This window comes from Ascaphus truei, chromosome 12 (assembly GCF_040206685.1).
Source record: "Ascaphus truei isolate aAscTru1 chromosome 12, aAscTru1.hap1, whole genome shotgun sequence".
NCBI lineage: Eukaryota > Metazoa > Chordata > Amphibia > Anura > Ascaphidae > Ascaphus > Ascaphus truei.
The window spans coordinates 19,950,511-20,064,478 of NC_134494.1; the positions used below are offsets into that span (position 1 = coordinate 19,950,511).

The 113,968-nt window shown below is 42.6% G+C and overlaps 2 protein-coding genes across 2 annotated transcripts; both read right to left on the reverse strand.

The window, feature by feature from the left end:
* Positions 1–17,025: 17,025 nt before the first annotated feature.
* On the reverse strand, positions 17,026–22,346 carry LOC142463959 (intestinal mucin-like protein). The gene is made up of 8 exons (XM_075566876.1): positions 22,254–22,346; positions 21,752–21,792; positions 21,366–21,494; positions 20,424–20,522; positions 19,514–19,642; positions 19,246–19,300; positions 18,661–18,787; positions 17,026–17,611 (listed from the first exon to the last, which is right to left on the reverse strand). Exons 1-8 carry the CDS (start codon positions 22,327–22,329, stop codon positions 17,434–17,436), a joined length of 834 nt encoding a protein of 277 aa, XP_075422991.1. The 5' UTR covers positions 22,330–22,346; the 3' UTR covers positions 17,026–17,433.
* A 1,480-nt stretch (positions 22,347–23,826) lies between these two features.
* LOC142463855 (uncharacterized) lies at positions 23,827–58,618 on the reverse strand. Its single transcript, XM_075566668.1, has 30 exons — positions 58,558–58,618; positions 57,271–57,318; positions 56,717–56,827; positions 56,448–56,510; positions 55,981–56,242; positions 54,998–55,112; positions 54,700–54,790; positions 54,508–54,614; positions 53,967–54,183; positions 52,807–52,932; positions 52,476–52,593; positions 51,886–52,024; positions 51,560–51,670; positions 51,352–51,421; positions 50,963–51,100; positions 50,599–50,763; positions 50,140–50,234; positions 49,659–49,785; positions 48,995–49,250; positions 46,600–46,738; positions 46,240–46,347; positions 45,882–46,061; positions 45,101–45,340; positions 44,008–44,164; positions 41,506–41,634; positions 40,879–41,029; positions 40,240–40,280; positions 38,617–38,862; positions 26,121–37,850; positions 23,827–24,116 (listed from the first exon to the last, which is right to left on the reverse strand). Exons 1-30 carry the CDS (start codon positions 58,616–58,618, stop codon positions 23,827–23,829), a joined length of 15,831 nt encoding a protein of 5,276 aa, XP_075422783.1.
* Between the last annotated feature and the right edge of the window lie 55,350 nt (positions 58,619–113,968).

Genomic DNA, 113,968 nt, shown 5'->3' on the forward strand with positions numbered 1-113,968 from the left:
CCAAATAAAGTAAAGAAAAGAAACACAACTTGTTGTGCTTGGAAAAGAGGGCCGAGTTGACACTATCTGGGCTAAATCATCTCACACATGACCCCTGGCTTCCAGAATAGTGAGAAGATACCATGTGCCTTACAGACACTTACAAGAGCTGCTACTCCAAACTCCACGAAAAAACAGAGCAGTCTCTGCACACAAAGAAGCACCAAGTAGCTCAAACTGCACACAGCCTGCAGCCTTAACAGACAAGCAGCAGCTTACACTGCACAGCAGCTTACACTGCACAAGCAACCTTGCACAAGAGGCAGCAGCTTTGCAGACAAACAGTGCTCCTTACACAAAACCTAATTGCCATTTCTCTGTCTGAGTGCACCCCCTGCACAGCCCCATAGTGAGGATCCACCATCTCACCTACCCCTGCGCACGTCCCCACGGCCAGCGCCATCAAGGGCTACGCCACCGGACACCCGCCAGGACACGGGTCAGAGCCACCGGACACCTGTGAGTACAGCTACCCCTACGTTGCACACTGCAGGACACCGCTCGGCATCATCTGAGACAGATGCCCATTGCTGACAAGGTAAAAGACCGCACGCCACACGCACTGGCTGAAGGCCTACACACACCTACAGCATGGCAGAACTCAGAGCCTCACCAGACATCACGCAGGAAAGCGATCACTCAGACACAGAGACCGCTGCGCATCTGCAACAGGCGCAGGCAGGCGCAAGGCCCAAACGGACAGTCACACTGACACAAAAGGCCCGTGAAAAATACGAGACTGACATTGAAGCGCACCGCGCTAAATTAGAGTTGGCCTGGGAAACAACCACACTGGGAATACGCAATGTCACTAGTGTTGGCAACTATGCGCAACAGCTCGAGCAGGCAATAACGCAATTAAGGACTGATCACTCGCGTTATCAAGAGCTGTCAGAGGCGTACATTACTTACCTGACCAGGGCCAACCAGCGAAAGCCTGCAAGAAAGAGACTTACAGAGTAACATTGACCTGGCACGAGACAGCCGCGTGCGGACCGCTATCACGGAGGTTGAGAGTAGAAGAAAAGACATTTTGCTGGAAACAGCATCACAGCGCTCCAGCGCATCCAGACACTCATCAAGGTCAGCAAGATCAGCGCAATCTAACGCGTCAAGCGCAAGTGCAAACGCTACCAAGGCGCGAGCCACCGCAGAGGCCGCACGCGCCAGGGCCGAATATAGTCGCAGAGAAGCAGCCATAAGAGCAGGAAGAGCGCGCATAGAAGAGGAGGAAAAGACAGCCGCCGCTAATGCCGCTGTCGCTACCGCCACTGCTGCTGCTAATGCCACTGCCGCTACCGCCACTGCTGCCGCCACTGCTGCCGCTACAGCCGCAGCGACTGCGCGCAGGAAAGCCGAATTCGATGCGGAACTAGAGGCACTTAATCAAGAGAAGGAAGCCGCTGCCGCCATAGCCCAAGCTGAAGTCCTAGAAGCAGCCGCGCAACAGGACAGCGGGGAGCAACCGTACAGACGGATAGCCTCAAAGGATCCAGCCCAACGCACTGAAGACTACGTAAGGAGCCTCTTCAGTGTAAACACCAGCGCACCATCTCAACATGGATGGAGTGACTCCACAGACAATAAAGACTTGCTAGGTCCACGAGGAGAAGATGCTGTTCCTTCAATGGTACGTGCTGCCTGGGATAGCCACAGCCGCAATAGTGATCCACACGCCAGCGTGCACACAGATGCACCACAACAGACTCGCAATCCAGGTACACCCACGCGGGAGAAAACAGCCCCTCACACTGGCCAGCAGCCATCACGCGTCCACGCCAAGGAAGAGGCGACCGCACGAACCCTCCCAGCAACTACCTCAGAACGGGACAAACACGCCGATGCCTCAGGCCTGACAGACATAGTCAAGTACATGATCCGGCGTAACCAGGTGCAAGCAGGACTCACCAGCTTCGACGACCGCCCTGAGAACTACCGGATGTGGAAGTTCACGTTCAAAGACGCAATCAACAGCTTGGACTTCTCAGCAAGGGAAGAGCTCAATCTGCTATTCAAGTTCCTGGGGAACGAATCCAGAGAGCACACGAATAGACTGCGGGCGGCAAACACGCACCAACCCCAAGTAGGTCTTGACCTAGTGTGGGAAAGGCTAGAAGAGTCCTACGGCAGCCCCGAAGCAGTCGAGGATTCGCTCTTCAAAAGAGTCGACAGCTTCCCCAAGATCACAACTAAAGACTACTCAAAGTTACGAGAGCTCGGGGACCTGCTGCAAGAACTGGAGTTCGCAAGGAAAGACCATTCCTTAATAGGTCTCAACGTCCTAGACTCAGCTCGTGGAGAGAGACCCATCCTGGAGAAGCTACCCTTCAACCTCCAAGAAAGGTGGATTTCACAAGGTTCCAAATAGAAAAGGGAGAAGCAAGTCGTCTACCCCCCATTCTCAGTTTTCTTGAGCTTCATTCACGAAGCAGCAAGGACGAGGAACGACCCAGCTTCATCTTAGGGGCGCAGACTACATCCAGCGCCAGCCACCCGAGGAATGAGAGACCAGTGGCGAGATACGGTAACACTCAAATACCCATCTCGGTCCACAGGACGGACGTGCCTCCCACGACCCAAACTACTCCCGATCAGCCGGTCAACGGAGACGAGAAACCGAGGGACCCAAACAGGGAATGTCCCATACACAAGAAGCCACACCCACTTAACAAGTGCTTTGAGTTCAGGATGAAGTCCCTAGAGGAACGCAAGAAGTTACTTGGAGAATTTAGAGTTTGCTTCAGGTGCTGCGGTTCCACGACTCACCTAGCCAGGGACTGTAAAGAAGAGATCAAATGCACAGTGTGTGAAAGTGACACGTACGTGACATCGTTACTTCCAGAGGCGCTGACACTCCACCAACTCAAGAACCCATCCTCCGTAGCGGAGCATGGCGGGGAGGAAGGTGAAGGAGAGTCAACATCCGTCACATCTCAGCGCACTGAGGTTTGCGGAAAAGAAGGTGACAAAATATCCTGCTCCAAAATATGCCTTGTCGCAGTACACCCCCAGGGACAACCTGAGAAGGCTATTCGAATGTACGCAATCCTCGACGACCAGAGCAACCGATCGCTGGTCAGGTCAGAGTTCTTCGACATGTTTAACATACAAGACGGTGCTTCTCCTTACACTCTCAGAACGTGCGCAGGGCGAATGGAGACCACAGGGAGAAGAGTGAATGGCTACACCGTATGCTCAATAGACGGCAAAGTGAACATGCCCCTTCCCACACTCATCGAGTGCAGCCACATGGCCACAAACAGGGACGAGATTCCCACACCAGACATGGCACTCCATTACCCGCACCTCAAGGGAATAGCCAACTACATCCTGCCGGTAGAACAAGGCGCCAAGATCTTGCTGCTGCTCGGCAGGGACATCATGAGGGTACATAAAGTCCGTAAACAGCATAACGGACCCAGCAATGCACCATACGCCCAAAGGATGAGTGATAGTAGGCAACGCGTGCACCAACAAAAAGCACGGGCAAGACTATGTCGATGCCCGCAGAACAGTAGTAACAAAATGTGGACACACATCTCTCTCTGAACCATGTCTTGGCCATCTCCAAGTGACCGAAGGGCCAAGTGAAGAGAAAAGACAAGGTCACAGCCCTGAGGCCAACAAAACCATCCTTGCATCGGGGGGACGTGACAATGGCCTAGGATGCTTAGCGTTTCAAATAACCAAGGATGACGAGTCAACTCCACTGAAGGAAGAAAGTAACCTCCCAAAGGTGGCCGACAAAGGGGTCATCCAAAAGACAATAAACAATCGGACGATCCTCTCGCGAGCAATGGCACAGCTAGGACGTACAGTCGTTCCTCTCCACAAAGTATCCAGCGATAAAGCAGCCAGCTGTCACGGCTGGCATAACCACAAAAGATTCCACCCTACAGGTGAAGCCACAGTGCCAAAAAGACTGTCCTCTCACACGTCTAAAAAAAGACAATCACATCTCATAAAGGGATTTACTAGGGCAAAAGAGACTGTTTTTCGTCATGTCCAAGGTGAGAACAACCTCCTGAGGGCAGTCAACAAAGAGATACAAAGGCGTATCACCAAAATACGTGGAAACGTTCTCTTGCAAGAGAAATGCACCAATGACTTAGGGTGCACAGCGTTCCAGACCACAAAGGACGACGACAAGCAAACATCATTGATGGGAGATGGAGAATTCCTGATGTCAACGGTCAAGGAGCTCGTCAGAAACAGACCTGGCAGTTGGGCGAAGCCGCTACCATTCCGTTCACTAAGAAGGGGCTTCCCAAACAATGGAGAACATGCCATTTCTAGGTTCACTTCGCACCTCTGCGACCTACAAAGGGAACCAGAGACCAAAAACAACTTTGTGGCCTTAATCCAGAAGATATTCCTTACCGGCCACGCAAAGCCAGCACCTCTAATGAAGGAAGGTGAAGAATGCCGGTATTCCCAATCATCTGGGGCCTATCACCTTCAGGAACCCGATCAGATCCGAATAGTGTTCAGCCCCAGCGCTCATCTCCAGGGAGTCTCCCTGAACGACGTCCTCTTTACTGGACTAGATACGACAACCAGTCTTCCAGGAGTGTTGCTCCGCTTCCGCAGGGAGCCAAAAGCCATCTCCTTCTGCCAAACACCAGGTGATAGAACCACAGGCTACCACGACTGGCATGCCTACAAGGGGATGCACTCTGTGGGTAAAACTACAGAGACAAAAGGACTGTTCTCTCACAAGGCTAAAAGGAAACAGTGCCAGAGACTTTTACACAAAGACATTGTGGTGCAACCAGCAAACCTGGAGCTGTGCATCCACCCTGCATCCTTTGCCAAAGAACCTTGGCCAAGGGACCTTGATACCAGTGATACCGGCCGGTGTCACATCGCTATGTGGACATGGACTCTTGCATTGTTTGAGAATGTGATGTTATTTTTGCTATGTTGTATTGCACATATGTTCCACATACACCTTAAATAGTGGTATCTCCAGATACCAGACGGGGAGTGTCATGGAACAGAAATACCCCTGTCTGCCTTTTCTGTTTCAGCCCCCCTTCCCTTGGCAGTTCCCCCTGCTAGCTGCACTAGGATGTCACTTTCCTTGCAGTTCTCTCTCAGTGCAGATGGAATGGATACATTATGTATCTCTTTTTCCTTCCAGTCTGTCATACCCCTGGTTGCTCTGGCAACTTCTCCAGTCCTCCTAGTTTTGGGCTTTCCCATTTTCCCCCCTGTCTTTTGCTGACAGTTAGTGCAGTCTCACTGAACCTTTAGTGTGACCCTTGCCCCTCACTTCCCTTTCCACCATTACCTCTGGATGAGTGAGCACTGCTGTATACTCCTGCATGGTAGGATTATCTTCTCACCTGCTCTTAACTACCAAGGCACCCACAGAGAGACACTATTCATACATCTACATCTCTTCACAAGTGACTGTATTTTATGCTACTTTCCCCAAATAAAGTAAAGAAAAGAAACAGAACTTGTTGTGCTTGGAAAAGAGGGCAGAGTTGACACTATTTGGGCTAAATCATCCTACACATGACAACTGGCTTCCAGAATATATATGCTTTACTGTGGAGGGTTTTTGTCACTTTTTTTACCCACCATAACTTAACTAAGTGTGGTGAAACCTATCCGATGTTTCGTTTTGCAAAGCCAGTATAACCAACACCACACTGATGAGACCCATTAAGGTTGAAACGGCTGTCTGTGGGTGGGTTTACTGGCTATGCATCTTAACCCAGGCTTTGCTCAAAGCTGTCAAATGCAGCAAGCATAAGCTTATAGGGGACCCTGCTATATGGTTTTGAAGCAAAAGGTGGCACTGTGTGCTCATTTGCATGTGATTTCCCACAATTCCTTGCTGCAGTGGAAGCACTGTATGCTGGACGATAATGGTGAAAGGCAGGGTTGCAGACCTGTCTATGACATGCAAATGATCATACAGTAATATTTCCATTTGATATATATATTATAGCCTACGTCTCATCACTGGCTTATATGCTGGGGAGAGATGTAATGTGGTGGTGGGGGGAGATATGCAGGGGAGAGATGTAATGTGCAGGGGAGAGATGTAATGTGGTGGGGTGGAGATATGCAGGGGAGAGATGTAATATGCTGGGGAGAGATGTAATATGCTGGGGAGAGATGTAATGTGGTGGTGGGGGGAGATATGCAGGGGACAGATGTAATGTGGGGGGGGGGGAGATATGCAGGGGAGAAATGGAATGTGCTGGGGAGAGATGTAATGTGGTGGTGGGGGGGGGATATGCAGGGGAGAGATGTAATGTGCTGGGGAGAGATGTAATGTGCTGGGGAGAGATGTAATGTGGTGATGGGGGAGAGATATGCAGGGGAGAGATATAATGTGCTGGGGAGAGATGTAATGTGCTGGGGAGAGATGTAATGTGGTGGGGGGGAGATATGCAGGGGAGAGATGTAATGTGCTGGGGAGAGATGTAATGTGCTGGAGAGAGATATGCAGGGGAGAGGTGTAATGTGGTGTTGGGGGGGGGGAGATATGCAGGGAAGAGATGTAATGTGGTGGGGGGGAGATATGCAGGGGAGAGATGTAATGTGCAGGGGAGGGGGGAGATATGCAGGGGACAGATGTAATGTGCAGGGGGGGGAGATATGCAGGGGAGAGATGTAATGTGCAGGGGGGAAGATGTGATGTGCTGGGGAGGGGGATGAGGTGCAGGGGAGAGATGTAATGTGGTGGGGGGGGGAGATATGCAGGGGAGAAATGTAATGTGCTGGGGAGAGATGTACAGTAATGTGGTGGGGGGGGATATGCAAGGGAGAGATGTAATGTGCAGGGGGGAAGATGTGATGTGCTGGAGAGAGATATGCAGAGGAGAGGTGTAATGTGGTGGTGGGGGGGGGGGATATATGCAGGGAAGAGATGTAATGTGGTGGGGGGGGAGATATGCAGGGGAGAGATGTAATGTGCAGGGGAGGGGGGAGATATGCAGGGGAGAGATGTAATGTGCAGGGGGGGAGATATGCAGGGGAGAGATGTAATGTGCAGGGGGGAAGATGTGATGTGCTGGGGAGGGGGATGAGGTGCAGGGGAGAGATGTAATGTGGTGGGGGGGGGAGATATGCAGGGGAGAAATGTAATGTGCTGGGGAGAGATGTAATGTGGTGGTGGGGAGGGGGATATGCAGGGGAGAGATGTAATGTGCAGGGGGGAAGATGTGATGTGCTGGGCAGGGGGAGAGAAGATGTGATGTGCAGGGGGAAGATGTGATGTCAGGGAAGGAGAGAGGAGGTGTGATGTGCAGGGAAGGGGTGAGGAGATGTGATGTGCAGGGGGTGGGGAGAGGAGATGTGATGTGCAGGGGGTGGGGAGAGGAGATGTGATATGCATGGGGGGTAAGAGGTGCATGGGAGAGATGTAATGTGCTGAGGGGGAGATATGCAAGGGAGAGATGTAATGTGCTGGGTGGGGGGATATATGTAATGTGCTGGGTTGGGGGGAGAGGTGCAGGAGAGAGATTTCTACTCATACTATTACTCTCTTTAGCACGTGATATTGAACCTAACCCAGGTCCTACCATTTCAACTCTGTCCCATGCCCCTGAGAATTCCACCTTTAAATTCCAAAAGGGCTATCTGTCGCCCATATAAATATCCGGAGCCTACTGCCCAAACTGGACGAACTAAGGGCATGGAGCCTTATGCATAAACCCAAAGCCATCATTCTTACAGAAACATGGCTAACCCCTAAAATCCCTGATGCAAATATCGCCATTCAGGGATACTCCATTTGTAGGAGAGATAGGTCAAAGAGAGGAGGAGGGGTGTTATTTTATATTGCCGACACCTTACAATTTACACTGTTAAATTGCCCCCAAGCCCACCCTCTTTTGAAATTCTAGTTGGCAAAATCTGCCTCCCCTTTTCTAAGCCCATCTTGCTCGCTGGCATCTACCGCCCCCCCTAAAGCCCCTCTACAATCCCTGACTGATATCACCCAGTTTCTTGGCTCCATTTCCTCTCTGAATGAGAAGAGTGAGCTGCTAGTTCTTGGGGATTTCAACTTCAATTGGCTTGACCCTAAAAACAACAAAATCCAGATACAACTCAAGTCACTTAACCTAACGCAACTCGTTTCCCAACCCACACGGACAAACCTGAAATCGCATAACCATTCCTTGCTAGACTGGATTCTTTCCTCAAACCCCAGCAGAATCCAATCCTCTGGCATCCTTCCTGATATTTTCAGTGACCATGCAATAGTGTACTGTGTAAGGAAAATTAAACCGCCCCATTCAGCCCTAAAATTCTCCTCACTAGAACATTTAAAAACTTTAACCCACAACAGTTTCTGGATGACCTTACCAACTGCCCATGGCACAGAATCGATTTAATTCCCGACCCTGATTCTGCGCTCGACTATTTCCAATCCGAGTTCTTAAAACTCTGCGATACCCGTGCTCCCCTATGAAAATAAGGGTATGGGGGCCCACCTTCCATGGGTTACAACTGACCTTATTGCACTCTACCAGCTCAGGGATACCTTGTGGAAAAGCTACAAAGTAACTGGCACTACCAAGGATCTCAATCACTACAGATGCCTGCGGAACACGTGCACAAGGCAAACAAGGCACGCAAAAGCACACTATTACTCTGACAATCTCCACCAAAATACATCAAACCCAGCTAACTTCTGGAAGGTTATCAACAATATATTCCAGCCTTCTAACCATCAACAACCAAGTATTATCACTAAGGGGGATATTACTCTGACAAACCCCACTGACATTGCAAATGCATTTAATGATTACTTTGTGGGGTGTGCCACTAACTTATTAGCAAAACGCAGCCCAAACCACAAACCTGAATCTCATCCTGGGAGTACCCACATAGCCCCACCCCCTCCCAACACTGCCCACAATTTTCAATTTGGCCCAGTATCTGAAGAGGAGATTATACATGCGCTCCTCAAACTAAAACTAAGCAGCCAATGCAGACCCAACTTACTACCATCTAGGTTCCTACGACTTGGTGCCCCAGCCATTGCCAAACCAATTGCTTCCATAGTCAACTCTATCCTGTCTGCAGGCCATATCCCTAAGACCTGAAAAACTGCCAGAGTTGTCCCAATCTTCAAAAGTGGGGACAAAAACACTGTCTCAAAGCTACAGGCCAATCTCACTTCTCCCAATTCTATTCAAAGTCATGGAAAAATGTGTCCACTCCCAATTAAGCGATTACTATACCAAGACAAATTTCCCTAGCCAATTCCAATCTGGCTTTCGTCCCAAACACTCCACCGTAACTACTCTGCTAAAAGTTTGCAATGAAATCCAGTGTGGAATGGAACAGGGACAACTCACTGGTGCAGTATTCCTAGATTTTGCAAAGGCTTTTGATACAGTTGATCATGCTATCCTGCTTAACAAACTCCAGAGCTCTGGAATAAGGAAGCATGCGTTAAACTGGTTTCAGTCCTACCTATCAGGTAGATCCCAACATGTGTCCATCTCAGGCTCTAACTCCAACCCCCTGGATATCACCAGTGGTGTCCCGCAAGGCTCTGTTCTGGGGCCCCTACTCTTCTCAGTGTTCATTAATGATCTTCCCACAGCTTCTAAGGAAGCCTCAATACACATGTATGCAGATGACACAATCCTATATGCACACAGCCATAGCCTCTCTGACCTTCAACACATACTTCAGTCTGACTTTTTGAAACTCGACAACTGGATTTCCCAAAACAAACTGTTTTTAAACACTGACAAGACTGTAACAATGGTATTTGGGACCAAGACTAAATTTTTAAAGCTTCCAGCGACTGAGCTCCAGATTAGAACCAACGCTAACACCACCCTAACCCCTGTCACTAGTTTTAAATACCTGGGCTTATGGTTTGACTCCCACTTAACATTCGGGATGCACAGTGATACCCTGACAACCAAGACCAAACTAGGGGTACTTTACAGGAACAAATCTTCCCTAAGTCTCCTGGTCAGAAAGCGTATCACACAGCAGATGCTAATGCCAATTATTGACTATGGAGACATAGTATATGGCTCGGCACCTCAAACCCACCTTAGCAAACTTGACACCCTCTACAATTCAATTTGTCGTTTTGTTCTCCAATGCAACTACAACACACATCACTGCGAAATGCTCAAAGAACTAGATTGGTCATCAAGCGAGTCTAGGCGAAAAGTTCACCTTTCCTGTCTTGCCTTTAAATTCTTTATGGGCAAGCTACCCAGCTATCTGAACAAGCTCCTCACCCCTACCACATGCAGCACTTATCAGCTGAGAACAGACTCCAAAAGACTAGTCATGGTCCCAAGGCTCAACAAAGTATCCGGCCGTTCCTCCTTCTCTTACCGTGCACCCCAAAACTGGAACAACCTACCAGAGACTCTCACATCCACCACCAGTTTAAGTTCTTTCAAATCTAAGGCTGTCTCACATTTTAATCTGGTCTGTAACTGTTTCATACACCCATAATATATATTTTCTTTAACTGTGCATGCAATGTCTTGTATATAATGTATACCCTGTTCATTTACTGTATGTAATATGTATTTGTAACCATGTATTATTTGTCTTAACTCTGTGCCCAGGATATACTTGAAAACGAGAGGTAACTCTCAATGTATTACTTTCTGGTAAAATATTTTATAAATAAATAAAATAATAAATAATGTGCTAGGTGGAAATATGCAAGGGAGAGATGTAATGTGCTGGGGATGGGGGAGAGGTGCAGGCGAGAGATGTAATGTGCAGGGGGGGAGAAGTGCAGGGGAGGGATGTAATGTGCAGGGGGTGAGATGTGCAGGGGAGGGATGTAATGTACAGGGGGGAGATGTGCAGGGGAACAATGTAATGTGCAGGGGAGGGGAGATGTGATGTGCAGGGAGGGGGAGAGGAGATGTGATGTGCAGGTGGTGGGGAGAGGAGAGAGGAACTGTGATTTGCAGCGGGGTGATGTGCAGGAGGTGGGGAGAGGAGAGAGGAACTGTGATTTGCAGCGGGGTGATGTGCAGGAGGTGATGTCCGGGGGAGTGATATCATATACTGTATATATGTAACACACTTTTCCCAAGTATTCCCACGAAGGCGAGGAAAGGTGTTCCTGGCGCTCACCTGTGGTAATTAGGACGGACAAACTGGGAGAGAGAAAGAGCCCAATTAATAGCACTCTATCGCCATACTGGATGATTTATGATGAATTTAAAATAAATACTTTATTGAAAATGGATAAAATTATGGGGTGAGCTCTGTAAGTAATATGAACCACCAAAAGGTAACCCCTTTGTATATATAGGATTAATTAGCAGTATACTAGAACGTGAGAGCAGAGATCTAAGTAGAAGATCACTGCTCACACCAAGTGATAACTTGAGTACTGATTAGCTTGTAGAGACAACACTCCATATATGAACGGAGGCTGTAACCAAATAGTGCGGATCCAGGTTAGAAACAGCCCTTAAAACAGATGATCAAGTGTCTGTAAGCAGCGATCTAAGGATACAGATCGATACAAACACTTAAAGCTCTTAATTAGTATAAACTCTTAATTGGCACTGATTAGAACTCCTATGTAAAAACAAAGGAGACCGCAACGGAATGATTCACTGTGTATGCGGCTAAACAAGTAATGTCAAGCTCTACAAATAAAAGGAGCCAGTAACCACGATGAATCAGTTCACTTCAAAATGGTAAGGTAAAGGCACCACAGGGGGTAGGTATAGTGAACCCCCCAAAAACTAGTTGGATCACCTCAATAAGAGTCCTGCGGTACTGTTAGTGACCCAGATGAACCAGGAAAAGCTGATGTACTGATTATATTAGTATAAATTGGCATATATATATTAGTAGGAAGTAGGGACAATGCCCAGCTCAGATCAGCTATTATCAGGTTGAGTATTCCCAGTTCGTGCAAAGTACATTGAGCGGGGACCCGCAGGTGTGAAAATCAGGTGTATACAGTCTGCCCAGAGAGGGTACAGGTAACAATGATGTCTCCAAAATATCCCCCCCTATAGAGGAGCTTCGTGAGACCGTTGTGTCGTGGTAATCAGAGCTGTGAACAGTGCAGAGCAGGGCAGCGCAGCTACTCTCCGTGGGAGTTAGTGTGTGCGGTCAGAATGATCAGTCCTGCGCATGCACATTTGCCGACGTGCGTTTCGCGAGAAAACGCTTTGTCAAGGCCACAAGTAGTAGGAGGTGTCCAATAGCTGCAGGTAAGTTTAAATAGCAGCGTCAATTAAGTTTCATTGCCTCAGTTAACCCTAGGTGTACCACACGCAAGCAGCAATACAGAAGTGTGTTTTAGCCCCTATTGTGCATATTTGCAGTGTATTGCGGTGTGGTACTTATGGTACTTATGCCAGCACTCAGTATTACACTCATGCTTTTTGTATTGTGATCAATGTGACTATGGTGACTATGTATTCAGAAATGCCAATGTAAATGATTTGTGTTAGAAAGATGCTACAATGTTACATGAGTGTTGTTGACTCCCTCTAGTATTGGGATAGAGCAGTAAATAGGGGACTTTATACAGAGGCCCTCAGTTATTGAATGCTAAGTGAAACAAAACATATAATCCACGATCGTGTTCACAGTCCTTTAGTAAGTGCCAAGGTGTTAACTGTAGTTCCGGTGAATAGCTCACTGGACATAGTGGGTACCAGATTGACAACTATCAAAGATTAGGAGTCATAGTTAAGGATGTAGTCCACCCAGTAACCAGGAGATGGATAATGATGTGGGCTGAGTCCTGCAATAGGATAAACCCTGGGAGTCATGGGCTTATTAGCCAAAATATCATGACTGATGGGGAATGTGTACAGCAGGGCCCCGCTTCTCGGCGCCCCGCTTTTCGGCGATCCGCTTATCCGGCGGCACCGAGAAGGGGGTCGCATCTTTGAATCAGACTCGCGCATGCGCAGAACGGGTGGTTGCGCCCGACGCGCATGCGCAGGCTGTTGTCTGCGCACGCATACTGTAGTTTGCGCGTGCAGACCATAGGCCGCGCATGCGCAGAACGGCGAAAACGCCGTTCTGTGCATGCAAAATCACTGAAAATCGCCGGATCCACTTTCCGGGGTTTTTCACTATACGTCAGGCCCCTGGAACGGAACCCGCCGTATTCCCAGGGCCCTGCTGTACTTAAAAACTGTCGACATTGGTGAGTATGATATGTTCAGATGTTATAGCCATTAGATGAAGGGGTGAAAACAAAACCTTCATTTAGACCTTTTGGTGACAAAGTTTTTAAAGTGTATATCCACCTTATGAAGAAGTACTTTATCCCAATCTCCTTTTCTCTGACCAGTTGAGAATTGGTTAATGCCTAAGAATTTTATGGCATTTTGATCACCATTGTGGCATTGATTGATGTGCCTCGCCAGAGGGGTGTCTGTTTTGTTGCGGATGGTACCTATGTGTTCTAGTATACGTTGTTTGAATTTACCTTTAGTCTTGTCCACGTAGATATTTCCGCATATACTGTTCAGACCCCTTGGTAGATTACTCCCAGGCTCTGACAATTGATAAACTTCCGGATTTGATAAGTCCGTGATTTATCCCAATTGTGAAATGTTTTGGTGATGAGGATGTATTGACAGGCCTTGCATCTCTGCCAGCTGTAGGTACCTTGTGGTTTCGGTGGAATCCAGGTTCTTGCTGGCATGTCGGTAAAATGACTGTGAACTAGGATGTCCCTGAGATTCCTTGCCCTCCTGCTGACAATCGAGGGGTAATTGTGTATGATCTCTTTTATGTCTGTCAGCTGTGATGACATGCCAGTGTTTTTACAAGATGGTTCTGGTTAGATTCCACGGTTTATTTAAAGTACCAATAAACCGTACCTCTTTGTCATCACATGTAATCTTTTTGTCTATGATTGGATCTCTCCGGGGGAGGTATTTCGCATTTTTGTAGGCGCTTTTGACTACCTTCCTATTGTAACCTCTTTCAAGGAAGCGTGTTGTCATGAGTGATGCTTATGCCTCAAACTCTTTGTTATCACTACTTGATACAATTCTTTTTTAACCGTAGGAATTGGCCTACTGGAATCCCCTGTAATAGGGCCCTAGGGTGATGACTTGAGGCTTCCAAGAGGCTATTTGTAGCTGTCAGTTTATGGAAGATGGTAGTTTCTATGGAGCCTGTGATGGGGAGGAAGGGGTTAATACCTGATTTGCTATGCATTACTGTGGTTGCCCTGTCCCAGACATTTTTGTTCCCAATTTACAAGCCATTCCCTGGCTACCATGTGAAAAGACAAAATGCATTGCTCGCCATACCCTCTAACCGACACATGATAGCAGTATAGAAACCGGCATTTCAATGAGCTGTAGGTATTTTTATGACCGAGCTTCAAAGGGGTTACAATGGGCTGTAGGTATTTTTATGACGGAGCCTCAAAAGGCTCTCACAGATTTAGAGTCCCCCTGTCTAAAAGTGTGTCAGTTATGAAACGACCCAGAGACCATAATGTATACAATACTGGCATACTGATGCACAGCAGATGTCAGGCTAGTGACACCTCTGAGTCAGAAATCAGACACAGTGGCCCCAAATTATGGGTGTAGCCCAGGTATGCTAAGTGACATGGGCGTCAACCTGACCCGTGTGCCCTGCCCACCGGACAGCCTTTTTGACAGGTCTTATGAACTGTGGGTAACTTGGCTATTCGTGTTTTTTTTTGTTCCCACGAGGGGATTGGATCCACATGTTAAAGATAGCTTTGGGCAGTCTATAACTGTGGCTCCCCAGGTATCCCCACGGTGATTCCTGAATTTTAATCCTTGATGTAAAGATGCCCAGCAGCAACCAGTCCAGGAGTGAAGGGGCTAATAACAACATAACCACAGGACTTTTAAAACCAAGGTTGCATTTTTGGCGCTTGCAAGCAAAGGACAATTTCTTTCGTTCCAAGGACAATTTCTTTCGTTCCCTTATCCCAGTGAGTGTTGTTTTAAGTGTATTCTGCAGATGTCGTGTGTTTGTCTATTAAGGAAATAAATCACAATTTATTTTGCAACTTGTTCTGTTCAATCAAGTACCCAGAAATATAAATGTGTTGATAAAAGTTGGTGTCATCGTGACAGAGCCCTCTACCCCCCTAGATATTTTGAGATCTAGAAAATGTATTGTGTTTTTGTCATAGTCAAGTTTGAGATGCAAATTGAACCTATTGGTATTAAGGATGTCTACAAACTCTTTCAGATGCCACTGTGCCCTGCCATACCATTTACACATCGTCGATGAAATGGACCAATAGGACGATGTGTGAATGAGATACTCTAAATCTTCTGTGAAGACCACCTTGGACTCTCACCAACCTAAGTACAAGTTGGCGTGGGATAGTGCACACTTGGTGCCCATGGCCGTGCCCTGGGTTTGGTGATAGATTTTGTTTCCAAAAAGGAACTATTTTTTCATGAGTACGAATTCCAATAGATTAATCACAAACATGTTGTGAGATGGCATATAGCTGTCCCCTAATTTTAAGAAAGTGAGAGACAGCCTTAAGACTGTATTGATGGTGTATGCTCGTATACTGGCCTTCAACATCCAGGCTCACTAGGATAGTGTCACTGCTGATAATTACTCCTTCTAATCTTTGTACGACATCTTTGGTGTCACTTAGATAGGAGGGCAGTGCCACCACAAATGGTCTGAGGACATCGTCCACATATGAGCTTGCATGTTCATTGAGGTTACCCACTCCTGAAACGATGGGGTGACCTGGTGGGTGTGTTTTGTTTTTATGTATTTTGGGGAGATTGTAAAAGGTTTTGCTAGAAGAATGTTTTCTACCTCTAAGCATCATGTTCTTTAGGTACTGTCTGTAATATATGTGACTTAAGGTCTCAGAAGAAGTGATAAACTATCCATCCTTTATCTATACTACGAGTGGTTGTGCGCTCTCTTTTTTCCTTTTCCTTTTGATCTGTGTTGCGGAGCCAACAATTTTGAGAGGCAGCAAACCAGAAGTGAACTGGTTATTTGCACTGATATGTTTTCTATTTTTCACTGCATTGTGATTGTCACTAGTTTATATATATATATATATACACCACTTCTGTTCACTATTGTGATCACTCACAGCCTGCATGTATTTGCGATATACACCTGGATCACGCATTTTGTGTTTTATATTGTATGTGGTGGTTCTAGACACCATTACACTTATTAGCTGCGCAATTCATATTTGTATTCAGTCACAACAAATTGAGCTCCACTCTAATTGTTTTATAATATTTTTACATGGATACATATACTATACATACATACACATACATTCTCATACTAACTGGAGGGTCCACCCCACAAGAGACTGTGTACCCACACCTCCACTGTGGGAAAGCTGTTAGTCACTGCTCTTCTCTCTGAAATCGCACCACACAAGGCCTTGCATAGCACTACTCAATGCATTGCAGAACCCGATCTCGGAGAGCAGATCAGTGACTCACAGCTCTGTTTCCATAAGGGTAAATGTGCGCGGTCTCTCTATGTTTTACAGAGTCTCGATGGCATGTTGTAGGCTTCTACATTGCACATACATGTATAAATGTGACCTCTGATGTAGAACTTTTATGTGACAAGATTACCCAACAATTACACTCATTTTAAACTTTGTAATATTTATTTAATACTGTGGTGGGATCAAACAATTCAAGTACTGTATGGTCACATCCAAGCAGAATTGTAAATATTAAGAAGTTCAAAAGTAGTGTTTAAAAGTGTAGTGCAATAAGTCTTGAAAAAGTATCATAAGTATTGGATGAGGTTATGAAATATATATCTATTGTTAAATGTTGTGGCCATGTGACTGGAACGGTAGATGATATTTACCCTCCTCTGTCTTTTTATTTTGTTGTAATGAGTAGATTACCCTCCATGTACGGGACTGATATTATTTCCTATATAAGCACACCATCTCTTAAATTTCCCACCCAACGCCTCTCCATGCAGTCACAATGAACAAAGTAGTACATTTGCTGGTTATTGCTTTGAACTTTGAAGTTTATTAAAATCTACATTAAATAATAGGACTAACAGAGGAACATAAAAGTAACACTAATAAAGGGTCTCCATCCATCGCTTATCATAGTAGTAGATCCATCTGCACCAAAATCTGGCATGATTACATACATCTTAGAGTTATATCCCTAAAAGCCTTAAGCTATTTCATGGGACTTGCCATTGGGCAATTTGAGAGCTTTGGTCACCACTACACATTTGCAATTTAGAGCCAAGAAGGAATAGGAGAACTCATGTGAAATTCTACTCATTTAGTTTCTAAAATTATAATATAAAGATTTGGGTAGGGAACAATGGATATTCACAGAAGATGGCTAGCTCTCTGCTCTCATAGCTCTAGTTTCTCTTCTGACTTTCCCTGAAATATTTGGACAATTGTTAGTAGTTCTTCTCAAGGGTACAGATGGCCCCAGCGCAGCCACATCTTATCACATCAGTGTAAGTGTAGCTCTTGCGTTGTCCATTGGTGCACAGCAATTGGACACTCTTCTGTCCCACCTCTAGATCCGTGCAGCAAGTACACTTATGGTCAATGCTGTTCGAAGTCATTGAATACCTGGGAAAATAAAGCATGTGTCAGATATTTGTTTAGATATTAGTGTAGGGTTGAAGTCACCATTATTGGTCTTGAAGAAAACTAGGTACTTTCACAGGTAATGTGTCTCCCTAATGGACAGTTATGACATGTTGTCATAAGTGGATTTAGAACATGAGCTTTAAAAATCTCACAAGTCTTAAAGCTTTACAGTGCCAGGGATCCAGCAGCACCAGAGCACCATGGGATCTCTAGCACTTCCGGAAGCCAGAAACAAAAGTGGAGGGGGATCCACTGCTGTTTTTATCAAGCTGGCTGCTTCATCAGAATGGTCAACCCACAATCATCTTCCTAGAAAATAAGGAAATGTCTATGACATACCTGGTACGCTACAAGGGTCTCTGGCATGCCAAGACTCATGCTATACAAGACATATCATTAGAGCAATGTAAAGGTTACAGAAAGGTTACAGAAGTGGTGAATGAGTTCTGTAAAACATACTGTGTGGATACTACACTTTGATTTAAAAAAAAAAAAAGGAGGGGAACAAAGTTGAGCTTTTTGTGGGTTTTGGCTTGATATTCACTTTGATTCAAAAATTATTTCCAAAGTTTGACTCGAACTTCGAATTCTCAAACTGCTCGGAATTCAAATCAAATATTTCATCCATGGAATTCAGATTTCAAACACAAGAACGTGCCCATACTTAATTGAAAGTTTAACATTATACATAGTGGGCTGCTACAGTATATGCCGTTGTTGTTCTATGCTATGCTTTTGTTAATTAGCCTATTACTATTATTATTATGCTTGTAAATCTACAGTATTAACTGTTTTGTATATCAGAATTATTTTTAAATCTCTTACTGTCTAAAGGTGTAGAGATTGTTTAGATCCCGTACTTATTAATCATTGAAGCTTGGATCTAATGATATGAGTTTAAAAGCCCTGTATGATCACATTATTTGGAATCCAGTATGTGAGTATGTTGGGCTTGTAGCAATGCTGTAAATGAAGTACCAGTGTAGTACAGCCCCCTCTGACAGTGAATAGGTGAATAATTGACTTACATGGAAGATCCCATACAGGGGCCTCCGCAGTATGAGAGTTCCACCGCCAGCTCGCAGTCATCTTGTCTCAGGACTGTCACATTCTTTCGAACACCGCAATTTTCTATGACCGTCGGTTTTTCTATTACTTTAATTTATATATTTAAAAAAAAAGTATTAATCAAAGAGGAACTTTCATTCCACAATCAGTTCCCTGGACTTTCTAGGATCTACCGGCACCCATTCACTAAGCTATGTCCTGGAGGTGTACTATGTTCTGAGTCACATCACTTTTGTCTAGCGCTGGTCTTCTCTAGATGTATCACAAGTTACATCCCCAAGTGATGTTCTATCCCAGGGTCAACATGCTCTGGTTTTCCATGCCCATTCCCTTAATTACATATTAAGAAGCCCTATGCTATAGTATGTATGGCTGCCCAATTCTGTTCAGTTGTTCTGTCTTAGAGATGCCATTTTTAATATCCCTTTGCATACCTCCTGAACCATTAAGCCCACTAGTTCACTAATCCATATAGTACCCAAGTTTCCTGAGCCATACAGTCCCGGTGATGATAGACTCTTGTCTACCCCGTATACCCTTCTTACCTGATTTAGGTGTGCATGTCTGACAGCAGCCGTCCTCATCATATTTAAGTGTACTCTAAAACAGACAAGGAGTTTGAGCTTAAAATACTACCACTGTTATGAAGCGGCAAATTCATCTGTATCAAACCAAGTCTGTCCCTTAATTGTCTACTAGGTACAAAGTGTTAAGGTTATTCCAAAAGTGCAATGCAATGGTAAATAACATAATATAGTACATCATAAGCATTACATGGTCAGACAATGTTAAGTGACTGAGTGTATAACATACCAGGTCACACTTGGCGATGTCCAGATCCTGGCAAACCTTCTTCACCTTGGTCAGGATGGGCTTGCCATTTTCTTCGTTACATTCATAGTAGCTGCAAGTGCTTCCCTTGGGACGATAAGTATCCCCAATCTACAGAATGAAGACAGGATTATGAATCTTCCAGTATCTAAATTAAATCTCCAAGGTGGAAATGATCGGACCTCAAAGTAGTCCAGAGAATGAGATAATATGAAGTCTGTGACAATTAGGGTTGCCAAGTGGCTTCCCCAAAAATACTGGACACAATGGTGAAAGGTGCGACACGCTCGAGACACATACACAAACCCTCACCTCTCCATGGTGTTTCCTTCTCTCCTTGATCCCACCCCCAGGCTCCTGACACCTCCTCCTGATTGGTTGCATTACCCAGCAGCAGTCGATGAGGAGCTGCTGGGCAGGAAGCTGCCCAGCTTTCTAGAAACAGCCCTGCTCTCTCCTTGCTTGGGGAAATCCCATGGCCCCCCCAAGCCGGTCAGGTCACTATGTCCGGAGAGGTAATACCGGACACATACATGTCCACTATTAAATCTATTTTTTTACTGGACAGTGTCCAAATTCAGGACAGTCCAGTTCAATACTGAACACCTGGCAACCCTAGCCCACAAAGTGTGACTGCCGCATTGTGAAGTAACTACAGTATGTGATATAAGGCGCTGTGAAATAGAATTTAAGAGACTCCAAGGATATAAGGCATCTGACATGTTGGAGGTGATACGCCAATAATATATAAAACAGTGAAGAAATAATGGAAGTTTTGTGTTTGCGAGAGTTGAATAGAGCATTGTTAAAATACAGTGTCCCATACATTTTTTTTAGTTGAGGCTCATGCCCTGAGCCTGATACAGTTTGACACATCTTGTTTAACAGTTACCTTAATGTCTACTTCTGTGTTTTTCTCTCCCTTCATGGTGCATTGTTTGGCCACACACTCACCACAGCATTGCCCTGTCTTCTCCCTGTATACATAACCCTAGGGTAAAAGTTAGAGATAAGAGTAGATCGTGGTGAGAACATACAGTATACAAAACGATCTGCTCATTTAAAAATGTCAGATGAGCAAGAGATGAACAGCTGCAGCGGCCGTTTTTTAAACAAATCACGCGTTGTGTACATCGGAATACCGATGTCATGACGCAGGATGTCTTCCAACCTTTCCGCCTTAAGACGCGAGTCTGGTTTTTAAACACCTTAAATTGACACAGTAGCACAGTACTGTACACATTGCAATTCATTCATTTCATTGCACCCAAAGAAACAGAATCCATGAAATTCAACAAAGCAATTGCGATAAGCGCGGGTGCCTGGGGCGATTGGCCACGTTCATGCTGCGTGGAGTACAGCAGAGAACACGAAATCGGCGCCGTGTTTTTTTTGAATACATGCCGCTGCAGCTGTAATTGGTGCCAAAATTATGTCGTTCAAATATTTGAATTTGAACTATGTAATTATCAATTACATCAGACATATCATAATGCTGTCTCCTGTGCAACATCTGCTGTATCTGAGGTACAGTATCTTCACTGACAACAGAAACCTTATTTAAGCAATACAGAACAGGTGTAGTTGTACTGTATATATGGAGTTCCCTAAAGCTTGTTATGACTTGGCATAAAGCATCTACATTTATAAAAAGGGAGTATTGGTTCCTTTTTCATTGATAGCCGATATTGACAAGTTTAGAACTGGTCTAGTACCAACTGTGCGCAGGGCGTATAGAACAGGGCTGAATCCACACGTGGTCTTCAGCTAAAAAAGCAGCATGGAATATAAAAGATTCTCATGGAAAAGGTTTTACCGCAGGGAGAGAACTTACTTCCTTGCAGGTCTTCTCACACACAATTGGCTGGCATTTTACAGCATAGAACTCGGATTCCATGTCCATATTGTGGGAGCATTCACACGTCTGACAGGCATCCTTGGGTTGAGGGATGATTGATCCACGCTGAGGAGAAAGAATGGGGTAACACATTAATTCACCACCACCTTTAACATTATAGTCCATAAAAGACGTGCAAATTAAAGTCCTCTAGCTGAGAAAAAATATACCAATAATAGTAATAGAATATCCCACCAAAAGAAGACATCTATCTTTATTTGGGATCTTCATTGCCGTTGCCAGAGCATTATGAACTAATTATACATAGTAGTCTCCAGCTCAGGTGAGTAGGTATAAAAAGGTGTATAATAGCAGTATTTTACCTGGTATACATCATTTCCAACCACGCACACAGAGTCAGGCACTGTTGATAAAAAAGACAAGGTAGGATACAACCACTTATTTTTTTTTGCTTATTTCCATGTTGAACTGTTGGAAGTTGTGCTACCATTTAATGGGTCTTAAGAGGTCTTCATACAGTAGATGAAATAATAGTGTACCCTTTAAACTTTGTTTTCATATAACTTATTCAGTATATTCTGCTCTTTCTTTATAAAAGATTATTTAAATGCTAGAGATTCCACATCAAACTAATGTGCAACAGGTACTGAAGCATTAAGGGAGATTGGTATTGGCAGTGCTTTTTCATTCAGTCTACAATAGGGACTCATGTATTAGCTAGAAGGAATCCTATTGAAGGATAATAGGTAACACTGTAAGAATTGGCTTCTATCAGATATGGAATATATATTCATGACTCATCTTGCACCTTTGCATGACTGCTAACTGCTAAGAGGCAGAGTATGTCCGTGAAATGGCACTTACCACATGTAATGTTGGCACAGCAGGCTCCTGGTGGCAGGAAGGAAACCACACGATAGCCGGATCCACATTTTGGCATCTGGCACACACACGGCCCACAGGCTATAGAATATTCAAATAAATAAAAAAGAGTTTAATACCCTGAACCTTTCAACTACAAAGTGTTGGAGTATCAATGGCATACTTTTATTTAGCTACCTGTATCTGGCAAATATATATATATATATATATAAATATATATATATATATATATATATATATATATATATATATATATATATATATATATATATATATATATATTACAGTATGTATGTATACATCATAGTTGGCAGCTAATAAATTGTACTAAAATGTAAATATATATCCCCTGATGAAATCCACCGAGTCGGAAGAAACGCGTCGGGTCACGTGGTATAGGAACTACGGTGGTGGAGCAGTCCAGACGCCTAAACACAGACACCAGTACAGGAGTTCCCTGTCATCTCATCTGAGAAAGAGCCGTGCCGGGCCGTGCTGATCAGGAACTGCAAGTTGCTCATTCGGGTTGCCGGAGAGACGCTGAGACGGTGACACCAGCAGCAGTGAAGCCTTGCGGTTTGCACAGCTAGATGGAACGGAAGGAACTTGCTGCGGTCTGACATCTGTTTGGTGCATGGGCTTGTCCCATAAAACGCTTTTAATACACTGTCAAAGTGTGAGTGTGCAATTGTCTATGTTCGTGGTAAATTAAACTTTTATTATTGGATTTTACACATGGATCGGGCGCCTTTTCTTTCTCTTTTTTTCTAATAGGTATCGTTTGGGAGGTTGTTGACCCCAAGAATGAAGCTGCCCGGACCACAATTTTCCTTTAAGGTTTTTTACACAGTTCCAGGACATTTTATTATTATTTTTCATTTTTTAACAGACATTTTTTGAACTTTTTATTATTTTTTTATGTTAACAATTTAGAAATTTTGTTTATTTGTATGGTTATATTTTATATCATTTTTTCATTTGCCCATTTTGTCACTTTTATATATAATTTTTGCATATAGGTATCTGTGCAGGGTGTGGCATTTTATCAATCAGGACCAGGGTTGCAGCAATTTGGGTGTATGGTATCACAGGCGCTGTCTATTTATTTCTTTACCAATATATATACAGTATATATATATATATATATATATATATATATATATATATATATATATATATATATATATATTTTACAGTATGTATACATCATAGTTGGCAACTAATCAATTGTACTAAAATGTAAATATATATTATGTGTCCCAATGTGACAGCAGGTTGATCTTAACTTTTAATTGGGCAGTTCTGCTGGCGAACTCATACTTAGAAATATTGTAAACTATGTATCAAGTCAATTTGGCAAGAAATAGGAATGCAAAGAGCCTTATTTTCATTTTAAGTTCTAAAGCATCAAGGTATCCAGCTATTTTTCTCCAATTTTGTGTCAGTTTACAATAGGAGTTATACAGTACGTAGGAAGAAGTTAGAAGATGTCATTGCATTGTAATATAACCCTGCAGAATGAATCATTCTTTAAGGTCCCTGAATCTAAATAATACTACTTTACCACCTTGTGCTGGCACTGAATACACCCTGTAAATTCATACTCACTTGGACTGCCGGTTACTGGAACAGCTGTTGATGGTGTTGGACTTGACTCAATTGAAGTTGTATAAAGCGAGGTGGATGGGGTCGTTGAAGGACTACTAATAGTGGACTCCGTTGAAGATGAGGTGGTGGGAGTTGGTGTAACACATTGACCCACAAACCTTTCAGGTGTGCACACATTGCTACATTTTGCATAATATTCACAGCCATCAATGTCTGCGGTTTTGTAGATAATGTCACCTGGGGCACAAGAAAATAATTAATGAGGCTCCGACATTCACATTTGCGAATAAGAGAAAAAACTGTTGTTAGATTCACCATGATTGGCTCACTCTAACAAATAATAATCTGAGACACATTTGCTATTGTCATATTATAATAATGATACAGAACACTTATGAGTACATTGTCATCTCACGCAGATTCCCTACACCTGTCTTACCCCCATTGTCACACAGCAGGCATTGAGCACTCATACTGTGTCACTTTCACTTGCTATCAATTAGGTGTAAATATTGTCATATTGGATGGTATTCTTGTTTAGGTGCGAAAAGACTAACAGGCCACCAGACCTGATTTGTAGCCATGCTATATCATTGTCAGGGATTCAAATGTATTAACTACCAATAATATTGATCAGATTTTACTGCATAGTATATACCCTTAACTTTTTTCAACAAAGAACATTTGCATTGTACAGTATGAGATTACCAATTTTAGTATCCTCTCTGCATGTGGCATATATTGACTTCTATCCTTTCCTTTCTTTAGTGACTACTCACCATGGGACCTACAGTATGTATGAAGTGACGCTAAAGGCATTTTGTCGTGATGCTTGGATGTTGTCTGTGGTGCACATACTGTATGCAACTGATATCTATAAGAAAATTGTGAGCACATGCCACTCTTGTGCACCATAAATCTATTGAAATCGTCTGTCAACTTTTCCTTGCAGATAAGTAGACACCAACAATTCTTAGAGCGTTCTTATGTATGAACCCAATGGACTCTTCGTAGTGTACTGGAGAAGGAGCACTCAAGCCATGCTGGGGTATACTACCATGAGTGCTAAAGAAAGCTGGAGAAATCCAGATGTGTCGTTAGAAGAAGGAGACTAGCATTCATGTGCTACTCTGCTTCTTCTAACTGAAGTTAATGTAGACGGTACAAAGAATAAGAAAATATGCGCCCAATGTAAGAACATGAATAATTACATAACAAAATATGCTGCTAATAATTTGTGGGGAGAAACTGGCTTTATGTCGCAATGCACACTTTCAATTCACTTTTAAAAAACTATTCTTAACACATAACCTCCCATATAGTTTTCAATGTTTGTTTTTATACATAGTATTTGTATTCATACAGCAAGGGGTGCCAATTATTGTATTTCATCTCTAAGTGCCTAAATATCTAAAACAAAGTCTATATTGGATCAATAGAAGCCGTTGGGGTTTCATTAAAAGGTGTGATTACATACAGCAATAAGGATTGTAGGTGACTGAGAAGGAGAGATTTTATGGATCAATAGGAAGAGTTGTAACAGCTTAAAGTAGGGCAAGAAGAGAAATTAGAGGGATAATATAAGATGTCGTGGAATAAAGCTTAAGTCTCCCCTGATATCCAAGCAACATGTATTCTAAACTTGATTGTATTGTACAGTATATGTTACATAAAATATTTATCTATATATTTTAAATATACAGGTTTAATATTAATAAATATATAGTACTGTATTTGGGTATTTTCATGCCCAGGTCTATATGAGCATTATAAGGTGTTTTTAGGGAAGCTAAGACCACGAATGGCTGTGTATTTCCAAGAAGGACATGTGTTGGCCGAAATATGTTATATGTAATAAACAAACAAAAACCTGGATATTTTATCATTCCTAGATAAAACAACAGAGGTTAAATACATAAATGCCGGTGCTCTAAATCCATGGTCTTTTCTGTAATTGTCCTGGACATGCAGAATGCAAAAGATGAAGGATGGGCACTTTCCGTTTTAACATTCAAAGACGAATTTGTCGCCAAACATGACCGACGTTTCAGCTGTCACAGCACCATGCCATTGTTCTGAGTAAAGGCTGTTCTAATAGCTGAAATGTCAGTCATGCTTCGCTGAATAGATCGTCTTTGAATTTAAAATCCCAAAATGCCATTCCTCCATTTTTCTATATCACACGTAATATATAAACATAATCTCGTATGAATGTCACAATGGAAAAATGTTTTAACTCACCTGGAGTAAATAAGGTTTCATTTACTCTGCAGAAGCATGATGTTGAGCTGCTGATCATTGATTCCGTAGTTGGTGATATGGTATGTGAGGATGTTGACATGATGGTGGATCCAGATGTAGTGGTCTTTGTGCTCTCAGATGTGGAAATCGTTGTAGATAATGGTATAGTACTATCAGTAGATGATGTGAATGATGTAATGATTGGAGTGGTAGATATTGGAGAAGTAGTTGTTCCAGAAGTTGACGTAACTGTGACAATTGTGGAGGATGTGATAGTAGTAGAAAAGGTTGTTCCAGAAGTGGTGGTCAATGGATGGGAGGGAGATGTAATTGGAAGGCTGGTGGAAGGTGTTGGTGAAATAGGTGTTGTAGTTGATGTGGAAATTGAAGGAGTTCCTGGAGTTGTTGATACTGTTGGTAAAGAGTATATTTTCTGAGTTGTAGTTACAGTCACTGGCGTTTTTGATGGTATGATAGAGGTAGAAATGGTCTGTGTTGTTGTTGGTTCGCAATATTTAGAACAACACTCGATTCTCATCCTATAGTTATGACACTGTTTGAACCACCCTTTCTGATCTTTATTGTTACAAGCCAGTCCACTATTCAGGTCACATTTGTAAATTTGTATTTCATCTTCACTGCTTGAACCTGAAACTTCTATAGCTTCGCATTCAATTTTGTTTTCGATTTCCTTTTGCGTACAGATCTGATATCCTCTTGCTTTTATTCCTACCAGGCTTTCTGTCTCTCCTCCCCAATAGCCAAATGTAGGTTTATTGGTATCAAACCAGCTTGTCCAATGACATTGCATTTTATATGCACAACTTGTCGAAGAAGTAGTGGAGGGGGAAACTGGTGTAGAATGTGTGGTTGATAAGGAGGAATACGGTGCAGGAGTTATTGTTGTTTGTGATGGTTTGATAGAGGTAGAAATGGTCGGTGTTGTTGTTGGTTCACAATATTTAGAACAACACTCAATTCTCATCCTATAGTTAGAACACTTTTGGAACCATCCTTTCTGATCTTTATTGTTACAAACCAGTCCACTATTCAGGTCACATTTGTAAATTTCTCTTTGTTCTTCACTGCTTGAACCTGAATAATCTACAGCTTCGCACTCTATTTTGTTTTCGATTTCCTTTTGCGTACAGATCTGATACCCTCTTGCTTTTATTCCTACCAGGCTTTCTGTCTCTCCGCCCCAAAAGCCAAACGTAGGTTTATTGGTATCAAACCAGCTTGTCCAATGACATTGCATTTTATATGCACAGCTTGTCGAAGAAGTAGTGGAGGGGGTAACTGGTGTAGAATGTGTGGTTGATGAGGAGGAATATGGTGCAGGAGTTATTGTTGTTTGTGATGGTTTGGTAGAGGTAGAAATGGTCGGTGGTGGTGTTGTTGGTTCACAATATTTAGAACAACACTCGATTCTCATCCTATAGTTATGACACTGTTTGAACCAGCCTTTCTGATCTTTATTGTTACAAGCCAGTCCACTATTCAGGTCACATTTGTAAGTCTGTATTTCTTCATCACTGCTTGAATCTGCAACTTCTACAGCTTCGCACTGTATTTTGTTTTCGATTTCCTTTTGCGTACAGATCTGATATCCTCTTGCTTTTATTGCTACCAGGCTTTCTGTCTCTCCACCCCAAAAGCCAAATGTAGGTTTATTGGTATCAAACCAGCTTGACCAATGACATTGCATTTTATATGCACAACTTGTTGAAGGAGTAGAAGAGGGGGTAACTGGTGTAGTTGGTGTGGTTGATGAGGGGGGATGTGGTCCAAAAGTTGATGTCTTTGTTGTGGATGGAGTACTTGTTGAAGAGCTTGAAGTTGATACTGTTGGTAGAGAGTGTATTTCTGGAGTTTTAGTTACAGTCTCTGGCATTTGTGATTGTGTGATAGAGGTAGAAATCGTTGATGTTGTTGAACTTAGTGAAGAAGTTGTGGAGAGGGTAACTGGTGTAGTTGATGTTGGGGGTTGCGGTTCAGAAGCTGATGACACTGATGTGAATGGAATACTTGTTGAAGGGGTTGTAGTTGATTCTGTTGGTACAGACTGTATTTCTGGAGTTGTAGTTACAGTCTCTGGCGTTTGTGATTGTGTGATAGAGGTAGAAATCGTTGATGTTGTTGAACTTGGTGAAGAAGTAGTGAAGAGGGTAACCTGTGTAGTTGGTGTGGTTGATGTTGGGGGTTGCGGTTCAGAAGTTGATGTCACTGATGTGGATGGAGTACTTGTTGAAGGGCTTGTGGTTGATTCTGTTGGTACAGACTGTATTTCTGGAGTTGTAGTTACAGTCTCTGGTGTTTGTGATTGTGTGATAAAGGTAGAAATTGTTGATGTTGTTGAACTTGGTGAAGAAGTAGTGATGAGGGTAACTTCTGTAGTTGGTGTGGTTGATGTTGGGGGTTGCAGTTCAGAAGTTGATGTCACTGATGTGGATGGAGTACTTGTTGAAGGGCTTGTGGTTGATTCTGTTGGTACAGACTGTATTTCTGGAGTTGTAGTTGCAGTCTCTGGTGTTTGTGATTGTGTGATAGAGGTAGAAATTGTTGATGTTGTTGTTGAACTTGTTAAAGAAGTAGTGGAGGGGGTAACTGGTGTAGTTGGTGTGGTTGATGTTGCGGGATGTGGTTCAGAAGTTGATACTGTTGGTAAAGAGTATATTTTCTGAGTTGTAGTTACAGTCACTGGCGTTTTTGATGGTATGATAGAGGTAGAAATGGTCGGTGTTGTTGTTGGTTCACAATATTTAGAACAACACTCGATTCTAATCCTATAGTTAGAACACTTTTGTAACCAACCTTTCTGGTCTTTATTGTTACAGACCAGTCCACTATCCAGGTCACATTTGTAAATTTGTTTTTGTTCTTCACTGCTTGAACCTTGATATTCTACAGCTTCGCACTGTATTTTATTTTCAATTTCCTTTTGCGTACAGATCTGATATCCTCTTGCTTTGATTGCTCGCAGGCTTTCTTCCTCGACACCCCAATAGCCAAATGTTGGTTTATGGGTATCAAACCAGCTTGTCCAATGACATTGCATCTTATATGCACAACTTGTTGAAGAAGTAGTGGAGGGGGTAATTGGTGTAGAATGTGTGGTTGATGAGGAGGAATATGGTGCAGGAGTTATTGTTGTTTGTGCTGGTTTGATAGAGGTAGAAATAGTCGGTGTTGTTGTTGTTGGTTCACAATATTTAGAACAACACTCGATTCTCATCCTATAGTTAGAACACTGTTTGAACCACCCTTTCTGATCTTTATTGTTACAAACCAATCCACTATTCAGGTCACATTTGTAAATTTGTATTTCTTCATCACTGCTGGAACCTGAAACTTCTTCTACAGCTTCGCACTGTATTTTGTTTTCAATTTCCTTTTGTGTACAGATCTGATATCCTCTTAATTTGACTGCTTTCAGGCTTTCTTCCTCTACACCCCAAAAGCCAAACGTAGGTTTATGGGTATCAAACCAGCTTGTCCAATGACATTGCATTTTATATGCACAACTTGTTGAAGAAGTAGTAGAGGGGGTAACTGGTGTAGTTGGGGTGGTTGATGAAGGGGGATGCGGTCCAAAAGTTGATGTCTTTGTTGTGGATTGAGTACTTGTTGAAGAGCTTGAAGTTGATACTGTTGGTAGAGAGTGTATTTCTGGAGTTTTAGTAACAGTCTCTGGCGTGTGTGATGGTGTGATAGAGGTAGAAATCGTTGATGTTGTTGAACTTTTTGAAGAAGTAGTGGAGAGGGTAACTGGGGTAGTTGGGGTGGTTGATGAAGGGGGTTGCGGTTCAGAAGTTGATGTCACTGATGTGGATGGAGTACTTGTTGAAGAGCTTGAAGTTGATACTGTTGGTAGAGAGTATATTTCTGGAGTTTTAGTTACAGTCTCTAGCGTTTGTGATTGTGTGATAGAGGTAGAAATCGTTGATGTTGTGGCTGAACTTGTTAAAGAAGTAGTGGAGGGGGTAACTGGAGTAGTTTGTGTGGTTGATGTGGGGGTGTGTGGTGCAGAAGTTGATACTGTTGGTAAAGAGTATATTTTCTGAGTTGTAGTTACAGTCACTGGCGTTTTTGATGGTATGATAGAGGTAGAAATGGTCTGTGTTGTTGTTGGTTCACAATATTTAGAACAACACTCGATTCTCATCCTATAGTTATGACACTGTTTGAACCACCCTTTCTGATCTTTATTGTTACAAGCCAGTCCACTATTCAGGTCACATTTGTAAATTTGTATTTCCTCTTCACTGCTTGAACCTGAAACTTCTACAGCTTCGCACTGTATTTTGTTTTCAATTTCCTTTTGCGTACAGATCTGATATCCTCTCGCTTTTATTCCTACAAGGCTTTCTGTCTCTCCTCCCCAATAGCCAAATGTAGGTTTATTGGTATCAAACCAGTTTGTCCAATGACATTGCATTTTATATGCACAACTTGTCGAAGAAGTAGTGGAGGGGGTAACTGGTGTAGAATGTGTGGTTGATGAGGAGGAATACGGTGCAGGAGTTATTGTTGTTTGTGATGGTTTGATAGAGGTAGAAATGGTCGGTGGTAGTGTTGTTGGTTCACAATATTTAGAACAACACTCGATTCTCATCCTATAGTTAGAACACTGTTTGAACCATCCTTTCTGATCTTTATTGTTACATACCAGTCCACTATTCAGGTCACATTTGTAAATTTGTATTTCTTCATCACTGCTCGAACCTGAAGCTTCTACAGCTTCGCACTGTATTTTGTTTTCAATTTCCTTTTGTGTACAGATTTGATATCCTCTTAATTTGATTGCTTTCAGGCTTTCTTCCTCTACACCCCAAAAGCCAAACGTAGGTTTATGGGTATCAAACCAGCTTGTCCAATGGCATTGCATTTTATATGCACAACTTGTTGAAGAAGTAGTAGAGGGGGTAACTGGTGTAGTTGGTGTGGTTGATGAGGGGGGATGCGGTCCAAAAGTTGATGTCTTTGTTGTGGATGAAGTACTTGTTGAAGAGCTTGAAGTTGATACTGTTGGTAGAGAGTGTATTTCTGGAGTTTTAGTTACAGTCTCTGGCGTTTGTGATTGTGTGATAGAGGTAGAAATCGTTGATGTTGAACTTGGTGAAGAAGTAGTGATGAGGGTAACTTCTGTAGTTGGTGTGGTTGATATTGGTGGTTGCGGTTCAGAAGTTGATGTCACTGATGTGGATGGAGTACTTGTTGAAGGGCTTGTGGTTGATTCTGTTGGTACAGACTGTATTTCTGGAGTTGTAGTTACAGTCTCTGGTGTTTGTGATTGTGTGATAGAGGTAGAAATCGTTGATGTTGTTGAAATTGGTGAAGAAGTAGTGATGAGGGTAACTTCTGTAGTTGGTGTGGTTGATATTGGTGGTTGCGGTTCAGAAGTTGATGTCACTGATGTGGATGGAGTACTTGTTGTAGGGCTTGCGGTTGATTCTGTTGGTACAGACTGTATTTCTGGAGTTGTAGTTACAGTCTCTGGTGTTTGTGATTGTGTGATAGAGGTAGAAATCGTTGATGTTGTTGAACTTGGTGAAGAAGTAGTGATGAGGGTAACTTCTGTAGTTGGTGTGGTTGATACTGGTGGTTGCGGTTCAGAAGTTGATGTCACTGATGTGGGTGGAGTACTTGTTGGAGGGCTTGTGGTTGATTCTGTTGGTACAGACTGTATTTCTGGAGTTGTAGTTACAGTCTCTGGTGTTTGTGATTGTGTGATAGAGGTAGAAATCATTGATGTTGTTGAACTTGGTGAAGAAGTAGTGATGAGGGTAACTTCTGTAGTTGGTGTGGTTGATATTGATGGTTGCGGTTCAGAAGTTGATGTCACTGATGTGGATGGAGTACTTGTTGAAGGGCTTGTAGTTGATTCTGTTGGTACAGACTGTATTTCTGGAGTTGTAGTTACAGACTCTGGTGTTTGTGATTGTGTGATAGAGGTAGAAATTGTTGATGTTGTTGTTGAACTTGTTAAAGAAGTAGTGGAAAGGGTAACTGGTGTAGTTGGTGTGGTTGATGTTGCGGGATGTGGTTCAGAAGTTGATACTGTTGGTAAAGAGTATATTTTCTGAGTTGTAGTTACAGTCACTGGCGTTTTTGATGGTATGATTGAGGTAGAAATGGTCGGTGTTGTTGTTGGTTCACAATATTTAGAACAACACTCGATTCTAATCCTATAGTTAGAACACTTTTGTAACCAACCTTTCTGGTCTTTATTGTTACAGACCAGTCCACTATCCAGGTCACATTTGTAAATTTGTTTTTGTTCTTCACTGCTTGAACCTTGATATTCTACAGCTTCGCACTGTATTTTATTTTCAATTTCCTTTTGCGTACAGATCTGATACCCTCTTGCTTTGATTGCTCTCAGGCTTTCTTCCTCGACACCCCAATAGCCAAATGTTGGTTTATGGGTATCAAACCAGCTCGTCCAATGACATTGCATCTTATATACACAACTTGTTGAAGAAGTAGTGGAGGGGGTAATTGGTGTAGAATGTGTGGTTGATGAGGAGGAATATGGTGCAGGAGTTATTGTTGTTTGCGATGGTTTGATAGAGGTAGAAATGGTCGGTGTTGTTGTTGTTGGTTCACAATATTTAGAACAACATTCGATTCTCATCCTATAGTTATGACACTGTTTGAACCACCCTTTCTGATCTTTATTGTTACAAGCCAGTCCACTATTCAGGTCACATTTGTAAATTTGTATTTCCTCTTCACTGCTTGAACCTGAAACTTCTACAGCTTCGCACTGTATTTTGTTTTCAATTTCCTTTTGCGTACAGATCTGATATCCTCTTGCTTTTATTCCTACCAGGCTTTCTGTCTCTCCTCCCCAATAGCCAAATGTAGGTTTATTGGTATCAAACCAGTTTGTCCAATGACATTGCATTTTATATGCACAACTTGTCGAAGAAGTAGTGGAGGGGGTAATTGGTGTAGAATGTGTGGTTGATGAGGAGGAATACGGTGCAGGAGTTATTGTTGTTTGTGATGGTTTGATAGAGGTAGAAATGGTCGGTGGTAGTGTTGTTGGTTCACAATATTTAGAACAACACTCGATTCTCATCCTATAGTTAGAGCACTGTTTGATCCACCCTTTCTGATCTTTATTGTTACATACCAGTCCACTATTCAGGTCACATTTGTAAATTTGTATTTCTTCATCACTGCTCGAACCTGAAGCTTCTACAGCTTCGCACTGTATTTTGTTTTCAATTTCCTTTTGTGTACAGATTTGATATCCTCTTAATTTGATTGCTTTCAGACTTTCTTCCTCTACACCCCAAAAGCCAAATGTAGGTTTATGGGTATCAAACCAGCTTGTCCAATGGCATTGCATTTTATATGCACAACTTGTTGAAGAAGTAGTAGAGGGGGTAACTGGTGTAGTTGGTGTGGTTGATGAGGGGGGATGAGGTCCAAAAGTTGATGTCTTTGTTGTGGATGGAGTACTTGTTGAAGAGCTTGAAGTTGATACTGTTGGTAGAGAGTGTATTTCTGGAGTTTTAGTTACAGTCTCTGGCGTTTGTGATTGTGTGATAGAGGTAGAAATCGTTGATGTTGTTGAACTTAGTGAAGAAGTTGTGGAGAGGGTAACTGGGGCAGTTGATGTTGGTGGTTGCGTTTCAGAAGTTGAAGTCACTAATGTGGATGGAGTACTTGTTGAAGGGCTTGTAGTTGATTCTGTTGGTACAGACTGTATTTCTGGAGTTGTAGTTACAGTCTCTGGCGTTTGTGATTGTGTGATAGAGGTAGAAATCGTTGATGTTGTTGAACTTGGTGAAGAAGTAGTGAAGAGGGTAACTTGTGTTGTTTGTGTGGTTGATGTTGGGGATTGCGGTTCAGAAGTTGATGTCACTGATGTGGATGGAGTACTTGTTGAAGGGCTTGTAGTTGATTCTGTTGTTACAGAGTGTATTTCTGGAGTTGTAGTTACAGTCTCTGGCATTTGTGATTGTGTGATAGAGGTAGAAATCGTTGATGTTGTTGTTAAACTTGTTAAAGAAGTAGTGGAGGGGGTAACTGGTGTAGTTGGTGTAGTTGATTTTGGGGTGTGTGGTGCAGAAGTTGATTCTGTTGGTAAAGAGTATATTTTCTGAGTTGTAGTTACAGTCACTGGCGTTTTTGATGGTACGATAGAGGTAGAAATTGTCTTTGTTGTTGTTGATTCACAATATTTAGAACAACACTCGATTCTCATCCTATAGTTATGACACTGTTTGAACCACCCTTTCTGATCTTTATTGTTACAAGCCAGTCCACTATTCAGGTCACATTTGTAAATTTGTATTTCCTCTTCACTGCTTGAACCTGAAACTTCTACAGCTTCGCACTGTATTTTGTTTTCAATTTCCTTTTGCGTACAGATCTGATATCCTCTTGCTTTTATTCCTACCAGGCTTTCTGTCTCTCCACCCCAATAGCCAAATGTAGGTTTATTTGTATCAAACCAGCTTGTCCAATGACATTGCATTTTATATGCACAACTTGTTGAAGAAGTAGTGGAGGGGGTAATTGGTGTAGAATGTGTGGTTGATGAGAAGGAATACGGTGCACGAGTTATTGTTGTTTGTGCTGGTTTGATAGAGGTAGAAATGGTCGGTGGTAGTGTTGTTGGTTCACAATATTTAGAACAACACTCGATTCTCATCCTATAGTTATGACACTGTTTAAACCAGCCTTTCTGATCTTTATTGTTACAAACCAGTCCACTATTCAGGTCACACTTGTAAATTTGTATTTCTTCATCACTGCTCGAACCTGAAAATTCTACAGCTGCACACTGTATTTTGTTTTCGATTTCCTTTTGCGTACAGATCTGATATCCTTTTGCTTTTATTCCTACCAGGCTTTCTGTCTCTCCTCCCGAAAAGCCAAACGTAGGTGCATGGGTATCAAACCAGCTTGTCCAATGACATTGCATTTTATATGCACAACTTGTTGAAGAAGTAGTAGAGGGGGTGACTGGTGTAGTTGGTGTGGTTGATGAGGAAGGGAGCGTTGTCACTGTTGCAGATGGAGTAGTAGTTGATACTGTTGGTAGAGAGTATATTTTTGGAGTCGGCTTTGTAACCTCTGGCATTTGTGATGATGTGATAGAGGTAGAAATGTCTGATGTTGTTGTTGAACTTGGTGAAGAAGTAGTGATGAGGGTAACTTCTGTAGTTGGTGTGGTTGATATTGGTGGTTGCGGTTCAGAAGTTGATGTCACTGATGTGGATGGAGTACTTGTTGAAGGGCTTGTGGTTGATTCTGTTGGTACAGACTGTATTTCTGGAGTTGTAGTTACAGTCTCTGGTGTTTGTGATTGTGTGATAAAGGTAGAAATTGTTGATGTTGTTGAACTTGGTGAAGAAGTAGTGATGAGGGTAACTTCTGTAGTTGGTGTGGTTGATATTGGTGGTTGCGGTTCAGAAGTTGATGTCACTGATGTGGATGGAGTACTTGTTGAAGGGCTTGTAGTTGATTCTGTTGGTACAGACTGTATTTCTGGAGTTGTAGTTACAGTCTCTGTCATTACTGATGGTGTGATTGAAGTAGAAATCTCTGATGTTATTGTTGAACTTGTTAAAGAAGTAGTGGAGGGGGTAACTGGTGTAGTTGGTGTAGTTGATGTTGGGGTGTGTGGTGCAGAAGTTGATACTGTTGGTAAAGAGTATATTTTCTGAGTTGTAGTTACAGTCACTGGCGTTTTTGATGGTACGATAGAGGTAGAAATTGTCTTTGTTGTTGTTGATTCACAATATTTAGAACAACACTCGATTCTCATCCTATAGTTATGACACTGTTTGAACCACCCTTTCTGATCTTTATTGTTACAAGCCAGTCCACTATTCAGGTCACATTTGTAAATTTGTATTTCCTCTTCACTGCTTGAACCTGAAACTTCTACAGCTTCGCACTGTATTTTGTTTTCAATTTCCTTTTGCGTACAGATCTGATATCCTCTTGCTTTTATTCCTACCAGGCTTTCTGTCTCTCCACCCCAATAGCCAAATGTAGGTTTATTTGTATCAAACCAGCTTGTCCAATGACATTGCATTTTATATGCACAACTTGTTGAAGAAGTAGTGGAGGGGGTAACTGGTGTAGAATGTGTGGTTGATGAGAAGGAATACGGTGCACGAGTTATTGTTGTTTGTGCTGGTTTGATAGAGGTAGAAATGGTCGGTGGTAGTGTTGTTGGTTCACAATATTTAGAACAACACTCGATTCTCATCCTATAGTTATGACACTGTTTAAACCAGCCTTTCTGATCTTTATTGTTACAAACCAGTCCACTATTCAGGTCACACTTGTAAATTTGTATTTCTTCATCACTGCTCGAACCTGAAAATTCTACAGCTGCACACTGTATTTTGTTTTCGATTTCCTTTTGCGTACAGATCTGATATCCTTTTGCTTTTATTCCTACCAGGCTTTCTGTCTCTCCTCCCGAAAAGCCAAACGTAGGTGCATGGGTATCAAACCAGCTTGTCCAATGACATTGCATTTTATATGCACAACTTGTTGAAGAAGTAGTAGAGGGGGTGACTGGTGTAGTTGGTGTGGTTGATGAGGAAGGGAGCGTTGTCACTGTTGCAGATGGAGTAGTAGTTGATACTGTTGGTAGAGAGTATATTTTTGGAGTCGGCTTTGTAACCTCTGGCATTTGTGATGATGTGATAGAGGTAGAAATGTCTGATGTTGTTGTTGAACTTGGTGAAGAAGTAGTGATGAGGGTAACTTCTGTAGTTGGTGTGGTTGATATTGGTGGTTGCGGTTCAGAAGTTGATGTCACTGATGTGGATGGAGTACTTGTTGAAGGGCTTGTGGTTGATTCTGTTGGTACAGACTGTATTTCTGGAGTTGTAGTTACAGTCTCTGGTGTTTGTGATTGTGTGATGAAGGTAGAAATTGTTGATGTTGTTGAACTTGGTGAAGAAGTAGTGATGAGGGTAACTTCTGTAGTTGGTGTGGTTGATGTTGGGGGTTGCAGTTCAGAAGTTGATGTCACTGATGTGGATGGAGTACTTGTTGAAGGGCTTGTAGTTGATTCTGTTGGTACAGACTGTATTTCTGGAGTTGTAGTTACAGTCTCTGTCATTACTGATGGTGTGATTGAAGTAGAAATCTCTGATGTTATTGTTGAACTTGTTGAAGAAGTAGTGGATGGCGAACCTGGTGTAGTTGGTGGGGTTGATGTGGGGAGGTACGGTTCAGAAGTTGATGTCACTGATGTGGATGCAGTACTTGTTGACGGGCTTGTAGTTGATTCTGTTGGTACAGAGTGTATTTCTGGAGTTGTAGTTACAGTCTCTGGCGTTACTGATGGTGTGATTGTAGATATAGTGATTGACAATGTGGTGGGAGTGTTTGATAATGACGTTGAAGGAGTTGCTGAAGTCGGAGTAGCTTGTATCTCTGTTGTTGTGCATTCCTTATGTGAGTGACAGCATTCAATCTTTATCTGATAATTGTAACAGATTGGAAAGTTATTGCTGTTGTGACAAATTAGACCGATATCTTTGCTGCATGTTACATCTTGGTCTAAATCTTCAAATTTTTCATCAGGAAATTCCTTTGCTCTGCACTGTACAGTTCGAGGAGTATCACAAACGGTATATCCATTTTTCCTGATATTTTCAAAGGTTTCAAAATCCCCTTTGTCATTTCCAAATTTTGGATAGCTCACATCATACCAATCGGACCAAACACACTCTGCACACACTGAAAAATAAAGAGAATTGTTTGAGTTGTTCAATAAATATTCAGTTTTCTTAAGTGAGTTAGTTCATTCTAGTTTACCTGTCTCCGATTTTTTTATCTGTGTATAAATGAGTCATTTAAAAAAAATGGTAAATTCACAACAGACATACAGTATAATGAATACATGAAAAGATCTGAGAATTTGAGATGTATAACCTGTTTATTTTATGTTCACCAAACCTCTATGGGTATATATTAGTACATCAACTATGATTTCAATATCATTATGTTTGTCACTAATACAAATACTTCCCACTGTATTTTCTTTCATTTTCTGATAATCAAAAGCAAACAATGTCAGTGGTGCTTAAAGTAAGTTATGAAGGTAAGCTAGCAGAAGTATTGTATGTATGTATCCGTTTCATTCTGTTCTTTTTATGGTTCTGTTCTTTAAACTGAGACTTTAGATTTCATGCAAAAAACTGCGATATTACTTGGAAACCCATCTCGGTGTGTTCATTAAACAGTTATATACAGTATCCCTCTCTCTTTCTCGGTCTCTCAATAAGTATGATGAGAACTCCCAAATCTATACTTCTCCAGGATCAATTCTCTATGCTATTTCAGAGACACTGAAAAGGTGATTCTCTTTTTCATTGCAGTCTGTCTTTTTGCACTCTCGTATATAAATGACATTTGCAGTTTTTGCAGAAGAATGCGCCTCATCTAATTGATATTTCTATATCTTTTATAACACGTTTTAGGGAAAAGCAGATATTTACCGTACCTGATGTGACTGTTGCACTGGTTTGAGTGCTGATGGGGGAAGTTATGGGCACTGTAACAGGCGGGCTGGTAAAGAAGCTGAATGTTGTGGAAGGAATTGTCGTAGGACTTTTTGTTGAACAATCCGTGATTATTCTCGCAATGTGTGCATAATTGCAGTATGCTTTGATACAGCCTCCAATACCATCAGTGGTAGTATAAATTGTTTCCCTGTTCTTATACATCTTCTTGTTATAAAGGCAACAGTCTGCAGAAGAATGGAGATGTTAGTGACCAATATACTAATTACCAGCTGCTTTTTTTATATACGTACTGTAGCTTAAGAGATGGAAACTCAGATGGTGGTGATATAACCCCTGACAATAGTGGCTTCCTCTTGACCCACATAAACATTTCCCATTATCTATAGTGCTGAGGCATACATTCAGAATAACATTTGTTAAGGCTCTAACTGTCACCCTTGTTTGTGGTCTACAGATGTTCCAGTCGTTACTGCTTTTGCTATAGCAGGATTAGTTCTCAAAATTACACGGTTTTGCAACACACAGCTACATTGAATTGAATTGCAAATCGCACAATAACGCTCAGCGACTTGTGTCGGCAGTAACTCATTATCGCGATAGCGAGAGTAATAAAGGCTACTACAGTACATCTGTATCTCTTATAGACTTCCGTCAAACTGGCTACTGATTTAAAGACAACTGTCTACACTGCAACTCACATCATTCCAACATTTATGGGAGATAAAGTGGCTCAAGTTAAAAGATAACCCGAGCGTATAAAATAACAGCATGATAACGCATTATCGTGCAATAATGGGCATCAGCACTTCTGCTACCTCTGTAGTACTCATGCAGAACATTCAATTAGTTAATGGACACTCTAATAGTCAATGTTCTAATCTCAGTACAATTAAACTTCCAGTTGGAAAACATAGCCAGAAAAGCAAAGCAGTGAGTTGGCAAATGCAGAACATTGCTGCTTTCTAACTGCCCTGCAGTCCATGTGGATTTTCAATTTGTTTCCTTGTCAAATTTCCGAAATAAAGGAATAAACCCTGAGACCCATGTTATCATTCACATGTATCGTACACAATAGAAGGTATAAGATCTGAGTAAGTCATACATTACATGACGTTCACATGTAAGGAGGGACACTACTCCCCAGAGCATCTTCTTGAATGAATGTATTAAAACGAACACCTACTAAACTCAGAATATAATTAGGGAAATGGGGTTTAAGATAGATAGTGATGAGTAAGTGAATTCCTTGGAGACTCGTGAATGGGAAATTCACGAATGGTAGAGAACACACAAAGCCACAGTGAGTTTTCTGGTTCCCTGAATGGATTTTTTGGATGTTTGCAAACTTGGTGTACTAATAAGGAAAAGTCGTGCTAAAGCACTGTGCAAGGTTGACCATCATGACCATTATGATTATCACCACCTAATTGAGTAACCCTCACAGGCATTTGTATGGGTTCTATTCAATTACTTATTGCACTTTGAGAACAGCAAAGAAATATGTACACCAATGTACAGTATACTAGGAATCATCCACACATCTATGTATAGAGTTTGAAAAGAAGTATAGTATCATATCCAGAACTGTTGTGATCTCTTACCTGTAAGGGTTTTGCATGTCATGCCCTCTTTGGTGCAAGTGCTAAAAAAAATCAAAAAAATAACGTGTATGGATATAAATCATTTTAAATTTATATTTGTAGATCTGAAACATCAACATGTTCACCAATGGAAGAAGTAAAACTTAAATAAGGAAATACAATTCCAGAGGTTACCATCCGTGCTCCAAGTGAGACATTGTCAGAGCTCATGTCACGAATGTATCACAATGTTCGAAAAGATTATGCTATCTGTACGTTGCTAACATTACAGGTCTTACGAAAAACAAGATCGTAGCTAGATGATTATGAATAAAGAGGGATAGGGACTCATTTTTTTTTTTCAATCCAGAAAAAGGGATCTACAGTATTTGAAAAACAAGAAGAAAGGAATTTCACCACTTATTACAAAGACATTTCAGTCAGGTTAGTTAAAGTTCCCCTTAATCTTAGTTACCATTATAATGAAATAGAAAGAAAACATTTTCTACTTTGTGCTTCTAGTGTTATAAGGAAACCTTCATAAGAGTTGTGAAATTTGATGGGCCATGGGTTTAATTACTGGCTTTTGCTTAATGTGTTGTAGGAGGTCAAGTATGTATCTGCATCGTTATCATGATGCCCTGCAGAATCTTTTCTTACCACGTCCTACAAGAAGTAGTCTCTTCATTAGGCATCTCCTGTCCAGGCAAGTACATTTTGCCGGATCCATCATAACAGTTGCAAGCTGACACACACTGCATTGTGTCTTCATCAAGGAAAGGTCTGTTCACTGGGCAGTTAGGGTAGCAACCTGCATACAGAAGGCATAGAGTTGTACAAGTTATGTTTGTAGTACCACCAACCATTTGAATTAAAGCACACATGCAAAGTATTTGTTCTCTGATTATGAATGGCCGTGAAAATGAGATGGTAGAAGGACAACTACAGTACTACTGATTTCCATTCTTATATAGATCAGATTAAGAATAAGGACCATAAGAAAGCTACTGTCAAAAGAGTTCTCCCAAGCCTTTTTATAGGATGTTCTTTTTAGGGATTTAATGAATATTCATCTTATGTCGTAATGCCTTTTGGCCAACAATACAATTGTTCGTAGATGTAAGAGAGTGTACAGAAATGGTAAATCCTCACAAACCTCTTCTCCATATGCCCATGTATTAATCTATACATACATTAGAATTCAACAGTAATGCTTGCACAGCATGGTCAGTGGCTAAGGTCTCGTCCTTGGTAATAGATGTATTTACAGTGGATCGCATTTATTACCTTCTAAGCCTGGAAGATTGTGGTAGCATGTTCCACTGGGGTTCTTGCAGGTCTTCATGCATGGAGCACCACATGCTTTGTAGTGCCACTCGCACTGTCCTTGACGGTTGTAGAAATCACAGAACACAGCTGTTTTGAGAAGGAGATTAAACTGAATATTAAAAGTGTTAAAGAACATATAACAGAGAACATTCAAATATGGTTTCCTCATAGCATTACAAGGAGTAGCTCAGTGGTAACGTCACTCACTTTGAAATTGGGGAACCTGGTTTGAAAACCAGTGTCACCTCTACTTGTGACCTTGGACAAGTCACTCTACAGAGAAGTACGGTGTACACTGACAGCGCAACATAAGATAAGAATATTATGATTGCATTATTAAATCTTTCAAGAATATGAGTATATATATATATATAGCAAAGTTTTTTTTTTTTGTATCCCCCTGAGGAAGGTCCCATTCTGTAGGACCGAAACGTTGGGTTTCTGGATGTATTTTTGCTTTCACTAATACACTTTGATTTTCAACATTGAGTGCTGTCTCTTGTTTACCAATCCTTGGAACGGTAACGTATAACTACATTCTCTATATGGGACGTGCACCTGTGGCTTACCAGCACCTATTGGAGTGCCAACTGCCTTATCTGACTATATATATATATATATATATATATATATATATACACACAGCTGAACCCCGATATAACACGGTACTCGGGGTCCACATAATGAGACCGCGTTAGAACCGGGATCGCGTAAACAAAACACAGAGCCCCGCTGAGACCGCATTGTAGCGGATGGCACTATAACGGGGTTGATCTCTATATACTGTATATATAAAATCAGAACAGGGCATGTACAAAACAAAATACAAAATAAGGGTAAAGGTAGGGTGCACTTCTATATGAAAAAAAGTGAACTCTATTGACTCAATGTTTCGGTACCCAATGGGACCTTTCTCATGACCCATTGGTTTTGCCATTTTTGGTTCTGGCTGTGCCTAAGGTTCTTTGCTTTTGGTTTTCTATTATGGGGAAAATGTGATGTCCTATTATGTACATTTGGAGCTTTTTCACATCCTATACAAGTATTTACTGTATGCCATTTACAAAACTATTTACAGAAAAATAATAATTGAGGGAGAATTGTTGACAAAACTGGAGATGAATGACTAATATTCTGGAGAGGTCTGAAATAGATCAGATAGTAGTGGTGTCTCTCTGCCTACCTACATAGAATATATATATATATATATATGTATATATATTACACACATGTATATACGGATACAGAGTGAGAGGAGAGTAGCAGTTTTAACTGCATTGCTTGGGCGACGCCACTATACTGTTTAGTGTGGACATTCCTGTTGTGATACTAAAGGGTCCATTTAAGCGCCACGAGGCCACGAGTGCCAGCTCTTTGGATACCAGATACACCACCACTGAAGTGGACAACATCATCCCTCCCCTCTCTACTCCTGATGACATCTTATACTGATAAGTATCTGCCTTATACATCTTCAGCATAGCATCATTGCTCTGATTATACCCTGGCTGCATCTTCCCCTCCACACAGTTCCTGGAGGCTTACAGATTGTCTCAAATGAATGTTTTTTAAGAATTGAAGTGAGTGCATGTCCTGGCGGCCTCTCTGTAATGTTAATAAATTTGTGTTTTTTACAACAGTATTATGCTATGGAGCTGGCGCTTCTTTTTCTTTTGTTCATATATATATATATATATATATATATACATATATACATATATATATATATTACACACACTTTGTAATGCATTGGTAGCCTCCAGCAGCAAGGCGGTTAAATAATTTTCTGCCATAGGGTTTCGTAAAAAGTAATTTTACTATACATAACCATAGATTTCTATGAATTGTCACTTATTTGTATTGCTAATGCTATACAGTATAATGTTGAGTTAACCCAATTTACCTATATGCAAATGAGATGAAGATCACTAACCATTTATAAATAAATAGGTCCCAGTGAATATGGCGGTAATTAGACTTTTCTATGACACAAGAGGGAAATGTTTTGTTTGCCTTCCTCTGGACCTACAGACCTATACCTACAGGATAAATATCTCACCCAATTTGAATTTAATAAATGTATTTTTTCTACCTCATCTGTGTATATACATCCCATTGAACATAATATTTGTGTGTTTTACTGCGTGCATTATAAATCACATTAAAATATCATTTATACATAAAAATTATATAAAAGGTTACATAAAAGAAAATGCAAGAGTGCTCTTCCATAAAATAGATTAGAGGAAAGACTCCAAAAACAAGGAAATCAAAGATTACAACGTATTTGGGATGAACATCAGTCAAGGTAACACATACTGTAGACAGTATAAAATATTTCTGTCCTGAGGTAGAACTGAACACAGCGAATGATACTACTTAAGTCTACTGCCGGCCTTTTCATTGACTGAGGTCTCTAGAGCTTCACATGCTTTTTCCCCCCCAGTAATTCATACTCACGGCACATGGTTGGAGTTCTCCAACTAACACAGACTCCGGCTTCACTACAGATCTTGGCGTATGAGGCTACTGCGGTACAGAAGCACTCGCAGTCTCCACCAGTGTCACAGGAGCAGGCATCATTAACACAAGCATCATAATATTTAACTGGGTCTACCTGCGAGTGGAGAAACATGGGGTTTGATTCCAATACAGTAGTTGTTAAATATGCCACATGGTAAACATCATTTGCGCACTGTAGATTCAACTGTGCGCATTTGGGATCTGATATAGTTAATACACAATACTAAAGAACTAAAGATGTAGATAACAGGTGCTCAGCACAAAGAAAAGCCCACACAGATAAACAAACAAAAAATGTGATAAGAATGAGAACAGAAAATTGTCAGATACAAGAAAATAAATGAAGGAAATAAATTGAGAAAAGAGGTTTGAATTTAACTATAGGGAGAAATTCTGGGAACGACAGGAAAGAATGTTGGAAGTTAGAGGAAAAGTGTTAGTATAAAAAGTAGACGATCAAAACGTATCTTGATTGTATAAAGAAATGTAAGGGGGACACACATTAATAGACAGATGCTGCAGGATGTGGTGATGTTGTGAATAACAAAATAGGTACAGATGTACCAGACTTTATTGCACTCGTTATGTTGCAGTAACGGGATAAATTCATGGCAGGGGTAATGGATAATCATGTTATAACATGTGCAATCACATCAGCTACATCTGTAGTCAGGCAAAATGTAAGGATAATTCAAGAGAAGCCAGTACAGTGAGTTAGTACAATGGGGACATATTGAAACCATCCATAGGGTATTTAGTACAGGCAGTCCTCGGTTATCCAACAGAATCCGTTCTGGAATTAGCGTTGGATAGTGAAACCATTGTAAAGTGAGTCCCATGTTAATCAGTGGCGGTGAGCATTGGATAACGCATTCAGGCGTCGAAAAACGGCCCATAGGGTTGCATTGCAAAGCGTTGGATATGCCATTCATTGTAAAGTGAAACGTTGGATAACGAGGACTACCTGTAGTTACATATCTATGCTTCCAGTTCTGTATGTGTCCCCATTTACATGGTGTAAGTTACATACCAGAGGATGACAAGTAGAGAATGCATCACTAGTGATGATGCTGCACTGTCTCTGTGCCCATGCCTTCCTGTATGGGTTGGTAGAACAGGGATCCCGGACAGTCGCAGCATCTGGGCAGCTTGGGGAGAGTTTCCAGCTGTTACCAAATTCAATCACATCACCGACCACAGAGTGACTTCTGGTGGTAAAATCATTGACAGCATTTCCATCGTAGTTACCACAGAGCCCACAGATTTTACCCTACAAGGGGAAAAAAGGCAAAATATTAAATCTACCAGCACAGAAGTTTTCCTCGTACTAGGAAACTGATATTGACAGGTCAGATAGTTCATTTTAGCCAAAAGAGCGCTATTTGTTTTTATTATTTTTCTGGAAATAGCTATTTCTCTCTTTGGGGGTCTATGCATCAACATAGAGAAAAGTGTGTTGGGAAGCACTGCTCTATTTTTTTGGGGGGGGGGCACAGGGAGATAAAATGACTTGCCCAAGGTGACGACACCAGGAATTGAACCAGGTTCCCCTGCAACAATATCAGTGTCAGTCAGTGTCTTTACTCACTGAGCCACATCTGTATCATAAAATTGTACAGTAATGTTTATAGTGAAGAAAAAAGCTAAAATAGGCAAATGTCTTCAAATTTGCTTTGTGAACACTTAGAAATCTCTGAAATATTGTTTGTTCACCAATTACCTGAGAAAGTGCAGATGCAATATGCTATAATTCTCATTATGTAATCACTATTCCATCCCTGCATCACTATCTTGGTTTCACTGAGCCTTACCTGGAAACTTGGCTCCAGCTTGATAAAGATACTTGTCTTCTTGTCCCACACCACAACCAGTCCATTCAATGCTTCAATTACCATGTAGATGCCCATTTGATGCACCTTGTATGGTATATATTCTCCAACATCCCTTTTTACCACCTCAAATTTATCCTCCCCAAGTATCAGCTCATTGTTCTGGAAAAAAAATAAAATGTGATTTGAGAAGCCTTATAAGAAACAACATTTCACCTTTAAGTTATAAAGGAAGCTTGGTAATCAAAGTAATATTAAAAAAAAAATTGTAAAATGTATATCATATGTTAAAAAAAAAGGCCACTCTGTCTAAAGGGTTATGTTCACAGATAATACTTACTCCCAGAAAGATCTTAATTGATTTGGAACAGGTGGTCCCTGTGGTACCACATGGGATGTTCTCGGTGATGACTCGGAAAGTGCCTTTGGCGTCACCTTTGCAGAAGTCCTGGGATTAGAAGAACACAGGTCAAGGTTCAGAGATGTCCATACAGATACCCGTACACCAGGATGAGAAAAGTAGCTCAAAGGCGTTATGGTAGAGTAGAATATTACAGGCTTTCTCTGTTACACATTAATGACTGGATTTCACACTAGTATTTACAATGATATGTAAACCAGTTTTTTTTTAAAACAATTAAGAAATCAAATACAATATAAGTAATCTACACTTGAAGGGAAAAGAACGAGCGGCATTTACTTGAGCCAAGGTATATTCACAGTCTCCATTGAAGTTGAATCTCTTGCTGTCAAAGGTGAGGTAGTGTCCATCTCCATATACAGAACAGGTGCCCAGACACGTGTTACTGGTGCATTTCCACATTCTGTTTTTGCAGGTACTGGAGGGAAAGAAAATGGTTCTTGTGCATGAAAAAGATAAATACTGCAATCCTGTCTTACAGTGCTTTTTTTCCGCTGTAATATTTCACTTTTTTTGCCAAAGGATTCTATTACTATCTGACCTATTCTATAAATAAAAATAAATAATAATGATGTTTGGGGTGATGCCTTCTAGTTCTCACCAGGTGTTGCATTGGACTCGGATCTCAGAGCCTGGTTTGTAGACTTCATTGTTGTGTATGCATGGGCACTGTTCCTCACGCACGCAGCTTCCATTCCCATCAGCCACCAGTCCATTGGGGCACAGGCAGCCGGACACACATTGGGCACTGTACTGTTGGGCACATCAAGAAACAATGTTTTCTTTCAAAAACCAAGGAAACACATGTAGTGTGAAGAAAACATCAATTCACAGAACTCAAAATACATTTTACATTATAGTAATGTAGGTATGTTACTGATTGTGTAAGTATTGTAAAGCACCCCCTTATCAAACAATTGTTTGGGCACTCCTGGCTATAGCAGGTTTATCAGGGTGGGAGGGGGTAGTTGCTACCTTTTTTTAACAGTTGTAAGCTACTTGTCAAATGGGTAATAAGTCAGCAACTAAAGGGGGCATAAGCTAATCATTTGGGTTTGTTTAAGTTAAAAATGGGTTCTCTTAACATATAAAGAGGTTCTGCACATCTTTAGGGTAACTTACACAGTGCATGTCAAGGGTCTGGCAGCTCTTCTGGCACTCTGATCCCTTTGTGCCAGCGTTTTTGTTGGTGCAGTCAAAGTAGATCATGGGGGCATCACACACTAGAGGATAGAAGAACTAAGGTGTTTACTGGAATAAAACGCTTAGTTGAATATTCATTCATGACGAGTTACCAATTGTAAACCCATGTGAGAATTTGCAGTAGATCACTGTTGAAGGATTTGCTCAGTTTTGCACTATTGAAGAAAGAGCCTTGATATCGGCACATGAACATGCCTCATTAAAAGTACAAATTGTTTATTACTCGCTTTTCACTAGCGATTTTCTGCTACTATTTCTTCTCTGCTGAACACCAGCAGAAACTGTTGGTAGTGAGAGAACGGAGAGGGGTAGAGTGAGAGAGAAGGTGGGAGAGTAAGAGAAGGGGGGGACAGTGAGGGAAAGAAGAGTGGAGGATAGTGAGTGAGAGAAAGGAAGGGGAGGAGTGAAGGGGGTAAGAAACAGTGAAGGGAGTAAGCGAAATAAAGAGGGGGTATGTAGGGGAGGTGCAGGTGAGAAGAAAAGTATGTGGGGGAGAAGCTATTGAGGAGGTGAATGTGGGGGGAGAAGCTGGTGAGGAGGGAAGCATATGGGGAGAAGTTGGAGAGGAGGGGAGCATGTGGGGAAGAAACTGGTGAAGAAGGGATCTGAAGAGGACCTAAATAAAGTGTGTGGCCCGCGAAGCTTACCAAGCTTGCAAAGTGGCCCACCAGACAGAATAATTGCCCACCATGCTGAAGATAATTGTTTTGCTTTTTTTTATGTGTTAGATACAGGCATAACCCAAATTAACGTACGGAATGGGACCGGAGCATGAATGTAAAGTGAAAATATACTTAAAGTGAAGCACTACCTTTTTTCCACTTAACGATGCATGCACTGTACTGCAATCCTCATATACATGTATAACTGATGTAAATAACGCATTTGTAACAGGCTCTTTAGTCTCCCCGCTTGCGCACAGCTTCGGTACAGGTAGGGAGCCGGTATTGCTGTTGAGGACGTGCTGACAGGAGCATGCGCGAGCTGCCATTTGCCTATTGGACGATATGTTCTTACTCGCGAGTGTAATTAAAGTGAGTGTCCTTAAACCGGGGTGTGCCTGTATAGATGTAGAGAGTTGTTTTTGGAGAAGGTGCAAGTAAAGAAGGGATCCTTTTACCTTTCGATTGAGGTTGCTTTCCAATGCAGTCCAGTTTTCCCAGCGTGCAGGTGCTGTAATATAATACAGAATTACAATAAACATTGGTACAATAAAATATATCATCTGAAAGAGAGACTTTTTTTAATCTTAAAAAGTTAATTGCAACAACTACTATGAAGAATTCTCATAGTGGTTCCATAAAAGGCATTGACGGGAATAGTGGAGTTCAGGACTAATACAGTCACAGTAACTCTAGCCTCATAAACTATATACTGTATAACCATAACATAGAAATATACTGTACAGAAGGTTTTATTTCACTGTAATGTACATGAAATGTGGAACAGTTCCATAGACAAACTTGCTTACCATATGGCCTTATTCTCGTGGATTATTTCTCCTGGTGGTACCGCTGTTCCCTTATAGAAACAAGGACAGGAAGAAGGAAGAACACACTTTCCGCTGTCATCAAGGTAAGTTCCATTCTGACAGATGCAGCCATCAATGGGGACAAAGGATATGTCACAAGTGATGTCAGGCTCACTGAGGGAGCGGCAGGTGGGCTGGCAGGTGCTGACGACGTAGCTGTACGATAGGGACTTTGGGCAGGTTGTGGTGTATGATTCTAGGGTTTAAACATAGAGACGGGTTTAGACTATGTGCTAGATTATTTCCCAAGACACATGCACATTGTTTACTGTCTCCTACTCCTCCAGATAATTCTTAGATTAGAAGCTCTTCAAGAGGAACTCAACGTTCTTGTCAAATTGTTTCTACATTACTTGACGCACAATATATTCAGTGTGTGGTGATATGGCTAAGCTTACATGTATTTTGTTCTAGAGACACAGAGGCTAATGTTCAATCTACTTTCTAGAAAGAACAGGGCAGCATTTGCAGAGATAAGAAGATGAGATCCCTACTAGACTATAACAATATTACATGATCTCTACCCAACAAAAGAGGTTTAATTAGTCAATTGTTCTGAAAATCTGCTCTCCGTAAGTAGAACAATAATATCTCAGAAACTTACTGCAGACATTCGTTCTCCATCCCTTTAGCATGACTCCTGCCTTAGAGCAGGCATGGACGTAGGACGAGAGCGCTGCACACATGCACTCCTCACTTTTAGCACAGTTGCAAGTATCAAACATACAGTTCTGGAGAGATACAAAGACACAGACTTTATTAGAGATCTGTACATGCAGCACCTGAGAACTGACGATGTTATAACACTGTCATTAAAACCTTGCCATCTGCTGTTTTTGTTAACGCCCCAACCTGAACGCTTGTTGTATGATATAACACACACATATCCACTGGCAATGTATATATTCATCACCAACAGAAAATATAACGTGACACATTTTCCTTTCTCGTCACTGATACAACCGGTCAATAGGATTATTGAGAAAAATCTTGTTGTCCATCTTCCTTTTACCTCTCGTCAGCAAACATTCTTTCAAAAGCCGAATCAGGTTTTTAATAAAGAGGTATAGAGAGGCATATCTTACCTTCTGGTAGACAGCAGGATTCACTTTCTGATGACACTCAGCGAAGGGTCCTTTCGTGTCAGATACCATTGCGCACCAGTGTGTGGCGTATTGCTCTGTAGACAAGGCATGTTGGAGTTAGTACAACATTTACCTGGGCGGTCTACATTTATTATAAAACAAAAAAAAACATCATCGATATCTGAGAAGGAATAATAATAATGTGAATAAAATACAAAGTCTACCCATGATCTGTGATAGGGGGACAGAGAAAAATCATACACGTTTTATGTGTAAAGATAGTAAATTAATTCATATGTTCCCCCAAAAAAGAAACAATTGATCAAACTACTGTATAACTTGTTATATGCTTAATTTCACCACGTAAATGTTTTTTGCAATCTATCCCTTCCACCCTTAGCCTCTTTCCACGTGTTTGAAATGTATTTATCGCATGTTTGAATTTGAAGGCTGACCTACCATTTTCAATACTGAGTGAGCATGGATTCTCAAAGCTGTTTTTGACATTTGGACAGTCAGCCTGGGTCTTCCAGGTATTGGCAAAGGATGAGCCAGTCCCTTCAATCACCCCACTAAGAACTCTAAAGTCATCAGCTTGAATGTTGTTGAAATTGCCACAGAGACCTGTGAATGGAGGAGCACATAGAGGTGAAATTAATTTACCTACAGAGAAACAGAGCATGAAGTCAATGCATTGTCAATACAAATTTTCAACCTCGCAATATGCTTGGCATGTCTCGGGTTATTTTTTTTAATTCATTCAGTTGCATCAAAAAACATATGTTATGGATTAAAACATGACAGTGAAAGTAAAGATCCGTACCGCAGACGTGATTCTTGAAAGATGGATCCACAGTAATATAGATCTGCATAGTAGGAACCAGCTGGATCTGAAGCTGAATGCCGATTTTAGTCTGCACAATGATGAAGAATGTTGAAGGCTTGAAGATGGTGACACTGGCTGTGGACAACAAAAAATTGTTAGGATGAGCAGCATTGTGCTAAGCTACAATTTATCTTACTTGGTGTATTACCCTGGAACCACCATTGTTACAACTAAGAGGCCAAGTCTTTTAAATATTGGATCCAATGATTAGAGAACAGCATCTGAGATCCATTAAGATATGTGCAAAAGAAATCCTGTCTTTGGAGAGGAGCTGACTACAGTGGCCATACAGTGTCTGGCTTCCACATAGAACAGGCCCAACTTACCCGATGAGACTGGCAGCTGGGTGTAGATTGAGTTCACAAAGATACTGCCACCAGATTTAATGTAGATAAGCTGGTGATATAGAGTAAAATAATGGTGTAAGGTAGAGGAATAAAAACTGTGCCAAACAAAAGGATTGAGTGACCGTTATTGTTAGTTTACTTGTAGCTAAAGCATTATAGATCTCACTCTGCTTCCTGGTGCACTTACATCCTTTCCATCATTCAAATTGAGGGTGATACTCTTTAAACATGTCTCAGTGTTTGTCAAGCCGCATTGGCGCAGTTCTCCCAGAACGCTGAATTTGTTTCCGTCACAGGTCTGAATAAAAGGAATGAAACAAAATGAATGGCCATCAAGTCTAAGAAGTGACATGCTTGTCCTTAAAGAATATAAGTTGTCCAACATATAAAGGGTCAGAAAATGCCCTGCACCACCAGTACAAAAAAAAATTAAGAATTTAGTCTGCTTGTCTTATCGTTGGACAGTTTATAGTCTTGATCTCTTAGAACATCAAAATATTATCATCTGCTTACCTTTGAGAGCACATAGCTGCAGTCTCCATGGAAGGTGTAACGAGTAGCATCAAAGGAGGTGATATGAGATCCTCCCTCGATGGCACAGGTCCCCATGCAAGCTTTTTCAACACAGATCCATTTCCCTCCAGAACAGGTGCTAGAGATAAATATTAGTATTATGGCAGGAATTTACTGACATTGCTTCATAGTTATTTATTTTCTTATAAAAAGGGAAATATACTGTAATGTTGTTGTGGGAGAATAGGATCTAGAAATCCCTCAAATTGTGGTTCCACATAACGTATAAGCAATGCCAAGTGTGGTTAGGTATGAAATTAATAGGAAGCCCTCAACGATTGTTGAATTGCCATGCTGTCTTTCCTACGCAATGGGATGCAGTTGGTCTACATTGTTCTATGCCAAAGCATCGGCACTCATTCTACCAATAGAATAGAGCCAATTCCAAAAGGCGCCATTGGTAAGTCACAAAAGAAATGAAATAATACTATCTAAAAGCTTGGGAAGGCCGGATGTAGGCGACAAAATTACTTCTACTATTTCTAGGGATGGGTTCAGACTACTCAAATAAAAAGGCAAAGACAGTTTACCATGATTGGCATTGGGCAGAATATCCCTTGCCTGCCTTATAGACTTCTCCATTGTATGTACAAGAGCACTGATGCTTGGGGACACAGCCAGAGTTGTTGATGTCATCAAATACGGTTCCTGCAACATAAAAGAACGTAGATAATGTCACACAAATGTTTAAAGGAAAATTATAATGTATATCGCTTAACTATTCACATCATTTGATGTTTTTTATTTGAACCTCAGAAACATGTGAAGTATTTGCAATTTTACATGAGCTTTTGAAACCAAAAATGTAACCTGTTTATAATCATCTGCAATCAGTTGTTTTAGTGTCAGAGAAAACGTTACCTGCAGGACAGAAGCACCCATCAATGCAATGGTTCTCACAGACCAGTGAGCGCTCAGAGTTGGAGCAGGTGTTTGGACATGCGCTCCCACATTCATTGTACTCCATGTTGTAATTACATTTTAAAGCTGGAATAAACAAATAAAAATACCTTTTGATGTTTCTTTGTGTAAGCTGTAGACCCCACATGAAGCTGTTTAACTTTGTAAGACCGTATCTATAATTCCTACAGCATACTCTGCATGTTCTATAAACTAGAGACTTATTACTTTAATGCCGGATTCCCCAACGTACCAATTTGGGGTTTTACACAGCAATCCAGTGTTAACTGCCATCGACTTCAATGGCAGTTAACGCCAAGTGGGTCTATGCATCAATGTAGAGAAAAATGTGTTTTGACGCACTGCTCTGTGTTTTTAAACAGAGTTGCGGCACATGAAAGACATAAGCCACTATAGCTGCAGCCTGGCAGATTCTTTGTTCCAAATACAATGGAAAGAGAATGACGCAAAGAGACCCGAGATTAGGATATACAGTATCTCATGATAATATGTGCATCATGTAATTCCTCCCCTACAGTCACTCCCCAAGTTGCTAACTACTGTAGGGCAGTTGGGACAAAAGTAGAGCAAAGTACTTTGATATGTACTGTAAGTACAAGATGAAAATGTACAGGTTTCTCACCGCAATTACCTTGATACATAGAGATATACCAAATAAGTAAACATGGGAAGGATGTTGATCCAGGGAGTAATCTGACTGCCAATATTTGTGGTCAGGAAGGAATTTATTTTTCCCCTTATGAGATATCATTAGATGAAATGTCACTGTTTTTTTTTTTTTTGTTATCCTTCCTCTGGATCAATATACTTGAAATACTCATATAGGATAAGTAGCTGTCATCTAAATTTAGCATACAGTACTGTAGGTTGAACTTGATGGATATATGTCTTTTTTCAACTTCATCTATATAACTATGTAGCCCTAGATAAAGGTACGATACTCACATCAGCATTTAGTGAATCTCCCGCTTCCTGTGGTTTGTTATAGAATCCATAATACAGTAAATACCACAAAATATCCAATAAATAGAAATAATGTCATTGTCTACCGGTCTTCTATAGACAGATGAGTAATGAGATTAAGGATCTGTATAACTCACGGCACAGTTTGGAGGTTCTCCAGTTACTAGGGCTCCCTCCGGCATGAGCGCACTGACGTGAGTACTCAGTGAAGGTGTTACACAGGCAGAAGCCAGATGCATTCCCTGCACATCGACACAAGTCCTGCACGCAAGCGTCTATGTAGAGAGCTGGATCCACAATCCGGTTACAGGGTAAAAATGCGGAGTTGGTCAGGATCACCTCACATAATCTCCTCTGTTAAATAATTTACACAAGAAGGATAAGGTGAGGACATTGTTACGAGAGCAGGAAAATATAATATGGGAGCACAACAGTAAAAGTTAACAGACCAGTCAATTATAGCAAGATCTAGTCTACAACCATGTCCTATTCCAAAATATATTGTCACATACTGTTCTTCAACTTCAAGCTTTGAGGGAGTTTTGCCTCATTTGCAAAGGGGGGAAATTGAGCTTTGTACCACTGATATAATGGGGAATTGGAAATACTGTTAAATAGAATTGAATGTTGTGATTATTCACAAATAGACTCTGTACAGTATGATACTGTTATACTTACAGAGTCTGTACAGTTGTTTTGGGGGGCCACGGTCAGATCTTGACACATTTCTGTCGGTCCATTCATCTTCTGCATGTTCCCATACTGAATGTCACTCATTTTCACTTCTGCAAGAAACCACATACAGAAGCTGTTAGTTTCCTTGACGATTATGTATATGCTTTCTCAAACCCAACATGGAAATTGTCTTACTGTTTGTAATGAATTCATTGAAAATTGGAATTCCATTGAAGTCCCCACAAAGACCACAGGTCTGATTGGCAAATTTCTTATCCAGTTCCAACTAAAAGAAGAAAAGAACGTTTAATAAAATGATGCCCCATTGCATTATGATAAGACATATTATAGCTCATCATGACTACTTAGGATATTTCACTGCATACAAAGTGTCATGAAAATCAAGATACAAGTTTGTTTTTCAGGAAGGAACAGCAGGGGATAGTTTGGTACAGCACTGGATTCCATTGGCATGGTATTTGGTGACAGTTACCAAGATGGACTCATCTTCATTCCACATAAATTCCAGGCCCAATTTGGAAATGACTCTGATGTATATTCCACTCCTATCCACCTGGACTCCTGAGAAAGTGTATGGCAGCTGTATCCTGTGAAGGAATAACAACATGATTTCAGAAAAAAGAGTAATACAACATATTTACCATTCATAACTATATTTTATGCTATCTTAAGCAATAACACGTTGAATGCTAATGAGAGAACATATATATATTCATAAAGAAATGTTAGTGCTCTTTAAACTTCTTTTCCCAGAGGTACGAATGAGTATTGTAATGCAATTTAAAATGATTTTATTTCATAGGAAAATAACAATGTGAATATTTAAGTACAGTATAGCATCTGTACCATATTTGTATTACCTTAGCCTAAAGGTAAGGGTAGGTGTGAAATATTGCATTTAGTTGCTTAGACACCTGGCAAGGGCAGATAGCCTACCAAAGGGGTCTTCAACTACTGTAGTTCTGCAAATGGTGAAATCAGAAAAACATGTAGAAATTGAAGGGCCACGTGCTGATTGTAATGTAATTTTAGGTGCATTTAAAGATTAACAAATTATTATATTTCAACCTTTTGCAAGCTTTTATCATCTGTACCATATGCATTAACATTACATTAACTCACAAGTGAGTTTCTCTGCACGTACTGTAGCTGTCTAAACAACTAGTATGAAATTAGAAGTATCCAAAGTAGGAGTTATTTGGCCACGAAAATCGCTCTGGGATGTACAGTAGTTACAGGTGAATCAAAACCGTGTCTGTTGAAGAAGACGTCACTTCATTCGCAATAGAGGGTAGATCCTAAACAAAGGTGAATAAATCGCCTTTGGGACCCCTGTCCTTTTTGTATGTCATGGTTAACATTTCTCAACAGTCACCAACACAAAAGTGGTCCACTTCTCATCCACTATTTGCACAATTAGATGAGTGGCACACTAAATAACAAGAAGCAACTCACGGGTGGCCATTGAAGGTAATTTTGTCACTGGTCAATTCAATAGAGGTTCCGTCGATCTTCATAATGATGTGACTGATGGTGGGAAGGTTCTTCACAATGGAACGCCTGATCTGAATGTTAAATTCTTCAAAGTTGCTTTTGCAGTTTGAAGCAAACAAGTAGTTGCATTTCCCCGGGTAGTGGAAGATGTCTCCATCGAATGTCTTGTAGTAGGAGTTACCCCAGGTACTACAAACTCGTCCATTGTGAGCAGTCGCACTCTCTGTAAGTCAAACAGTTGATCCTTAGAAAGTGTCCCTTATATCCCTCTGAATCATATGGTGGCACATGCATGAAGGTGGAATCTATAGTAGCTCCTAATAACCTTTGCGTTTGATCCACAAATTATTTCATTATTTGTTTATTAGTTTCTTATTCAGCTACAGTATCTCACATCCCTATCCTCTACCACGCCTAAACTCACTTACTTCTTATTACTGGAGCTGTTGTCGGTGCAATAAACGTCAGCTTTGAAGCTTCTGCAGGTTTATCTGCAGATAGAACATAGCAAATTAGGTGAGAACACATTTCCCATAAAATCCAAACACTAAACTTTTGTAAATGCTAGAGTTGAAAATAGTAACCATCCATGATGGCTATCGGAAAGGAGGAGGAGGAGTTTAGGGTTAGGATTCAAGGATGGTCCATCAAGACAAAAATGGAAACCAAAAGAAGAAAAACAAAACTGTCAACTTACTTTTGTCATAATCATTTCGTTGCTGATGATACCACGAGTTGTCAGCCTGCTCCACTTCTTCAGCAGCTTGAAATTCGTCATCTTGACTGTCATCGTAATAGTCATCATCACCTTTGGAGTGGGAGATTTCTATTAGAGATTTCTATTTGGGAGTGCTAATGAAGCTGTTATTGCACTCATTAACGTGTTGTGTTAACACTAGCGCGTTCTTTAACAGCTGTTCAGTTCAAAACAATGCCTAGCAGTTCAAAACAATGACTAAGGAGATAGCAACTGATGCCTTATTTACAGTATTATTTAGGGTGTTATTTCTCGATAAAGCGGGTAATAGCATCTGCTATATCTGTTTATTGCGAAAAAACAATGTTGCTTCCATGTAAGGACAGAAGTCATGTTTTCGTTGCGTTGCACAATTTTGGTTTATAATTTGTTGCAATGTATTCTTTAAACTGGAAAAAAATTGTTTTAATACAAGTTACAGTTAAGTACTAGTTGAATTTAAATGAACACATTTTGAAACCTAAATAGCACAGATAGACTTAAAGTGCACAAACCATAATCATCATTGTTCACAGCAGGATGTCCAGACACAAACTTTTGACCTGTAAGGAGAAAGGGACACAAATTCAAGCCCCCATATTGCACATTTACAAGATCCAAACTCTCACTTTCCAAAGGCTCTCTAATAATAAAAACTTACAATCAGCAATTCACTGCATGCAAAATGTGTTGATTAGAATTGGTGCAAGACCATTAGTGCAGAATTGGAGATCATCAAACTTATGGTGCAGATCAAATGTCTTGGATGACCACAAATAAAGCATAATTGTGACTTATTTCCAGAATCCTTATATAGCATATCTGCTAGACTGTAATTATATCATTAAACTTGAAGCACCTGGCACATATTTTTAATTTGGGCAAATATTGTATTCCACAGGTAATTGTTGAAAAGTATGAACATCTGTTCAAACCAATCTATCTGCACAATGGTAAGACTTTCCTTGTCCCTATCTGTAATAGTGTCACTCAGATTATTTGCAATACATTTATGGTTCTCCACCCAACAGTAGAAATATACCATGGGGCTTATTCTGTACGGTGTGATAGCGCAGATCTCGTGCTATTGCATGAAAGGGAATTCCTCAATGTCCCTCTTCCTTCGCCTTTGGTCCTCCTTCCCTCCCTCCCTATAAGGCAATGCTTCTGGGGTCGATGAATTGTATTTTTCTGTTATAATGTATTACACTGTATATTGTTGGCAGTTGTTTATGGTGGGACACTGTAAGTGCTATTTCGTCACAGCAGCAGTATATTTGGCATTAATAAAATATATTTGGTCCTAGAACAGAACGGTTTGCCCATTTTTGAAGGATGACTATATGGCGGGTTGACAAGACGCTCCAGGCTTGGCTGGGTCGGCGGGCTTGAAAGGCAGTTTCCACTTTTGGAGGTCCTTTGGGGACCAGGTTGGGTCGGCAGACTGTAGCTGGTGTTGGGGCACGGGATCTGTACCCTTTGGATTTTGGGCAGGCTTTGCCAGGCAATTCCCCTTTACGTGGTATGTTTGTTTATTTTTTGGTTATCATTTAAGATGTGGCCTTTCCTCCTAAACTGGTGTTGGTATTATTTATGGGAAAGGAGGGGTGTGGGGGGGGGGGACCTCTCCTGATTCCAGGGTCATGTACACTATACTTATGCCATGTTTTATAAACCTAGAGGAATTTTGATTGTGCTAATTCCATGCATTTCTTTAAATTGATTTCCTTTGCTCTCATCTTCTTTAGTGGGAAACTGCTACATGCATTCATCATTTTATCAGTGAAGATGGACTGTCTTACCAGGTTTATCCAGCTTCTGAGACGGGTTTGTACTTGATGGCTTAAAGGAAGCATCTTGCATGTTCAGATTCCCCTGTACAGCTTCACAGGGGGGAAATGAAAAAATGTTGCTAAAAATAATAATCAAACAGAAAGTGCCACATATAGTGTAAGGACAATCTTTGACAAACAGCTAATTGATTTGTGGGTTACGGAATTATACTAGTCCTCGGAGAGAGCGCGTAGTGATGGCAGGTAACCTGCTGGCCTTTGTAATATAATCTATTACAACACTGTCTATGGCTAGACTTGGAAATGGATTAACATTCATTGGGATACAATAAACAATAACTACACCTCTGAGGGGAAACCAATAAGGTAATTGTTAGAGATGGGTCTACATACAATTCCTAATCCATACAGAGAAATACAATAAATACAATAAAATGTGGTACAGTATATCAAATTGTGTCTACCTTAGAGAAACATACCCTTTCTCTTACCCTTTTTGTCTTCATGACTATAGAAATTGAGTGCTTACCTTGTATCCGGAGACAGGTAAGAACTGTTATGAGGGCAAATATAGGTATCCATATCCCCCTAAAAGTCCCCATTTTTCCGGCAGTTCGGTCACCAGGTACCAAACCTCAGAGTGTTCAGAGGAGGTATAGTTTCCTGAGTCCCAGCTGAGCCTTTTATAGAAGAAGCCCCAGCCCTCAGTCAACGTTACTTGATAGAGGACAAGCTCTGTGGATGGATCTTGACGTCAGACTTCACAGATACTAAGGCTGTTACAGCATGGATCCAGGATGTTTGTGTTCTGGTAGTTGGGTGAAATTTACCTTTTTGACATGTTTTGAAGGTGGTGCTGAGGAGTCAATGACAGAGCAACTTGAACAAATGATAAATACTGTACATGTTTTCCTGAACTGGAAAAAAAAATCTCAGGGCCTTTTTCAGAATAGCCTTGCAACACCTGAGCTGTGGTGTAAAGCAGTGATTTATAGTGGTCCAAGCAGGGATGTTCATCGTTCCCCAAACTTGTTGCACTTTTTTTTTTTCAATTGTGACTTTTTTCCCCAAATTTTTGTAATATTTGTAATATTTTTACATTTTGCTGTCAAGTATGTAGAGGGCCGTGTGACCTGAGCTTCAGATCATGTTACCTTGACTCCTGATGATGAAATTGTTTTTGCAAACTTTGCTGTTTTGGAAGAATGATAGATTCATGTTACATACATATCTAGCCGCTAGGGTAATGAAGCTGTTTTTATTTACATTTTAATACTAGTGTACGGGAGCAGGGGGTCCTAACCGCATTGATTTAAGTGCCGGGGACCCCCTGCTTCCCGAGTTACAGGCCTCAGCATGGTGTGCCGGTATTCCCCTGCAATGCTTAAATCTCCTGCATCACGTGACCGGGACATTTAAACGCATAGCAGATATAAGCACCCCATACCGGGCCCTGTATCTCGGGAAGCAGGGGGTCCCCGGACCTGAAATGACGACAGTTCAGCTCCGCAGAGCCCCTGCTTCCGGACACTAGTATTAAAAGGTAAATTAAACCACTGCAATCGCCTGTGAGAGCTGTGCAGGGAGAGGCGGCTCTCTCTGTGCAGCTCTCTATGCAGCTCTTACAGACTGCGGCCAGATCGCACGGGGGGGACTTTGAGAGAGGCTGAGATCACATCGCTGCTGTCCAGAGTGGTACTGGCATTTTCCTACCTCACTTGTGACTTGTGGAAATGGTTTCAGGTTCTTTCTGAATACCGTGATAACACACATGATAAATCGTTCGGTGGGAACATGCCACATCGTTAGCAATGGCAGCAATGTTATCGAAGCTACTAGAATAGGCCCCTTAAAGTGAAAAGTATGGTTCAGTTTCACTAGCATCTCAATTCCAGGGCACTGATGCACAAAAGGTTTCCCAGAGCAGACTAAAAGCAAGGGTTCGAAACCCAGACTAGTTTGGGCTGTCACTGTATTATTGTACAATCTGCATACATTGATGCTCTTGATTACTAGATTGGGTGTATTTTCATTGTTGTTGTTTTGCTATTGACAATGAACCTGTTTAATTAAAGCTGCATATTTATTTATATAAGCATTGTGGGTCTTAATCTCAGAGAGAAGAGCAGCGATTGACAATTTGCAGTGTTTCTATTTCTACAGAAATTAGCCCCATGCACACAACTACGCATGTGGCTAATTTTGTGGCGTCCAGGCATGGTATAGGTGTCTACGAGCCAGATGCACTAAGCTCAGGACAAATAAGGAGAGGGGGATACCTGGGAAATATGCTAATAGGATATGCAAATGACTGTTATCAGCATACAGTATTTCTCCGGTATCTGAGGTCTCTCTCCTCTCCAGCAAAATCCATATTTCAGGGTATGGAGGGAGACAACGCTACCTTTATTTACCTAAATAACCTGCGTTACCATGTACGACTTTTAGTGGACATGCGATGTTAGGTGGAACGCCTCTTCTCCATATGATTAGCATTAACGGACTAAAAAAATAAATAACCATACAATATTTAAGGAGTAGCACTGGGTTAACATTAGGTTATGGGCTTTAGCGAATAGTCCTTATGATTAACCTAATGTTATTTTAGGTTAATGTTAGGTGAAATAGCCTAATGTAGCTTAGTGCACCTGGAGCTGAGACGCATATGTACATGTATTTGAATGCTACTATTGTATTTTACAAACGGGAGAGAATACAAATGAAAATGTCAAATTAAAACCAATTGTAACTGAAATAGTACTCGTAAGAACATAACTAAGAAGTCTGAATATAATTATTTGCATTAGATTGACACTTAAGGGTCTATTCTTTAAGCCTTCATAAAAAAAATTGGTGGGCCGTTTACGCTGCCAGTTGTTTGAGCGTTGCCATCACGGTATTCTGAAAGCCTCGATTACCTGTAATAGCAAAATTTTAAAAACGGGCGAGTAGCCGGCGATGTGATGATCGCCTCTCTCAAAAGGGCTCACCTGGCAATTTGTTCCAGCTGCAGAGAGAGCTGCACAGAGAGAGCAGCCTCTCCTCTCTGCGCATATCTCGCCAGCGATAGCAAGATTTTAATATACATTTTAATACAAGGGTAGATGAGCAGGGGGTCTCCGGAGCAGAACCACATTGATTTCAGGTCCGGGGACCCCCTGCTTCCCGAGATACAGGCCCCGTTATGGGGTGTCGGTATCTCCTATGCATTTAAATGTCTCGCGTCATGTGACCGTGGGAATAAAATCCATAGAAGATACCGGCACCCAATAACGGGACCTGTATCTCGGGAAGCAGGGTGTCCCCGGACATCAAATCAACGCGGTTCTGTTCCGGAGACATCCTGCTTATCTACAATAGTATTAAAATTTATATCAAAACAGCTTCATTACCATAGCGGCTAGCTGCTAAGGCAATGAAGGGGTTAAACCGCAATAAACTGTTTCTTGGTGCAGAGGGGGTAGATGAAGGGAGTAGTAGTCCCAGAGTGGGTTCTTAGGCCTACCCGAAAGGTTGCGGGAGAGGTTAACCCCTTCACTACCATAGCGGTGGGAACCGCTATGTTAATGTAATGAAGGAGTTAACCTGTCCCGCTAACCCCCGGAATGCCAAAACACCCACCCTTGGGGCTACTACCCCCTTCACCCAATCCCTCTGCCCCCAAGAAATAAAAATAAACACAAAAACCCTACTACTCACCTCCTCTACCCCCAACAAACCCCCACAACACATACAGTACATTAATGGGCAAAATAACTATTATCCAGATATGGATAATAGCTAATTTGGCCATTATAAAATCAAACATTATCCAACCAGCATAAATAAAGTAAATAAAACTTTCTACTTACCCCTGCCATCATGAAGGGCATCCGCGTCAGCATACTCCAGGTCTATGTCCTCCGTTGCCATCAAGAGTACATGAAAAAATACAATCTAACGGCCCCAAACACCTTGATCACCTTAGTGAATAATAACCGCTATAGTAATTAAGGGGTTAATAAGCCAAATACCACCTTCACCCACAATAAACATGGCACTGGTAGTTAACCCCTTCATTGCCTTAGCATTCAGCCGCTAAGGTAATGAAGTTGTCTGTAAATGCATTTTTATTGCATGAGATTCATGCCGGGGGTCTCCGGTGCTGATATTAATGGGTATCAGCTCCGGAGACTCCCGGCATCAATTCGATGCAGGAAAAAAGCATTTTTTTTCTAAGTCCTCTCTCAGCAGGTTCTCCCCAGCTTCATGCCAACTTTTCCCGGCGTGAGGATTTTGGAGAAACTCGCCATTCTAGTGCCGCAATTAGCTTTGATAAACTAATCGAGGCTACTAGAATTGCACGAGTTTCAGAACCTGGCGATAAGTGGCTTATCGCCATTCGCCAGGTGATCTGCTTTGGATGGCTGAAAAATTTGGCGATTCATTCCTTTATCACCCACTTATCAAGGCTTACAGAATAGCAGTAGGCATTTTGGCCGAAAAGGCCTCGATAAGTGGGATATCGAGGCTTATAGAATAGGCTCCTTAGAGGCATTTTCATTGTGCATCTCTATCATACATGTATTAGTTCAACATTCCATTATTAATTTATCAACACTTTGCGCCATATGTGCAAGATTATTATCAGGGGTGTCGCAAAAGAAGTAGGAGTAATGAGTTATATTGAGCAGTTTTATAGTGCATCATAAGGCGTTATAGTGAGTGGTTATATGGAGCAAAAGGAGGAGCTGTGTGTTAGTCAGTTGGAGCAATAAAAGGAGGAAGGAAGGAGTTATATGAAGTAGTTATATGGACCAACAGGTGGAGGTCAGTAAGCGATATAAGAAAAATTTGTATAGATCAAAAGTGAAATTAGGGAAGAGTTAAAATATGCTCGTTATAATGAGATGTATTAAAATATATATATACAGCTCAACCCCGTTATAACGCGATCCGTTACAACGCAAATCCGCTTATAACGCGATGCAAGGGTGGCTCTCAATTTTCGTATTTATGAATACTTTACAACACGATTATTGGTGTCTTAAATACTTTATTGTACAATGCATACAATTGTACATTTTTTCTAACGCGATCTGCTTATAACGCGATGTGATTCTTTGGACCCCAAAGCACAGCGTTATAAGGAGGTTGAGCTGTATGTTTTTCTTTTTACGCTATTAAAATTGGCACCGGGTCTGAGATGGAATAAACAATTTATGACAAGTTTCTCAAACTATTGAAGCTACTCAAAGCTTAACGTCTTGAAAACAAGGATCATGTACCAAAGCAGTTTTTTGAATGTGTTATTACATTGATCTCTACATTTTGTGATCCACATAACTTGAGATCGGTCTCATATCCCTTGCTGATAGCAGCTTTCACATGTATACATGTTTTCTTGGCAGGGAGAGGAGGAGGCTGACCCAGGATGTTTGTTCTATAGCGTGTGGTTGAAATTTACTTTAGCAAGTCATGCCTTGTAGGTGATGAGTGGTCAGCAATGAGGTGTAGAATCAAATAAACAGAGACACTAAAACAACTTCAAGTTAACATCAAGGGAAGGTGTTAGCATTGCACGTAAGCCCTGATGAAGGTAATGACCTATTCAAGTATTTCTAAAGTGCAAGAGAAACTGAATTACAAAGATAGGGCATCTTTAGCACATATAGAATCAGCCCCTCAGTAAATGAAAGGCTTCATATGCAAAAAGCACAATATACAGTATATTGATTTGCCATGAAGGCTTCTTTCTTCTTACAGAATCCCTATTTGATCTAGTTATTCAAACAGTCAAAGTTGAATATATATCCGAACACAGAAAGTTTCATTTGACAGACTTTTTTCTTCTTCTTGTGGTTTTATTTTAATTCTAGTAACAAAATGGCATACATATAATATAATATATCCGTTTACCATATGGGCACTTTGCATGCAAAAAATAACATGTTCTGACTTGTTAAAATGTGTGTTTAAGTGAAATGCAGTGAATTATATTTGTGAATTGAATGATTTTCCATGGGTGAATTATCACAGGGAATGTCGGTAATCTTGGAGACATTTGCAACTTTTGTGGCAGTTCTGAATGTCCCACGTTTACCACATACAGATATAGCAGGCTCCATTGTTCCCTCTGGTGGGATATGTTGGTAAATATTGGGCACCAGCATTGCCAATGGATCCTTCAGAAAACTGTTATTACGGAATATAGTGCATGTTAAGGGCAGTTCACAATATTATGTAGTATAACCACACATTTCACAATTCTCTTAGCATTTGGTACATTTGTTTCTATAGCTTTCTGCAGTATTCTCCATTTCCCTGCCATGATGCCGAATGCACACTCCACGCACCATTTTGCTCGGGAAAGTCTATAATTAAAAATGTCATGTTCTTTACATAGTCCATGTCTCCTGTAGGGCTTCATGATGTACGTGAGCAATGGATATGCCTCATCCACTATCAGTACATGTGGCAACAAGATGTTTGTTGTACTAAGTGGCAAACTTTGGTCCAAAGGCAACCGCAAAGTCTTTCTATTAGTCCAAAGGCTTTCTATTAGTACAATGAGGAGGCTCTAAAAACACCACCATCACTTTGTTTTCCAAAAGTTCGCACATCAATAGCTATAAATTTATACTTTGCGTCTGCAACTGCTTGCAAGACAACAGAATGAACGTGTTTGTAATTGAAATACATAGACCCTGCATGTTTTGGATTTTTTTTATGCAGACGTGTTTACCATCGATAGCACCCACACAATTAGGAAAATTTCAGGTGCTATAATACTCTTTTGCCACTTCATCCAAACTTTCTACGGTGGGAAATTGCATATGTACTGGTTGTAATGCATTGTAAATTGCATTGTAAGTTGCGTCGCTGGTATCATAAACAATTTTCCCAACGGTACTGCTACCCATCATAAATGGCAGTTGCGGGAGGTATCAACCCCTTTATTACCTTAGTGGTTACTAGTACTAAGGTAATGAAGCCGTTAACCCCTCCCACTACCCATCAGGGTAGCTTACCCATGAACCCTGGAGAAACTACCCCCTTCACCCCCTGTACCACCAACAAACCCCCAACCCCCCCTCCTCCCCCACCACCACCATCACACAGTAATGAGCAAAAGCCCTACAAGGTAAATATGGCTAATAGCGCTGTTGCTCAATGAAAAAATACTATACTACATATTACAATAAAATAAAATACCAATGACAATGTAAAAAAACAAATACACTAGCCATTTAATCCATTGATCGTCACTGTGGTTATCTATGCCCTCAACAGGGGTACATATTGCCACATTGACAACCAATGGGCACAAATTGCAACATTTTCATATTGTGTCTCTTTGTGTCAAGATTTTTGCTCCAAGTTTTGCGCCATGCGTTTAAGCATGTGATAGGAGTTACTTGAGACACTGATTTAAATGAGATGTATCAAATTGTGCAGTTGTCCTTTTTTGTATTGTTTTTGTGCAAAAAAACCATCCTCCAAGTCTGAAGTAGTGTATACTTTTCCAGCGCAAAATTAGCATCACATGTACTGAAGAAATCTCTTACTGTATGTAGCCCTGGTAAGAAATGGGGCTATAGTTCTATCCTCCTCCTGGTATAATCCCTGCTGACGGCAGGTTGCCATGAGTTATTATTGAAGTTAAGGGTTCTCCATGTTGGGAGTTTCCCACTGTTATGTCACCATCATGGGTGTTATAGTCTTGAGTATACAATATTAACTAATTATGTTTGTATGTTCACAGATTGTTCACCTGCAGGATGGTCCAGCAAATTAGGTCCAAGTGGGGACCATTGGATTTCCACCTGAGGGAGAGTGTAGCCCTGGTAAGAAATGGGGCTATAGTTCTATCCTCCTCCTGATATAAACTCTGCTAAGGGCAGGTTGCCAGGAGTTATCATGGGTTTCCCCCACTTCAAGCACTTGCCCTGAATGGTGGAGGTAGGTCACCTGACCCTGTGTCCAATCAAGAGACACAGGGGCGGTGCCTGCTGATATCATAAAGAGCAGTGCATTTCCTATTTAGTGTGAGAGAGTTCTGACAGAGTAAGAGTCAGAGAGTAAGAGTTAGTGTTAGGGAGGAGAGGAGTGAGCAGCTCATGAGTAGAGCTGATAGAATATAGTGAGGTGGACCAAATACCTCTCACCCTGCTTAGGGGGTGAGGGAAGAGCTAGTCCCATTCTGGATGGCCCTTGGATCCAGAGTGGAGGCAGGGACCATCACAAAGGAGAACAGCTAGTGGACATTGTATATCAACTGTACCTGTCTGCTGCTGCTGAAGACTGAATAAAGGAGTCTGCTGTTAAGGAGAACTTTGTGTGAGACTGGAATCTCTCATCCCTGGGAAGGGAATTTCTGTGGTAGGGATTCCACCCCGCATCCCTGGGGCTTAATACAGATAGAGGCGCTGCACCATTGAAGGAGAACGAAGGCATCCACCCCAGTAACCTGTCCTGTTGTCCCCCATGTCATCGCGGGAGACTCAGGCCCTCCTGTTGCCAGCAGGTATGCACCACACAGAGACATGTAGCCAGACCATAGAACACCTTAGGGGGCCCGATCTGCGACCGGGTGGGGGTCCATGGGTTATATGTATATGATGTAAATGCGAGCAAAACAAATGTCTTCTGATGTTTGTGTAATGTATGATTGTATCATCATTTATGCGATACAGTAAACAGTAAAGTATATAATTGGAGCTATACAAAAATAACTACTAATATTAATAGATTCCCTATTCAGTCAATCTCAGCTTTAACATTTTTAACGGACTAAGAAGGCTAAGCCAGGTTGTGTGTGTTTGAAATATACTGACATACATATATTGAATATACAACAAGAAATAGTAGAAGTGAATGGGAATCAAGAATGCTGGGCAAAACCTAAAAAATTACTGTAAATAAGGAAAATATACGGTTAGAGCAGCTGTTCAGAAACTGGGGGGCTCAAGACTTTTCGGGGGGGGAGGTTGCGGCGTGTACAGAGGCCCCGTGCTCAGAGCGCTAGGCCTCTGTAAACGTACTTACCCGGCTCCAGTCACACGTCTCTCTGACAAAGCTGCATCAAATGACTCCCGTTGCCATAGAAATGTGGCGTCAAATGACGCCACGGGTCATGGGACGTCACATGACCCCACAGCATCATTTTGTTTCATATAACTACTTTGCAACCAGATAGGATCAGAAATAATGTCCAAATAGCTATTTTTGGAACTTGACTGCAATAGTGGAGACTAGGGCAGAGGTGCACAAAGTGGGGGACAGGGGGGGCGGGAGAATTTCCAAGGGGGTGCGGCAGCTACAGATGTCCCGCACTCTCCCCCAAGGTACTTCGATTAAGTGCCGGGGGACCGCTCGAGGCCTCTGCAGCTTCTCCTACCTGATCTTCGGCGACGCATCGCCATGGTAACTGGCATCAACCAGCAAAATCATTTGATGCTGGAGCCTTGCAGGAGGGGGGGAGGGGGGCGCGACCCAGAAGGTGAGAAGGCAGGGGGGGCGCAGGGTCAAAACTTTGCGCACCCCTTGACTAGGGCACTATTGCACAGAAAGTTCCATTGAAGGCAATGGGAATTTCTGTGGGATCATGTCCTGATTGATATGAAGTCAATGGGAGTTTCTGCGCAATAGTGTCCCGATCAGCACTAGCACCGTTTAGTGAATAACCTCCACTCTCAAATAATGAAAAACATCATATGTTTGCGTTATAATTTGTGATTTAGCATTTTACCCTCATTCTTCATAGAAACGGATGGAAAAGACTAAAACCAGGATTGTTTTGACTAAAGACTAAAACCAGGAGCTGAAATATGATTAGATTTTTTCTATGAAATATAATTAGGAAAGATGTATTAGAGTTGATGGCGTGTCAAGAATGAACACAAAAAAAAAACACCGGAACAAATAAAAAAATAGGAAAACCTACGTTAAGGGAAAGTTTTGGTTTGACTTCAAATGTTGGCTTAGAAAAGTAAATTGACTCCTAGCTATAACTCAAACCCCTGAGGATTGTAATCAAATGACGACTGATCTCACAAATCACCGTTGATGAAAGATACCCGTTGTTTTACACACTCTCCCTGGTATCATTGCACCAACCTGGAGCTTTATAGATAATGTATTATTAACTTTCAAAACTGTAAACATTTGTTCCTCGGGTGAGATTTAGAGACAGTGCCTTATAAAAGACAGGAGTTGGATTCCAAGATGGCTGCTTAGAAGGCTGCCTGCTGGGGCACCCACTGAAGCTCCCTCTGATACGGCATTTTAAACGGTTTAAGGTGGCTTTGCCTCACAATAAACATACAAGATGTTGAATTTGGGGATGGAAATCCTTTTTTCATAATGAAAAAATAACTTTGACATCTTATAATCTGATTGGGGAATCTTAGGCCTTCACAGAGGCGGTTGGAAGGGACAGAAAATGACAGCTGACAGGTGAAGGCAGCCTTAAATTCTACTTGAGCTCTATGAAGACCCCGTCTAGGCACACAGTGACTCCCTGAAGTTGTGACAGACTCACAGGTGACATACAAATTCTATGTGAGGGACTGACTGCTCGCACAGCCATTTTAATCACTGCCAACTGCCTCTCTGTGAGACTCCTGTGTTATTAACTGCAGCAGCCTCTCTGCTGGTAGCCACGGAAACGCCCTTTTGACTTGTGGCAGTGCTTACAAATAAAGAAACATCTTTAAGTGCCTCATAAAGGGTGAAAGACTTACAGATATTCACAATCAGGGTCTGTTTCTTTGCCAGTGCCCCCCCCCCTTTTTTTGAGGGGTGCGCCAGGGGCTCCAATAGATCACTTCTCGCCTTCTCGTAATCGTTGTCTTGGCAGTGGATCCTCCTTTACCCCTGCGTCTTCATCCACCTCTGCCCTCCCACTACTACCAGGCATTACAGTGTGCTCTCTGGGTATGATTGCCACTTGGTGATTTTAGGACACCAAGAGTTTCCCCAAAACATGTCCAAAGTGTTTTTGTCTTTTATTCACACTCTGTAACAGTGAGTAAGGCATCCCCCATATCTTCAACATTTCCTTGCTTGCCTTTAGATGGCTATATTTGAACTGATTCTCATTAGTTTTGTCTCCCCCCCTGTGTTTTTTTACACTGCATCACTATGAAAACGGTGAGGCTATGGATTCGGCCTGCTGGAGTTGCAGTACTCACATCTCTTCAGTTGGTGCACACAGCGCAGCCTAAGGTCTGTAATATAGTGCGCGCTGGTGCGTGTGCGGGCGCCCGCACGTTTCATTTGTATGTTCCCAGCGGTGACGCGAGCGGCTAGGTGGCATGGCTCTGACGTCACAGTGATTGGCTCACAGCGTCACGTGACACGGCAGCAGGACTAAAATACAAATTTCTTGTATTTGCTCTGTTGCCGCACCACCGCTCACGGACGTGCAAGTCTCGACTAGGGTTGCCAGGTGTCCGGTATTCACCCGGACAGGCCGGTAATTCTGCTGCCTGTCCGGTATAAAATTGGAGGTAATACCGGACACATACGTGTCCGGTATTACCATTGTTGGTAACTTGCCGTGGCAAGCGCGAGGGCGGTGGAGGGCAGGCAGCGCTGTGCTGAGACTGGAGGTTGGCGGAGGGCAGGCAGCGGCAAGCGCGAGGGCTGGAAGCGCTGTGCTGAGACTGGAGGGCGGACGGTGGCCGGGCGCAGTCAGGAGCACTCGTGAGTTGTGTGCATGTGCTGTCCCTGACTGGAGGAGAGGAAAGCCAATCGGAGGACAGAGGGGGCGGAGCCCAGACACCGGCGGCCCAGAGACAGGTCCTGTGATGTCTGCGTCCTGCCAGGAAATAAGGTAAGGACAAAACATGGGGGGGGGGGGTGGATATGATGATAATGGGGGCCAGCCTGGGGAGATGAGATAAGATCGTGATGATGGGGGGCCAGGATGAGATGAGGATGGGGGGACGGGGGGGTATATGTTATGTATTGGGGAGGTGGGGGGTATATTTTTTTATGTATTGGGGAGGTGGGGGTATATTTTATGTATTGGGGAGGTGGGGGTATATTTTATGTATTGGGAAGGTGGGGTATATTTTATATGTATTGGAGGTGGGGGTATTGGGGAGGTGGGGGAATTTTTTATATGTATTCGGGGGGAGTGGGGATATTCTTTATATGTATTTGGGGTGCGTGGGGGTATTTTTTATATGTATTCAGGGGCATGGGGGTATTTTTGTATATGTATTCGGGGGCGTGGGGGTATTTTTTATATGTACTCAGGGGGCTTGGGGGTCGCATCTTTTACCATTGTGTCCAGTATTTTTGGACATGCCACGTGGCAACCCTAGTCTCGACTGTATCAACGTCAACCTCCCACAGTCAATTATCATTGACGTGCGCGCGCACGGTAGCGCACGCGCACGCACTATATTACAGACCTAAGGCCGCGCTTATAGTCCCAGCGATGCCGCGTCAAAACAAATGTATTGAATCTGTCACGTGCGCTTATAGTAGGGGCGGCGGCGAGCGCGGCGGATGCGGCAAGCGTGGCTGGAAGAGCTGGCCTGCTGAGGCTGGATGGTGGCTGGGTGCAGTCATCCTGCACTCGTGCCGGCGTGTCATGTGAAGGAGAAGACAGCGGGGGCGGAGCCCACACCCCGGCGGAGACAGCTTCAGAGACGTCTGCGTCCTGCCTGGAAGCCTGGAAATAAGGTACTGTAAGGGCAACATTTTGGGGGGAGGGGAGGCCGAGATGATCATGGGGTGGGGGATAAGATGATGATGGGGCATGGGGGCCAGCCTGGGGAGATGATAATGATTGGGGGTGGGGTAAGATGATGATGGGGCATGGGGGCCAGCAGGGGGATATGATAATGATGAGGTGGGGGGGGGATATGATGATGATGATGATGGGGCATGGGGGCCAGCCTGGGGAGATGATAATGATGGGGGGGTGGATAAGATGATGATGGGGCATGGGGGCCAGCCTTGGTATATGATAATGATGGGGGTGGGGGGATAAGATGATGATGGGGCATGGAGGCCAGCCTGGGGAGATGAGATGATAATGATGGTGGGGGATAAGATGATGATGGGGCATGGGGGTCAGCCTGGGGAGATGAGATGATAATGATGGGGGGGGATAAGATGATGATGGGGCATGGGGGCCAGTCTGGGGAGATGAGATGATAATGATGGGGGGGGGTTTATAAAATAATTATGATGGGGACTAGCCTGGGGAGATGAGATTGGGATGATGATGGGGGGCCAGGATGAGATGATGGGGGGGGGAATAAGATGATTATGATGATGAGGGGGGGGGAATAACAGGATGATGATGATTGGAGTGGGAAACGAGATGATGATGAGGGGGGACTAAGATGATGATGGGGAAATTAGGTGATGATGAGGGGGGGAATAAGATGATGATGATGGGAGTGAGAAAGGAGATGATGAAGATGGGGGGCCAGGATGAGCTGAGATGATGATGGGGTGGAGGTGGGGGTATATTTTATATGTACTGGGGAGGTGGGGGTATTTTTAAAATGTATTGGGGAGGTGGGGGTATTTTTTATATGTATTCGAGGGACCATTTTTTATATGTATTCTGGGGGCTTGGGTGTATTTTTTATATGTATTTGGGGAGTGTGGGGGTCCATTATTGTGTCCAGTATTTTTGGACAAGCAACCTGGCACCCCTACCAGTCTCCCTCACGGACTCTCTGCACGTTCTGGTGACATCATACGCCTTCGCTTTGCACTCTTGGTAACATGGAAGTGACTGTTGCCGCCCCCTTCATTGACGTCACCTGGGATCGTCATACTGAATGTGCAGTCAACTGAGCGCACGGATCGACACCACTCCAGAGCCTGCAGAACACAGGGTTATACCAGTTTTCTCTCCTGATTCAGTAACAGGGTGATTGCAGATCCACTTGGTCCCCCCTGTGACCTGGGTCACAGGAATCATATTTAGAGACAGCCAGGTCTCTTCAAAGGACTAAGGCCCGGGCCATAGAGGGGTGGGGAGAGCGGAGGCGCGCTAACGCTGAGGCTCGCCTGCTTCAGTCAGCGCGATTGCACAGACTTGCAGGCGAGCCAGCGTGCGCGAAGGGAGCCAGGGGGAGGTGGTTGGAGGCGGGGCAGTGACGTCGCTGGGCCAATCGCCCGCGATGCACTGACGTCAATGTCACGGCGCCGACGTCACGGCGCCGTGACGTTGACGCTGCTGTGCTGTGATTGGTGGTTTTCAGCCAACAGCGCGCTGAAAAACAGCTTGGCGCTCGGTTGAAACCTCCAACTCGTCAGCACGCCTGCGGACACTCGCGTGAGCCCCCTCTCAAGGCATCCTCATTGAGGATGCAGGGGCTCAGCGCGGATTGTCCACACGCCTCAGCACGGCCTAAGGCCTCGGCCAAGCTTCCCGCTGGCGTGCTAATGCACGCTCAGTCTTAGGGAAAGCGGGTGCTTTCCCTGGCCTTGCGGGTGCTTTCCCTGCGCGCCATCAGGGGGCGGGCCGGGGGCGAGCCGGGGTCGGGCCAGTGACGTCACGGAGCTGGTTTGCCCTCATTGGGCGAACCGCTCACGTGACCGGCCCTGCGCTCCGGCAAGCGGGGAAATTTTAAATTTCCCTAAGACCTACACTTCCGCGCGCTTGCGGAAGCGTAGGCGAGCCCCTACTAAAGCCGCTCTAATTGCGGCTGTAGGGGCTCAGTGCTGAGCGGAAGCGCGCCTCAACGCGCCTCCGCCAGCAAGCAACAACCATGGACGAGGCCTTATTCAGTGATCAGTTCCTGCCTCTTTCTAGTTGTGCATTAGCTTGATCGCAATAATCACCTGTGCTTATATGGACAATTGTAATGTTGAATCTGTGCTCTGTATGCTACAGTATGTTAGCTTCACACTAACTGCTGTGAATGTGATTGGCTTATTCCTTTACAGGAGGATGCTATGTATGCTATGTTAGCTTCACATTAATTTCTGGGAGTGTGATTTCTTCTGTCTTTGCACGGTATTATATTGTGCCTTGTCTAGAATGTACTACTAAGATTACAGCACATTTTTTGATAAGACTTATTGCATCACAGGAGGATTTTATTACATAATATATTAGAAATTGTCAGCTCTGCTGTGCCGCTTACTGTTTTTAACTAGAGGGAAGTTTTGGAACTGAGAGTGCTGGGAAGTACATTAGTCCCTCAGTAGGGGGTTCTATGGGAACGGGCCATTAGAAGGGGTTGTGGACCCTGAAGTGTTAACGTTACCCCCCACATTTTTCTCATTCCTTGTATTTCTGTTTTTTTGCACTTCCTTACTTTGTCTGTGTAATCACTTCCCACCCCTCTCCCTTCCCTTTCCCCTTCACCTCAGATTATATTTATATATTCATTTATCCTGTATGGCCTGTTTGCACCTTATTGCGTTGTTACTGCCACAATTTTGTCAATACACAGTGATTTTTCTTTTATTAGTCATACGTGTCATCTTTCTTTATTGGAGTGCTGTGAACCCGACCTTACACCTACTGTACAAACCAAAGTTTCTGAATGTCTCTCTGCTATATCATCCTGGATGGCCCTCCGCCGCCTTAAACTCAACATGGCTAAAACAGAGCTCCTCATACTTCCTCCCAAACCTGGCCCTACTACCTCCTTCCACATTACTGTTGGAACTACGATCATTCACCCAGTAGCCCAAGCACGCTGCCTTGGGGTCACACTCGACTCCTCTCTCACATTTGCCCCTCACATTCAAAACATTTCTAAAACCTGTCGCTTTTTCCTCCGCAATATAACAAAGATACGCCCTTTCCTCTGTTGCTCGACTGCTAAAACTCTGACTCAGGCCCTCATTCTCTCCCGTCTTGATTACTGTAACCTCCTGCTGTCCGGCCTTCCTGCCTCTCACCTGTCTCCCCTACAATCTATCCTTAACGCTGCTGCCAGAATCACTCTACTCTTTCCTAGATCTGTCTCAGCATCTCCCCTCATGAAATCCCTCTCCTGGCTTCCGATCAAATCCCGCATCTCACACTCCATTCTTCTCCTCACTTTTAAAGCTTTACACTCTTCTGCCCCTCCTTACATCTCAGCCCTAATTTCTCGTTATGCACCATCCAGACTCTTGCGTTCTTCTCAAGGATGTCTTCTTTCTACCCCCTTTGTATCTAAAGCCCTCTCCCGCCTTAAACCTTTTTCACTGACTGCCCCTCACCTCTGGAATGCCCTTCCCCTCAGTACCCGACTAGCACCCTCTCTATCCACCTTTAAGACCCACCTTAAGACACACTTGCTTAAAGAAGCATATGAATAGGACTGTGGCTATTCTGAACACATGGCACATAAAGCTTGGCCCCCTGCAGATGCACTTACCAGAACTCCCTCCTACTGTCTCTGTACGTTCTCCCTACCTACCAATTAGACTGTATGCTCCTCGGAGCAGGGACTCCTCTTCCTTAATGTCTAAAGCACTTATTCCCATGATCTGTTATTTATATTATCTGTTATTTATTTGATTACCACATGTATTACTGCTGTGAAGCGCTATGTACATTAATGGCGCTATATAAATAAAGACATACAATAAAATACAATACAATACATTGATCTTGGGGGAGATTGGGGGTCTCTCCACTGTTCCCTTTGCACCCACCACACGCATCATAACTTTAGATTAAAAAAAGGCTCTGCTGCCTATACCGCACACTTCTGATACCCATCAGGTCACTTTGGTGTACTGGATATTTACATACACGTGAGTTGGTTCCCCCAGTGGTTCATGTCATACTAATGTAATATTATCATTTAAATTATTTTGTTGTTGTTTACTCAATATCCATCGCTGTTTACATCATCAGTGCAAGGGCTTATTTAGATCCATTCAAAGTGGGGATCATACCCCTACTTTACACACACTATTCATTCACATCTAGTTGCTTACGTTTCATCTCCCGTCCCATAGCTATTGACTGAAGAAGGGTTGTTGTTGGTGTGTACGTGGATGGAATTCAATTTAATTTTCATCCATTTCTACATTATTTATGGGGGGGGTTTTTTTGTTTGTTTTTATCAACACGCATCATATTTAGGTTTTTGCATCCACTTTGACACTTTTATCATTGGTGCTGATTCACTGGCGCACCTATCTTTCACTTGTATTTCTATAAGTGGCTTTATTCTTGGGATATGGGACTCAACATTCAGGAAATTCCAATTATCTTCTTTTCCTTCTCCTCTGCAAAATCTGGAATTTACTCCTGCATTGGCCTCAGATTTGTATGACCCACGGGAGTCTGGAGGGTGCCATAAAGTGGCCAATTTTTATTACCAGAATCAGATAAAATCTTTTTTCGCAATGAAATTCTGATTTTTATTTGGAAGAAAATGGTAGATTTCAATACTTTCAAATTAGACCTTGGATATCACAACCAAATATTAAGAAAGCTGCAATAAAAGAAACTACACATTTTGAGGATATCATTACTCTTTCTACATCTAATTCAGGTCTTATATAATCGATCTACAATATACTTATTCACATCTATAGTAACACACAACTTAAGTACTTTTCAGCTTGGGAAAGAGATTTGGGGCGTTCAATTTCTGATACCCAATGGTCTGAAATCTGGTTTAGAGCATCTTCATCATCCATGTGTAGTCTTCATAGGGAAAATTTCTATAAGGTTCTTTTTAGTTGGAATTTGGTACCTTCCAGATTAAAACAAATATATCCTATAGCCTCAGACAGGTGTTGGCGTAACTGTTCCATGGAAGGTTAATTTTTTTCATACAGTATATAGTGGTCTTGCTCTAAAATACAAACCTTCTGGATACAAGTTTTAGAAATCATAAAGAAAATGACTGGTTTTAGTATCTAGTTGGATCCTTTAGTGGTTTTGTTGGGTGCAGTTGATGTGGATGGCCTTAAATCTAACTCCAGTTTTCTAATCACACATTTACTATTAGCCGCCAGAATGTATCAGCACCAAATTTGACACAATGGTTGACTAGAGCAGGGGAGATATGTGCTTTAGAGAGCATTACTTTTTCCTTACGACAAAAACACTCTAAATTTACAGATACTGTATCTGATTTCCTTTCTTATCTTATTTGGAAATACATAACTCTATCATAACGAGACCAGGTGATGCTGGGAGTTATAGTATACAGATTATAAAAATGATAAAAAAAATGTTTTCATATAAATGTATAGATTTATTTATTCTGAAATGAAGAGGTCTCAGATATCAGGATGTTGTCTTTATTTTTTTGTGGCAATATCTGCTGTTCTTGCAAGGTTCTTAGATAATATTCGAGCTATGGTGTGTGTGTGGGGGGGGGGGGGTGTAGGGCTATAGTAAATATTGATAAGATTTTTGTTCATGAATTATTGTATTTATATTGTTTCATGTTATTCAAAAACACATAAAAAGATTTTAAAAATAAATAAATAAAAGACAAGAGTTGGGACAAAAGCAGAAGCTGAGATGTCTCCCTAAAGATGTACCCCTAGAGGGTACTTTGTCCACGATGGTCCTGTTGAAGTGGGATCAGCTATCTCCCATTCATTGGGACTAACAAAATGCCAGGGATTGAGCAGTTCTCTAAAGCAGGGGTTCCCATCTCCAGTCCTCAAGGACCACTAACAGTGCAGGTTTTAAGGCTATTCACTCATTAGCACAGGTGGCCCAATCATTTTTACTGAACCACCTGTGGTGAAGCATGCATAGTGAGTGAGTGGGAAAAGAGACTGCTTTATCTTTCACCCTTAGAATACTAGTGTGTATTGTACAGTACATGAGCCTAATATGCAGGGGCACCACTAGGCACTAACACTAGATAGGAAGTGTCCTACTGTATATGGCCAAATAAATAGGAGTTTATCTGACTTCAACAGTGGTTAACATTGCTTTATAGTATTATTATATAACTAAGGGCCTCATGCAGTAAGCGACGAAAATGTGAAATCGGCAAGCTTACCGATTAGCCATGTTATTGCCGATTTTCCCTCTCCGTATGCAGTAAGTGCCGAATCCCTTCAGAATCAAGCCGAAAACCATTCCGCCCACTCTCACGATGATTTGCCGATCACACACAGGTGTATCGGCATGCATGGCGGGGTGCTGTTAGGTTCGCCAATCAAAAATCTTGCTGAATCAGGCGAAGCAAGCATGTATTGGATAGCGCGCCATATTTAAAGGCAACGTGTACTGTTAATCATTATCTGTGTTGTTGGGAGTGAGAGAGAGAGAGAGACGCACAGAGCTGGGCGATTTAATATTTGCATATTGACTGAGAGACTTGTTGTGTATTGTGGGAGCTTTGTCCTTTGTTGTTTTGTTTACATCTTTGTCTTGTTTTCTATGTGGAAGTGTTTCGTGTGATTGGCTGTACATTTGTTTTCTGTTTTTTGTGAGTGCTGTAAGTATGCCCGCAAAGCGTGGGAAGAGTGATGCTGGTGTGAGTGGTAGTGCTACTCGTGCGAGTACGCGTCGGAGTGAACGTACTGTTCAGGGGAGTGATGTTGCTAGGAGTGCGAGTGCTGTTGCTAGGAGTGCGAGTGCTGTTGCTAGGAGTGCGAGTGCTGTTGGTGGGAGTGCGAGTGCTGTTGGTGGGAGTGCGAGTGCTGTTGGTGGGAGTGGGAGTGCTGTTGCTGGGAGTGCGAGTGCTGTTGGTGGCAGTGTGAGTGCTGCTGGTGGCTCTGTTGCTGGTGCTGCTGGTGTGTCTGGTGGTGGGGTGCTTGCTGCTGGACGTCTTTTGGAGTCTCTTCCATTGGAACAAGGAGAGTCCAGTCAGCAGCAGGCAAGCTCTGAGCCTAAACGTGCTCAGAAGAAACGTGTGGAGCATCCACATAATCCTCGCTTCAATGACCAGGAAAATACAGCTCTTGTCACTGGGATTCTGGAGCACTATGACAGTCTGTATGGCCATTTAGTAGGTAGGTGTACCTTTCCATTTATTCTTGAAATACATGTGATCCTAGGTCATGTGAGTTTTGTTAATATGCAAATATGGGTCCATAATATCTTTCAATGTTAATTATTGTGGAAACACATCTTTTTATCATGCGTTACAAGGACAAGAAAACTCAGGCGTTCAATTTGCGATAACTGCATACAATATTAATGTAAGCTTCCTTACATGTGTAGGTTTAGTAGTGAATGCTCATGTGCTTCACATATTACACCTAAAACAGCATGTTTGCTATCTCTTGGAACAGCTAGCAGTGTAGGAAACTGGTGGTTGTATTATTATGAATTAACGTCATATATTTTGTATGTATTTCAAGCGCGGACAAGTTCATCAAGCAAAAAAGAAATGTGGGACACAATAATAATTGGTGTAAATGCGTGTGGGAATCGTGTCAGGGACAAGATGAATTGTCGCAAGAGATTTGACGATATTAGGGCTAAATTAAAAAAGAAAATACAAGACCAACGCGTGCATGCTTCTGGCACTGGAGGTGGCCCGCCACCACAACGTCTGATCTTAACTCCATTGGAGGAGCTGCTTCAGGGAAAATTACTTCCCGTCGTCGTGGAGGGTTTGGCCGGTGACAGGGACATCGGAATTTATCCCTCACAATTTCCACCAGGTGAGAAATGTTACTGTACTAGGCGTGTCGTTGCTTACAGTTATTTTACACATTTCCGCTGCTTTTTATACTGTCTTCCCAATATAAGCATACCTACATCTATATATTTATATGTCTGATTCTCTCTCTATATATATATATATATATCAAAATATACATATATGTTGTAGTCCTACTAAAAGCAGTAACTAATATACCACGTGGCATTGCGTGCTCATTTGCATGTGAATTCCCACAATGCTTTGCTGCAGTGGAAGCAATTTATGGTGGGCGAAGATGGGGAACAACAGGGTAGACTTGGTTTGTTGTTGGAAGGGAGCGATCCAATCAGGAACACACCATGTGAATAAAAAACATACAAAACAATAATTGTGCAGTATCGTGATTAAATGTTGACTTGATGTGAATCTTGGCTCTAAGGGAGAACCTACTTACAGCAACAATAAAACAAATTCACTGTTTTCTGACTCTGTCAGGTAGTAGTGGAATTACTGGTGTTTTCTTTAGGTAAATGTTAGCCCCATTCAGTTCTCACGCAGGTAGACTGGTCCAGAGATGATTACACTCAGATCCCAGTATGGTATATATGAATAAAAAATAGAAACAGCCCGATGGTGCAGGTTATAAAACACAGGGTTTATGTATTGTAAGAGGTGAAGACATGTACTCACACTTTGTACAAAAAGATAGTACACATAAGGGTTTCTTTTGCGATCAATCGCTCGTGGTAGCTGTATTGTTTTCCCCGATCCTCCTCTCTAGCCAGTAGTGCCGGCGGCGGTGGCATGTGACGTCACTCCCTCTCGCGTCTATTCACATCCGCTGGAGCTGGACTGTGGCGCGCTGGGGGAGAATCTGCGGGAAAATTCAAACGTCTGGAGTCTTCTCTTGAAAGCAGCTGCAGCTTGATGAGTTGGCTCTACGCGTTTCGCTGTCGCATACAGCTTCGTCAGGACGAAGCTGTATGCGACAGCGAAACGCGTAGAGCCAACTCATCAAGCTGCAGCTGCTTTCAAGAGAAGACTCCAGACGTTTGAATTTTCCCGCAGATTCTCCCCCAGCGCGCCACAGTCCAGCTCCAGCGGATGTGAATAGACGCGAGAGGGAGTGACGTCACACGCCACCGCCGCCGGCACTACTGGCTAGAGAGGAGGATCGGGGAAAACAATACAGCTACCACGAGCGATTGATCGCAAAAGAAACCCTTATGTGTACTATCTTTTTGTACAAAGTGTGAGTACATGTCTTCACCTCTTACAATACATAAACCCTGTGTTTTATAACCTGCACCATCGGGCTGTTTCTATTTTTTATTCATATATACCATACTGGGATCTGAGTGTAATCATCTCTGGACCAGTCTACCTGCGTGAGAACTGAATGGGGCTAACATTTACCTAAAGAAAACACCAGTAATTCCACTACTACCTGACAGAGTCAGAAAACAGTGAATTTGTTTTATTGTTGCTGTAAGTAGGTTCTCCCTTAGAGCCAAGATTCACATCAAGTCAACATTTAATCACGATACTGCACAATTATTGTTTTGTATGTTTTTTATTCACATGGTGTGTTCCTGATTGGATCGCTCCCTTCCAACAACAAACCAAGTCTACATTCGTGGAAAATCTTAGCACATTTTCCTGGAAGGTTTGAGAAGTATCCTGTTGGGTAACATCTTTTATTTTATTTTATTTTATTTGTTAATTCACTGGTTATTTAAAAGGAAAGTGTGGCGCCCAGGCAAGTCATTTAAGTATATTGTGAACAACAGGGTAGCACACATGTGTAAGACATGCTAATGAGAAATTATTACTAGGTACTGGTGCAGAACATAAATATATATATATTATTAATGTGTATATTATTTATTTAACTCCTACAAACACGACATTACTGGCTATTCAAATCATGCATCGAATATATTGCATGCAACGGCCAACAAACATCACTTGCACTAACAAATGTCTTGTTGTTTATTAAAAGGTCCTTTTTTGCTTTATGTCATATACAGACAGCATAATGAGGCACACGTAGCATATGTTATGTCATTGTGTTCATAACTTGCACACTTCAGACGACTATTTTGCTCCTCTACCATTGTGTTAAAGCAGCTGCAATGAATGTGTCATCACAGCATACACGTCAACAGAGGGGATGGGGCTCAGCACACACACAAATTACAGGGTCATCTTACGGTCAACTTTGTTGACACCATTTTCACCTGCTTGAAGTAATTGAAAGGTCTGGCTGATTACTGTTTTTGGGGGAGGGACTACCGTTCTTACAACCTGACTAGCAAAACAGAAGGTAATCACAGTAATTTGAAAGCTTAACTCTAGGTACTAATTCCCCCAACAAGTCATTAGTTATGAAACCGTACGTCACACATTCGTTCACTCACATCTATAGTTCAACTGATATCAACACCACATTATCACACACTGCATGTGTTGTGTTGTTGAGTGGCAGCCACATTCAGGCGTGCCACAGCTTCTATTAATGTACCACACATATCCTCTACCAAAAACTATTCTTTTTCCAATATGACCACCTTCATGATAACCATTGTGAATGTTCATCTCATGATAGTTATGTACATTATTATAGTGATATGACTACACAACATATGCATTGTATGTACAAAATTAATAATTTTATCCTAACGCATTACTGCAGAAACATAGTATGTTGTATGTTACTGAACTCAAAAGTCCTAAGTACACAGGCATGTAGATTGTTATTACAACTATTTATGTTCACTTTCACACACACATTTTCGGTTAAGGAACTGATGCTGTTAGTTAGTCATAAATACTGAACATACAGTAACTATGTTCAATATTTACACATGTAAATTAACAACTGATGTTATTGTTATATATAGTTGCCCCTGGAGGACATGTGTCACCTGAGACGGAACAAGTGTCTTCACCTGGGTCATGCAGCTCATCACACCTGGAAGGGGAGTGTATGAGGTGGTGGAGATATAATATGTTCACTTGTATATGTTATGTTGTCATGTTCATTATTTGTTTTGCACATGTTCTTTAAATAGGATTACTTAGTGTCAGTGAAAATGAAGTTTTTTAAGACAACATGTATTGTGTTTGTGATGATAAGTATCATGTAGGAGTTGTGAGCAACTTTTCATTCATTCTTATTTCATACTGAGTCCAAACATAATTCGTCAGTCAAGGTAGTTTTTAATGTGATGTTATAAAACGTATGGAAACATGTTAGGTGTAAGTTATCACAGAGTATAATTACATAGTAAAACAGCAGAGATTAACATGCCATTTCATAATGTGTACATTTATTTATAGCACATGATGATGATGATGATGCCGCCATAGACACAGAAATGCAATCAAGTGACCATGACGAGGTTCCCATTGAAAGAGTTACACAGGCAAATCGTCCATCAAGTAACACATACGATGCAATAGTAGCTTCTGAAGAAAAAATTGTTGAAGCAGAAAATATTCGCCATTCAGATCTGATGTCAGTGCACGAAAGGATGATAACACTGCAGGAAGAAACGATATCACAATTGTCACATCTCCATAGAGTCTTCATTGAAGTGCCTAAACAAATGCAAAACATAAAAACGTCATTAGAAGCAATAGTTGTTCAGCTAACTCAAGCTAATCACTTGTGAATGACTACAGCAGCACATCAATTCAGCTTTACACCATCAGAGGATGGATGTTTACATGCTACTACTTTTTCACCCCAGTCATCTGATGTTCATTCCCCAGGTCGGGATGTTACCGGTAAAGTAGCTGAAAGTTCTGTGCATGTTCCTGACAACATCCTACCGCTGCCATCTGTAGAAATTCTGGAGCTGACACCTACAAAGGAGGCGCCAAAAACAAAAATGCACAAGCAGTTACTACTGACCAGTTTTTGGACACAAACCAAAAAACCCAAACATGAAACGGACCAACCATCAGTTGTGCACTGTGTACCAACTTGGTCACATGTGTCACTGGCCACAAGCCCTGCTCGTGAACAGTCACTGGCCACAAGCCCTGCCTGTGAACAGTCACTGGCCACAAGCCCTGCCCGTGAACAGTCACTGGCCACAAGCCCTGCCCGTGAACAGGCCCTGGCCACAAGCCCTGCCCGTGAACAGTCACTGGCCACAAGCCCTGCCCGTGAACAGTCACTGGCCACAAGCCCTGCCCGTGAACAGTCACTGGCCACAAGCCCTGCCCGTGAACAGTCACTGGCCACAAGCCCTGCCCGTGAACAGTCACTGACCACAAGCCCTGCCTGTGAAGTGCCACAGGCCACTCGAACTGGCTCTGTTGTGCCTAAAGTTGTAGCTAAACAAAAAAGAAAAATCCAAGAGACAACAAGCAGGCCTGTGACTCGCTCTCAAAAGGAAAAAAAATAATAAATTTTATAATTAAGTAAATATGTCTTTGGCCTTGTTTTGTTGACTTCAGATTATCTAATGAATATTGTATGTATGCTGAAGACCTGTTGTTTCCAAACATTCAAGTATGTCCTTGTACACGTGAAGGTTTGGAAATGTTAACAGTCCTAATGAATGAATACTGTTATTAATATTTATGTACAGTATTAATCATCTGTTCAGTAATGGTCCAACATGACCCAGTTGCTATGTTTAGAGAAGCTGCCATTGACTTACCTGCAAAACATTGTATTTGGGTGTGTTTGATAGTTATTTGATGTAATCATTGCATGTTAATATTATTCACATGCAATTAAAAACAAACATCTATTTAACTGCTAACATCTTTATTGTCCGTGTACAGCAGGATTAAGTGTAAAATATTACTTACCTTCACCTTGCTTGAACATTCGTAATGTTGTCCTTTCATCATGTATGAGTACTGGTTTCAAGAACATATCTGTGAATGTTTAGTAATATATATGTAGTATGTATGGATATATGTACACACACACAGTGTGTATATATATATATATATATATATATATATATATATATATATATATATATATATATATATACATATATATCTATATAGATATATATACATATTATTTTAACTATCTAAACTGGTATAGATGTATTTTATGAAAACATAGACTTCATGCTTCCTTGTGAAAACACAGTATTATAATAATACAGGCCTGTTTGTGAAATATACTTACTGTGAGCCTATAACAGAATGGGCCTAAAATAATTATTATTCACATAATTCACTCATGTTTATCACTATTTAAATAGGTTTCATACAAGGCCTACTTACTGCCATCAATATGTTCTGTGTAGAACTGGATTACATAGATATATTATTGGTTGTAACACTACAGCCCTTCTAAACTCAAAAAAGGCCTTGTTTGATGGTAAATCAGAATTGCACACAGGTGAATGTAATAGGCCATCAAACATAGTAACCCTGTAATATTTAAACCTTTAAATAAATCTGAACAATATAAAAATCCCTCTTTACATACGGTATAAGCCCTTAAATATTGTAATATACACACACATTTAAAGGTTGGTTTTAGAGACATATACATATGTATATTGTACTATATATATATGTATGTGTTTATGATATATATATATATATATATATATCTACATATACACACGTAGTTAAACTCTGTGATGCAGACAGGGAGTTAACCAGACAGAAAGATACACAGTGAAATGTTGCAAATAAAACAGACAAAAACATTTGCAGGTGTGTGTGTGTATATCTCATTATATGTCTGTGTAAGCACTATTTTCATAATGCCAACACTGTTTATTTCCTCACCCACATTGTTTTTTAATTAAAATTCTACACTTGTTTTGAGAAAGTAGATAAAAAAACCTTAATGTGCCTTTCACAGTGAAATGGCAATCAGAAACCACAAATGTCTGGCAATTATTTCTACACAATCGAATTGGTGTTTGGAAAAAGGAGTGAAAGATGTCACTTTTATCCTGACCTTGAATTGAAACATACAAAATAGATAACATTGAAATAGTTTCACATTCTGAACAGAGAACATAGAAGTCCATTCACATTATTTCTGAAGCTGCAATGGGTGAGGATTTAATTCTGAACAGCCATCCACACAAAGGGTATAAAATTATGATTGCGGAGGCTATCATATCAACTGCGGAAAACAAAGCCAACGTGGGCCAGATCTATGATTTGATTAGAACAAAGTATCCTTATTACCAAGAACCTGGGCGGGCTCGAAATTTTAAATCCTCTGTATGATTCACTTTATCAACTAATGAATGTTTTGAACGTGTGCAGGATAACCTACATGAAAGGTATGGTTTTTGGCAGATTGCACCGCAATTTAAAATCACCATGGAACACGGCACATATCTTCTGATAAATAGCATATTTATTCCTAATAACAATAGCAATGGATCCGCTACTACTGTTCTGTGTGAATCGATACCTGCTGCAATATCTTTACCCTCCATTCCTGAAACACACATTCTACAAGAACATAACTACTATGATTTTTTTACCAAGCCTTTCTGCTGCAAACGCATTCGAATGGGTACCCGAAGAAATGAACGTACCTCCGGACCAATTGTTTGAAGAAGGCAGTGGCGATTCCTATGAGCGCCTCATGGAGGAGATGTGTGTCATACAGGATTTAGCGGTTGGGTCAACCATGGATGCAAATGCATTGTCTTTCTGGAGCGAACAGTTGCAGGCAGACGAAGTGTTACTTCTACAAGAATGGTAAATATAACAATCGTTATGTGTTGACTCACCGTTAAAAGTTTTGTTTTTTTCTAACCACCATTTTTACTTTAAATGCGTGGATACAGCGTAACATTGCAGACTGCATAACATGTAGCGATCACAAACACATTGTTTCCTATTACAATATAGTAGAACCAGAAAGATTAGTACACATTGCTCACGGAATAAATATACCTACTTTCCTATCTCTTAAAACATATAATAGCAACATGTTACCATAACTGTAACACACACCTGTTTGTTTATCATGCAATATCTAAAAAAAAAACGGGTCGGCCACGTATGACGTGGGACCCTTGTCATGTGCCAAGGCGTCCTTAAAAAGGATTACGGATGTAAGGCCCGCCCCAACTGACGTGCGCGCGTCAAAGGCTATTTGCTGTGTCGGTTTGTTATAGTTACGGTCACTGCACTGTGTCATGCGCGCGCGTCTGTGTTTGTGGGCGTGCACTGAGCGTTAGGCCAATGTTCATTCTGTGGGAGGACTGTTTGCGTGCACTTCACGCTGCCTTAACATGACGTCAGACGTATTGGATTCAATCATTGTGTGATCGGACGTTGTTTCAGTCTGTTTAAAAACATTATAGAAGTACGCGTTTAGAACGAATGTATTTTGGCCTTCATTGGATTTAAAATAAATATTATATGGTTCATGGTAGTTACAACATGTATTGAACGCACAACGTACGCATTGTTTAGCGCATGCGCTAACACTTTGTCGACCCAATCGTGAAGTGCGTGCGCACACTAAGATGTGCGCGCACATTATTATGTATACAGGCAACGTAAAGTTCATATACATAGTTATGCGTGCTATGAAATGAACAAAAGGGTACATAATGATGTATACTTGTAAACTTGTACTTCTAACATATAAGTGACTGACGTGTGTATATACACAATCATATAGAGATGTGTAACACGTTGTCACGGATACATATATATTAAGGTGCCATCTTTGACCATCATGTGTTTGCTGTATTTCAGAGATGTCGGGGAAGATTCAATCGGATCAAAGTATGATTTCTGAAGAGTCTAACGTTATATGAGATGATTGTGAGGAGGAGCCACCGACTAATATACTACATATGGAACTAATTTTATATTGCTTGCAGCGCTTATTAACAAACAATTAAAAATGTGATACCATTATGCCTATATTGCATAAGCACTTAATTAACATAATGATGTTGCTAAACAGTGCAGTTAGAAAATTTATTGAGTGTTCTTTAATTAGTACTAACATTATATGCCATGGTGTGTTTTATATATAACAACCATTCCCACTCTGCAAACACATTTGTGTATTATATTGTGTAATGGAACGTATGACTGTCGAAACTATGTAAAGGACACTTACAATCAACTAGCCATTTCATGTTAAAAATCGCTTGTAACATGGGTATGTTGATAAAATGGTTTGGGACTGTTGCAAATAATGTTATTGGCAAGATGTTGTGGTCACCTACAATGCATGATGTTATGAATATTACGTCAACATCATGTAATCAAGTACGTTTATGTTTTTATTTCATGTACCAAACTAACTATAGTTTACTGTGTTTATTAAACGTTCAACACATACATAGTACAGTCAATATGATGATATAAGCTACCATAATAAACCTGCTGTTATCATTTGTCGGTGTTATACATGCATCATACACAAATTGATACAGACACAAACAGTTGTCTTAAAAAGTGTGCCTATGCTAATGTCCACGTGATTGACGTTTATATTTTGAGAATACTTGTTAATTATCATCATGATAATGATGAAGTGACGTCAATGACATTCCAAATATATTAACAACATTGTCATTGTGGGAAATTATTAATGCAAAATTACAGTAACATTTGTGACACAATTGGGTTTTTGTTTACAGTTTGACACTTGTTACATGTAGGTCACATCAACACACATGTGTGACTTATACATACACATGTGACAATGTTTAATTAATGTTGACAAATAATTTATAGCATTAATAATCACCTACATTGCAAAATATAAGATGTACAACGCATTGTTGTGATTACAGGCATTCATGCATGGAGTGTTATGATCAGTCAATTGCATCCGTGATTAATGACCTCCCGTAAGTAAAAAAATATCAACATTTATCCCCTTCTCTCCAACCACCTCTATATTACATTAATGGAATTTATAAGGGAACATACATTAAATGTGATGAAATGGGAGTAATCATTTTATAATACAATGCACATGAAACCTCAATAGTAGCTAAATGCATGTACATGATACAGAAACTACATGTATGTAACATTTATCGTTTACCAATATGTTGGGTTTTTACTTCAATTAATTATACGAATATTGAGGTAGGCACATCTTATGACAGATGTCAGTAAATATACATACCATGATCAGTCATACAGGAGATATACCTATAATACAATGGAACAATATATAAATTGCAAACATTGACATGCCATCTTCACTACCGTAAGCAACACAGCAAAGTGTGTATTTGGTGTTAAATGTGCAACACCATGTATATTTTATCACATTCAAAATGTAAACCAGCCTGGTGTACACATCATATGGATGTACATGTTACACTGCAACAATAACATTGTATGTAAGCATACTGCAAGAATGAATGACTATGGCCATACTATGTGTATTGTGTTAGCATCATCACCAACACAATGCTAAACAATTACTCATTTGTTACACCAGTTGTATTCACATACACACAACTAATTTACAATGGAAGAGGGATTATATAACCTGTGCAACAATAACATACCGGTGCCACATCCCTTTGTGCACACAGCAGAGAAAAGAAAGGTGTGCAACCCATATTCATCTGTGTCCTAACAGAAGGTTATATAAAAAAAAATTATTGTTAATATATTATAATTAATATATAAAAGTAGTACTAGGAACATATATGTTTGTACTTACAAGAAAAAAACGAATGTATGAGATTCTGGCGTGTCTGGCCACCACTGGCTGTTTGTTCATTTTCATCAGCGACATGGGTGGGATGCTCCTCTACCAAAGGCTCAGCTATGTCTGATTGTACATTGTGTCTGAGTGCCACATTGTGCAAAATGCAACAGGCAAGGATAATATCTGACACTTTTTGTGGCTTGTATTGAAGAGCCCCACCAGTTCTGTCCAGACACCTAAATCTGGTCTTGAGTAGGCCAAATGTCCTCTCTATAACAGATCTTGTAGATATATGGGCTGCATTGTACCTCTCCTCTGCTTCAGTTTGAGGGTTTAGCACCGGAGTCAAGAGCCACGGCCTAATTCCGTATCCTGAGTCACCTATAATCAATGGAGCACACATAAGGTAACATTAGTGATAACATTCTAAACTAAAATCATTCCTAAACAAAAATTAGTTTTGTGTTACAACATCCAAATATGTACTCACCCAGCAGCCAACCATGTTCAAAATGTCCCTCTTCAAAAGCATGGAAGACTGAAGAGTTCCTTAGGATAGAGGAATCGTGACTGGAACCAGGGAATTTGGGTACCACATGCATTATCCTCATCGTGGCATCACATACCACCTGTACATTCAGTGAATGGTAGTGCTTACGATTGCGGTAAACATGCTCACTCTGACTAGGTGCAATCAAAGCAACATGTGTGCAATCGATTGCACCCAGCACACATGGTATCCCTGCTATGTTATAAAAGCCATTCCTGACTTCCAGCCACTCTGTTGCCTCTGTAGGAAAATGAATATAATTCCTAGTGCGTCTATTGAGTGCATAGAGAAACTGGGTAAAGGCCCGCGAGAATGTAGATTGCGAGACCCCGCCCACTATGCCCACTGTTGTCTGGAATGACGCGGAAGCAAGATAATGTAATGAGCACAGCATTTTAACAAGCTCAGGGACTGCACGACCTCTGGCTGTCAAAAAATCTAAATCTCCCCATATCTCTTCATAAAGAGATAAGATTGCTGCTGAACTCAAACGATAGCGTCTTACTATCTCCTCCTCACTCATCCCATCTAACAGGGTTCTCTCCCTGTACACACGCGGACGAGGCACAACTTGTCTCCTCTGTCTTCTCCTATGATCTCCTGTCCCTCTACCTGTCCCTCGGCCTGTCCCTGTCCCTGTCGTATCCGCGTGCCTGTCCCTGTCACTGTCCCTGGCTCTGTCCCTCCCTTGCCCTATGTCATTCTCTTCATCAGCAAGCATGTCATGCAAAAGAATGTTCCGACGTCTCCTAAACAATCGCAACATTTTGAAATGAGTAGCTGTGAATGAGCAGGTAATGGGCGTCCTTTAAATAGGTATGTGATGATGTCAGGTGACATAGTAAAATGCAAGGTGTTACATTAACATATTAAAGTACTTGGCTCCCAAGCTGTCTCCATTTGATCTAAGAAGTATTTGTTCTGTGTATTCAGCAGGGAATCATGATATTTGACAATGATGTAACGTGAAGCTTTGTACAAACATTGTTTGAAAATTATTAGTGTAATGTGCAATGCATGTAACACTTCTGAACGCAACAGTCAGTCATGTAATTAGACAAAACGCCTGAGATTGACGTGGAAAAAGTTTGCTGTAACGTGTAATTAGCCATGTTATTGTCACATGTTCACAACAATGAATTCTCGTGTGCATATGCATACATTTATGTAATGAAGATAGTTGCTATAGAATCAGTTTGAAAGGTGTCACAATGATTAACTACTGTACATGTGTGTACAAGTTAGGTTGAAGTGCTTGTAATGCAACGGTTACAATGTGAACATGCAATGTGATTGACTGTCCAATAACTGACGTCATGAAAAAAGGGAGGACCCAAAGTACATGTAAACATGAGAAGAAAGATGTACATGAACGTTTAAAGATGCGTTACACATTACAAGCATTGTGTAATGTAAAGCTACATGAATATACGGTGGATGTGTTAGATGTGTGACATGTGTAACATCATATAAACAATTGTCGCTCAGTTCAGTAAAATGTGTCATATGATGTGAGGTTCTCCTTTAAGAGTTGAGTATAGGATTTTCCCTTGACACATCATCACATGATGAGTAATGTGACACGCAAATGATGAAAACATATAAAAGTACAATGTAAATCAAATAATACACGTCAGGTGTGACACAATGCAGTGAATGCCCCCCACACTGTAATGCTAATCACATTTGTATTGTGAGCAATGGAACGTAAACAGTACTATAATGTTATACGTCCCCGCTCCATTGACTCCATTGATGTGCAGATGATTTTTTTTTTCTAAGTGCCGTTCCGGCAGCCTTAGCGATCGTTCTCCCCTCCAACTTGCCAACTTTAGTTGGCGGGAGAAATTGGCCATAAAGTCTCAATTTCTTAGTGTCGATCAGCCCCGATAAGCTGATTTTGCTACTTGAATCCAGCCGAATTAAAAAAGTGGCGATAAGTGCCGAAAACAGGCTTATCGGCAGCAGACTGGCCATAACAAAATTATCGGCAACGAAACCTGCCGAAATCAAGCACTTATCGGCGCTTACTGAATCTCAAACCCAATTTTGGCTGTAAAATGGCGAAAAAACCCTTATCAACGCTTACTGCATAGAGCCCTAAATGTCAGTATGTGTTAATAAACTATAGATTTTTAACACCGTTCAGTTTGTAGAACTATCAGTACCTTTATACTTCTTGGTCTGCTGTGCACCACCACAGGGGTTTCTTTGTGTGGGTCGTGTCCCTTTGATACAACTCACCAGTCTCTTTTGATATATCTTTCACCCTTAGAAGTAATAAAATCCAGAGGCAGAGATGCCAACCATGTGAGGGGGTACAATAAGTAAGCTCTCTCCCTTAAGGGCAACCACAAACCTCAAAGAGACAGGGAAGAGCAGACAAACAAATCTACACAGACTGACTACAGTATCTTTCACTACTTACTGTATATATTTTAATAACACTACGGTTGGATGGTAATGGACAGAGAAAGGTTCCTAATGAAAATTCCATGACTCTTGTTTTTCTCTGGAAGATGTCAGAGCAAGTCAGTCTGAACAGGACAAATACAAGTGATTACCCAGCTGTACTGTAGGAGGATGAAGCCACACATGACTTGTAATTTCAATGTGCACACACACTTTCAAGACAACAAGTTACAGATGTAGTCTGCCTTTGCTCATAATGGTTTGCGGCCGGCTTGATGGTTGTGCCGTCGGTGCCACTGCACTGAGCCCCGCTGTTACAGAGGCCCCACGCTCTTCCCCACAACAATTAAACTGATTGCGGGGGGAGAGTGTGGGGCCTCTGTAACTCTATTAACTTCTCTAGTGGCATCTCCCAGTATCTCCTCCTGCAAGGTCCCATCATCATGGCTCTGTGACGTCCAATGGCGTTGCGTTACCATGACAATGGGATATCACGTGACATCACGACACCATGCAGCATCCCATTGCCATGAGAACGTGGCGCCTCATGGTAACGTGACGCCTCATGGTAACGTGACATCACATTGTCATCGCGACGTGACTCCTCATGGCGACGTGACGCCTCCAGACGTCGTGGAGCCATGATGACGGGACCATGGAGGGGGAGATACCGGGAGGAGGAGATGCCACTGGAGAAGGGTAAGAGCCCCGCAAACATCCCAGCCGCCCCTGTTTGCAACAGTCCAGTTTCCCTGGAAATCCATGATTCCAGACTACCAGCAATGAAGAAGACACACGTACAACTTTACTGAACTGTGAAACGGGTTGGTGGGACGATACCTTCACTTTTTTTGTCTACGTGACCAATAAAATATGTTTCTATGTTATACGCACTTCTCTATCATCATTTTTTTTTGTTCTTTTGTTCCCAGTAGTGCTTCGTTTTTTCTCTTTACGACTTTATATTTATATATACCTCGCCTGGCATCCAGAGACACATCTGTATCAATTTTTTCATCTCCTTATCTCACCCTTCTAAACAGTTGAAAAATGGGGCAACACCACAAAAGAAAATGCACTAGATTTATTTAAAGAGAAATACCCCATTGCTTTCAATGGGATTACGTTTCTTTGACTCATTTCATGCAGTAGGACTAGCCTGAAAACTCTTCTATATTTTTTTAATAAAATATATTAATGCGTGGTGCTATAGACTCTTCTATATTTTTTTAATGTATGAATTTTCAAACACAGAAACATTTCTTTTTAGTGATTTGAAAAATACCCTATCTTAGTGATAGCTCTAGGGACTGAAATAGAAATAGAGCTTCAACTGAATTTAAATGGTGGCTTCTCCCCAATGATCCTGGTAAATAAGTTGGCTTGGCTAACTCTCATATCATATCATTTCATATACTGTAACTCTCATACCTAGAGGTAGAAATATTCTAGGGAGTGAGTGGGCACCTGAAGCTGACACATCGCAAAGTCATAGTCGGACGGCGATGGGCAAAGAAGGCTTTCCAATGGAAATGTCATGCTCCTTGTTATCTGTTGTAATAGACATCAGAGGCAGCTTATTCTGAACAGGACAAATACACGTGAATAACCAGGTGTACCTAGGAAGATGCAGTCAAGTGGTAAGTCGATGCTGTCAGACTCTATCCCCCTAAAACAACAAGTTACAGTACTTTATTTTTTGACACATCCTTTTGTGACATATACTGTAGGGGCATAATAAAACAACAACTTTCCACATTATTAAGAAACCATTACAGTAGTACCTAAAGCAATACTTGTGTTTCATCATTTAGATTATACCCACTTCAAGTGAGATACAATGTATATATTTTGACCTAATGTTTTAAGAGACAAGTACAGTATTTTAGTTTCTTGCGTCTTACCACTTTGATTGTAAGCTCTTCAGTTCAAGAATCCTCATCTGCTTTTGCACTTACATTCACATTCACTTTCTTTTGTGTACATCTTTCACTTTGATTGTAAGCTTTTCAAAGCACTAATTCTCCTGCCCCGACCTTGGGATCATCTGCCTACAAAGGGTCTCTTCCCCCATATATACTGTAGAAATAATAAAAAGGATTAAATGACTGTATAAAGGAAAATAGTTATAGCTAAGGTTATATATTTTTTTTAAATAGCTCCTCATTTAAAAATAGAAAAGTGTACACGTAGGTAGGAAACATAAGGAAGTAAGAGAGTTGAAGGATCACATGCAGATGTAGCTGACGCTATTGCCCTTGTCAACGACTGGCAGTGCATAATTTCTCATGCGTCAGCATTGGTTTAGAAGGAGCAGTGTCAAATCTAGCGTTTAATGAAGATGCTCTAGCTTTGACACAGAGCGTCACACGGACAGGTGCAAAAACATTGACTGCATCTGTATCCCTGGAAAGAGGAAGGATCAGGAGAAGACGTGGCAATATCCTTCTTCCCTGAATAGGAGGTGGGTGCATGGGACAATAAAAATAGAATCAGATACTCAGGTTTCCCTAATCATTGATTTATTAGAAAAACTGAATAGAGGAAGATGGGATTGCTGCCCTAGTCCCTTAAAACTGATGGGCTTGATGAATAAAGAAGAGCAGAATCGGGCAATTCTCAATAAATACAGTTTTTAGATATTTAATGGTTCAATCTTCTATGGGAGCAGGTGCATGAAACAGCGACCATGCTATTAACTGTCTTTATGAATAACCCTTTTACTTGTGTAGCGACCCCATGATCGCAGCCTCTCTGATGATGGCACAAATGAGCATAACTCTCATCATGTTTAAGGATGTTATAAGGGCCCCTGGCATGCTGGCCCTTGCCAAGTCCTGAAAATGGCAGAGATAGGGTTACAAATTCCTGATATCAAATGAGGAATAACAGTAGACTTTAAGGTTTTACAAAAAAACATGAAATATGGGCTGAATGGTCCCTATTTGCAGCTGCTTATACAGTATGTTTCTAGACATAGCCCATTGTCTGTTATTGTGTTCCATGTGCACTTGCTAGGCCAGTGTTTTTCAACTGGGGTTCCTAGGAACCATTGGGTTCCCCGGGCATCCCTAAAGGCTTCCCTGCAATTTTCACGTCTTCTGAAAATAGTACTAAATACAAAAGAATTTATAGCGCTATTAGAGAGGGTTGGGGTTCCTTACAATGCATCTGATCTCAGATGCGCTATTATAGAGGGTTGGAGTTCCTTACAATGCATCTGATCTCAGGCACACTATTAGAGGGGATTGGGGTTTCACAGAATTTCATATACTATAGGGTTCCTTAACAAACAAAAAAGTTGGAATCCACTGTGCTAGGGAGTGGTGGAAAGGTTAGTGGCATGGGTTTAGCACCCATATAAGAAAAACAACACTGTTTTACAATTTAGGAACATTGTTGTTGTGTGTGCTAATGCATTTCTATATCTGTATATGTATCAGTGTGTAACGGTGTTTCCCACACCCAATCGCAGATAGGGGCCATTACAGGGTGTATGGTGCATATACCTGCTGGCAACAGGAGGGCTGAGTCATCCGCGATGACTTGGGGACACAGGAACAGGCTTCTGGGGTTCATACCCCACATATCTCCTTAGCAGTGCAGCGCCTCCATCTGCCGTAGGCTCCAGGGAAATGGAGATGATCTCCCATGGTAGAACTGATCACCTCTCCCCCCAGTTACATCACACACCAGGCCAGAGGTATATTGCAAACAGGAACGGTTTGTTACTACGGTCTGCAGTAACACAACAGGTACTCAGCAGTCTTCTGCCGGATACAGTCAGTCAGCTCCGCTTTTACTGAAGATGGTCCCTGGACCGTCACTGCAGGCCAAGGGCACCCGCAGACGTCCTAGCTCTTCCCCACCTCCTTAGCAGGGGCAGAGGTATTGGTCCACACTCACTCTCCCCCACAGGGAAGAGCACATGGGTAGGCCCCAATCTCAGGCTCCCAATGTGTGACCTTCCTTCATCAAGGGGAAGGAACAACTCCTAACTTTAGGGCAGTCCTGTCCTTTAGTACAGCCAGAAGGCTGGCACCCTGTTTTCCCAGCTACAACAGGATATACCACCCCCTGCTGTCACACAAGTGCAGTACCAAAGGTGAGGGGGAAAACCTCATACCAACTGTTGGCAAACCTGTAAATACCAGAGTTTACTGCCAGCCCATTGGGTAGAATATTAGCCATGGGGTACCCCGCTACACTCTCCCTCTGGTGGATTCCCAACGACCCCGCTTGGGTCCTAAATTTTCGGGTACCATCTCTGATGAAACGTGAACAAACAAACCTGAACAAACAAAATAACATGATCATCCACTACTATGCATGATATACATTTTCAATGGAAAAACAGCACGTCATGTATTCACTAAACGCATATAAAATGCTGTAATATTAACACAGGTTCCTCCAACATGGAGAACCCTTTCTTCAGTTATAGTGCTCAGGATCAGGCTTTCGCACTAATGCTCCCAACTCATCAGTGATTGTAATGGAGAACACCCTTTTAGGATTTCTTTCTGAGATGTACTCCACACTATCCAAATACACTGATCTCCCAACCTTCCAAACTTGCACTAGATACGCTACCCTCTCAAGAATGTTGTGAAAGATACTGTTGTGCTCTAGTACATAAGCCTTTACAGCTTCCACTAACCACTCCCGGTTGGCATCAATTTACCTCATTATCGGCTCAGGTACATAAGGATACTCAAACCCATGAGAGCTCCGGTACGTCTGTACTATATGCCGCTCAGCTCGGCTAATCTTAGTGAGCCAACGACCTTCAGCTCTACCTGGCAATAGCCAGTACAATGGTTCTTGAACCGGAGGTACATAATTTGCAGCAATATTACCCGTAGGCTGTATATGACCAGCTATAATGTCCGCTTCTATTCTCCTCATCTCTCATGCAGCCTCGTCAGGACTAAACACTCCTTCCCCCTACCAATCATGAACTATGGTCTTGGTTTCGAGTAAGAACCTTGTGCGGTTCATAAAGTGTACATATCCCTGAAACCCATAATGCCACGAGGGTAGTGAACTACAGTAGCAGACTTTGTAACAGCCAACTCGGTCTGTGAGGTGGTGTCGGTGGATATGGAAATATCGGATGTGACAGACATAGCATAATGACTACATCCACTATTTACACTGCATACATCTACATCATCAACAATATTACTATCATCGGCAATATTATTATCATCGGTCAACATTGTATTCCCGTAAGACCAGTCCTTCCAGTCTGAAGAGGGAATAGAGGCCCACAGGCTCCTCTTTTTGGAGTAATGTTCTCTCGCGGCTCTATCAGATTCCCCAGGCGGTACCCCACCCATGGAGATCTGGGTAGAAGAGGTTCTCTGGTTAGAAGTCCCGGTAAAAGAAGGGCGGCAAGACACCTGGAGACTAGCCATACTGGTCGAAGGTAAAGGGGCCTTGAACGTATCCAAGTCCTGAACAGTTACATCCCCGGGACCCGACACTAACGTTATGCTCAATATCGGTTGAGCAGCAATAGGTTTTGGCCTTGGTGTAGAACTTTGTAAATAGTCCCGGTACTGGGCCACAAAAGCAGGTGTAGGCACATCCGGACACACTGGAGGTGAATCATCTTTTTGGGCCTCTTTCAGGCTAGCCCTGTATTCACTCATAGAGCGAATGAACGCCATCTGAGCAACAGAAGGGGTAGCAGTACTCACCGGAGCGGGGGATCAAAGGCTTCTCATCCGCCCCAGCGGTTCCTATCAACAGGACATCATCTCCGGGAAGTGACACAGGATCTTGGTGCTTGTCCAGATCCTTCCCAGAAAGGGCGCCGACATCCGGTCGTTGCGTAGAGGTGGAACCTTGGTCTTTGTCGACTTCCGCCATGTGGACGTCGGCACCGGAAGTCACCTCCATCTCTACCAGAAAATCGCTGATTAGGCCTTGGTTCACCTCCACTACGGGTATTCGGTCCAAATTCAAAACTTGAATGGCCATTGGTCTATGTTTGTCAGGCTGCCTTATTGGCTAGTAGTGTTGAGCTTGACAACGGGAGCGTACTTCAGTCGTGGAGGCATGACGCTACCGATAAATCCTATGAAGTAGCCGCCGATAGCGACGAAACACGTAAGGAAGCACGTGACACCCGGCATTACGTCATCTACTTGCGACACGATCGCTGCCGGATCGTGTAGCGTTTATTGCCCTGGCTGGTAGCTGTGAAGTAGTCCACCTATATCGGGGCTTTCCCTACCTTGCGACGGGCGATTCGAATCTGGAGGAGCTGTATATATATATATATATATATATATATAATACTGAGTTAAGTTATGGTGAGTAAAAAAAGTGACAAAAACCCTCCACAGGAAAGCATATATGCAAATACAACTGTATGCTCATCTGCATGTCTTAGGCATGTCTGCAACCCCGCCTTTCCCCATTATCACCCAGCATACAGCACTTCCACTGTAGCAAGGGATTCTGGGAAATGACATGCAAATGAGCACACAGTGTCACTTTTTGCCTCAAAAACCATTTTTAACATGGTTCCCTATAGGCTTAAGCTTGCTGCATGGTCACAGCTTTGAGCACAGCCAGGGTTAAGGTGCATACCCAGAAAACCACCCACAGACAGCTGTTTCGACCTTAATGGGTCTCAACAGTGTGGGGTTGATTTTAACTGGGTATGCAAAGAGGCTATGGGATAGGCTATACCATAATACTGAGTTGAGTTATGGTGAGTAAAAAAAGTGACAAAAACCCTCCACAGGAAAGCAAATATGCAAATACAACTGTATGCTCATCTGCATGTCTTAGGCAGGTCTGCAACCCCGCCTTTCCCCATTATCACCCAGCATACAGCACTTCAACTGTAGCAAGGGATTCTGGGAAATGACATGCAAATGAGCACACCTTGTCACTTTTTGCCTCAAAAACCATTTTTAACATGGTTCCCTATAGGCTTAAGCTTGCTGCATGGTCACAGCTTTGAGCACAGCCAGGGTTAAGGTGCATACCCAGAAAACCACCCACAGACAGCTGTTTCGACCTTAATGATATATATATTACCCCCTTTAGTAATTGTAAAGTGCCCAGTTTACATAATGTTCCTGTGCTGTGAGATCTCTACATGGTATGTTATGTGGTTTTTTTAAGTCAACATGCCGTGATTTCTGCTGTATGTTTATTCGCTCGGAATCTCTGATTTCAATAGAAGTGATATTTTAGAAACGGAAAATCTCACAGAATACGGTGAGATCAGAATTTTTTTTCCACCTCTTACTGCCTTGTCAAATCACGCAATTTGCACAATACTGCAGCTACTTGCGTAGTCCCGATGAGTAAGTGAGCATGGAAATATCTCATCCAATACAAAACAAATTCACTGGACCAGAGAGAGCTGAAGACTGGCAGTGATTGAGAAAAAAGAAAGACATAAAAACACAGAAGAACATAACTGTGACAGAGGGAGTATAACTCATATTCTTTCCTTTTTCTTTCTTCCACATCCCCCCTATACAATATTTTGAGAAGTTGGTTGAATGGAAGATAATGCATCATGAACTTCACACTAACCCACTTCTCAGACATACAGAACATTATACAGAGAAGAAAAAAGGAGTGTTACAGTTAAATCAGTAGCTGAGATAATTAACATCATAACATTATGCTTTACTGATGGCATGCGGCCAGATGTAGGCGAAAGTGCCTATGTTTGCGAAAGTATGCAATTCTGCATTGCTAATTGAAGTCATTGAAATATACTTTGCATATACAAATTAGCATATTTCCCGGGTGTCTCTGGTGTGCTGCTTGGGCACAAGCATCCCTTCACGTGTTTGGAGCGGTATATAAGCAACTTGGGGTTCTAGTAAGACAGGATTCTCTCTCCAACCTGTCTCTCTGACCCTCTTTTCTCCCCATCCCATATTTCAGGTTCTGGATGAACTACGGTAAATAAAGTTCAGTGGTGAACTTTAGTAGCAAAATACAGAATTGCATGGTTTTTATCGACTTTTTAAAGTTAGTTGTACCAAACTTTTTGGACGAATTCTTAAAAGCTCGACCTTGTGGGAAAAAAGGCAATTTTAGCAGCAGATTCAAACGTTGGCAAAAAGTTTGCCCATCTCAAGTTGACCCATTTGCCAAAGCATCCCCTCTGTATACGCCTCATATTCTACACCTCCTCTTTCTAACTCTCCCCCTTATTTCCTTGACTCCTTTTCCTCTGTCACAGAGGAGGAAGTGTTGCTGCTGATCTCCTCTTCTCCCTCTACCACTTACCCTCTTGACCCCATTCCCTCCTGTCTCCTCAAACCTCTTGCTCCAACTCTAATCCCTATACTCACACATCTTCAACCCGTCTCTCAGATCTGATACCTTTCCCACCTCCTTCAAGCAGGGCCGACAAAATGGCGGTGCCATCAGTGCCTGTGCACTGAGCACCGCGGTTGCAGAGGCCCTGCGCTATCCCCTATGACAATTAAACTGCTTGTCGGGGAGAGAGTGCGGGGCCTCTGTAACTCTTACCTTCTCTGGTGGCATCTCCCAACATCTCCCTCTCCCCCAATTACTCTCCTCCCTTTTCCCCCATCCTCTCCTACATATCCCCCCATCCTCTACTACCTCTCCTCCATCCTCTCTCTATCCCTCTCCCCCATCCTCTCTCTCCCTCTCTCCCATCCTCTCTCCCCCTATTCCCCCATTCTCTCTCCCCCTATTCCTCCATCCTCTCCCCTCTCCTCCATCCTCTCTCCCCCCATCCTCCCTCCTCCCATCCTCCGTGATAGCTGCAGGAGAAAAGTGGCACAAGATTAGTTGCCTCGCAGCTGGGGAGCAGTGCATGACGTCAGTGCGGCGCATCCGAGGGGGCGGAGCTAAGCTCCGTGGCAGCACTAGAAGAGCTGCGTGTGTGCTCTGTAAGCAGAGCGGGGGTGCGCGCACGCGCTGGTGCCAGAACAGAGGTCTGTGCAGAAACAGGTAAGGAGGGAACACGTCGCAAAGGACGTGTTCCCCGATTCCTTACAATAATTATGTTTACTGTGTATTTGTGTATTTTTATTTTTGTGTGCTGCTACGCTTATTATTTTAGATTGGAATAATTTTTTGGGGAGAACTGGGGCACTTTTTGCACTTTCATATGCACTTATTTGATGGATGATGCACAGAAGAGAGGGATTTCCCTTTAAATATTTGGATACACATTTTCTTCATTTCATGTGCCGTTTTTGGCGCCCCAAAATAACGTTCTCCAGTTCTTGGTCCACTCGGTTATACATTTGAAGAAGTTTAAATGCATGCCAGAGAAAACAAGGGGTATGATCAATATGTGAGCAAACATCACAATAGATACATGACCAAGGACTGGTGAAGAAAACTATGACAGTTTCAGCCCCTCCCACCCCCCTACTTAGCATTTAGATTGTAAGCTCTTCAGGGCAGGAGCTCCTTTTCCTAATGTTACTTTTATGTATGACGCGCTTATCCCTATTACAGTATGTCACGCGTGTTAATGCTGTAAAGCTCTATGTACATGGACGGTGCTATATAAATCTATATTTGAAAAAGTCGCCCGAGTGTGTGACGAAACACGTCAGGATACGTCATCACGACACCGCATCATCGCGCAGTTGCGCGATCAGACCGGATCGCGCCCCGAGCAGTGCTGAGGCCAGGAAACATCAGAGCCTTCACTGAAGCAAGTTTTGGAGTTTGCGGTTTTCCGTTAATAGCGTTCCAGGCTTCCAGCTGACCGCTGTACCTCTCACGCCGTGAGATTGCCTTTGAGGACTACGATCGCGGTTACATCTGGCTGACGGTGATATTGTATTCACAATTGCCCATTTTTAACCTATCCTTGTGAGTGACCCTGTGCGCTCTCTTTTCTCTCTCCCATATATATAGATATAAAGAAATATTATACACACACACAACAAAGTATTATTCATCATCACCATAAGGTGGGGCACCAGGCTTACATTTTGAATTTATGTTTTTCATCAGCTTGTAAAGGCACAAGCTGGCCTAATCATAGTGTGTAAGCAAAGAGAATTGGGAGAATGAACCCCCAGCGATGCTAACCAGATATGTCCCTGAATAAAGGTGCATAACATGTAACACACAAATGATTCCTAGTCCTTCTTTCAAAACAGCTTGATTAACCCATTGGAGTAATGTCCCTCTTTGTGAAGCACTTGTAGAACACCAATTTCTATGCTTGTTCAATAGCCTTGTATCAGGTAGATCTTATATGAACTTTGCATAGGTGTTGTAATAGCTTGTACTGTAGCATATAGCTAAACAAAAAGCCAGTGTTGAAGTAATGTCCATGAAATGGTTACTGCACTGTAGGACTCTGGGTGCTGTCGGCGTGCTCCTACCAGATGGATTCGGTATGAAGGCAACGAGGGTTAGAACGGCGGTGCAGCTGCCTTGGAAGGAAAAGTGAAGACCTGTCACGCCTGTATGCCCGCAGACCTGGCAAGACCCCAATACTGAGGTGGGAACGGTATTACCACACACCCACAGCAGTGGGGGCAAGCCCGGAGTGTGGTATGGCGTTGCTGGGCCTGTTGGAAGATAGTTAGTATACTTGCAACGTCTTGGTGGTATAACGTAAGAATGGTCGTGTCCGTGCGCCAAAGTCCAGGGATCCAGAAAGCAGAGTAGTCAAGTTCGTAAGCCAAGTCCAAGGGTTCCAGAGGTCAGCAAAGTAGAGTTCGTAAGCAGGTTTCAGGGGTAACAGAGAGCAGGGTAGTCCAGGACGAGCAGGGGGCCAAAACCAGGGAAATCCAAAGATACGCAGGAGCAGGAACAGGCTGGAACACAGAGAGACTGCACACACAGGGATAACAGGAACTATGCAGAGGAATGATAGAGAGGACAGACAGGGATTATAAAGGAGGGAACACCAATAGGAGAGAGAGGAGGAGCAGAGGAAGAAGTGGGAGAAGTGGGAGACAGCAGGGATAGGTCAGGAGGAGAGGAGGAGGAGGAGGAGACAGGGGGATCAAACAGAGAGATTGCCTGTAGGGCATGGGAGGAGGAGTTAAGAGATTGACAGGCCTTAGAAAAGGAGCTTCTGCGCGCGCCCTCTGTAAACTGAGAGTGCGCGGGCACAGGCTGCGTCACGAGACGCGCAGAGCGCCGTGCCGCGGGCACACCTGCGGAGGGAAACGGAGGAACGGAGGGGACAGCCACCGGAGGTGAGGGAATGGAAGCGGACACTGAGGGGACCTGGGAGTGGGGAGCGTCGCCGCAGGGGCTCGGAGACCGTGAGGGTATGCGAGACTTGCGGGGCGTGCGTCGTGGCAAAGGAACGGCGTCAGAGGTTGCCGGAGCGGGACAGTAGTGGGTAAGCGAAGGGAGGTTGGCAGGGGAAGGGACAGAGAGGGTGATGTCAGGAGCATAAGAAGGGGAAGGAATCCCCTGAACCGTCACAAGACCGGACTGCTAGCTTCCAGGTAGAAAAAGATTTATTGAAGGCACATTATAAGACGCAAGAGAAACCTCTTACGCGTTTCGTGCGATGCACTTTACTTAGCAATCCGGTCTTCACTTTTCCTTCCAAGGCAGCTGCACTGCCGTTCTAACCTCCTTGTAATCATAGTATTTGGTAATGTCTTCTGCAATCATTAGGTACACGGTATGCCTTAAATCAGGGGTGCGCAAACCTTTGGTGCTGCGCCCCCCTGCCTGCTCTCCCCCAGTGCTCGCAGGACCTCCCCCTTAGTCCCCCCCTTAACTTTGTGCCGGCGTCAAATGATGCCACATTGCCATGGCGAGGGGCATCAAATAACGCTGCGGGTCATGTGACGTCAAGTTTCATGACCCCGCGGCGCCATTTGACGCCACATTGCGATGGTGATGCGTCGCCCGAAGCTGGCCAAAGTAAGGTAAGTGAGTTACAGAGGCCTCGTGCGGTCCCCCCACCCCAACAAAATCTCACGCCACCAGTTTGCGCACCCCTGCCTTAAATCATCTCTTTGGGTCTAAATGAGAGAATTAATAAAATAATAATAGCATACAGCCCTGGTTCCCAGCCTTTTTGACACTGTGCACCCCCTGCTAGAAAATATTTGTTCCGAGAACTCCTAATTAATAATTGTTATTGTATACTCACCAGAAAATTGTTAACAAGACTGTTTGACCGAGCCCTCTGTTGGGAATCACTGGTATAAAGGATAACCTTTTGCAATTAACCTGGGGGGCGAAGTGAGTCCTACACTTCACACCTTGTCAAGAAGAGCTACAGGGGCGATAATGATATTTGTGTGTGTTCTCCTGGTGAACAGAAACATAGCTGAATATATTTATTTAGGCTCATAATAAATGAAATAACATTCTTTAAATGTTTGATTACAGTATCATAGTTTGTCCATTATTTCACTTTGGATGCTTTGGACCTTAGATAAGAGGGAATGTTAAAAAACAAAAAAAAGGAGGAAGAGAGGAGGCTAATCCTAGGCAGACTGGAAGGAGGATAAGACGTACAGTATTAGATATGGAAGATGTGATGTTCACACCCATATAATAAATATGGTTGACCACAGGTAAAGTAGAGGGGGTTGGGAATTATTGTTAACCCTTTTATATGCCAATCTTATAAGGAGCACTTGAAGGAAAAGTCCAACTTAGGAAAAAAGTAAACATGATTCACGGGTTACCGTACATTGAGCTGAATGACACCTTTGTAAAAGAAAAATATGTTTATTAAATCAGAAAGGTATTTTTAATTTATTTTTAAAACTCAACATTTACATAGTCAACAAAACCTTCAAAGGGTTGTACAGTCTTGATGTAATGTTTTTTTAGGTGAAAAGACTGTCAGTCATCAAAGCTGAGTTATTGTTTTTGCTTTACCCTTTGCTTGCACTGTAACGATGAAGTCATAATTAGTCCACCAGATAAATATAAAAACTAATACACTGAACCCAGAGAAAAAGAATATTCAGAGCAATTTACTGTAACAGCATGCTGTAGGACTAAAGACCTGTGGTATAGGTGCAGCCTTTATTACTCACCGTACCTAAGTCAAAACAAATCATAAAAATAACACCTATTCCCTTTAGGGAGAACTAACTAAACATACTCCTGCTCTTTCTAACCGGGACACCAGCTAAGCTGGTTATCTGCCCAAAACATGCCCTATCATATGCTCTCAATATGAACAGTCTTAGGTACATTAATATATCACTTAGCTCTTGGTCTGTTACTTTTGGGGCTCCAGGAAATTCCCTCTGGAGCCTGTGAGAGTTCAGAGAATCCCTCTTCTCTGTAGTTGCAATGATATGGATGGAACATCCCTGCTTCAGCACAGTCTTGCATCCTTCCTTCTTCCTGGGATTAATACCCATTCAGTCCCAACATAGTCTGTGACCACTGTCCAGCGGGTCTAAGGCACTGTGCCAGCCTCTTCATTAGTTGGGGAGCACTTTCTCTCTCACCCCTTTTCTCTGGGGAAAGCAGTCTCTCTCTGAGCAAACCATTTCCTGACTTTTAACTCCCTATGCAATCAGGAGTCCAGCCTGCTCAATTAGTTTGCAGCTGCTGCTAGCTTCTCTAGGGGACATTAACTCCCTGCAGACTGGAAAGCACACCAGCTGCACCACTCCAGCCTATACAGGGGCAGTTATTGTATCACAATATATATGTGTGTGTGTGTATTGTGTATGTATGTATGTGTATGTATGTATGTGTATGTATGTATGTATGTGTATGTATGTATGTATATACATATATACTACAATATATATATATATACATATATAGTTAAGTTATGGTGAGTAAAAAAAGTGACAAAAACCCTCCACAGGAAAGCAAATATGCAAATATAGCTGTATGCTCATCTGCATGTCTTAGGCAGGTCTGCTAATGGGGAAAGGTGGGGTTGCAGACCTGCCTAAGACATGCAGATGAGCATACAGCTATATTTGCATATTTGCATATATATATATATATATATATATATATATATATATATATATAGTGGCGGCCACCTTTATCCTCCTGCGGCCGCCACCGCGGGATTTTTAAAAACGCGGCAGCGCGCGGCTTTCTTTCGTCAGCTTTTTTTCCCGCGCCGCGGGCGCTTTCAATGATAAGCGCCATTAGCGCTTATCTGATGATGTGGCCGCCGCGCGGGAAACTCAGAGCGAAACGGAGAAAATCCCCGCATTTATCCGGGTAAGTAGGAGGATAGGAGGGGCCGCAGCAGTATATATACACACACACACACACACACACACACTTGCACTAGACTCCTGTAAGGATGCAAGGTAAACTCCAACAACGTCGAAGCAAACACCGGTCTTGGTATGCTGGTGATGTCTTGTGCAGGCGCTCCGTTCGCCCGCCAATTAAATCCTCAGACTCCAAAATAGCAAGAGAAGTAAGGCACAGCGCGCCCAGAGTGAGGGATTCAATAGATACTTTAAAAGTAAATAGTTACAGAAACTTACAGTTAGGTAAATGACAGTTCACACAGTAGATCAGACAACCTGCAATGCAAGGTCCAAAGTCAGTTAATGTTCGTCTCTACGCGTTTCCCATGTGACTGTGTTTCATCAGGGGAATTGTTGATCATCTCCCCCTACCCCTCTATATACCCTAAAAACAATGAATTAATAAATCCATACGGTCACATGCGAAACGCGTAGAAGCGAACGTTAACTGACCTTGGACCTTGCATTGCGGGTCGTCTGATCTACTGTGTGAACTGTCATTTACCTAAGTGTAAGTTTCTGTTACTATTTGCTTATAAAGTAACTATTGAAACACTTACCCTGGGTGCGCTGTTTTTCTTGTCTTGATATATATTTATATATATATATATATATATATATATATATATATATGTAGCCATGCATAATAATTATGTTATTTGTGTGTTCTTTTGCAGTGTTTCCTGGCGCAAGGTACACCAAATTTAGGTCCCAGCCGGGACGGTGGGGATTCACCAGGGGGAGTATGTAGCCATGCATAATAATGACTGCAGACATCTTCCCTGTTGGCAGTAAGCCCTGGTAAGCACAGGCCTGCCAACAGTAGTTATGGAGGTTTTCCCTCACACCCTGGTGAGGTGCCCTGTGTATGGAAGGGAGTGGCGGTATGCTCTGAGTCCCTGGATAGTGACATCAGAGCTGCACCTGCCCCCTGAGGTATAAAGGGCACAACACTGTCAGTTAGTGTTGTTGACCAGCAGTTGTGTGAAGTAGCTGGTAAAGTGTATGCTCCTGCATAAGGGATTGTAGGAACACTTTTGTGACCCTAGTGCAGTAACTAGCGGTACAGGTTGACCAATCAAGTCTGTCTAAGCCACTCTGTGTCCAGGGACCTGGCACAGGGGTGATCTCCCTAGGAGAAGAGGGAATCCCACTTCAATACGGGAGGGCGTACCTGGCAAAGGGACAGCACGAAGAGATGTGCGACTAGAGCCGGCAGCTGCATGGGGCAGTCTGCTACATCCAAAACTACAATAAAGATGGCCTTGTTAACGAAAACCCCACTGTGTGAGTGTGAGATTACTCTACAGTGGCAGTCACCACCGAGAAGGAGTTCCTCACCAGGACCATCTCCCTGCGGAAGCATAGATCCTGATGAGGTGGAGGCGCTGCACATGATGTAAGTTGGACTCGCACCCACTACCTCAGCTACCTGTCCTGATGACATCCCCTAATACCATCAAGCGGGAGACTCAGGAGTCCTGTTACTTGCAGGTGCACCACCATACACGATCACGTAATGGGGACCGGTTAGACCACACGGGCCAATGTGAGATTGGGTGGGTCAGAAAAGGGGGTCCAGCCATTACAATTGGAGGCGCTGCTGAGATACCTGTTAACAGGACAGGCTTTTGCTAGGCACACAATAAGAAACAGGGAGAGTGTCTGCTGCCACTTTGTGCTGTGTGGGATGGAACCAGGGGTAGTCGGGGAGCTGCTGGAGCTGCAGGCCGCACAGACGCCTTGGGATCCGCTAGGGGTTAGTAGATCTGAAGCGGGAGGCTATTGTTGTTCTAGTCACCTTGAGGTAGCGCTAGCGGGGGACGCCTGAAGGGGTAAACTGGTAACTTAGGGCAGGAATTCTGGAAGGGTCCGCACTAGGCTAGCCAACAGTAGGTAGACGCCCAAAGTACTGCATGGAAGAGCCAGAGTACTCTAGTCTCCATTCCAGATCACTTGACTAAGGAGCACAGACTTGAGGAAAGCATTACAGTAGACACAGAAAGAGTGAGCCTAGCCTGAGGTAGTGCAAACACGAGTCAGATCTACGTTAGGTACACAAGGTGGTGCACAAGGCATGTTTATTGTACTGATGTGGTAGCTGCCCCGCAGAGCGGAGCTCCATGTACAATAATCCAGTATACAGTGATGGAGAGAGAACCGTCAGAATGGAGGATCTGCAAAGAGCAGAAGGTCCAGGATGCCAGGCAGAGAGAACCGTCAGAATGGAGGATCTGCAAAGAGCAGAAGGTCCAGGATGGCGGACAGAGGAAGAACACGCATATGACCTGTGCGTGGAAGAAGAACAAGCTACAGAAGAGACTTTTGTGAGCCTGTTGTGGAATGGCGTGAAAGCTGTGGCTGTGCCGTGTTTGTCCTGTCTATGTTCACGGGAAAGTACCCTCGAGACTAGTGAGGACGACAGTGTTGCTAGATGGGAGGAACGAAATGGACTTTGTTATAAATCAATATACAAACAGCCAGACGCTACCTCAAATGCGAAGAAAGACAATACGAACCAAGATGGCGGTTCCCGCGTTCCCGGGACACCGCGTGGGCCAGCTGCAGAAAGTCTTGCAACTTTGCAGTTTGCTGATTGTTGGCCAGGATTGGCGTCAACGAGAAAACCCCACCCTGTTGGGGAGTTTGGCGCGAAAGCTGGAGCCGCGCTCTCATGGACTATGACTCACTCTGCACCTGTGCTGGGTCAGCCTACAAGTCTACGAGACATCCCCCTACTTTCAACCAGGGGGAGTGGTTTGCAGTTCCTCCGGATGCCGATGGAGAAAGTAGAAGGAGGGGTCGCCAAACCAGCCCCTGCCCTCCAGTTGCGAAGAGCCATTGACCAGTACAGACCTCTGAAATGAGTGCCTCCGCTGGTGAATATGGCTGAGGTCTCTGAGAAAATGGAACAGAGTCCCTTGATCTCTACACATCCCTACTCGGCTCCAGGAGGCTTCCTGATCATCCGTGTAGAGGGTGTGGAGAATGTGGCGTGTCTTTGCCTGCAGTGCAGACTGCCGGGCGGAGCCGTGGGCAGCGAGGCTCGATGCCCTCACTGTGGACTGCAGTATATGTGGCCCATGACAACTTTTGTGCCAGTACAAGCCATGGGAGTGAAAGGATGTCCCGATGTCGGCAGCGGAGCTTCCGTGTGCACTATGGAGTGAGAGTGCAGGTCCCGCGGAGCAGGAATCAGGTCTGGTTCTCAAGACGGAGAAAACCAGCCATCAGAGGGGTGACCGAAAAGGAGCCCATCGCCGGTCTCCTACTGGGATACCCCGCCCGAACTGCAAGTTGGAGTCCTCGGACGAGGAGTGTGCAAGATTGTCTCATGCACAGGACTTATTGCCAGAGTATCATACCAGTGGTATACCTTGGCGAGATGCTATCCCTCGTGGTGTGGAGACACGGAGTCGAGTGTCCCCAGTACCGCGACAACCCGATCGCGGTGGTGACTAGCAGGTCGGAAGGAGGTCGATCCACCCCGACACTGCGAAGTAGTAGGCTAGCACAGTGCTCGTCGCAGACCCAGGGGGTGGAGGTAAAAGAAGAGCGGGTCCAGGGCCAGACTGGATCGCGCAGCAGACGGGCGTTGCCGGATGTCCTTGTGGAGGAAGAGGTCCCGATTGGGGACCCAACCCAAGATGGCGTCGAAGCACGTGCGTGCACGGAGGAGATCCAAGATGACCAGAGCGGCATCGAGTGGGAGATGATCGCGCCTCTGCGGTCGAGCAGCGGAAGTCGATCCCCTACTGCCAGAAGGAGCGGGCGTTCGAGTCGGAGAGCAAGAAGCACCGCTACCGGAGAAAAGAAGGGACTTTGTGGCGGAATCGAGTCAGGTATTGCCGGGGAGCAGGTCGTAACCCTGCCAATACCTACAGTCCGGCCCCGTCCCCCAACCCCGTCCACTCCCAAAGTTAGCCCCAAGGCCCTAGTTAAAGCCCCTGTCCCCGTCACTTTTTCATTCGGGTCCACTTCTAGCCTAGGGATGTCAGGGGATTCCCGGGGTCCTGCCGAGGATCGGACTGAAAGCCTGGACTGGGGAACTTCGGATGATGGATCGGAGGGTGGAGAGAGCATTTCCAGACAAGGGTCGGTACCTAGTGATTGTCCTAGTGTGTTGAGCATTACGGGTGGGAACAAATCACAGCACTGGGGAAAGGTTACGCCTTCTGAGGGTACTTCGGGGGTATCTTCGGGTGGGCCTGAAGAGGAAGAGCCACTAGAATCCAGACAGGAAGAAGTACGGGAGACTAGATGGTAGGCGCCCCTATACGAGGGGTATGTAGCGTGGATAGATCGCACCCGTTTCATTTTAGAAAGGGATGGGATAGTTGACCATTGGTGGGCTCCCGGGGAGTTCAGTGATGAGGCGTACCTCCAAGAGTTGAGAGTGAGGTGGAACCGAATTAAAGGGGGGTTTATTAGGCCCAAAGGTTCTGAAGGATTAGAGGATCCCGTGGAGTCCGACGAGCCCTTATCATGGGTGTTGCCGGGGGGGCGGGACAAGCTAAATTGACCCGGACCTGTCGGGCTGAGCGAGCTGTTGCGGATAAATATAAGAGGTCTCATGGGCTTGAGTACCCTTATGTTCCTGAACCTCTTATGAGAGAGATAGAGGAGAATCGGGAGAGATGGCTCCGGACTGACATAGAATATTACATTGTCAATAAGGGAGGTGCCATTAAGGGAATGCAGGCTGAACAGAGGGTTTCCCAACTAATGAGGGTTTGGAAGATCGGGCGCAGCATTTACATGCATAAAGTAGTGTACTGTAATGAACGAGGCCTGCCCCGAGAGTATAGTGTGACAGTCACTCATGCGCCGGGACGGGAGGTGAAGAAACCAGACCCTCGACACTATTATTAGGTCCCGAAAGAGAGTGGTCTGCCTTTTCTTTAGCGCTCCCTGCTGGTCAGTGAGTGAAATGTTCTTACATTATTATGAAAATGTGATAATGTTTGATGTGTTATTTGTGTGTTCTTTTGCAGTGTTTCCTGGCGCAAGGTACACCAAATTTAGGTCCCAGCCGGGACGGTGGGGATTCACCAGGGGGAGTATGTAGCCATGCATAATAATGACTGCAGACATCTTCCCTGTTGGCAGTAAGCCCTGGTAAGCACAGGCCTGCCAACAGTAGTTATGGAGGTTTTCCCTCACACCCTGGTGAGGTGCCCTGTGTATGGAAGGGAGTGGCTGTATGCTCTGAGTCCCTGGATAGTGACATCAGAGCTGCGCCTGCCCCCTGAGGTATAAAGGGCACAACACTGTCAGTTAGTGTTGTTGACCAGCAGTTGTGTGAAGTAGCTGGTAAAGTGTATGCTCCTGCATAAGGGCTTGTAGGAACACTTTTGTGACCCTAGTGCAGTAACTAGCGGTACAGGTTGACCAATCAAGTCTGTCTAAGCCACTCTGTGTCCAGGGACCTGGCACAGGGGTGATCTCCCTTGGAGAAGAGGGAATCCCACTTCAATACGGGAGGGCGTACCTGGCAAAGGGACAGCACGAAGAGATGTGCGGCTAGAGCCGGCAGCTGCATGGGGCAGTCTGCTACATCCCAAACTACAATAAAGATGGCCTTGTTAACGAAAACCCCACTGTGTGAGTGTGAGATTACTCTACAGTGGCAGTCACCACCGAGAAGGAGTTCCTCACCAGGACCATCTCCCTGCGGAAGCATAGATCCTGATGAGGTGGAGGCGCTGCACATGATGTAAGTTGGACTCGCACCCACTACCTCAGCTACCTGTCCTGATGACATCCCCTAATACCATCAAGCGGGAGACTCAGGAGTCCTGTTACTTGCAGGTGCACCACCATACACGATCACGTAATGGGGACCGGTTAGACCACACGGGCCAATGTGAGATTGGGTGGGTCAGAAAAGGGGGTCCAGCCATTACATATATATATATATATATATATAGGGTTTCTGGATGTATTTTTGCTTTCACTAATACACTTTGATTTTCAACTTTGAGTGCTGTCTCTTGTTTACCAATCCTTGGAACGGTAACGTATAACTATATATATGTATATACATATATATATATATATATATATATATATATATATATAAATATATATATATATATATATATATACACACACTCACAAAGAGGAATAATCAGCGCTCTTGTGCTCACTAAAATTATGATATGTGTCAATTAATGTGTGACTATAATAGATTTATAACTACTCTTGTATATATTAAATGTGTATGATATGTAATAATAATGTACAAATGATTGGTGCTAAATAATGTGATGAAAAAACTAATTAAAATACATACAAATAAATATAATTAATCTCAAAAGTGAGTATAACGTCCCATTAGTCAATATATATTATGTGTAAAATTACTTGTAGGAGAAATAATATATAGATCCATGAAGATGTAGCAGCTTCAGGTAGAACCAAAAGCTTCCACAAATTTAGATAAAAAGAAAATAAAAGAAAAAAGAAGTGCATGCTCCATAGCACAATACTGTATATTTAATTATAGTGATAATAACAGAGACCAATAATGGTGTTACCACCAACCAAGCAGGTTGTTTCCAAAACATTTTCGTTAGCATTTTTTGGGCCTTGTGGGTAGATGAGCTTGATTCTGTAAGCAAATAAACATTGGGGTAATTATAAGGGAAAATGTGTGCGTCAGTTACTTGCTTAATAGTTTTGGTTAGGCAGTCCAAAACGGATTAATTGGGTAAGGAGTGTTGAATTTGTTTGTATAACATGGAGAGGATCATTTGTTGCCCAGTACGATTGATATGGAACTACGGTATTTAGAAAATTGGAGGTTGGGGGTAGGCCCGACTGGAATCTTCACAGCCCCCTCCGTGAGCCTTCGTGGGCTCACCACTCACGTGTTCCTGCTTCCTCCTCCAGCCCTCCACTGCATACCAAAGTACTGTAAAACTCCTCTTATCCAATATCTCTTTCCCTCACCCCCCCCCCTTACCCCATACCTCACCCCATGCCCCATACCTTGCCCCTACCCCCCTTTCTTGTCCACCTTCCCCATACCTTTTTTCTGCCTTTCAACCCCCTTACCCCATATCTTTCCCACCCATACCTATTTTTCACAATTACCCCATACCTCCACCTCCCTTACCACATACCTTTTTCCCCCTCCTCGCCCAGGCCAATACCTCTACCCCTTACTCTATACTTATTTTCCCCTCCCCTTACCCTATACCTATATTCCCCCTCCACCCTATACCTATTTCCCTCTTACCCTGTACCTATTCCCCCCTTACCCTGTAACTATTCCCTCCACTCCCTTACCCTATACATATTTCCACCCCCTTACCCTATACTGTACCTATTTCTCCCCCTCACCCTATATCTATATCCCCCCTCCCCTTACCCTATACCTATTTCCCCCTCCCCTTACCCTATACCTATTACTCCCCCTTACCGTATACCTATTTATCGCCCCACCTTACCCTGTACCTATTCCCCCCTGCCTTACCCTATACCTGCTTCTCCCATGTACCTATTCCCCCCTTACCCTATAACTATTTTCACCCCTTACCCATTTCTCCCCCCCCCTTACCCTGTACCTATTTCCCTCCCACCTACCCAATACCTATCCTGACCCCCTCCCCCCCCCCCGCCCCCATACCTATTTTCCCACCCTTATCCCATACCTTTTTGCATGCCAAAAGTCCTGCGGTTTTCAAGAAAAATATCTAAAGAAAGTATCAATCTAATAAACGTATCAGTGTAATTGGCTTCTTTAGAAATATGTAATCACCCTTCAAGCAAAAGTAAGGAGGGGCAGAGGGTGTATATGAGAGGGAGGAGAGGGTATATGAGTGGGAGAGGGTGTGTGGGAGCTACATGGGGGATGGTGATGTGAGAAGGGGGAGAGAAATAGAGGGGGGTGAGAGCAAGGGTGGAAGTAAGTAGAGGGGTGAGAGCAAGGCTGCTGACATGGGGGGCCCGGTGGAAACTCTAGTCCTGGGCCCTATGAAAGCTGTCGGTGGCCTAGGGTACATTTAATATACTGTATCTAATACATTTAATAAGATGGGCT

Coding starts and splice junctions, on each gene's coding strand:
- LOC142463855 (XM_075566668.1), bottom strand. CDS start 58,618: ATGCAAGATGCTTCCTTTAAGCCATCAAGTACAAACCCGTCTCAGAAG. Junction 52,594..52,806: donor TGGGTGCTTCTGTCCTGCAG/GTAACGTTTTCT, acceptor TTTATGTTGCAG/GAACCGTATTTGATGACATC. Junction 44,165..45,100: donor TCTCTACTTGTCATCCTCTG/GTATGTAACTTA, acceptor CTCCACTCGCAG/GTAGACCCAGTTAAATATTA.
- LOC142463959 (XM_075566876.1), bottom strand. CDS start 22,329: ATGCCAAAATGTGGATCCGGCTATCGTGTGGTTTCCTTCCTGCCACCA. Junction 20,523..21,365: donor GTGAGAAGACCTGCAAGGAA/GTAAGTTCTCTC, acceptor CTTTTACCCTAG/GGTTATGTATACAGGGAGAA. Junction 19,301..19,513: donor ACATCGCCAAGTGTGACCTG/GTATGTTATACA, acceptor TGTCTGTTTTAG/AGTACACTTAAATATGATGA.